The sequence below is a fragment of the Erpetoichthys calabaricus genome, chromosome 2 (genome assembly GCF_900747795.2).
Source record: "Erpetoichthys calabaricus chromosome 2, fErpCal1.3, whole genome shotgun sequence".
In the NCBI taxonomy this organism is placed as follows: domain Eukaryota; kingdom Metazoa; phylum Chordata; class Cladistia; order Polypteriformes; family Polypteridae; genus Erpetoichthys; species Erpetoichthys calabaricus.
Genome location: NC_041395.2, coordinates 349,246,362 through 349,375,229, shown reverse-complemented (window position 1 = coordinate 349,375,229; position 128,868 = coordinate 349,246,362). Strand labels below are relative to the sequence as shown.

The 128,868-nt window shown below is 50.6% G+C and overlaps 4 protein-coding genes across 4 annotated transcripts; 3 read left to right on the top strand and 1 right to left on the bottom strand.

The window, feature by feature from the left end:
• Positions 1-7,203: 7,203 nt before the first annotated feature.
• On the top strand, positions 7,204-20,397 carry sirt3 (sirtuin 3). Its single transcript, XM_028796144.2, has 8 exons — positions 7,204-7,466; positions 12,799-12,895; positions 15,103-15,276; positions 15,837-16,069; positions 17,414-17,514; positions 17,587-17,748; positions 18,699-18,911; positions 20,156-20,397. The coding sequence occupies exons 1-8, from the start codon at positions 7,379-7,381 to the stop codon at positions 20,165-20,167; spliced, it is 1,080 nt and encodes a 359-aa protein (XP_028651977.1). The 5' UTR covers positions 7,204-7,378; the 3' UTR covers positions 20,168-20,397.
• A 1,807-nt stretch (positions 20,398-22,204) lies between these two features.
• On the bottom strand, positions 22,205-62,329 carry ric8a (RIC8 guanine nucleotide exchange factor A). Its single transcript, XM_028796139.2, has 10 exons — positions 61,848-62,329; positions 56,152-56,199; positions 48,238-48,864; positions 48,025-48,119; positions 33,369-33,519; positions 32,713-32,808; positions 32,220-32,364; positions 28,224-28,368; positions 27,126-27,245; positions 22,205-22,971 (listed from the first exon to the last, which is right to left on the bottom strand). Exons 1-10 carry the CDS (start codon positions 61,935-61,937, stop codon positions 22,857-22,859), a joined length of 1,632 nt encoding a protein of 543 aa, XP_028651972.1. The 5' UTR covers positions 61,938-62,329; the 3' UTR covers positions 22,205-22,856.
• A 3,090-nt stretch (positions 62,330-65,419) lies between these two features.
• Positions 65,420-76,290, top strand: bet1l (Bet1 golgi vesicular membrane trafficking protein-like). The gene is made up of 4 exons (XM_028796145.2): positions 65,420-65,520; positions 72,557-72,648; positions 73,462-73,518; positions 74,703-76,290. Exons 1-4 carry the CDS (start codon positions 65,502-65,504, stop codon positions 74,868-74,870), a joined length of 336 nt encoding a protein of 111 aa, XP_028651978.1. The 5' UTR covers positions 65,420-65,501; the 3' UTR covers positions 74,871-76,290.
• A 5,784-nt stretch (positions 76,291-82,074) lies between these two features.
• Positions 82,075-124,556, top strand: deaf1 (DEAF1 transcription factor). The gene is made up of 12 exons (XM_028796141.2): positions 82,075-82,486; positions 90,939-91,036; positions 91,508-91,637; positions 95,113-95,259; positions 104,143-104,282; positions 106,062-106,127; positions 108,262-108,394; positions 109,517-109,645; positions 112,912-113,147; positions 114,654-114,743; positions 121,473-121,559; positions 124,004-124,556. Exons 1-12 carry the CDS (start codon positions 82,279-82,281, stop codon positions 124,010-124,012), a joined length of 1,473 nt encoding a protein of 490 aa, XP_028651974.1. The 5' UTR covers positions 82,075-82,278; the 3' UTR covers positions 124,013-124,556.
• The last annotated feature ends 4,312 nt before the right edge of the window (positions 124,557-128,868 follow it).

Here is a 128,868-nt window from a genome sequence, read left to right as displayed (position 1 = left end):
GACTTAGAAACTCTAGCACACAAATCAAGTATGTCCCTCCAGCCACCCACCCAGCGTCTGTACCTGCTATTTCCACGTAAGGGTGTAAGGCAGGCGGCCAAACAGGACAAGGTGCCAGTTAGCCATTCACACGGAGAAGTTTGTGAGAGGCCTCCATCGGCACTGACGAGGACTTCCAGCCAGAGCTTACTGTTATGTTTCATCCATCCATCCATTATCCAACCCACTGAATCAGAACACAGGGTCGTGGGAGTCTGTTGGAGCCAAACCCAGCCAACACAGGGCGCAAAGCAGGAACCAATCCCGGGCAGGGCGCCAACCCACTGCAGGATACACACACACACATACCAAGCACACACTAGGGCCAATTTAGAATTGCCAATCCACCTAACCTGCATGTTTTTGGACTGTTGGAGGAAACCCATGCAGACACGGGGAGAACATGCAAACTCCACGCAGGGAGTTATGCTTCAGCCCTGGTTCAAATCCTTGTTTCATGTCTTCATGTTCTGTGTGTTTTGCGGGTGGTTCCCCAGGAGGTGGGGCCATCTGCCCATCACTACAAGAAGGGGCGGATCTACGATGAATCTAATAAAGCGTAAGCTTCTCAGAGGGGCCCCAGAAGCGAGTTTAGCCCACATTGCTCAAACATTTGGGGTATCTACTTTATGAGAAGGGGTTTTTAAAACTCCTACATCCATCCATTGTCCAACCCACTGAATCCAAACACAGGGTCACGGGGGTCTGCTGGAGCCAATCCCAGCCAACACAGGGCACAAGGCAGGAACCAATCCCGGGCAGGGTGCCAACCCACCGCAGGACACACACAAACACACCCACACACCAAGCACACACTAAGGCCAATTTAGAATCGCCAATCCACCTAACCTGCATGCACATTCAAACCTCACACCTCTCACTTGAGGTCAAAGGCAACTCCACTTGCGCTCTGAGCTGATATGAGCCAGGATCCTATCTGGGAGTCACTAGAGGCCACATACCCAGGCCTGTGGATTTAAGGGAAAAAGCAGGTTACATAAGAACTCTGTCATCTGTGTCTCTCTCATTCTCTCACACACGGAAAAACTTCTTCTCAGGATCGCCCCACCCCTTCTGACATCATCTCTCAGGCCCTCTACCCGATGCTCTGCCCCTCCTGATAGTGTCGCTCACGTTCTGAGGCCACACCCCTTCTGACCTCATCTCTACCCCATGCCCAATTTTGACAGTGTCTCTCTCTCACTGAGGCCACGCCCCTTCAGACCTCATCTCTCTCCTGTGCCCCACCCCTTCTGACAGTGTATCAGTCTCTTACTCTGAGGTCACGCCCCTTCAGACCTCATCTCTCTCCTGTGCCCCGCCCCTTCTGACAGTGTCTCTATCTGAGGCCACGCCCCTTCAGACCTCATCTCTCCTGTGCCCCGCCCCTTCTGACAGTATATCTCTCTCTCACTCTGAGGCCACGCCCCTTCAGACCTCATCTCTCTCCTGTGCCCCGCCCCTTCTGACAGTGTCTCTTTCTCTCTCTCTGAGGCCACACCCCTTCTGACCTCATCTCTCTCCTGTTCCCCGCCCCTTCTGACAATGTCTCTCTCTCTCTCTCTGAGGCCACGCCCCTTCAGACCTCATCTCTCTCCTGTGCCCCGCCCCTTCTGACAATGTCTCTCTCTCTCTCTCTCTGAGGCCACGCCCCTTCAGACCTCATCTCTCCTGTGTCCCGCCCATTCTGTCAGTACCGCTCTCTCTCTGAGGCTACACCCCTTCTGACCTCATCTCTCTCCTGTGCCCCACCCCTTCTGACAGTGTATCAGTCTCTTACTCTGAGGTCACGCCCCTTCAGACCTCATCTCTCTCTCCTGTGCCCCGCCCCTTCTGACAGTGTCTCTCTCTGAGGCCACGCCCCTTCAGACCTCATCTCTCTCCTGTGCCCCGCCCCTTCTGACAGTGTCTCTCTCTCTCTAAGGCCACGCCCCTTCACACGTCATCTCTCTCCTGTGCCCCGCCCCTTCTGACAGTGTCTCTCTCTGAGGCCACGCCCCTTCAGACCTCATCTCTCTCCTGTGCCCCGCCCCTTCTGACAGTGTCTCTCTCTGAGGCCACGCCCCTTCAGACCTCATCTCTCTCCTGTGCCACGCCCCTTCAGACCTCATCTTTCTCCTGTGCCCCGCCCCTTCTGACAGTGTCTCTTTCTCTCTCTCTGAGGCCACACCCCTTCTGACCTCATCTCTCTCCTGTTCCCCGCCCCTTCTGACAATGTCTCTCTCTCTCTCTCTCTCTCTGAGGCCACGCCCCTTCATACCTCATCTCTCTCCTGTGCCCCGCCCCTTCTGACAATGTCTCTCTCTCTCTCTGAGGCCACGCCCCTTCAGACCTCATCTCTCCTGTGTCCCGCCCATTCTGTCAGTACCGCTCTCTCTCTGAGGCTACACCCCTTCTGACCTCATCTCTCTCCTGTGCCCCGCCCCTTCTGACAGTGTCTCTCTCTCTCTCTCTCTCTCTCTCTAAGGCCACGCCCCTTCACACGTCATCTCTCTCCTGTGCCCCGCCCCTTCTGACAGTGTCTCTCTCTCTCTGAGGCCACGCCCCTTCAGACCTCATCTCTCTCCTGTGCCCCGCCCCTTCTGACAGTGTCTCTCTCTCTCTAAGGCCACGCCCCTTCACACGTCATCTCTCTCCTGTGCCCCGCCCCTTCTGACAGTGTCTCTCTCTGAGGCCACGCCCCTTCAGACCTCATCTCTCTCCTGTGCCCCGCCCCTTCTGACAGTGTCTCTTTCTCTCCCAGGTCCATGTGGCCACACCAGCTTTTTCATTCCAGTGACACTGCTGGTCCCAGCTTTGTGAGATGATCGTCTCTCCTAAGACTTGCTGTCTCTTTAACTTCATCATCCCACCAAATTTTTTTAGAAGTGGAACAAAAGAATTCAAGCAAATGTGAGGTCAGAGTCTGAACCAAAGCCAGGGGCACACAAGTGTCTTTGCGTAGTGTTGGTTTGGTTTCTCCAGGATGGGGTCTGCTCCTACCATGGCTGCCATCTCCTAGAAGATGTTGCCACTTAATAATACAGAAATCATGACAGTTTGGATTGATTAAGGACACTGGGAATGTTGTCAGGTCAAATTACAGAATACAGAAAATGGCAAAAGGAAATTGAGGATCTTCTTGTGCTTGCAGACAACAGGATTGTTATGGACACTATTAATACTCTACTGGCCCCCAAGACGAGGTTTGTCACTAGTGAAGCTTGGAAAGTGGGGATGCTTGGGCCACATGCTGAGGACCCTTCATCTACCTGAAGGTCTTGGGCTCTGTTTCCAGACATTTCTAGCAAAGGGGAGTGGAGCTCCTAGTCAGACACTCTGGCTGGTTATAAAATGGTATAGAGAGCCTGGACCTGCTGGAGCCCCACCACTGTTCACCTGCTCACGTCTCACACTTTCTAAATGTTGTCTGACAGAACCTTCACCCCCAAAGGTGTAGCTGGCTGGGGTCAGACTTGAGCCTCCTGAAATGCACCTGATGACATCTCCAGCTGATTCATCAAAGACAGAATCTGGATGGCTGTACTTCCTGCACCCCAGCTCAGGATTAAGCAGGCTTAGAAAATGTTATGGTGTGACGTGACGTGACATGGCACCTGGTGTGGGGTGCCGTGGTGTCATTTTGATTTGATATATTAATCCCACTATTCAGGTGACCTTTGGGTGTCAGAGCGCCCGATAAGATAAACTTGCTCATCCCCTTAAATGAATTCCTGGCTACATCCTGTCATGGTGTGTTTCATTGTTGTTTTTGAATTATTATATGTTTAATATTTATGTCTTTTCTGTGTATTCTTCAGTTTCTATGTGTATTAATAATAATAATTCTTTACATTCATATAGCGCTTTTCTCACTACTCAAAGCACTCTCCACACAGAGAGGACCTGGGAAACGAACCCACAATCTCCCCAGAGGAGGGCCACCTGTCCATCACTGTCAAGGGACTGCCCTCAGCCCTATAAAGGCTGTGAAAACAAGCAGTCCCCTGCGGTTCATTGAGTGCACTGGTGTTGGTGACTTTCTATTGTGAATTTTCTGGATTTTTAACCTTATGGTCAGTTTCTGACTTCACCTTCTGGATTTGTGTTTTTTGGATTTGTTGGCTTGCTATGTTTGTTCTGGTAACTCCGTTTGGCTTGTGTGTTTCTCTGACCTTTATTTTTATCACAGAGGATTTTTGTTGAAAATAAATTATTTATGAAGGTCCTGTGTCTGCCCTTGTGTGACTAGCCGGGGTTTGACAGTTCCAAGTGGGCATTTTCAGGGCTTTGTGACCAGGAGCCTCACATTTCATAACACATCCCTTCTTCTACTCCACAGACCTCTGCCAGATATGACAGCTGCAGGAGAAGATGACGGCCGGAGAGACAGGGGGCTTCCAGACTGCCACTCCAACATCCGCCTTGCCATTATGTAGTGGGGCTTTGCTGGCACTGCCTGTTGTGGACGAGTGGAGTACAGAATGTCTGTTGTGATGGCTTTTATTGTTATTTTGTCACCATTGTGGTGGTCCTGTATGCAGGATGACCTTTCCATTGTGCATTTCCATCAGTGGGGTTAGCATTTCTTGCTGCACTCTCATAGTTGCCTCAGTCAACCCTTTGGGCCCACTTGGTATGGCAGATGACTTATAGAATCTAAAGAGCAAATTCAATTCAAGGCAGACCTTAATAAGCAAAGAATCAACCGAGTGCGGGCCTCCTCTGTCCCTACGAGATCCTGCTTTGCACCTCATGCTGTTGAAACTTGGCTCCAGCTCCCTGCGTTGCTGTATTTCTGATAAGCAGCTTTGCAAAAGGGAAGGCCAGAAGGGTGGCACAAGTGCCTCATTTTGTTGTGGCTGCTGTCACTGTCACTGTCCTGGCCTCATGCTCAGCTGCGTATCCAGTAGCTAGCCAGTGTGGACCCCTCTGGATCCCCCCCTTCATCCCATCATACCTTCAGACAGTTGTCTCCATCAAGTGGGCCAGCTGGCACTGAGCACTCCAGTCTGGGTGTATCACTCAATGAAGTAGGGCGAAGAAACTGAAGATATTTTAACATTCCCTAAAACATGTCGATGTCTTTAATGTGTTTTACGTTATCTAGAAATGTCAACCTGTTCATCCTGAGGTGCCCTTGAAGACATCTGGATGTAACTTTGGTGTATTTTCAGGGACCCCCACAGAAGGCCTGCGTGAAACTGCAGACGTCTCAAAATGATGTCCCCTAAAATGGGAGACCCCCTGAATTGTACACCTGAAAACGGTCTGTGTGCGGTTTAAGACATCTGGAAATGTAACCAAGACCCCTTAAAATGCATCTCAGATGTCCGGACGTTGACCCGCATTTTGAGATCTCCCGTGCATTTCAGATATTTCACGATGTTGTCAAACACGTCTCTGCTCCACTTCAGAGGCCTTCAAACGCACTTCAAGAGGAGTTTCAGGAGGCCAAAACATTACACTCACATGCAGGGGGTCTACAAAGTCTGCAGAGCCCCTCACTTTCTGCAGACTTTATTGTGCTGCAGGTTTCATTTTACTTGGAGAAATTTGTCATTTTTGACCCTCAATCTCCACTCAATACACCATCATGACAAAGTGAAGACATGTGACCAGAAACATTTGCAAATTTATTAAAAACCCAAAACAGAAATCTCTTCTTCCTAAAAGTATTCAGACCCTCTGCCTTGTCCCTCCACATTGTGCCCAGGTGCCTCCTGTTTGCCTGAATTCTCCTTGACAGTTTTCAGAACCTCATTGGGGTCCACCTGTGGCAAACTTAGAAAGGCACATGTGTACCCGTGTTCCTATAATGTGCCTGCTGACGTCCTTCACGTCTTCTACTGATCTGTGATGGCCAGTGTGGTGTGGTGTGCTGGGCTGGTGGCATCACTTCAAGAGGGGACCACCGAATCAATAAGCTAATTAAAAGGGCAGACTCAGTTAGGGGATACACTCTGGACCCCTGAAGGTCATAGCAAAGGAAAAAATGAAGAGAACACCTGAGTGCCATCATGAACAAAGCCGCACATCCTCTCTGTGACACAACAACACTGTGTTTACAGACCAATCTAATGAAACTTCAGAAGATCTGCCGGGAAGAAAGGGATATAAACTGCCCCAAACCAGGTGTGCAAAGCTTGTAGAGACTAACCAAAGAAGACGGTCAAAGGGGCTTCTTCAAAGTACCAAATTTGGGTTTGGAATACATCTATGAATGAGAGATTTCAACTTTTGATTGTCAATACATTTGCAGATCTTTCTGAAAACATTTTTCACTTTGTCATTTTGGGGTATTGAGTGTAGACTGATGTCAGATTTATTCTGTTCAAATGAAATCTACGACACAGTAAAGTGTGTAGAACGTCAAGTTGTCTGAAGAAGTTCTGAATCCACTGCACTTATAATATAATGGAAGACGTCCCCAAGCAAGTTCCTGTCCAGTTTTGCATTCTGAGATATCACTAAATATCTGAGAGACCTGAAAATGCACTTTCCATGACTAAAAATGGACAGGGCCCTATTTCGAGATGTTTTGAGATATTTAAAAAGGAGAAATCGAAAGGTCACTCTGAGATCTCCGCTCGCGGCGTATCTCCCCGTTTTCCATTCCCGGTGTACAGTGACAGATTCAGGTATGGGCGACAGCACCAAAAAATCGGAATGGTTATTACAGCCTGGGCCGTTTACGTAAGTAAAGTCCGCGTTATGTACACTGAGGGGAACCCGGGTGCCCAAGTCAAATACTGAGCAGCCGCTATGGACACCGAGGAGCGCAGTAATTTTGGTGGCTCAAGATGGGCATCGACTGGCACCACCTGTGTAGCCCGTCACGTTTACTTTGTCTTTCTTGACCGATTGATTCGTTGTTTTGATCTCAAACGCTGTGTATCCGAGCCCCTTTGTTGTGTCCCTTTTAAAATGCTGCCCGCTCCTCAAGTCGCTATACAACACACACACACGCGCGCACTGCCAGCACGTTACTGAACACACATCTACCTCTGCGACTTGAGCGACACAACCGTTTTACATTCGCACAAGAAACACGAATAGGTGCCGACACTGAAAGGGGCCATCGCTTGAGCCGAACTATTGGGCTCGCACCGGCAGACTCTCAGAGCGGCCGCCCACCAACTGTCAGACCCGGAGGAGCAGCGCCCCCTACCGACCAGCTAGCTTTCTCTCTCTTCACACCTCGGGCTGCCTCACAGCCTTCACGACAGGCGTCAATGACCGGCGGGGCACTACAGTCTGGCAAGGCTGCGTGTACAAACGTCCAGTCAGCGAGTGACGGTGCTGGAATGGCCGTGCTCTGAGGTGCAAAGGTCCGGACGATCTCAGCAAGTATTTCGAGATGGCGTCTCTCGTTCACTGCGTGTTGACAGCCGCTCGGCAGAGGACATCCGCACAGCTCACAAGCTTCGGTGGGATCACGTCGAAAGGTAAATCGAACGAAATCGCGGAGTCGACTGGACAAACGCCAGCCGGTGGGTCGAAGCCGCTTCACGCGCGAAACTGGGCTGCCGTCAAGTGAGGCCGAAAGTCACCGCCAGGGCCGGCAAGCTTGTCGTAAACGCCTCCGATTTACGACACTTTACGATAATCCGCGCTTTCCCGTCAAAGGCATCAAGACAAACCCGAAGGACTTCACGGGTAGCTCGTTAGTAAATCGGATTTACTAGCAAGGCGGGCGCTGACCTTCTTTGTTTAAATGTCTCCTGCCCACCACTTACCACAGCCTTCGCACTATGTACTTTAAAAGGTCGCACCAGCTAATACTGCGTGTGCATTCAGTGAGCACCAAATACCATCGCGTGCAATTGTACGTCATTTTCTAGAAACGGGACGTGTCGCTAAACGGTTCGAAGTTTTATTCGCACAGTTACATTCCACCGAAATGGATGTTGAAAAGTGTAAAGGTTGGCATTCAAGGCCCGGTCGTTGGAGCGGCGAAGCAGCAGCGCTAAACTAAGCGCTGCACCCCCTGGCTGGTAAAAGGAAGTGACGTCCGTCAGCGGGCTACTCGATGGCATCTGCGTCTTATTGGATGGCACAAGTTACCAAAGGAATTCCAGTTTCCCATATTGATGGCATGAGAAGTTTACCCAGGCCAGTGCTGGTACGCACATTTAATTCTCTGGCAGACTAAATTGGCACACTCGCTTACCTGATATCGTAGGCTCCTTAGGTTTACACAGTTAGACAGTTTGATGTATCTGGCCGGTACCAGCATGCTTTTTGTTAATTAATTGGCGAAATGTTTAATTTAAATTAAGCAAATGTGTAACTGTAGCATGTTATCATTATAATTATTATTATTGGGGAGAGCTTCATTAATGCTAAACACCTGCCATGTTTTATTGATTAAAAAAGAATTACAATGTCTTAATATATTTCTCTAATTCGGAGATTTAATATTAATATACTGCACTGTGAGGTAGGAATATCCAGATTGGCTCTGTTATAGATTTATTGGGCAGCATGGTGGCGCAGTGGGTAGCACTGCTGCCTCGCAGTTAGGAGACCCGGCTGGGTTTGCATCCTGGGTCCTCCCTGCGTGGAGTTTGCATGTTCTCCCCGTGTCTGCGTGGGTTTCCTCCCACAGTCCAAAGACATGCAGGTTAGGTGGACTGGCGATCCAAAATTGTCCCTAGTGTGTGTGCTTGGTGTGTGCCCTGCAGTGGGCTGGCGCCCTGCCTTGGGTTTGTTTCCTGCCTTGTGCCCTGTGTTGGCTGGGATTGGCTCTAGCAAACCCCCGTGACCCTGTAGTTAGGATATAGTGGGTTGGATAATGGATGGATAGATTTATTTTGATAAACTAAACTAGAGATCTGTTTTACGATTCAAAAATGAATTAATTCTTATGAGGAAATGAATACACTTTGATAATAATCAGGTAACACGCACAACTTGTTCAAATTCATTTTAATTACAGGTGCTGGTCATAAAATTAGAATATCATGACAAAGTTGATTTATTTCAGTAATTCCATTCAAAAAGTGAAACTTGTATATTAGATTCATTCATTACACACAGACTGATGTATTTCAAATGTTTATTTCTTTTAATGTTGATGATTATAACTGACAACTAATGAAAGTCCCAAATTCAGTATCTCGGAAAATTAGAATATTAATTAAGACCAATGCAAAAAAAGGATTTTTAGAAATGTTGGCCAACTGAAAGGTATGAACATGAAAAGTCTGAGCGTGTACAGCACTCAATATTTAGTTGGGGCTCCTATGGCCTTGATTACTGCAGCAATGCGGCATGGCATGGAGTCGATCAGTCTGTGGCACTGCTCAGGTGTTAGGAGAGCCCATGTTGCTCTGATAGTGGCCTTCAGCTCTTCTGAATTGTTGGGTCTGGCGTATTGCATCTTCCTCTTCACGATACCCCACAGATTTTCTATGGGGTTAAGGTCAGGCGTGCTTGCTGGCCAATCAAGAACAGGGATACCATGGTCCTTAAACCAGGTACTGGTAGCTTTGGCACTGTGTGCAGGTGCCAGGTCCTGTTGGAAAATGAAATCTGCATCTCCATAAAGTTCGTCAGCAGCAGGAAGCATAAAGTGCTCTAAAACTTCCTGGTAGACGGCTGCGTTGACCTTGGACCTCAGAAAACACAATGGACCAACACCAGCAGATGACATGGCACTGACTGTGGAAACTTTACACTGGACCTCACGCAACGTGGATTCTGTGCCTCTCCTCTCTTCCTCCAGACTCTGGGACCTTGATTTCCAAAGGAAATGCAAAATTTACTTTCATCAGAGAACATAACTTTGGACCACTCAGTAGCAGTCCAAAGGCGAGACGCTTCTGACGCTGTCTCTTGTTCAAGAGTGGCTTGACACAAGGAATGCGACAGCTGAAACCCACATTTTTGAATGGGTTTTGTTTCCCAATCCTCTCCAGGGTGCGGTTATCCCTATTGCTTGTCCACTTTTTTCTACCACATCTTGTCCTTCCCTTCGCCTCTCTATTAATGTGCTTGGACACAGAGCTCTGTGAACAGCCAGCCTCTTTACAATGACTTTTTGTGTCTCGCCCTCCTTGTGCGAGGTGTCAATGGTCGTCTTTTGGACTAACTGTCAAGTCAGCAGTCTTCTCCATGATTGTGTAGCCTACAGAACTCGACTGAGAGACCATTTAAAGGCTTTTGAGTTCATTAGCTGATTAGAGTGTGGCACCAGGTGTCTTCAATATTGAACCTTTTCACAATATTTGAATTTTCCGAGATACTGAATTTGGGACTTTCATTAGTTGTCAGTTATAATCATCAACATTAAAAGAAATAAACATTTGAAATACATCAGTTTGTGTGTAATGAATGAATCTAATATACAAGTTTCACTTTTTGAATGGAATTACTGAAATAAATCAACTTTGTCATGATATTCTAATTTTATGACCAGCACCTGTATATTCTGACTGGCTTTATCCTGAGCAGGTCACATGGTAGCCAGAGCCCATCTCAGCAGGCATTGGTCACAAGTCAGGAACAAGACCTGGACAAGGTGGCAGTCCATCGCAGGGTGAACACACACACATCAGGGACCCCTTTAATGACACCAGCCTACCTGTCCTGCACTCCCCAGAATCAAACCGTTATCAGGTCCTGGACGGTGCCTCTGATGATTCTGAGGTGGTAGGCCGGTATGAGTAGCTCCAATTGACCACTTCACAACCAGCTCCCTGTAAGAGAGAGGTGGTGACAGTGGGGGAGTCAGTCATTAGGGGGACTGAAATGCAGCTGTGCCCCAGAGACAGAGCATCTCACGTGGTGTGTTACCTTCTGGGTGCACAGATGGGGGACCTCACTGGAAGGGGGGATAGGCTCTTGGCCAGAGTGGGTCCGGCTGTCATTGTCCATGTTGGAACAGATGACACACATAAGGGTAGTCTGTCAGTTCTGTGATCCAAATTCAAAGAGTTAGGTGCCAAGCTGAGGAGCCGAACTGACAAGGTGGTCTTCTCTGAAGTTCTGCCTGTGCCCCGCGCCAGTCCAGGTAAGACAGGAGATCAGAAGGCTTAACACGTGGCTCAAATCTTGGTGCAGGGTAGATGGGTACAGGCTTAGGGGCCATTGGGACTTCTTTTGGAACAGATGGGACCTGACAGGTTATGGAGACCCAAACTGCCCACCGGACCCCAGATGAGGCCTCACTAGTGTGTTATAAAGCCTGAGCCTCCTGTGACTTGTACTCCACACGTCAAGGCGCTATATAACCTGACATTCTGTGAGCTTTCTTAATGGCTTCTGAACACTGTGTGGAAGTTGATAGCTTAGAGTCCACTGTGACTCCTAAATTCTTCTCATAAGGTGGACTCTCGATGTTCACACCTCCCATTGTGTATTCAGACCTCCCATTTTTAATTCCTATGTGTCATTCTTTACCTTCACTGACATTAAATGTCATCTGCCCAAGCCTGTCTGCTGTCCCAGTCCCTCTGGGATGATATAACGGATTCCAAATTATCTGCCAATCCACCTATCTTGGTATCATCTGCAGACTTCACCAGCTTGCTCCTTCTATTCCTATCTAAATCATTTCTATTTATTACAAACTAGACAAAGAGCCCGTTTCGACAACGTAAGATGTAACGGGCACGAGTGGACTAGTAATAAGTATAAGCACCACAAACCTGATATACTGTAGGTGTATTGAATGAATGCGTAATTAGGACTCGAGCTGTAGTCGAAATCGCCTTTCAGGCCTCTAGAGCTTTAATCAAAGTCGCCTTTCTCTTTGAATTTTCACAGCCGTAAATCCACCGCCTGCCGCGACGTTGGTCTCGTAAGGTTTTTCAGGCAGCTGCGCAAAAGGCGACTGTGCATTCGGCTTTGGACGGACGTGAGTGAGTGAGTGAGTGAGTGAGTGAGTGAGTAGGCTGGCGAATTATACATAAGATAGCAGCGGGCCCTGCACTGCCCCCTGCTGGTCACCACTCTTAATGTCACCCAATTCTGATGAGGTTCCTCCCACTGTCACCCTCTACTTCCTGTGTCTGTGCCAGTTCTACACCCCACTCGCTGGACTGCTACTTGTTTTAGTTTGATGCCCACCTCTCCTGTGGCACCTCATCAGATGCTGTCTGAAGGTCCACATCAGTAACATCCCGAGGTCCCCTCTCGTCGTATCCCTTTGTTGCGTCCTCGTAGAATTCCAGCCTGTCAGTAAACACGTTTTGCACGTTGACCTTAGTAACGGGATAGCGGTGGTGTGGATTACGCGTCACGTGCTCCACGAGAAGTTTCTTCTTTTCCGCACCGTTGGCTCCCACTCAGATTGAATCTCCTTTGTGTTTTTCCCACTAAAACGTAACAGAACTTCATATTTCACACCCGTTTCTGGTCCGTCAAAGGAATGGGGGGGGTTGTGGGTCTCCCTCCGCTATGACGTCACAATTGTGTTGAAGCAGGTGGTCTCATGAAGGCTCCAGCACACCTAACCCCCACCAATCCCCCCGGCCCCCAGACTAAGTGTTGAGTGGAAGGCGTCCAACTTGGGGTCCGGGGCTGACCCCACAGAGTGTCCACATCATATGAGAAAAGTATGACATTAGACGTGCGGTGCGCCCCCTGCTGGTGTCCTGTGGTATCACGTCAGCCCCCCATTGCCGAGATGGACCTTGTGGTCGAACGGCTGTACTGGTGAGAATCGCTGAAGCTTCTTTGATTGTTTCATTGATGTCTTTCTCTTTCTCTTTCTCTCTCATTTGAATTTTCACGTTTGTCATGACGGCTGTTGGCGTGTGGGTCTCGTCTCAGTGGCCTGCCGGCTGTTGAGTTCAGCCATCGACCTTCAACAGGGTGCCCAGCATCTGTGCCCGAGTCCTGAAGCCCGGAGGACGGCCTGGCATGGCTGGTAAGTCGAGCTTTTTCATTCCTTTGAGCCAACATCCTGTAGTGTGACCTTCAGGAGATTTGGAGGGCAGCGGTGGTCTGCCATGGTGGCCTTGTGCCTTCATTTGATGGCCCCTGTTAAACCGAGCGGGTCTGGACACCCAGCCTCATTCTCATGTCTGACAGGACCCTCCTGTGACGCTCAGGCCAGCACAAGTAGGCCTGGCCTTGGGAGAGGAGAACCAGAAAACCCCTGGCCCACCGAGCCTCTAAGCACAAACGCAAAGCAAATCCACAAGCCAGACGTCGTTCTGCAAGGGCCAAGGAGCCATCAGGAAGAATTTACAAAATCCCAAAGCGGAATCCAAGAAGGAGCGTCAGAGAGGCACTGGGGGACCTGCTCCCCTCGGGTACAGCATACGAGGCACGTCAGGCAACAATAGAAACAAGTTGAGAACTCGAGAAAACCAGCAAAACCAGAAAAGTAAAGGAGGAGGAGGAGGGATGAGCACAGGGGGCCGCCGAAGACGACAGTTTGGTCAACGCCTCACCTGACCGCTGACCTGACGGCCGATTTTCAACATGCGCTTTACTTGAATGTGTCGTGAATAATTTGACATGTCAGAGTTTGAAGAAGCAAAACTGAAACACCTGCAAGAAGAGGAAGATGAAGAAGACAATGCAGCCATCAGTCCAGAAAGCCGTCTTCTTCTTCCTCAGTTATCTGCCATAGGCGGGTCCATCGATGGCCAGCTCTTCCGTTGTCTTCCGCTCTTCTTTTCCTTCCTTGCTGTGATTTGCCGTCTTTCAGGTCATCTGACGTCCCTCGTCTTCCTCTTCGTCACCACTTTCAAGCGGCCGCCTGCTCCGAGTTTGTGTCCCGTGCAGTTTCTTCTCGCTGCCCCCCCCCGCCCCTTCCAGTCCTTTCCTGCACTTGTCTGTCCACCTGATCTCCTCTGCCAATGTCTCCTGTCCTCGTGGTCCTCCAGATGGCCCACCTTTGTGTTGTTTTTTTATTGTTCTCTTCTTCATTGTTCTGTCCATTCTCTGTTTATCCAGCCCTTGATATTTAAAGCTGTCCTCTTCCTCCACGATGTCTTCTCCAGTTTTCTCTCCTACGATGTGCTCGTCTCTTTTGTTTTCTTTATTTTGCTCTTCACTGCACTCATCTTACATGTGTAACCCCCCAGGGGGTGTCACTGAGCCCCACACAGTAATGCCCAACACGGTACTGGCATACAATAAAAGATTTTTATTCAGTGGGGACCCCTTTTACCAGTCAGCCTTGTAAGCAGTCCTTGGTCCTTCTGTCCCCCAGTTCTCTGCGACACCAGGCGGTGGGCTCCTTCTCAAGCCGGTGCCACAGCATATCTTTTTGGAAGCTAATCTGGGTCATATAGAAAGCAGGGAGGTCCCCCACCCCCCAGACAGGACTCCAACTCCCAAGCACCCCTGCGGGTGTCCCAACTGGGCCACCACAAGAAGACCACTGCCACCTGCCATATGGAAAATGGTACTGGTGCCAACTGCTTGTGCTGCTCCAGCCATCATATTACTCAGGCCGGGCATGAAGACATCTCCACGTCCAGCTGGCCAAACCGCCTGTCCTTCTGCTCCGGCCGGGACGCCTCTTCTCATCTCAGACATCCACACATCGGTCCTCCTTCACCTGCATAATCCATCGTCACTCTGACCCTCAACCTCTTTGCCGATTCTCTCCACGTAACGCAGTCGCCATACAGGACTGTGGGTCCGCAGCCCACCCTTCCTGCCTCTAGTGGTCCCCGCCTCCCGTGCCTCTCGATGTCCCCTGCACTTCCACCTGTTTACTCGCTCAGGTGCTCCCTCGAGGTCCTCGTGGCAGACGTCTGGCCCTCCCTTATGCTACGGACTTTGGTCACTCAGCGATGGCCAGGTGGCTTCAGGTCAGCACTGTTGATGCCAGCGGCAGAAAGGACAAAGGCGATAAACTGTGAAGACGATGAAACCTTCAGCCCCCTGTCTGTCACCAGAGCTGCTGGAGATTAAAAAACGAAGGAAGATCAGAGAGGCCCAAAAGTTAAAGACGCTGGTCTTATTTACATGACTTGGTGTCCGCAGAGCCAGTGATTCGGCTGGTGGGGTCTCTCAGGACCCCCCCACAAGGGTCTGTAATTCTAAACTCTGTCTTGATGCCATGAGTGTTCCACGTCTCCATGACTGTCGGTTGCTTTTTCTCCCTTCGTTTAGGAGATCCCTGTCGACGAGCCCCTCCAAGTGCGGCTTATTTGGGAAGTCCTCGGGGGGCCAGGAGCCCCAGACTTTGGACGACGTGGTGAGCCTCCTAAAACACGGGGACTGCAAAAGGGTCATCGTGATGGCGGGCGCCGGCATCAGCACCCCGAGTGGAATCCCAGACTTCAGGTAGGTGACCCGGCCGTTCAGGGGGCCAGAGCATGCCAGCTGTGAGACCCCCTCGCTGACGCCATCAATACATGGAAGTGCCAACCTGGGTGACCTCCAGTTTCAGTCCTAAGCACAGCTGTTCAGAGGGGCACAGGCTGTCTTCGGTGGGCATGAAGGCATGTGTGCCCACAAAAGAACCCCTGGTGTCGCCCCTTCTGAGCTTTTAGGTCTGAGTCACAACACTTTGGCACACATGGTGGCCACATCACCACCTGTCACAGGTCACTTTGTTGTCTTGTCACTGCACAGAATTGTGCCCGTGTTGACCGCATTGTGGCTGCCAGTTGATGTGTGTGGAGACTCGGTTTGGTTTTAGCTTATATAGCGCCTTTTACAGACAAGCCCACCACGATTTGAGAACAGAGCGAGGTGAGCAGAATTGGGGCAGCCATGGACAAGCGCAGGTGACACACGGACCCCAGCCAGGCCCGTTCAGTCCATTGGTGTTCGGGGGTCTAAACCAGGGGGGTCCACTGCTTCTGGACTTCACTGGTGTGAATTTCTGCTCCGATCCGCAGGTCCCCCGGCAGCGGCTTATATGACAACCTTCAGCAGTACGACATCCCGTACCCTGAGGCCATCTTCGACATTCACTACTTTCACCAGAACCCCAGGCCCTTCTTCACCCTGGCAAAGGAGCTTTACCCGGGCAACTACCTGCCCAACAGTGCCCATTACTTCGTCCGACTCCTGCACATGAAGGGGCTGCTGCAGCGCATGTACACCCAGAACATCGACGGACTTGAGCGATGTAAGTGGCGATGCCAGCGACGTGGTACATCATTAAAATGGCTGCTTGCTGTGAGGGAGTGCACTTGTACCAATCATGGGGTGCCATGGTGGCATCAGGTTCAAGGCTGCGAGGCCACTGCTGCTTCTGTCCCCTTCACTGACCTCCAGGTGCTCCATTGCTGGGCAGAACATCCAGATGACCTCCTGCTGAAGAAGCACCATCCAACTTGACAGTGTAGGTGGCGCTGTTGCCATTCACTTTGTTATTTTTTTAAAATCTCCAGTTGTGGTGCCAACCTGCAGGGCATTCTTCAGACTGTAGGGGGTGAGGTTTGTGTGCCCATCAGTCTCGATTAGTAAACAGAAAATGGAGGAAAAACAAAAACAGAACTGAACACCCTGTGTGAGGGAGTCAGCTGTTTATAGCGCCTTTCACTTGGGCACAGTAAAAATAACAAAATGGTACCACTGTGCCCAAACGCAAAGAGACAGGCCCCAGGTTAAGGCAGCTAAGAAAGTCAATGCCCAGTGCACATGGCATATAGCGCCTTGTCACCAACAGATTGTCATCGAGACCTGCATAGTGTTTAATTGAGGGGCCGTTCACTCGCCCTGTGCATGTGACCAAGTCACGTGACAGCAGCGGGCATCACACATGGAGCACCAGCTGGGTCACAAGACACAGCCAAGGTGGGCATTTGACAGAGAAGGAGGCTGCCATTAGGGGGCAGTAGAGATGAGTGGTCCTCTGGGTTTTTATGGGCTACCAGAGGAGGAGGAGAGCCACTTGTGGCCATTAGGGGACAGCATACAGTCCCACCATGGGGCAAGAGACCCAGGCGTAGAGCAGGGTGCCCTCGGGGGCCACTTTATAGAAGGTTGCAAGTCCAGAGCCAAAAGGCACATGGAGCAAAGGCCCATTGGCTGAGACATGAGGGCATCAGGCACCTTGGCTTGGCTCTGGCATTTTTAAATTGTCACATATCAGTGTCAGGCCCCAAAATGTGTGGACAATGCTAGTCCATTGCAGGGCACATCTGCTTGTATGGTGCCCACTTAGATTCACTGGGCAAAGTGAGTGTGTCAGTGCCACTCAGAGTCTCGATTTCACGCTTAAGCCAAGATGTTGGCACTAAGAGCAGGCACCAGAAACTCATTGGATGCCATCGGTGTGGCCGAAGATGGATGACAAGCCGAGAAGTCTAACATGCCACTGGGCATTTACCTGCTCTGCTGTCCCCTCTTTATATGCCATCAGCTTAGTGTTGGGGGTCAGGACTGAAATTGCAGTCCAAGTGCCCAACTCAACAAGGCCATCACCCACTCACCCCCTTGTGCCATCTTGTGCTTTCTGTCTTCATAGTGGCCGGCGTGCCCCCAGACAAACTGGTCGAGGCCCATGGGACATTTGCTTCAGCCACCTGCACCACGTGCCGAAAGTCGTACGCTGGAGAAGACCTGAAGGTAGGTGGCGCCGTGCCCGTCTGCTCCCAGAGTAACGTGACACTAAGCCACTGGGCATCTTGTGTCTTCCAGGCCGACATCTTTGCGGACCACGTCCCAAAGTGTGCCACCTGCAGAGGGGTCATCAAGCCGGACATCGTGTTCTTCGGAGAGGAGCTCCCCCAGCGCTTCCTGCTCTTTCTGACCGACTTCCCCTTGGCTGACCTGCTTATCATCATGGGCACGTCCCTGGAGGTGAGGTGGGGGTCTCGCCAGCCTTCATAGCATCTCTCTCTCTCTCTTTCAGCATTGAGTCTCTGGGCACCAGGAATGGCAGCGGGAGTGTGCTGCCCCCTAGTGGGCTTTCATCTCCTTTTTGCCACTCCTGTCCATGCCGGCCATCATGTTGATTTTTATCTCATTTATGCCCTTGTGCATTTCATGTGGTCTCTAAACGATCCTGTCAGGACCCCACAGAGATTCGGGGGCTTCTCCTTGCCGTCCATTTTCTGCCTGGCTGCTTTCCCCTGTGGGGACATAAGAAGTTGGCACCTGTCAGGCAGGACCTGGCGTTCATGAAGACCCCACCTCGATTATGGACAAATCCCATCGGGGACAACCCGGGCTGTCTCTGTCTCTGTCTTGCAGTTCTGGTTCTTACCAGCAGAGGGTGCTGTTGTGCCAGGCGTGTGTGAGATGCTTTGCTCCGATTGTCACACAGGCAGTAAAACTTGGGGACACCCAGTGACCTGAATCCTGTCCAGGGCCCCTTATGATGACGGGACGTCGATGGATTCCTCGTCTCTCGTGGCGTTTCATTTGAGCTCAGCTGCTGTGTTCTGAGAAGGGCGTTGTGTGCCCCTGTGGTGCCCCCCTCCAGAACAGGGTGTCACAGTGCCTCCTGCTGGTCTCTGAGCACATTGCACCCCCTTTCAGTGGCTTCTGGACGGTGTGCCCCCTTTTTAGGTGGCTGAGGTTCTGCCCCCTAGTGGTCACTTGCTGCCCGTTCTGGCTCTGGCCCTGCTTTGCCCGTGGCGCCGTCTTCATCAGTCTTTAGTGAGAGTTTGTGAGTTTTCTTTTCAGTTTTTCCCTTTGTTGTTTCGGTGGTCTTGGTGACAAAGTCTCAGTTCCTCCTCCTCTTCCTCGCTCTCCATTTGTGCCTGCGGAGGTCACTGCTGTCTGTCTGTCTGTCTGTCTATCCCCAGGTTGAACCTTTCGCCAGCCTAGCGGGTTCGGTGCGGAGCTCAGTCACCCGTGTCCTCATCAACCGGGACGCCGTCGGACCCTTCGCTTCGCCCTCGCGCCGCTTCAACGACGTGCTGGAGCTGGGGGACGTGATCGGCGGCGTGGAGAAGTGCGTCTACAAGCTGGGCTGGAAGGCCGAACTCGACGAGTTGATGGCGGCTGAAATGAAGAAGGTACATTGATGGGGGGGGAATGACCCAACCTGGAGGGGCACGGGGGGGCAGTATGGGGTCCAAGGTGGGGATCAGCTCTGGTGGGGCACCACATTAAACATGGCGGCCGTGCGGAGGGAACATCCAGCTGGCACACAAGTGAATATGCGGGAGCTGGGAGGTGAGGGCTGTGACGCCAGGCTGCCCTCATGTGAGGTGACACAGAAGCCTGGCAGTCCCCTCGCTGATGGCCGTGTTGGGGTCGGTGTGGCCGATGGCCCCCTTGACTTTTAGTAACTGAAAACCCCAGTGCTCACTAACAGATGACGAATGTTCAGGAGCAGGGACCACCGGCCACTCACATGCGTGGCACTTGACTCGGTTATTCTGTGCCAGGCGTCATTTCTATGAAACCTGGCGTGGTGATGTCACAAAGTGATGGGCTAAGGTGGCACATGGGGTCAGTCAGCATCAGGCTCATTGCAGCGGGTTAGGGCTGTGGATATAGCGCCTTTACGAGTCGCCCATGAGAGGGACCTGCCAGCAAAATGGCCGCTAAATTTTTGGAGCAGAACCAGGAGGCGCGCGTTGAGGTCAAAGTCGGGAAGTCAAACGTAGAAACGGGAGACAAACATCGAGGTCGAAAGAACAAGCGGGTTCACTCGGAACCAAACTTTCAGCAGCCGCAGACCACCTTAGGAAAAGAGCCCCTCGCCTTCGGATAGGTCATGACCTCTGAGGCCCCGCCCCTCAGAGCGAGCAAGCGGAAACTCAAAATGGCGGCACTTAAGGACCTAAAATGGCGTCTGTTACAACGAAGCGTGGCATGTAAACCTTTGGGAATTGTGTTTGACGTTGGGGGGCTCGAGGTGGTGGTCTCTGCATCTGCCGTTTATCACCCACAAGACAGTCGGCAGCAAACGCAGATCTTGACAGGAAGCATCAAGGGGTGAACTCGTGGCACGCTGGGCCTTCTTGTGCCCACCCTTAGAGTTACAACACCGTGCCGCCCAGCCTTGGCTTTGTGTTGGCCCAGCGTGGGCACCAGCGACTTCCTTTGTTCAAACATCAAATCCACCGCCGTGTTGGTCCGCAGCTCTGTGGGTTTCATTTGTGTGCCACCAGGGAGGCCACCCGGTCCTGACCACACGCTTCTTCTGAAGTCACAGGCTGTGCCCCATGGTGCCCAGCGTCCCACCGGGCTTTGGTCCCCAGGCTGTTGGCATGAACCATTTTAAGTCACTTGTCACTTTTGTGTGTTGCAGCTCAAGAACTAAAAGCACAGAGCCGATCCGAGCCACGGGGACTTTGGTGAAGTGACGGGGGTCTGGAAACCTGACGGCGGGCTGGCAACGGAGGACTGAAGAACCACGGCGGCTGACCCCAAATGGGAGAGCCCCCATTCAGTGTCCATATGTGCGGCAGTACAGCGCCCCCTAGGGGGTCACACCAGCCCAAAGGAGCTTAAAGGGGACAAAACACAATAAAACATCATGGGGTCTTTGGACGTGTCACGTCTCCAGTGTCTCATTTGCCAACTCTGATCTTGGCACTTCTGCCCCCGGTGTAACATGGAGCTTCGAGGGCTGTGGCTGGCGGACCACCCATCATATCTGACGATCCTGGCTGCTCAGCCCCCCTTCATGAGCTACAGTTGCCAACAGGTGTCCATCCACGATGGCCTGAGGCACCGGGCGCACACTGCAGTTACTGCCCTCCATTACTGGCACCTCAGGGTGACAACCCTCAAGTCACCGAGGGGATTGCAGCCCACACAGAGGGCTTAGTGAGCCCGGCCCACTTAAAATGCCACCCGGGCGCTGGCTCTTTGACGGATGCCCTGTCTTCAGAGGCCCCTGAGCCCTTCAAGAGGAATGGCGTCACATGGAAGGGCCGTCGTGGGCACAAGCAGGTGGCATTGGATCCTCGTCCTCCTGCTTCACTGCCGACTCCTCAGCAGAGTGGTCCGAGTTGGGACTCCTCAAAGAGGCCTGCAATGGAGACTCAGTGCTGACCCCTGTCACCTGGGGGTCCCTGCCCCGACACAAAGGCTCAAGGTGACTCTCTAACCTGAGGGTCACCTGGTGCCATCTAGAGGCCCAAGGTGGTCTGGCCGGAGTGCTGCCCCCTAGTGTCTGCTTACACCACTAAGGGTGGGACCTTCAGGGGTCTCTTAGAGGCCAGGACCTTGAGGGTCACACATGGTGGCCACTAATGAATAATGCAGCGGGCGGGCACAGTACAAGGACAAGGACTTGACCTGCTGTGTCAGAGGGGGCAGCAGCTCAGCCTTTGTACCCCAGATGACTTTGTGGATGGGCTTCACTTATTCACTCCAACCCTGAACAAGCCCTGTGTCACCAAGTGTCCCCTCAGCCCGTCCACCTCATGACAGCATTGAAGTACACTGGAAGGTAATGCCCAAAACTGGAGGTGCACTTTACGGTGGGCACAGTGCCCTCAGCATGCCAAAGTCTCATTGACTGCCATTATAAAAGGGGCACCTGGTGCCACCCATGTGGCCACTGTTGAGATCAGCTATGGTGAAAGAGCATGGTGAGCAGGCCAGTATTCAAAGGGCACACGAGTGCCAGCTGTGCCCGTGCCCGTGGACTGGAGGTGGCTTTGTGTCACTAGTTTCCATTGAAGCGTGATGGCAGTTCTCAGTTGTCAAGTTTGTGCAAGTGCTGGCACACCTGTGCCCACCACCTCCAGCAGCACTTGCTGATGCCAGGGTACACCCCAAGCTGCCTGTGGTGCTGCATGAACACAAACAGTTGTTTGAGGTCAACATGCCAGTGGTTGAGTTCCCTTCATTGTGGTGAATGCCCGCTCTCACCCTGACAGTAACACCTCTGAGCGAGTCGTCTGAGCCCGCCTGGCATGCGTGAAGACTTTCTTCATTAACACACAGCGCTCCTTGTACCCGATACATGATGGCAGGCCTCTCTGCCACAGTGGACAGACCTGTGGGCGGACTGCCACTCGGCCCTTTCTTGGGGAGGTGAACACAGCTTCAGTCCTGGCAGCCAAATCCATGCCAGCAGAGTCCTTGCCATGCAGACATTTCTTTTTGTAAACACAACCCCGGAATTGTCCTGAGACCCCCCACAGAGAAATGCCCCTGGAATGTGACAGGGATCAGGGGCAAACCACATGGCATCGTCCCCTTGCCAGGGCGTGGGGCCTTCACAGTTTAGGAAGCGAACCTCCTGCCAGGCCTCGCCTTGGCGGCGCCATGTGTTTAGTCATCATGAATATTTCATCAGTATGAAGAGGAGGTGTAATCCCACCACAAACACTCGATGCCATGCTCTCAGAACACAAGTGAACATTTTAATTTCCCCTGCCACATCAGCAGATGATTGCCCACCCGGCCGCCCACAGGACAGACCCCTTGTGAATGCCCACGTGTCCTGCTTCTTCCGAGGAGTGCTTCTGCCACACGGAGCTGCAGCCTTCATTGGCACCAAATGCCCAGGGTTGAGTTGCGTTCTTACAGTGTGGCAGGTGACGCATTCTGTGCCCACCTAAAGTTGACAAAAGGAGGAGGAGGAGGGGAGCACAACACAGGAGGGGCGGTCGGCGACGTCGCGCTTCGCTGTAACTGGCAGTCCGGAGAGGCGAAGTCGTGTGCCAAGACAGAAAGCATGCAAAGTCCCGAGCCGGCGCCAACGCCGGCAGAAGGCTCTCCGCCAGGGTCGAGGCTCTCCAACTCTCGTCGTCGGTGGCGGAAGGGCAAAGTCGCTCTCCTCCCACAACGCATCCGTGACATCGATGGCTGTCACACCAAACGCCAGCTGAAGAGAACGTGGATTGTACCGCGGGTCGATGACTTGATGGATTGGCTTCAGTCGCTGTGTGACCATGGAGGCGTCGGAGCGGACGAAACAGCAAAGAAAATCTAACTGGAGTGAGGAACGAGTCTCTGCTTGGCGTCCAACTGGCGTCACTGGTCGGGCGCCTTTAGTCGGCCTCCGAGTCGGAGCCGGACGACGAGTGCGCCTCCTGGTGCATCACTTGCTCTAACGCCGCCAGCCTCCCGTCCGGTCCCACCGCCATCGGCTGGATCACCTGCTCCCTGCAACAAAGCACAGTGGCAGACGGGTTAATGTGGAGACGCGACTCGGTGCCAGTCAGTCGGAGCAGCCGCCGGAAAGCGAGCCCCATGCAAGTCGGTGAGGATGAGGAGCCTCACTGTCCCGCGCCAAACCACACAGCCTGAATGTGAGGCATGGGCGGGCGCTCTGCCCCCTGGCACCGCCCTCTGCCCCTTACCCCTCCCGTTTGGCTGTCTCTGCCACACCCACCTCTGGACTCCTCACTTCTGCCCGCTGCTTCAGTCCTTTCAGCAGCACTTTGACCCCGTATGTGCTTTTTCACTGCCCACTTCTGACCACTTGGCACCCTGAACTGCACATCAAACATAGGTGGGCATGCTTTACAAGGCAGAGTGCCAAGCTACAGTCCAGAAGCCAGGACCACGCTGGACACGCGCCCAGTTTGATGGCCCTGGAGGGAGTCCTGTTGAAGATGCCCGCATTTTGGGACTCGGGAGTTACGGGATGTCCCGGGTTTCTCCCTGGCTGATTTGTGAATACTGTGACCGCGGGTGTCTTTGTCTCCTTCAGGACATCGGAGTTCTGTTTCTGCTTGTCCCTTTTAGACTGGGCCTCGGGGGGCGGCGCCTGTCCTCTGTCTCTTATATTGGGCCGGGTGGGCTCGGCCCCTCGCTGCTCTTTCTGTTCCTTCCTTTGATTCTCTGCTCTTGTGATTGGATTTTCATTTCTGGACTATTTGCTCGTTTTCCATGTTTGTGCCTTTTTTAACTGCCCTCATCTTCCTCGTCTTTATTAGAAATCTTTAATTACAAAGGCGCTCCCTTTTGGTCACCGAGTGCGTTGACGTGTTACGCTTATCTGTTTTAGAAATGCCCTCATCTTCTTGGCGAGGAACCCAAGCACGTGGCCATGCAGACCCCTCGCTAAGTGGCACTGAAGGACTTTGTGGGCTGTGTGTGCCCATCTCATGTGCCCGCCTCGCATGTCCCCCTTGTGTGCCCACCACATTCTCTTAGCCTGTGCACATCCATTCGTGGTCAGTAAACTCCTTCGACATGGCGCCATCCTCCAGTCACCCCAGCAGTCACGGGTAGGTAGGACACGGTGGCAGTGCCCACATAGTTTGGTTCCCTGCCACGTTGCTCCTCTTCTGGCTGAATGTGCGCTGATGAGCTGAACGTTCAGTCCTAAGCTCGCCAGCCCACCTCAGAGACTCGGGTTCTGTGACGGTGGCATAAGTGGACTTGCGCATTAAATGGGGGGTTTTAAGAAAAGGCCTTAATGGGGTCACTCGCCTTACCCCAGTTTTGTGTTTGCACGTTGTGGGCCAGGGGCTTCTTCACGGTGCCCCTCTTTGGGATTTGTGCAGGCCATGAAGTCTGGAGCCTGGCAGTTTGTGTTTCTGGTCCTCACTGGAGCCTCGGGGTTTTGTTTTTGAGGTGAAGCCCCACAGTCAAAGCACCCAACAGCTGAGCCGACTGTGCTATGAAAATGCTAGAGTGTCGTAGGAAAGGCGCTATATAAGAGCAGAACGCTCTGTGATGAGACTGGGCAAGTGCCAGCGTGGGTGGACTGGCAGCCCGACTGGGAGGGCAACATGGAAGGAGGCGAACCCGGCGGGACGAGACTTGATTGTCATCTCAGTGGGGGTGAAGGATTAATGGAGGGTCGGGGGGGCGGGTTGTTTCTCAAGAGCCGTCCTAACAACACAGTGGGGGGGGGGGGGGGGGGGTGCACCTCCAGCGTGGACCCACTGTGGATGTCAACACGGGTCCATGGGAATTGTAGTTCTGAAGGACAGCCCTGTGGGGGTCCTTGGGTGCCAGCAGAGGTTGCTGCAGAGAGAGGGACCACCAACTTCATGGGGCAGGAGGAGGAGGAGGAGGAGGGCTTGTCGAGGTTTGTGCGGCCCTGTCCTTCTTGTTACTTTCTGCTTTGGTTTGACTTTTTATTTTTTGTTACGTTGCTTTAGGGGGTTCTGAGGGTCCCGATTGTGAAGTTTGTGTTTGAAAATTCCACTCGCTTGAAAAGTTCTCTCATTCTTTGGACCGTTTCATCCGCCATTTTGTATTTGTCATGATTGCCGCTATGCTTGTTGTTCATCGTCAGGAATGCTAGGGGCGTGTCCTCAGAGGTTATGACCTTTGGGTAACGGGAGACAACGAGATAAAAGGTCATCTGGGAATTCTACAGACAGCCTGGTGTCCCGCATGTGAAAACCGAAGGAGGCGGGGCCACCCAGTTACATGAGAGTCCTTTTGCAAGCAGGTGACCCAAGACTCCCCTTTCATTGGTTGCTTTCAGACACGCCCATTTTTACTGGCAGCGAATGGGCACTGGGTTAGGTTTTTTGAATCTAATGTGATTGGACAATCATTGACGCACTGTGTCATGTCGACGTCAGTGGTCCACAGCTCCCACCCGCCCACCTTTAACGTTATGTCACTTCAAGCAGGACGTCAGAAATCACAGAAAATGCGGCGAGCCCCTCATACATCAGTCACTTGAAGAAGATGAAGGAGCTTGGAGCGCAGCCACTGGACTTACGACTCGGAGGACGAGCTCACAAGCGGCCCCTGGCTGTGCTGTCTGTCGTAGTAGGGTCTTGTGCCACGTCAGCCATGATGGATGAAGTGACAAGTCGAGCTAAAGGACCCCTGTGATTGGCTGCAGGCTCTGAGGCCACTCGGGCCCCTTCTTCAGGCAGGTTGTCTGTCCAGTTAGCCAATCAAAGGGGTCCTTTGGCTTGACTGCCCCCCCGTTTGCTGTTTCAAGATGTTGATGTGTTGTGGACGACGACGGGGGTCCGAGATCTCAAACATCTTCCTGAGAACTGCAAGTGCCATGAAAGTGGCCACAGCCATCCAGACGAGAGCAGGAGGCCCCATATGGTTGGCAGGCTGAGGGTTGCTGAACAGTCAGATGAAGGTGGCAGGACTGGCATTAGTAGGCACAATGGGTGCAGAATGTTTGTGCTCAGTCAACTAGTGGCCTGCCTTGGGGGGGATTCTGGTCAAATAAAGTGTCTCACTACAGAAAACAAGTTTGGGAAAACAAGAGCATGAGGGTCGGGCTTAGTGAATAAACGACTCCATTTAATCAGAAAGGAACGGAGGGCATCACCCGGGCGTCCTGACTGTAAGGGCAGACAAAGGCCAAGACAGGCCAGGGATTTTGGGTTACTGTATGTCTTAAAATGTGGGGGTCTGTGGATCTTCAATGTGAATTTGTGCCCAGATGGGGTAAGCCTGGCAGACTGGCACAGGACTGGCAGCAAGTGTCGCTTAAACTTAGGGTGGCATTGAATCTGGGGGTGTGCTAAATGATAAACTGGAATGCAGGACTTGAGACCAACCAGAGGACTGCGGATTGGATGATGTGGATTTATGGGATACGGTGGGAGTGGCCAAGCAGCGGGCACTTGGATTGCACTTATGCTATGGGTGTGTCACATGACAGACAGACATCCAGGATAGGCAAGTTGGCAGAGGACTGGGCAATTTACAGACAGGTGTGGTATTCAATTTGGGGGGCAGGTGCACCTGTTCCTTTCCATATCTATAGGGCAAGTTATGGGAAGAATAAGGGGGCTGCGGATGTCACAGACTGAGGTTTTGGAGCAAAGTAAAAATGGGAAAGCTGGCACCAGATTGGGCAGCATGGTGGAAAGGGTATCATACATTGTAGCCTGGATTTGTCCTGTGGGTCTGGTACTGGACAGGCCAGATGGGCACTGACACAATGATGAGGAGCACGAGAGGTCCTGCCACAGTGGCATCAACGAGAGTGAATTGACCCTACTGGCATGACGCAGCTGAAGTGGGTCCCCGTCGTCCTTGTCTTACACCCCAAAAATCCTCCTTTTAGTGAGGTGCACGTTTGACGTTTACAAATCTGAGCTTCACTTTCACGAATCTGAAAAGAAGACGGAACTTTGAGGAATTCATTTGAAAACCGTCGTATTTGTGGCATAAGGGTCTTCATGCCAGGGTTTCAGTGGGTGCTCGGACCTCAAAGCCACCATATACAATAAATAAAGGACAGCGGTGACAGGTTATGAGGAGCGTGTCACCTTCGGAGGCGCTGCTGTCAGTGAGACCCACCGAATGTGACAAAGCGAGGACCCTTGAAGAAGAGCGTCTCCGTCCCGCCACTGGACGGACAGACAGCCTACCTGGACAGTTTGTCAAACATGTTGACCAGCTTCATGGCTTCGTATTCCTTCTGTTCCTCCGTCATTCCCTCCATTGGGTTTGGCAGCTTCTCCTCCACGCGCCCGGTTATCGGGTTAATGCTGCGGAAGACAAAGAGGGTTAGTGACGGGCATGACAGACGGACCGCCGCACGAGTGGCTGGGCTGTGGGACGGGGGGGTCAGCGCACCCCTAGATGAAGGCTGAACTCATGGAGCACTGCGCCACAGCATGAACCACCCACATTGTGAAAGGCGCTATATATGGCAGACATGATTGGTTGAGTCGCGCTCAGTAAGCAGCCTCCCACTTCTTGATGGGATAACTCGGGGGGCTGGGAGACGGCATCTTTGTAAGTGGGATCCTGGAAGCCTCGTTTATCTGTCTGAAGCGGGCAGAGGCGACTGTCCCGACGCTTTACTGTCGTCTGATTGGCCCCCCCAGGTCTGGCACTGCTGCAATGGCTTCCAGGTACGTTTAGAGGAATCCCCTTTGTAAAGTCGCGCCACCTGCCTCTTATCGCGGTGGTCTCCAGTCGCAGGACTTTGGGAGTCGCTTACCCCGCCATTTCATCTGCTCGTCTTCTTTCTCTTCTCGTAGTTTGCGGTGTGACGTTTCTATTAACCCTTTCCTGTAGAGTTTGCCCCCTTAATGATGACAATCAGCCACAAGCGGAGGGCCCACCACCTTATCAATGCCGACACCGGCACCTCTGGAACATTCCATGGCCACGTGAGACGCTGGGATGAGCGGCGGGTTCAGCTCAGGCTGCTGTGATTGGCTGTCGCTCCACCAGCTGGGAATGAGAGCACCAATGAGGGGGCCTCATCATGTCCCACCACAGCCCTCCTTTCTCATCTGTCGTTCGAGAGTTTTGTTCGCGTCTTTATAAACGATGGCCGCTGGATTCCTTAAGTATGTAAGATTTGTAAATGCGTGCCACATAAAGGTGGGCAGAACCTGTCACTCCACCCTGGCACACCCTAAGCACCACCCCCTGCTGTTTCCGACGTGCCCACCACGTCATTTCACCCACACAAGTTGCACGTAATGGCGGCACAAGACGAAGCTCTGGCTTACTTGGGTTTGGCTTCCCTGTACTCCTCGGTGTCGGTGTCCTCATCTTCAGAGTAGTGGCCCTGACCTCGGCCCCCCGCCATGAGACCCCTGGCTGCCAGCAGGCCGGCGGCGTTCCCGTAGCCCGTGTACTTCACAAACCTGGACACTGCAAAGAGGACAATGCAAGAGACTGGTGTTGAGAGGCTGTGTGACAGGAGTGTCACCCGGCTTGTGACGGTGACACTCAACGGGGGTGCACGTTACAAGCAGTTCCCCCCCCCACCCACACGATGGCTTACTAATTCACACATAAAGGTGTGACGGGGTCACCTTTATCACTGACAGGGTGGCCACCTGGCAGCACACGTGGCAGCTGAGCAGCCTGACATTTGGTGGGGGATCTGATGGGTCACATGGTCCTTATTGTCACAACGAGATGCTCCCTGGCATGAGCTAATCCACAAGGTGGGGTCCCAGACCTTGGCATGGCACACTCGCCCTTACCGATGGGTTTCGGACCGCCACGAGCACGGGGACATTCGATACGCTTAGTGTCACTTCCTAATCTCTGTGACGAAAAGGGCAAAAGAAAAATGCTGTCACGTCACAAAGATTTGCATTGCGTTAAACTGCTGGTGGTCTCCTGTGAGCCCACCATTTGGCTTGATGGCCATGAGCTCAGTGTGGCTCTCCATTAGCCAGCCGCGTGGTGACCGTCACTGAGCACAGCGAGCCGAGGGCGTCCTGGTGACATCTCCTCATCTCTCTGCCAGCCCGGGGTGAATCTGCAGCACTGCACTTGGTGACGAGGATGGCGGTTGTGATGGGTGGAGAGCAGCGGTGGTCTCTGATTGGCCAGTTAAGGGGCTCACGCTGCAGGAGACCACTTCTGAGCCAGGTGGGTGGACTCGTGATGGACCACCAGCAGTTCACCACGGTACAGATCTTTGAACCCGAAGCGACTCCACAGCAAGTCTCATGTGTCACCATGGTAACAAGACAAACAGGAGGAGGTCAAAGGTCAGAGACGAAACAACAAGCCGGGGTCTTCGCCGACAGGACCACCGCCGACAACAAACCCACAAATCAAAGTCAGAAGAAACCCCAAAAGTGACCCCTCTGCTGCTTCAGCACAAAGGGCTTCTGGGAAATATTTAGTGAGCGAATCGGAAGGGGGGGGAGCAGGGGGGTGCACGGAAGCCAGCATCTGGACAAGGACGAATTTGAGGGGGTGCACAGAGCTGATGTCACATCCTGTGTGGCCCCAGTGGTCCCGCCTACCCCACCCTGGTAGGTGGCACGGAGGGCATAGACTGAGAAGATGGGCACTGAAGGACGGTCAGCAGTTTCTCTGGAACTTTCCTCGCTTTTCCCAGTCTTTGTTTCGTGTTGAACGGGGGTCCCCAGCACTCAGTGCGCCGCCATCTTATACGCCTGATGACGAACTCCAGAGCAGACAATGGCAGCGTCTACAATGGAAAACGGAGAGCAAAACGGCAACGTTGTGAAGATAAAAACCGTTAACAACGTCAGAAAGTACCAAAAAGTCACCTGGGGGAGAGAAGAGCCAATCACAACGCACCGTGACGCGTGACACACCGTGACACGCTGCCTTCTATGTGCTGCGCTGCTCGTTTTTTGCTCTTTTTCTATTTAGGGTCGTTACCTGCAGGACTCGCGCCCGTCGTCGATTGTCACTGTTGACTAAGCTCATATTTCATGGTGCACAGCATGTGACGTCATCGTCACGATGGTATGAGGGTCCGTGACGTCCGCGGTCCAGAGGGAGCTTACTTTCGATTTTGACCCGTTTTGTACATCACAGGCGTCGCCATTTTGTATCGCGTTGCTGCGGTTGATGGGTTGGGCTACAAAGGTCACGACCTCAACTCCGATTTGCTCCGCCTTAAAAGGTCACCTGTAAGTCTGCCACGGTTGGGGCGCCTGCTTTCGACTTTTTGCCATCTTGGTTTTGTCGCCTGGATTATCGATCTCGAGATTTCTACGTCACGGCTGCCGCGACTTTTCTCTCAATCAGCCTCGTTAAATATCCTCGGCTTGGCACAAGGACAAGAGTGACGTCATCTCCACAATGGCAATGTGACAACGTCAAGAAGCAGAGGAGAGTGTCACAATGTGGCTGTGAGTCTTTGTGTGCATTTGTCCTGAGAGTTCCCGGTTACTTTGTCACTTTTTGTCACTTTATGTCACCTTTGGTCCCCCCGTTTCCCATCAGCCTGGTGCTCTGCCATGTCTGTGTAGTCGTCTTGGCTCCTTAAACACATTAGCGTAACATTTGCGTATTTACTTTGAATATTTGACCGTTTTCTTGATGACGTCTTATGGAGGCCGTTTAAGGGCGATACTGCCTGGCCCACTCCAGTTTTTTCACATTATGTGGCATTTGCTACGAGATTCTCAACAGCCGTGCTACTATGTGTGACGCGCCATCTGTTGGAGTACAAAAGGCAATGCACTTTCCTACTATATGCCTTACAAAATGCATTCCAACAGATGGCGCCTCACAAACAATAACGCTGAATACGCCCAACATAATGGAACTGCAGGACGGAGAGGAATCGACATCGAGGAGGTCTCGAGACCCCTCACTGTGTTCACGTTTTCGTGTCGCGACCTTCTGCTCAAATCACTTCCCTTTCCCTTCATGTCTTCCTCAAGACCCCAGAATGACAAAGTGAAGAGAGGAGTTTTTGCAGATGAAAGTGAAACGGCGCATTGCCTCGAGCCGTCAGACCCTCCACTTCGCCATGGTAGCCATGCCAGCCTGCAGTCTTCTGGGCTCTGACACCACGAGCTCCGCACGGCTGCCTTTTTGGAATTTCTGCCCTTCGTCTCTCAGATCCTCTCAAGTTGCGTCCGTGGACGGCTCTTTCCAGGCCAGGCCTCCTCAGAGATGTTCCAACGGGCTCAAGTCCACTCCAGAACATTGCCAGAGTCGTCCCTAAGGAGGTCCTGGGTGCTCCGAGGTGGTCCTCACGATCCAGTGCCTGATGCCGCTCCCATCATGCTTCACTGCTGCTGAGGACTGACGCCGCCTGGTGTCCTCCAGACTTGACATCGATGTTGGCTTCATCAGACCACCGGCTCGTGTCCCTCGCTGAGGACGGGTGCCACTCTGGCCATTCTGGGATCAATCCCAGCAGATCAGTGGCGTGTGGTGGTGCCAGCTGTCCTTCTGGAAGTTTCTCCCGCCGCCACATGGGTTCTCTGAAGCTCAGCCAGAGTTCACCTCTCTTACCAAGACCCCCAGCCCCCTGTCAGGTCACTTCCTGGTTGTTCCAAACTTCGTCCTCTGTTTTCTTGGGAGCCGCTGCCACATTTGTCACTTGACGCAATCCCATCTCTGAGCTCCACCGGCACGACCTCGGACCTCATGGCTTGGTCTTTGCTCACCTGTGGACCTCCTATAAACCGGTGTGTGCCCCTCCTGATCAGTCCCGTCAGTTGAAGTGACCACAGGGGGGCTCCAAACACCCGGGATACGCCTGAGCCCAAGTAAAGGGTCTCAAGTCCCTGCCAATGCCCTCGCTGTGCAGCAGTGGATGCCCGGCTGCCAGGCGCAGACTGCTGGCTTCACGATGTGCGATGGCGGTTTTCCCATTTAAAGATGGCGCCGCACTTTCTCTGGGTCAGCGACTCGCTGGTTGTCAGCACTAAGAAGTCGGCCCGGGCCTCTTGGTCTCCACTGTCATTTTAGTCCTCGGCCTGCATGCCCCTTCATTTGGTCACCAGCAGAATGCCAACACTCAGACACACACCTCTGAAAACCAAAGGCCCCTAAAGTGGCTGCCCTGGTGTCACTTCTGGGTGACACAGGCACACCTGATGGTGCTCACACCATTAAATGGAACAACGACGAGATAAACGAAAACTGACAAATATTAGAATCCCCAAAGTGCTGCCACGTGTGCCACTTGTTGTGCCGCCATCCCCAAGCCTCTCGTTTCTCTGTGCCTCTTCCTGAACTTGTGCTCACATCGGGTGACGGCCACTCACCGCTCTCTTTGCAGAGGACGAAGAGGAACTCGGCGGCGCAGTGCTTGACGTCGGTGTCGATGTGCGTCATGAGCCGCACCAGCTTGTTCCGCAGGGAGCTGCCCACTTCCGGCCGGTTCTTTACATCCCGTAGGGGAGGCAGCACCTGGGGAGGAAAGGGGGTTGGACAATTTTAAAAGTGGGAGCCAATGCCACCACTCCTGCTGCCATCTCAGCTGTGCAGGCAGGCGTGCTGAGCCTCGCAAACATCACCTGGCCAGACTGGCACAGCTGCATGCACTGGGTGACTCCTGGTGCAGTCCACGACACTGTGCTGGTGATGCGTGAACACTGGCCAAGAAGTAAGGTGGGCACAACTTGGCGCTAACTGCTTCTTGAGAGCTTGGCAGCCTCAGCAGTTCAGTACCACCCTAACTCCAGAAGGGCAGATCCTGCCATTGAGTGGGTGAAGCTCAGATGTGAATCAGATTGGCATTGCCAGGCCAAGACTTACCTTCATCCTCAAAAACTTCCGTGTCTCCCGGTGAACCCGGGCACTCTCTGTCAGCAGGTTCAGGGAAGGTGTGAGGGTCTCCTTTAACTTGTGACCCTGGGGTGGGCAGAGAACAAAGAGACCAGTTATACATTGGCACATTGGCACCGACGCAAGCAGTTTAGTGACCACAACATGTATGACGGGCATCTCAGTGCCCAGTCAGGGCTTCAAGCAACGCCTCTGCTGCAATGTTGGCAAACCACTGAAAAACAACAGCATGCAGTTTACGTCCCAAACCTGCCACACCAAAGTCTCAGCCCTGTTAGGACAGACGGTGGGGGCTTCTGTGTCACCCTGACCAGCTGTGAAATGAGAAAAGGGGGGCAACGACAAAATGTGTGTGTGTGTGTGTGTGTGTGCGTGTGTGTGTGTAGGGGAAGTCCTACAGCCATTGGCACGTCTCAGGGTCCCGTGGGTACAGCTGGCTGAGGGTCCTTCCTCTTTCTCGTTGTCTGAATTGAGGTGATAAGAATCCGAAATGAAAGGGAAAGTGACGGCCGAGGACAAGTCCTCACAAGTTCTGTGTGTGTGTGTGTGTGAGGTGACTGGCATTTGAACCTTAGAGATAGTCTAGTAGGCTGTGAAAGGCGCTATATAGGGCACCCCATACTCACCCGGTCCAGCCTGTGGTCCATGAAGTCCAGGAGCACGTTGACGGCGTCCATATTCACCCCCATGTACTCCACCGAGCCCTGCTGGACCTTGGGGGCTAAGAGGACATCGAGGCACATCAGCGGTAAGTTTCCCAGCAGGTTGATGGTGTGACTGAAAGACAGGGGTAACATTTGGATTTCACTTGCAGACTTGGTGCGGTGCCCTCTGCCACACTCTGAATCCACTCATCTGATCTCTCGGTGGGGTGTGCGGGCAGCGCCCACCCTGGACTGGCAGGTCACAATCCCAAATCCACAGCCACATCAGAGCCCATAAAATGAAGATTTATTAACTGACCGCCTCAGCTCCTTCGGTCACCACTTCTGGGTGCCCACTTGTTTACCCCGATTCCCGTTTAGTGTTTGCCAACATTGCATGGCACCCCCTGTCCCCCCCCCCCATCACAAGGTGGTGAGCTGAATCTGCACAAGCCGCACATGCAGAGCATGTCAATCTGGCGCCTCCTCATGGCTTTGGGTGGCACGTGCCCTACAGCAATCGACTGGCACAACATTCCTGATGTTTGCTTCTCACGCAATCCAACCCCCACGTTGCGGTTCAAGGCCTCCCGAGGGTCCCCTCTAAAGGAATACCGCTGGCTGGCACCTGGGGACATTTTACAACAACAAGCCTTGGAAAAACAAGCCACCCTGGAGATGACAATCCCTGGACACGGCCCCCCTGCCCCCCCGAGTCTGCCTGCCTGCTTGCTTGCCGTGGGTTGCGTCAGCTCCCAGAATCCTCTGCTGCTTTTAAGTCCCCAGCTACTCAGGGTTGTTGCCCAGACTCAGGTGTGCTTGTTGTGTTTCTAACGTCTTACTTTCTGTGGATGATTTCTCTGTTATGTTGGTTTTTAAATATTTTGCATTGTTGTGTTATTACAATAAAAGCCCAGAAATCGTGAAGTCTGAAATCTGAGCCACCTGACAACTCCATTCACTGTGTGCTGCATTTAGGGTGCCATACCACACTTCTGCGCCACTCGGCCCACTTCATAGCCAGCCTGGACTTTGGCAGGGCCATGCAGGTCACCTACAGTAAAAGTGGTAACGTGGCACGGACCCCCAACACCCCCTAACCCCCCCCCCCCTTAAGCTTGTCGATCGTGAGTTGCTGCATTGAGGCACTCATCTGAAACAGTAAGTGCCAGCATATACAGCGGGCAAAGGAACATCGCCAGAGAAACTGGACTTCTGAACATTTCTGGGCTCTTGCGAGCGCCTGCACACGTATGATGGCTAAACACGGGCCACACGGGCACCAAGAAATAAGGTGCCACATGAGAGGTGGGCATCAAACTAAAAGAAGTGGCAGTTCAGGGTGTGGGCTGTAGATGAGTGGCTCAGACACAGGAAGCAGAGGGTGACGGGGTGAGGAACCTCATCAGAATTGGGTGACATTAAGAGTGGTGACCAGCAGTGGGCAGTGATGGGGCCGCTGCTATTATTAAGAAATATAAATGATTTAGATAGGAATAGAAAGAACAAGCTGGTGAAGATGGGCAGATGATACCAAGATAGGTGGATTAGCAGATCATTTGGAATCCATTATATCATCACAGAAGGACTTGGACAGCAGACAGGCTTGGGCAGATGAAATTTAATGTCAGTAAATGTAAAGAATTACACATAAGAAGTAAAGATGTGAGGTCTGAATACACAATGGGGGGTTCTGAAAATTGAGGGTCCACCTTATGAGAAGGATTTAGGAGTCACAGTGGACTCTAAGCTGTTGACTTCCCAACAGTGTTCAGAAGCCATTAAGAAGGCTCACAGACTGTCCGGTTATATAGCGCCTTGAGATGTGGAGTACAAGTCCCAGGAGGTTCTGCTCAAGCTTTATAACACACTGGTGAGGCCTCATCTGGAGTACGGTGGGCAGTTTGGGTCTCCATAAAGACATAGCAGCACAAGAGAAGGTCCAGAGAAGAGCGACTGGGCTGATTACAGGGGGTGAGGTAGGTGGAAAGATGAAAAAAGCTGAGGAGATGAAGAGGAGACCTGACTGAAGGGTTTAAAATGATGAAGGGCATTAGTCCAGTGGATTGAGACGGTGACTTTAAAATGAGGTCATTGAGAACATGGGGACACAGCTGGACACTTGTGAAGGACAAATGTCACACAAACATTAGGAAGAGGGCCACAGTTACATGGAATGTGTGACCAAGCGGTGTGGCAGACAGGAGGACTTTAAGGACCCTCAAAGCTCGATTTGATGTCACTTTGAAGGAGTTAAGTGGACAGGAGTGGTGAGGCGTCCTGGGTGAACGGCCCGTTCTCATCTAAATTCTTCTAATGTTCTAAACAAGGTGATGTGCACAAGGATTTAAAGGGAACCACAGCAGGGCCTGCCGATCAGACTAGTGGTCCACCCAGAAGCGATGAGTGGAATGTCCTGCATTATTTAACGGACAGTCTCTTAACAAATCTCTTCCTGATTCTTCCTTAAATGTGAAACTTGGAGAGCACCGCCGGAAGACCTGAAAATCCAGGCTGGCCAAACCAGCAGACAGTTCCTGCGTTTTCTGCCCTGTCCCCTTAATGTGCAGCCTGAGGGGGCGCTGCCCCCAGACGATGCCCCTCAGGGCCAGAGATGGGCGTCCCGCCAACTGCAGTCTCAGCACTGAGTGGTTGTTGATGTTGGGAGTTTTGGGCTTTTGATCTTCTGCTTACACTGAAGGTCCTGGTTTACTGGATTTGTTTCCCTATATTGATGATCCTACTCCTACGCCATTTTCTTACTCCTGTGGTCCCTTCCTTGCTTTTCGTTTGCTCTTTCCGGACTCTTGAGATAAATTCTTTAAAGTACAATGAGAGTTTGTTTGGCTTGTCCAGGTCTGGAGGTGTTTAACATTTTAATCTCCTCTGTTAGAACAAAATGGACAAGAACAGGTCACTGTGGCCAACAAAGCTGACCAGTCCTGTCCACTTCACCAACATCAAGTCAAGTCAGGACATTTGGAGATTTTTCATCGCTTATTTTTTGGGGGTCTTATGGAAGGCAGAATCTGCCTGCTGTTTGAGTTTGGGGTCAGGCCACCTTGAGCGGTGAGGCCTACTCAGACCTGAGTGAAGTGCTGGCACTAAACAAGGCTGTCTAAGGCTCAGCGCTCTTTTCCCTGCATGCCTTGCAGTGACCCCCACCGTCATTACCGTATTTAGTTCATTCGAAGTTGACTACTTTTACGCCCAAGGGGGCCTACGTCAGCCTAATGGGCCTCAGGGCTCCCTGCTGTTGCTCGTCTCTCGTCCGTTCTTCGTGATTTTTGATTTTGGCTTTGAATTCTGGGGTTGGCCTTTTATTTCATCTTCTGCCTAACCCTTTTATGAATAACCTTTTTGATTTCTCGAGTGCCCTTAATGTATTACAGAAGCTCTTTTGTTGTTGCGGGCCCCCCTTTCTCTTTTGAATGTTCAATTTGGTGTCAAAAATAAGGAAAAACAATTTGAGACACAACTGGAAAAAGAGATGAAGTCAGGCAGCCACACGGGGACCAACGTCAAAACGCAAAATCAAAATGTCAGGCGTGAATCAAAAGAAATCAGGAAAAGCAGGGAGGGTGACCTTTGACACTGTCCTCATCGTCACGACTACAGTGGACACGCCCCTGACAACCTGGGACGCTAACCCTAACGACAGGCGCACAAAAGAACAAAATGGCGCCTGAGCCGACCCTGAAACAACAACAAACGGCCAGAAGAGACTCGACGAGCAGAACAACAAACCAACAAAATGAGACAAGATGAAGGAAAAGCCAATCACAGTGTAAGAGCGGGCCTGTCCTGAGCTTCAAGAGCCCTGCAGCCCCCTGGCCAACCTGTCACTTACAAGGCAATCATGTAAAACATGGAGGTGACAGAACTGGCCGGCTGGCGCCCTCTTCTTGGTGTTTGGTGGTCCGGCTCATCAGCTGATGGATTCTCCGTTCAGTTTTCACAAATGGATTTTGATTTTCGGTTGTAGTCGGGCTCCTCGGCTCCACTCATTCCCCGTTTTTCCTGTCATTGGCGTCTCCTTCCCCTCTCAGCCCCTCGCCCTGGACGGGCCGCTCTCTGGTCTCCACTTTACTTACGTTCTCATTTAAGGTCTTTCTGCCTACAATGGCGCGCTATGACAGGAGGCTCATGGCTACCTTCTTGTGCTCACGGCTCACACTCCCGCGTATCTGCCCTGCGTGTTTGTCAATATCCGCTCGTTATTCCCGTGCGCTTGTGTCCCGTTTCTTCTTCAGCGTCTTGTCCCACCTCAGGACAGTCGTCATTTATCCCTGAAGGACCCCTGGCTCTCCTGTTTGCTTTCCTTACTTGTTCTTCCCTCATCTCCAGACCTGTCACCCCCCCTTTGGCGTCTCCAGTGTCGTTCCCTTCCCATCATGCCCGGGGGCCGCTCACGCCAGGCTGTTTTGAGCGACTGGGCTTATCGAGGGGGCACCCCTGCAGATGGCACACTCCTTTCCGATTAGCAATCCGCATTCTGCAGCGATTCCGGGTGCATTTTCCAGTTTATGTCATTTTTGATAAAATCGTCTCTTTGTTTGGGCGTATCGCTTTGTCAATTGTGGCATTTTCTCCTGCTCCGCGACAGACTGGATTAGGGTCTGTGTGGTAAAGTGAGGTCCGCGGCTCATTGCCTTTTAAAACAAATAATCGAGGAAGGGGCATCCTGGGTGTGATGCGGCACGGGCATCACCGCACTTAAGTGCACAGGTGAGGAATCGTCCGGCTCCGTAATTGATGCCAGGAGCTGCTAATGCCCATACCTGTGCCACGTCCCCACATACAAAAGGAGAAACGCGAAAATAGGAAAGAGAAGAGGAAGTGAGGCTAAAGATGGCTGAAGAGTCCCAGTGAGGCCACCTAGAGGGGAAAGGCAGCAGAAACTGGGGGGCTTCAGCGGGCATGTAGTGGGCCGAGCATGGCGGATGACCTCCCTGGGGTTCTGAGGTATGACTACGGGTCCGTGATGGCTGGAGTGCCGACCTTGGGTGGTCTGGCTGCACTACAGGGAGGCAGCCCAGACAGGGGTCGAGGTCGGGGGGGAAGTCTCTGCCAACCTAGCTAGTGACGGGTGAGCCAGGGAGATGAAGAAGAAGGTGAGCTGGGATCTGAAGGAGCTGGCGACTGCCTTTGAACCTCTGCTTTGAATAATGTCTTTATTGTGTTCTAATCCGTCACCTTCACTTGTTTTTATGGATTATTTATCTCTGGACGTTTGGGCCGCACTGCACTGTGGACACCGGTTTGGTTTTTGCTTTTGATTCTTTTCAATGTCCACCATCCTCCAGCTCCTTGTGTGATTTGTCCCCATGTGTCAGCTCAGAGGGTTCGAGAGGCTCCCAAATGTGATGAGAGGCGTGGAGTGGACCGTCACAGTCTGTAGGCCGACTCCGGACCCCCAGTGGTCTCAGCTCACCTCGTTGGCCCCCTTGGTGATTCCCACTTGGTCTCCTGGCTGGCGTCTGACTGTCTAAGGTTACTCTCTGCTGTTTCTTTAGTGTTGAATATTCATTGGTTCAGCGAACTTATCGGGTTGTTTTTGACATTTGTGTCTGCACTAAGGTTACGATAGTTTGGCCTTTTTATATTTGTTTTAATTTCTGTATTGTTTTCTGACCTTACTTGGAAATTCAGTTTTCCTTCATTGTGTATTTTTAGTTTTAATTTAGTTTTTATTTCACAAAGTCATTTCTATTTTATTTTTATATCTGTTAGTTTCCATCCATCCATCCATCATCCAACCTACTATATCCTAACACAGGGTCACGGGGGTCTGCTGGAGCCAATCCCAGACAGCACAGGGTGCAAGGCAGGAACCAATCCCCGGGTAGGTCTGTTAGTTTCACTTTTAGTTTTAGTAATTCCGGTCTGGTTAAAGAGCTACTATGGGGTTTATCTTTTGTGTCACAGTCAGACAGCACTGTACACTTAGTGGGTTTGGATACGAGTTTAATGTTAGTGGACGCTGACTACGCTCCACAACACACTTTACTGTCTGGGTTTGTTTTTGTCTGATAAATACAAGCACAGTCAAAACCAGGTACTGAATAGGAACAATTTTACACAATTTTATCATTTTTAAAACATTTTCTATGTCGTTTGTGCTGAACAAATCTGTGCTGCCTGTTGACACTTTTTATCTTTTCCTTTTATTGCCCAGAATGAGCCAATTTGTAATGAAATTGAGGTGAATATTAAGGTCTGAGGGTTTATTACTCTCAATATCTACAGCACACCACATATCCCGCTCCAAGACAATGTGCTTATAATGAATGACTTCAATGTTACATTCAAAAATCTCAAACACTGGGCTTTGTTGTTTTCTACCAGCCATCTTGATCTCTGATTCCATCTCAGGCACAAACAATTTATAGACTGAATTTTGACACCTGCAGGCCTGAAAAGATCAAACATCAGGAGAATCGACTGTGAGGTGTGATCATAAAAATCATGGGGCTGAGGAAGAGCAGGGGTCTTAGGCTTGAATGAGTGTGTAGACCCCACCTGGCTGTATTGAGGGAAGCAAAGAAACAAAAGCATGGCGTGTGAAGGTTAGGGGCAGTGAGACTTGAATAGCCCACCATGAGAACAGTAAACCCTTAATGAGCAGAGCAAGAGCAGATAATAGGAGTGTAGAGGGGCACAAAGTGACAAGGACAGCATCTGACATTAAGAACAATACACACGACACGATCTAAACCTGTTTATACAGAGCAGGATGGCAGGAAACCTGGAGCCTACCCCAGCAGGTTTGGGTGCAAGGCAGGAAAAATCCCTGATATACAATATGACTGACGTGAAGAACAAAACACATATGATATTCAACTGTCTGTTCTGAGAGAGAGAGAGAAACACTGAAAAGAGGGGGACAGATATTTTAAAACCTCATTCTGCTACTGGATTACTTTCACAATATCAGGTATTTTGAGCTGTGAATATCAACTACCTGCGGTGGGTTGGCACCCTGCCCGGGATTGGTTCGTGCCTTGTGCCCTGTGTTGGCTGGGATTGGCTCCAGCAGACCCCTGTGACCCTGTGTTTGGATTCAGCGGGTTGGAAAATGGATGGATGGATGGAATATCAACTACAAAGATAAATCTATACATATTAATAAAAGGCAAAGCCCTCACTGACTCACTGACTGACTGATTGACTGACTGACTGACTGACTCACTCATCACTAATTCTTGAACTTCCCGTGTAAGTGGAAGGCTGAAATTTGGCAGGCTCATTCCTTACAGCTTACTTACAAAAGTTAGGCAGGTTTCATTTCGAAATTCTACGCGTAATGGTCATAACTGGAACATATTTTTTGTCCATATACTGTAATGGAGGAGGCGGAGTCATGTATCGCATCATCACGCCTCCTACGTAATCACGTGAACTAAAAACAACGAAGAGATTTACAGCACGAGTCAAACGCGGGAATGAAGGTAAATGACGTTAATTTTTGACTGTCTTTTAATACTGTGTAAGCATACATATTAACACATGTGCAATTAAACGTGTGCATTTACGGGGTGATTTCTCAGGCTTAAAAGCTCGCCTTTTACTAAAAAGGTAAATGCAAAACTATTTTCAATCAGTTTATTGAAACGCTCCCGTTAAGGATTGCAATAACATATTCGCGAGATAAAAGAACGAAGTAGGGGGAAATGAAGGAAGAGCCGCAAACAGCGAAGAGCAAAAAATTCATTAAACAATTGAGAAGGGAGCGAGTGAAGCATACAAGCATGTTCATAAGGGAAACAAAGCACGGTGTAAAACGTAAGTTTAAATTAAGTTTATAGAAACGCTCCCGCTGCGGATTGCAATGACATATTCGCGAGATAAAAGTTTAATGAGAAGACACGAGGTATAAACGAACCACACGCCGTGGCGCAACGTTAGGGGCAACATTTTCAACCATTCTATGATCTGCTTCTCGCAACTGAAAGACGGCACATGGCGGATGTTAGCCGACTTGCAACGTTAGGGGCTTCAACTCTGGCGCTGACGATAGAGATTCGATTCACGAGAGGGGATGCAGTGAGTGTGTATGCCTGATGAGCCCAGAATTAGGGAGAAACACGTGTCGCATACTCTTTGCATTATTTGAAAGTAAACTATTAAAACCATTCTATGATCAGCTTCTGGGAACAGAAAGAGGGCACGTGGTGGATGTAAGGCGACTTCCTCACCAACCACAAGTGTTACCTGGCAGGTAACCACCCATACAGTCAGATTGTGATTCAGAAAACGAATGCCATGAATGTAATTACCACGATCTACATACGGTCAAATAAACGAAACACATGCCGTAGCGCGACAGCTGTGAAAAGCGAGGTTCAGAAAAAAACAGATCCTTAACAAATTGTTATTGGTATATTTTCGATCCGTTTAAAAAGGTTTTCTTTTCTTATTAAAAAATTAAAAGCAGTACTTCGCCGCAACGAACCGCGAGAATTTGGCTATATATATCTGCTTCTCGCAATTAAAAGAGGGCACGTGGCGGATTTTAGATTTTAATACAAAAAAATAAGGGACGCATACTGCAGCGGGTGCCACATCTCAGTGCCAACAGTTTGCAGACTCTACTTAAAAGACCCGCCCTCCTCACTGGACAGTTAAAAAGACCAATCAAACTAACGATGACATCAAGTATTACCCAATCAAAAGTAGGAAAGGAGGCATCTTCATAAAATGCGTGTGGGATGATTTGCATGAGATGCTGCTTTAAAAAAAATGATAAAAAAAAATATGGGACAAATCCTGTCCCGTATTGATTCAAAACGGGACGCGCAATTTCATTCTCAAATGCGGCACGATTCCGTATTTTAAAGGACGGGTGGCAACCCTACAGTGCCAGGTAACCACCCATACAATCAGATTGTGATTCAGACTAGGAATGCAATGAATGTAATTACCCCGATCTACATACAAGGCGAAAGTCTTGCAACATTCAAAGATGATGGTTTGGGATAAGTACACCATAGAACATAAAAGAGCTTATGAAGCCTTGAACCGAAAAAAGCAAGATCTCACAGATCGTAAAAAAAAAATAGGAGCTAATGTCGTTTTACTCGCTGTAGATTTTAGTCAAACGTTACCAGTTATTCCACGAGGGAGACCAGCAGATGAACTCAACGCGTGTTTAAAATCCATGCTTCTCCCACGCTCGGTTATATGTCGCGTGTTCTCGGGTAGATGCACCAAAAAATGTATACATTTAAGCATGTAATGGGCAAACAAAAAATGAGGTATACCCGAAGGCACTGCAGTAGTACTTAATGTAACTTTACTTCTTAAATGTTAATGTTTTACTGTTTAATAATTTATACGCTTCTTATATGTTGTTCAAATTCTTTTATCAAAATACCAGTGACAGCGCAATGCACGATAACATGGAGTGAATACACCATACGCATCCGCCCACGGCCGCCCTGGTGTGCGCAGATAGGAGTTGATTCTACAATAAAATAAAATAAAAATAAAAAGAGTAATACAATCATCACCCATAAAGCGGATAGTAGACGTGACGTACTATATGTGTACCAGATTTCAAGTCAATAGGTGAAACGGTTTGCGAGCTACAGGTCATTTAAAATCCTGGACAGACAAACGAATAGCCACGGTAGCAAATTACAGAAGAAGATTTTACTGTTTAATAATTTATATTTATATGAAATGTGCTTCTTATATATTACTTCATATTCTCATATGATAATGATGTTAATGTTTATATTGATTTCTATGTTATTGAAACTGCATGTATGTGTGTATATGTATGTGTGTATGTATGTATATATATATATATACTAGCAAAATACCCGCTCTTTGCAGCAGAGAAGTAGTGTGTTAAAGAGGTTATGAAAAAGTAAAGGAAACATTTTAAAATAACATAACATGATTGTCAATGTAATTGTGTTGTCATTGTTATAAGTGTTGCTGTCTTTTATATATATATATATATATTATATATATAATATACACACACACATAAACATTTATATACATATACATATATATACATATCTACATATACACATATCTACATATATATACACACATACATAAACACACACATAAGACTTATTGACTGAAACGGGCTTTCACGAAAAAAGTTTGGGCTTTGCTACAGGATACACCCTCCACAAGTTAAGCAAGTAAAAATAAAATATATATTTCTGTTTTATTTAAACCTTTTAAGTTCGTATGTATAGCCCCATTTGGCTGTTTAATTTTTTTTTTCTTTCTTCAGTAATATTTAATCTCCTTAAAGAAAAAGAACATATCCATTTTACTTTTTTTGTATCTCTTTAGTAATATTTTACTGTAAAAGGATAACCAGTATTTAAATCTTTTATGTTACTTTATACATTTATTTTACACAATGTTGAAAAATTAATAAGAAAGCTACATATTTTGGCAGCTGCTGCTTTCATTTTCAATGAAATGAAAAAAGCTCTCCAAGAGAAAACCTCAATGAAGACGAAACAGTTTGCACTATCTAAAAAGGAGAAACCCTCATTTATAAAAGTTTGCTGCAGATGACTTAACTGAAAATAAATGAATAGTTCCTATGTGTATAATACATATTTATCTATTTGACTTATGCCTTTATTCCACCAACTTACAACATCTGAGGTACAATTTGTTACATTACTTTTGTTTTTTGCAGCACAGGCAGGTGAAGTGACTTCCTCAGGGTCACACAGTGGTGTCAGTACCAGGATTTGAACTGACAAGCTCCGGGTTTGCTGAAATATTACTGAAGAAAGAAAAAAAACGAAAACGGGCAAATGGGGCTATGCAAACAGATGTCCATCTGTCCATTATCCAATCTGCCATATCCTAAATACAGGAGCCAATAAGTAGATATCTATATATACAGTATATATATATATATATATATATATATATATATCTATATATACAGTATATATATATATATATATATATATATATATATATATATGTGAATATGTATGTATATATGTATGTCTATATATATATATATGTAGATATGAAAATTTGTATATGTATATATATGTTTATGTGGATGTGTATATACGTATGTATATGTAGATATGTATATATATATGTATATGTATATATATGTTTATGTGTGTGTGTGTGTGCATATTATATATATAAAAGACAGCAACACTCATAACAATGACAACACAATTACATTGACAATCATGTTACGTTATTTTTAAAATGTTTCCTTTTCTTTTTCATAACCTCTTTAACACTCTACTTCTCCGCTGCGAAGCGCGGGTATTTTGCTATTATATATATATATATATATATATATATGTGAATGTATGTATGTATATATGTATGTCTATATTTATATCTCTCTTCGCCTGCCTACCTGTAGTTCAGCGGAGACGTTGCCAAGTCAGCAATTTTACAAGTTTTGTGTCGCTTTGTTGTTAAACGACGTTTTTAAAGTCAAAGTGATTGGTCAGCAACAATACGCTGATCTCGTATGACGACCTTGTCGTGAGTCGCCTCTCCTCGACTTTCTCGTGCACTCAGATATGGGGATGGACAGACAAGGATTAAAGAACCATCAACAATAAATTAAATCAATTTAATGATATATTGAACAATCATTATAAAAGTCAAATTGAATAAATCGGACTCTAGAGCTGCATGAATAAAAAATAAAAATAAATAAACCGAGTCTGTGCTCAGGTCAAGTGCCACTTCTGGTTGATGGATTTGTCCCCAAAGTTAATACAGACGTACAATTCTGGCGTAACAAGCACATGTCGAATTTCATCCATCTCTCTAGTTGTGTCTTTGAGATCTCGTGTTTATACACAAACACACACAGACATCATTCCAAAAATATCGGGGACGTCTAAAACGTCAAGATTCATCAGAATGTCGAGGTCGAGTTTCTTTCATGATGACTATTCTTTCTTTATACTTCGAGTGTCAAGTGGCAGGTGAATTACTGTCAATAAAGCACAGCCACCTGAGACACCTAAACTCAAATGTTACTCTCTGGAATCTTCTGTCCATACGGTGAAGGTTTTGTTGAGCAGCACATTCCCGTTTCCAGCGTTTGAATTATATCTCAATAATCAAGAAGCGCAGAGAAAGGCGGCCCAGTAAGTCGCTTTCTATTCCAAACGACTCACGCGCCCGCGTTCAGCTCACTCGGCCACCGCCAACGCTGTGTGATCAGCCGCCGCCGATCACTGGATGAAGACACGCGGGCGGCTCGTGGTCGAGGACTTTCTGTTTTAGAGTTAAAGACTAATGGCAAGAATATTCATTCAAAAACGAAAACTCAAATTATGTTTAGTAAATTATTATGTTATTTCAGTTAGTCTTTCCGGCTACTTTAATAGTTTTGTTTAGTTTTAGTTTTCCATTTCGGTTTTGTTAATTATTTTATTTCAGTTTACGACAATGTTTTTTTTTAATAATAGTTTCACTTTTGATGTTAGTTTTCGTTAACTGGTCTGAAAGTGTTGGTTTTGTTGAATTCTTGATTTTCAGAATTTAATTATTAAAGTTTTGTTTATTTGGGCCAGGGCTTTTGCAGTTCTCCTCTCCCTTACCAAGAATATTATGAGTAAAGTGACCAGGAGAAGAAAAGGACAGCAAAAGACAGAAGGAAGTCCAGATGAGCAGCAAAGGAAGTGTAAAGGACAGCCGGGTCCCATGCCCGGCAGGGACACCCCTGCTGTATCTGTTCCGGGGGAGCCACCGTGGGCAGCTCAATACCTCCCCCGGGACGCTTGGTGGCAGCCTCCCTGGCGGACGATGATTTCCAAACCTGGCACATGGCTCCATGGGACATGGAGTCCTCCACAGCCTGGTTGGAGGCTTGAATGGCCGCCAGGGGGAGCTGCATGGACTTTGCAGCCCGGCTGGTCAATTCCTCAGCCCCACCCGGAAATGCAATTAGGTCCAGGTGATCAAGCACCTGGAATACTTCCGGGTGGGGTATAAAAAGGCCAACCACCACCACTCAGGAGAGCCAGAGTCGGGAGGAGGAGGACTAAGCCTGAGGAGGAGTGGTGGTTAAGAAAGAGAGTATTGTTGTAAGGATTGTGAGTGTTTTGGGACTGTGTTGGGCCTGTGGGACACGGGGAAGGCATGCCTCACGGCTGAAGAAAAATAAAAGTGTGTAGTTTGTGCCGGGTCAGGCGCTATATAGCGTCTATATTACAGAAGAAAAGCAAAACTGAGTGACCAACATCAAGGGGGAAAGAAGGAAAGTGAAGCCAAAAAGGGAGTTTGTAGCCGAAATGTCAACTCTACTCGAACAAGACGGATAAAGTGACACACGACAGAGGCACAGTCAACGAGATCACGTGACCAGACTCGAGAGGGTATTGCACGTTTAAAACACGATGCTCAAAATCCAATTTGAAATTTACAAAGCAAGCGTGAAACGGACTTTAAAAATGAAAAGAGCCCTGAAGTTCACGTATAACAAGAGCTAATGACGACACTTCAGGCCCGAGGCCTTTCTTGAGCGTTTAGGCCTTTTGGCTTCTTTTACGTTTTCCTGATCTTTTTGGGACCGCCTACAAACTCGCTTCCATGTCTCCGTCCTCTTTCTCCCAGCATGCTCTGTGTTATCTGTTGTAGCGCGTTGTGATTTGCTGCATCTCCTTATTTATTTGTCACTCATTGGTCACTCCTGTGACGTCACAGATCAGTCACGACCGTCACCTTAAACTGCCGTCGTGCGTCAGACGGTTCGTCATCGAGTATGGCTGCACTTCAATGGCTCACTCATGCCATCGTCACCCCTCACGTCACATCTTCAACACTTTAATGGCTGCTCATAAATATAAGTCAATGAATTCTGAAGGCAGCCCACCTTCTCATCTTCTAAGTGAGTTTCCTGACTGGCACCTGCTCTTGCTGTGTTTCGCCATCACCATCACCGTCCCTCAAGCGCCCCAAACCCCAATGTCTCTTTCACATCTCTTGTGAGTTTCATTTTTACTTTTACATTGTTGCTCGTTTAGTTGCTTTACATCAAAGCATCTTCTGCTATGTGTCATGTGTGTTGAAGGCAGCCCCCCAATAGGCGGAACCACCTGCCCATCACTGTCAAGAGGCTGCTCGAGGAGAACCCTCAGTCCCCTGCGGTTCATTGAATGCGCTGGCTTTGGTGAGTTTCTCTTGCGAGTTTTCCAGATTTGTGACGTTATGCTCTGTTTGTGATTTCGTTTTCTGCATTTGTGATTTGGGACACCACAGTAGTTGATTTCTGGCAACTCCTTTTGTGCCCTTTGGAGTTTTCTCGTGCCACTCAACGTCTGCCCTCTCTTTACTAGCTGGGGTTTGACGGTTTTCCCCCTCTAGTGGGCTTTTTTGAGATTTTTTTGGGACTTCTGTGCCCAGGAACTCTCAAGTTCATAACAGCTACGTATAACATGAGGGGTGCACCTCACTGACCATTACAGCTGACCGTCATTTGAAAATCATACGTAGGGTGATGTGCAGGATGAACCCTGAAACCCTGACAGCAAAGGACAATAAAGAAAGAGGAGCCACCAACCAAACCCACCACCCCTTGTGGACCTCAGATGCCCCTGCGGCTCTCCTGATACTCCCCGTGCCTCCTATCTGCTCCCACCGTCGACGCCATCCTTACCTGTGTAACTCCTCAGTGCGGTCCTCCCCGTCGGCCTTGCTCATCAGGCAGTAGCGCAGGATCGCCCCCAGGTGTCTGTAGAGCGCCGCTTCCTCCTGCCAATCGACACACACAACGTGACCCTCCTGTCTTCCAGTTGTCTCTCTGGCAGTTTCTCAAGAAACCACAGTAGGACAACCGATAAGAAAGCAAAGCAAAGAGCAAACGGCTCACCTCGTCCACATCTCGGCGGCTGGCGTCAAAGGTGATGTTGAAGAGGATCTTCAGGATCTCCATGGCCCGTTCCGTTTCCTGGCGGGGGAGCGGGAGGCAGCCATCATCATCGTCGTCATCGGCACGTCCCACCTCAAACGAGTCCAGCCAGCGGAGGCCCAGCGTCAGCTCCAGCACGTCGGACAGCAGACTGACCCCTCGGAGCTCATGGGCCAGCTGGCTGCGCACGTCCACCCGTAGAGCTGTGAAGAGGAAGGTGAGCCTCAGGTCGAAGAAGCGCACCTCGTGGGTCCAGAGCGGGTCGTTGTAGAGCTTGAGCCGCTCCGTCAGGCCGACGATGAGCCTCAGCTCCGCTCCCACCTCTTGAGCGCCGGGGCTGTTGAAGACGATGTTGCACAGGCACTTGAGGGCCTCCACGATGACGTCCAGGTCGGGGATCTCTGGCGCCAGGCCCTCGCCGGCCTCGATGCCCGCGTGCCGAGCCAGGGTCTGCATGGCGGCACGGGTGGCAAACGGCTCCAGGCAGTTCTTGTCTCTGGACAGGATGCGGATGGTCTCTAGGCAGGCGAGCTGGCATGATGGCTGTAGGTCTCGCTCCAGGAACTGGACCACCAGCTCACCCAGCCTCTGGAAAACAAAAGCAGATAGATAGATAGATAGATAGATAGATAGATAGATAGATAGATAGATAGATAGATAGATAGATAGATAGATAGATAGATAGATAGATAGATAGATAGATAGATAGATAGATAGATAGATACTTTATTAATCCCAAGGGGAAATTCACAATCAGATCTGTGGGCATCGACCTTCTGGCACTCATACTTACAGAGTCAATGTCATTTCCATTTTTGAAATCTCATCAACTCCATAACCCTTTCAAAACTTTGTGAAAATAATTTCTGTACTTTATGAAGACCGGGTGTTTGCCCTTATATCTCGCCGGGGTTTGGTGGGCAATTTTAGAAGTGTTTTTGGGACTTTCGTGCTTTGGGACTGCTAGTTCATAACACTGTGGAGCCTGCTCCACCACTACGGCAGATGGTCTCATGGAGAACTTCTACAAATGTGCCAAGAGAGCTATTAGGGCCGGCAATGAGAGGACAGATTAGAAGACCATGAGACGTTTTCAAACTCAATGATCTACAACATCCTGGAATGTATGTCAATGGCAGGACTACCAACACCTTGGGCCTTGAGCTGCTTGAGTTGTTTCTGACTGAGTGTTGGCTCAAAATATGGACAGGAACTCAGAGATCCGAAGACTGAGAGGATGGCGATTGCCACAAAAGCAGACTGACATGAAAGAACTGAGAGGGGTCTACAACTCAGGAACAGGCAGCCCAAACATGTCGAACCCTTTGAGAACCTCAGACTGGCGGCGATGGCATGAAGGACAAAGTGAAATGAATAGCTGAGGAGCTATGGATGACTTGGATGAAGAAAAAGAACAACAGCAGCATCAAAACAGAGATGAAGATGTGGCTCTTCAGATCGCTCACACCACAGATCGCTCCGGACAGTCATGAAACCTCGGAGTTAAGGAAGGCAGAAGCCCTATGGGGGATTCTCAGTGTGCATCTGCTGGAGAAGATCAAGAACAAAGAGATCAGGGAGCACCTGAACCAGACAGAGATGGCAAGAGAGGCTCGGCTTTGCACTCAGAATGGACAACAACAGGACTGCAGATGTCGCACTCCAGGCCCGTGTTGAAGGAGTTACCAGGAGGGGGCGCCCAAGACAAATGCGGCCCCAGTCATCAGTGGCAGGACACGACGCTATGAGCGTCCAAACTGTTCGGAGGGCTGCACACGACAGACCTCCACGGCACTTGCTTTGAGTTCACGTGAGAGGCTGCGCTGATGAAGTGTGGTGACCACGTTGTACAGAGATACGGCAAAGAGAAAGAAGAAGAAGAAGACAGAAAAGACAGCAGCAGTCACCCAGAGGCCAGTCCATTGCCCCCCAATGCCTGCCAAGCCCCTTGTCTCCACTCTCTGGTGGGTTACGACTCAACTTCCCTGTAATTAACAGGAGACACAAATTGGCTCACCAGATGTGTCCCTTGTCCTCCCACAGGTGATGAAGGTCATGTGAAGCTCCGTTTCTTCAGTGTGGATGCCACGTCCGCGGTGTCACTGAAATTCACTGCTTACATGTAGACATAACCTGGGTGACCTGCCAGTCCCATATAATCAGTGACAGAGTTCGGTGGTCCCACCAGCTGGAGAATTCCCAAGTGCCCCCTGGCTAATCAAGAGATCAGACACCTTGAGTGTGACCATCGGCCCCCAGGCCTGCTCCATGTCCTCTGCCTGTTTTCACGTCTCCCAGCTCAGTTTCATTAAAGTCGTTTGTGTTTGTTAGGCCCATATGGCGCCTTGTGAAGGTGCACAACGCAGATAGGAGACTGAACGTAGACAGACCACCCAGGACCCCCTCACACGTCTGAGAGCCGTTCAACTGTACCCCGTCATCCCAAACTACCAGCCTGAGCTGCCATTCTCAAGAAGGCTGCCAAGTGGGATTGTGCAGAGCTCAGCCAGTTGGTGCCATTTCAGGGCTGAGGACCACCCCCAGCAGCCCACCCAGTCAGTTATGCAGTCAGCAGTGTAGAAAGTAATGGGGATATGTGGAGAGTGAGGCGGATGGAGGACGGAGGGGGCCGCGCAGATTACACTCGCTGGCCAGCAGCTTTGTTCCAAAAATAGTCGGCGGGAGCTCATTAATCCCAGGCGGGCACTCGCAGATCACAACGGCTTCTGACCCTCAGGAGCTCTGCATCAAAACTGGCAACCTGACCAGAAAGGAGGACATCACAGTGGATTTGGACTTGTGGATGAGGCAGACATTGGGATGGGTGTGTGTGTTTGGGGGGGGACACGGCCAGGTGACCCACTTTCAATGTTTACCTCCTAGAAGCCACCAGGATTTGAGCTGCTGCTGCTCACCTAGGAGGGTCCAGAGGAGAAGCCCACTTGTGTGTTTCTTTACCATATGTCTTCTAATAATCCCTCACGCCAATCTTGTGCGGTGAAGCCCCACCATGTCCACGTCAGGTCACAGGAGGGCGCCCCCCCCTCGAAAGGCAACAAGCTGCTAGAACGTTCTCAAAGAGATGGCTATTTTAGGGTCTCAATGAACTCTGGGGGTCTCATGAGAAAAGGCACAAAATCCCCAACCAGGGGGTCTGAGTGATGAGAGGTCTCAGTTCACCATGATACCCTAATGACCATTTTTGCAGCACACACGCCCCCAGGCTACTGTAGATGTGACATGGATCTAAAGAGAGAGGAGGAGAGGAGGAGGATGAAGAGGAGGCCTCTGCTGCCCCTTGAAGGTGACACACTTGGGTACAGCTCTGGGTTCAAGGCCACATTACATGATACTGCCCTCTGACCCCTCAGGGATACAAGGGGGTCACCTGATGGGGACACCGAGTTGAATGATTCAAGCAGTGGGATTCAAAGGGAAAGCACCCTTAGTGGCATCTGCAGGTGTGCACTGCCCCCCAGCCTTGAACCAGGGAGCCCCCCTTCCTCTTCACAGCACAGACACGTCATTTAAACGGAGTCAAGCTGGAGCACCAAGGCCCACTGGCCAGTCCAGAATACGGACAGCACAATGAACCAATCAGACAAGACCCACGGGGAGGCAACGCCCACTTCTTTACATTTTGCTACCCCTCCATGGCGGGACATTTTTGGGAAGTGAGGGACATTCAGCCCAAACCCCAGGGTCCTACCAGGTGCAGGATACAAAAATGGCATCCCCACATGTAGCTGTCCATGTATGTCCATGCACTTAATGCAGCAGGGCAGTTCCCATCTCAGCAGAGACCCCCATACTGGGCCAGATAAGGGGCAAATGTCCAGATAAAATGCAGAGAGTGGCCAGTGTGGGTTGAAACCCAAGACTCCGGAGATGTGAGCTCCAGGTGTGCTAACAGAGCACCCTGTTTTGATGGGTCCATTTCAGTGACCAGAGCAGTGCCCCCCGGTGTGTGGACTGGGCCGTAACTGTAAACAGGGGACTCTTACAAATGTTTTTAACTTTCAGTGGCTTCTTGGCATAGTGCCTGCCACACACAACGCTGTGCCCAGGGAACAGTTTAATTAAAGCTAGGTGACAACACGCTCGGTGGTCCAGAGGGATCTGGAACAGGAAGGTGGCAGAGTTTAGCATGAAGAACTTGAGTACTACTGGCACACTATGGGCACATCATGTTTTCACAAGTGCCATTGCTAGGTGTGGCCATTTGGATATGCAAGGAGGGCACCTAAATGCCAATATAAGCTACAACGTTTATTTTTTGCTGATTTGTCATTGGGTGGGCACTGCCTCCCTGTAGCTGCGTCCCCCAACTTTTACCTTATTTATTTTGGCTGTGCTTTGATCCACAGATCAGTTTCTTTAAGGCTCTGTGGATTGGCATTGCCCACCTCAGGAAGCAGGAGCAGGTGGTGCCACTCATCCCTCAGGCACAGTAAGTCCCAGAAAGAAAGGCCAGCAGAGAAAACACCCACATAGCAATGGCGCCCCCTACTGGTAACACCCGGCGCCTTCAGCCCCTACATGTCTGCTGTTGGCAGCTCCATGGCCTGTATTAGTCTGCTAGGCGACTCGCCAACCAGACTCGACTGCCATGGCATCCTGACAGTGAATTAAGAAGCATCTGTGCCTTGAGAAATGCGAGCCATCGGTGGCGGCTCAGCGCAGTCAAAAGCCAGTGCCACGTCACCTCCGTATAGCGCCACTCACCAGCCGCGCTGCTCTTGTTTGGCGGACATCAAGCACAGCCGGCCGACTCCGCTGCTTGTTGTGTAACAAAATGGAGGAGACGTGTGCGCAGGTGGTCAGCAGGACCACCGCTGCCCTGAGCCTTCTGATCGGGAAACACGACAGACAGAAGACGTGAAAGCAGGAAACACACGGGATCTGCTGCCACAGGGGCTGGGATGTGGGAGCCGAGACGGCGTGGACGGGTCATGTGACCCACGCTGGGGGTCCTGCATTTGGAGGACATGACAGTCAGGGGGAGCAAATCCACCAGCCGGCAGTGCGACTGGACAACAAGGACAAAGGGGAGACGACGTAAAGATGGGGAATAAAATGAAAGACGAAGCAAAGTCCTTGTCACCAGCGCCACTGAGAGTGTGGAAGGAACTGAAGGAGAGGAGGACCCTAAAAAATTGGGGGGGCTGGAAATGACAGGGGGGGTGGAGATCAGGCTGACCAGAGTAACTACAGGCCATAAGATGAATGTGCAACTAGTGGAAGGAATTACTAAGGAGATGATGGAGCAGCAGAGGCCAAGAACAGGAGAGTCAGACGCTCAGCATGGCATCAGACGAGGAGGACGAGTTTCACCGTCACGTCAGAATTCTACGAGGAATGAGAAAAGTGGACAATCCGAGTTGAAGAGGAGAGCAACGAGCAACATTTGATAAACGTGGATGGGGGTCAAACCAAAGGAAATGGAAGTACGGGGTGAAGTGTGGACACCACAAAGCAGAGGGTCAGGGGAAAGGACCACCTCAGAATGCCCCTCAAGCTGGGCTGCTGCTCTTTGTCATCTGACAAGAACGTAACCTGTAAGCCCGGCCACACATGTGTGCCCGAGGGTCACCTTCTGGGCTCCCCATAGGTGTGCAGTACCACCCCTGGTACAAGAGGGGGCGCAGTCACCAACAGTCTTGTCTCCTTTTTCCCTCACAGCCTTGAGAAGCTGCCCCCTTGAGGGAGACATTCCTGGAAGGTGGCGTCTCATCGCTAGACGCAAAGTCTTTAAGAAGACCACCAAAGCGGTTTAGGAGCACCATGCCATCAGCTGCTGTGGCGCCATCGGGCTCGTGTTTTCATCTTTGATCATATTGTTTGTATTACGCTGAGTGTGCCCGGTGGGCACTCCCACTATTACTGCACTCACCCTGCTGCCTTATCACTCGCCACGCCACAGCTGGTAAAGCTACATGGAGGGGCAGATGGCACCGAATCAGCTGAAGTGCTACAGTGGGTCTCGGACAGCAGGCAGGCTCGGGCAGATTTGTGGACGAGGATATTTAATGTCAGGAAATGCAAAGTGAGAAGGATGAGGGGGTCCACATCAGGGCAGAAGCCATCAAGAAGGTGATATGGCACCTTGAGGGAGGCCGCACTCCACTCTGCTTGGCATTTAGTCTTTATGAGTGCCATTTGCACATTCTTTGTATGTATCGTATTGTTTGGAAAAGATTACTGGAAGAAGGTAAGAAGAAGAAGAAGAAGAAGGGGGTCTATTTGTGTGGTGCCACCTTTGCTTATTTTATATCAGGCGGCATTGCTCCCCTCCAGTATAAAGGGCACGCTGGGCCAAGTTTGTGGCACCTGCTGTCCCAATTTAGAACATTCTGGTTGATGATTGGGGGCTTTTGATTCCCGACGGTGACTTGGTGTACAGTTCTTGGTTCTGATGAGCGACTACGACTCGTGTTTGGTTTGGACTCTTGTCCTCTTCACGACTTTGTTTTACCTTCTGGTTCTTTTCTATTTACTTCCCGTCTCTTGTCTTCGGGACTGCGCACCAGTCAGGTGTCACCTGGAGTACTGGGGGCAGTTTGGGGTCCTTATTACAAAAAAAAGACATAACAGCACTAGAGGTCAGTCCAGACGACGACGAGCAGCGGAGCAATCGAGGAGGAAGGACTGAAGCCAATGGAGGAGAAGAGGACTTACAGGGTGGTGACAGACTGGTCAAGTGGGACGACGAGTTTGAAGGGCCACATCACTACAAAGGGACATCGAGAAAAGTCAGCACAAGACAGTACACACCACGAGGGTGAAGAGACAACCCAAACTGAATGAAGGAACCCACCCAGTGGACCCCAGCGGTGACTTTACAGAAAATTCTTCACCGAGAACTCGAGGGACTTGGTTAGAAACTCGCCAACGGCAGGATTTGCACAAATGTTCAGACACATGGAATAAGTGACCATCAAGTGTGGTGGACACGGAGACCTCTGGGACCTTCAAGTCTCGACTCGGTGTCACTTTGGAGAATCTCGCGGGATGGGGCTCAATGCCCGCCTGCTCTCACCAGGATCGTCTGAACGTTGTGACGACGTGGCACTTTGCTCTTTAGAAGAACCAGCAGAGTCGCCCACTGAAGATGTGAAGAGACCAGCAGGAGAAGAGGACGACGATGACGAGGAGCAGGGAGTGAAGAAGAAACATCTGAAAGCCAACACTCCTGTCTCACACCCAGTCACGTGATTTGAGTGAATCAGGGGGGCTCACTTATATACATATATATATCTTTATTATATTTGTCTTTGCTCTTATTATTTTTCATTATAATGGTGATGTCACTCTGTGCCACTTTTGCTGTGACATTTCAAGTTTTGTGTTGTTTCAATTACTCGAAGTGGCCCTGTTGTTTATCGTTACAGGTGCCATTACCACCTCGTGATTGGTGGTGTTGCTACATGTGATGTCACTGTGCTGTCCTTAGGACCCTCACTACCCCAGCAATTTTCTTTTTAGCTTGTCAGGTGCCATCTGCCAGTTTGGCTTTGACTTCTCGCCAATGCCTGACTTTCTCCTCTTGTTTTAAACTCTTGCTTATTTTTATCAGCCTCGTCTCCATCGTCTTCCTCTCTCCTCTTCTTTTCACTTCAGTGAGCCCACCTAGTGAACCCCCAACAGGACAGGAGTTGCGATGAGCTGCCAGCCCACGTAAGGCACTTTCTAGCCAACTGCCTGCGGCCCCCTCGCCCTTTAATGGGGGTGACACAGCGGTCACTTCACTCCCCTCATCCCTCACAGGTGGCCAACACATGTAAAGTTGGCTTTCACTGACTCCGAGCTCGGGGTACAAGGGGGCTCCCACCCACAGCCTAATGGAGAAGTGTGATAAAATGGCAGCTGACTTACCCGCCGCTCCTCTTCTTCATTTGCTTCAAACGTAAAACACTGGCATTTCTAAAAAAAGGAGAAACGAGAAAAAGAGAGCTGAGGTGACTCCACCCAGGCTGCATACGACGTTACCCACCGCCAACCTGAGCCTGGAGTGGTGAGGTGGCAGCTGCACGACGGGCACCTCAGTCTCTGAAACAAAAGGAAATAAAGAAACATGAGGGCTGAGGCCGAAGGGCACCAACTTCAACTGAGTGGCCATCAGTTGGCACAGCTGCAGCTGTTCAGAGTTCGAGTTAATACAACAAACAAGTAACGAGTGGGCATCGGGGTGGTGACAACGGCGGGTCCATTTCAAGCAGATGGCTCATCTTGGTCTCACGTCATGAAGGCACTGCTGTCCTTCTGGCACAGAGTGTGACGCAGGTGACAGAGGAGCCTGGGGAGCCTGCAGTTGAGCCAGGCCACATTTGTGAGCAGGGTGGGCTCGGCGTCCTGTACACCAAACGAGAGATTCGTGTTTCTGGGGGGCAAGAAGGAAAATCAATAAAGGAACTCATGAAGATGGCATCAGTACAGAAATCAAAGGCCAGACACAAATGAAGTTACAAGGCAAAGTGCAGAAATCAACTGACGTCACGAGAGACCCCCTAGTCAGGGCGCAGGGCATCTGTGATAAATGGGACATGCTGCAGAATGCCCACACCAACGTGTCCCATCATCCCCATTACTGGGTTCTCTCCACAACAAAATGCACCACTTGGGCAACTGGCCCCTTACCGTTGCTTAGCAACTACCCTTTCCTGCATCGTGCAGATGAGTCTGAGCAGGTAAATGCTATAGCGCCCGCCGAGTGTAGTCTTTAAGGTTGTTGTTGTTGTCCTCAGAATTGGCAAAGTGGACAGCAAAATACCTGAACAACCACAACACACATCTGAAGACCCCACAAGATGTCCTCACGCAACGGGAAACAATGCTGGGATTGTTAAGTTTCTTCTTCTCCTTTGTCTTTTTAATGGTAGCTGGTAAATCTGCTCAGGGTGCAACAGTGCCGCCAACTGGGCAGAAGAGAAAAATATCAATTAATGCCAGGATTGGCTGATTAACTAACTAACACCCCCCCCCCCCCCCCCCATCTCCACTGTCCCTAATGCTCTAGCAGTTCATCTGAACGTCCCACCATCACTCTTATAACAATTCATCAATCCCATCACCGAGTCTTGCACACTAACCGTGTCATTTAATGACAAAATATTGGTATTTGGTACTGAGCTCTTCACTTGCAATGATCACCTTTGTCACGCTGTCCTGTCACACGTGTCCCCAAACAGTCGCCAGACTGGTGTTCCTCGATTATGTTGCCCTCTTTTGTAAGTTGTGCCTGCTGAGCACAAACATGTGAATGTAGCTGTAAATGTGACGCCCCCCCCCCCCCCCCCCCCCCCCCGCCACACCACACGGACCGCCTGGGAACGGTTTGACGAACACGATGAACAGTTCAGGCTTCTGCTATGCCCACCACATTCCCCAAATCCGGGGGAGGAGCTGGACCAGCAGGTCCACTTTGTGGCGTCTCCGCCTCTCGAGGTTCTGCTGCTAAAGTCCTTGTGCCAGAGAGCAGAGGACACCTTCAGAGGGTCCGGCAGTTCTCTCCTTGGTGACACATTAGGCGGCTGGTCAGAACGTGTGGCTCGTCGGCGTGCATTTCAGCTGCTCTGTGTTATAACCTGGATAGACGATCACCTGACCTGACTTGAATCTTAGTGATGACCTCCACCTATCAGACCGTGTTGGTGACAGCGTCTTAACGGACAGCTCTGCACAGCCACATCACAGGGGCAGGGGCGACGATGGGGGGGCCGCCACACATTCAGCACTCCTTACTGTCCACGAATATGATGGACTGAGCAGTTGGCTGTCGAGTGTTTGGTCAGCTGAATGGGGCACATCTGTCCACGTAGCTGACCCTGTGACTCGGTTATTTGGAGGGTCCGGTGTTCACTTCTTATTCTACCCCACTGACGAGCTCCACTACAAGGTAAGTCACTGAGCACTGGAGGGATTCCAAAGGACTGGAAAATGGAAAATATCATCCCATTATATAAAAAGGGTGACCGGGCAGAGCCAAGCAACTATAGGCCAGTAAGCTTAACGGGCACCACAGGTAAACTAATGGAAGGAATTATTAAGGAGAAGATGGAGCAACACCTGACCAGGACATGACAGTCAGTGTGTGGTCAGGAGAGGGAGGTCGTGTTTTACTAACAGGCTGGAATTCTGTGAGGAAGAACAAAAGGATGCAACCAGAGTGGAGCAGATGATGGGAGAATTCCCCTAAAAACATCTATGTAAAGCTGACCTCTGGTTATATAGCCACAAAAGAACAGCCAAGGAGGAGGTGAAGTACATCAGAAATAGTAAAGATACAGACAGTGAAATAGCAGACACCCAAAACTCACGTTTATCTGAGGTCTTCATGACTGAGGAAGTGGATAACCTGCCAGCAGTAACAGGGACTACTAAGGAGGTGCTGAGGGATTTGGAAATTGTAGAAGGAGACGAGCTGCTGAGATTAAATAGGCTGAAATCAAACAAATCACCAGGAGCAGATAATATTGACCCTCGAGTTCTTAAGGAGGTCAGCGAGTGCAGATAGAGACCCTTGACACATATTTATAGGAAGTCACTGAGCACTGGAGAGATTCCAAAGGACTGGAAAATGTCAAATATCATCCCATTATATAAAAAGGGTGACAGGGCAGAGCCAACCAACTACAGGCCAGTAAGCTTAACGGGCACCACAGGTAAACTAATGGAAGGAATTATTAAGGAGAAGATGGAGCAACACCTGGCAAGGACAGGACAGTCAGTGTGGGGTCAGGAGAGGGAGGTCGTGTTTTACTAACAGGCTGGAATTCTGTGAGGAAGAACAAAAGGATACGACCAGAGTGGAGCAGATGAGATGATTGATGTGGACTTTCAGAAAGGATTTGATGAGGTGCCACATGAGAGGTGGGCATCACACCAAAAGAAGTGGCAGTTCAGGGTGTGGGGTGCAGAATTGGCTCAGACACTGGAAGCAGAGAGTGACAGGGTGAGGAACCTCATCAGAATTGGGTGACGTTAAGAGTGGTGACCAGCAGGGGGCAGTGCAGGACCCGCTGTTATTTTTATTAGATATAAATGATTTAGATAGGAATATAAGGAACAAGCTGGTTAAGTTTGCAGATGATACCAAGATAGGTGGATTAGCAGATCACTTGGAATCCATGATATCATCACAGAAGGACTTGGACAGCAGACCAGTTTGGGCAGACTTGTGGACGATGAAATTTAATGTCAGTAAATGTAAAGAATTACACATAGGAAGTAAAAATGTGAGGTTTCAATACACAATGGGTGGTCGGAAAATCAAGAGTCCACCTTTTGAGACGGACTTAGGAGTCATAGTGGACTCTAAGCTGTCAACTGTCACACAGTGTTCAGAAGCCATTAAGAAGACTCACAGAATGTCAGGTTATATAGCGCCTTGATCTGTGGAGTACAAGTCACAGGAGGTTCTGCTTAGGCTTTATAACACTCTGGTGAGGCCTCATCTGGAGACCTGTGGGCAGTTTGGGTCTCCATAAAGACATAGCAGCACTAGAGAAGGTCCAGAGAAGAGCGACCGGGCTGATTACGGGGGGCTACAGGGGGTGAGTTAGGAGGAAAGATACAAAGAGCTGAGCCTTTAGGAGATGAAGAGGAGACCTGAGTGAAGGGTTTAAAATGATGAAGGGCATTAGTGCAGTGGATCAAGACGGTGACATTAAAATGAGGTCATCAAGAACATGGGGACACAGAAACTTGTGAAGGTAAATTTCACACAAACATTAGGAAGTTTTTCTTTACACAAAGAACGACAGACACTTGGAATAAGCGACCAAGTCGTGTGGTGGACAGGAGGACTTTAGGGACTTTCAAAACTCCACTTGATGTTTTTTTAGAAGAATTAAGTGGACAGGACTGGCGAGCTTTGTTGGGCTGAATGGCCAGTTCTCGTCCAGAGTGTTCTAATGTTCTAATGTAAGAAATGAGATAACATGGGGGCAGGATTTGGCTCGACTTTATTTGGGCACATTTAGCCGCTGCACACTTTAAAGAGTAAAGAGCACCCAAACTTCATGTATTGAACACCTCCACAGGAATCGGGTGCAGGTTTAGCATGGCAGAGTCGCATGCGTACAGCAGATAAAGACCACCGATGTCCGTTTGCTGCTTTATACTTTGGTATCATTTGCTTAATGACATCGAGGTATTCAGGACCATTTCATTTTGAACCCCCCACCTCAGGGTCTGACGTCCAGACCCTCAACCACTGCGCCACACAGCCTGCCACCCCAGGAGATGGCATCAGCTGTCACGAAAACCCGGCGTGTAAATCGGTGTCCTGAGGGGCTGGCAGTGCTGCTCTGTGGGTGCCACTTTGGCACTCGTCTTGACATGCGTGGCACCAAAGTCTGAGCGGCCATGCCAGTTCATCGGTGCGCACACTCACTTAGCCCGTGTCTCTTCTTGGCGGTCGCAATCTTTATTTTTCATGACTCGCTCTACAGCACAACACTTAAAACAGTCTGGCATCATTCATTTAACAGAAACCTGTACACAAGGGGGCACAAGGGGCACACAGCGGTCTGGAAAACATTGAGAAGACGAGAAGGTCAATAGGCTGTGAGCAGCTCTGAAGGGGACAGTTTGGGGACAATTAGTGAGAAGGACAGACATCTGGAGACAGCAGGCTGAGTAAAACAACATTAAGACACTGGTGACAGAGCCATGCAGGGGGCTTGGCACTGGGGTCCTAGCAGTAAAGGGACCTCAGTGGGCACCCAAGAGGGACCACAGCAGACCACCATCTGAAAAACACTTTACTGTACTGTTGACTGGACAGTACAGCCAGTGGCGACATTGGGGGGAGGAGGGCGTTAGCCCCTAATCTCCAAAATCCCCCTATGCCCACCTGTTCAGGGTGGCTCCTAAACGTTAGCCGTTTGCTGTTTTGATAACAGCAGCCGACAGCGCAGAACTCCAAGGGGGCACACCCTCCATCGTCAACAGCACAGAAACTCCTGGGGGGACCCCCGTCGCCATCAGGGAGTTGAGGCTAAGCCCCCTTTTAGTGCAGACGCCCCGAGTTCAGCTCAAGGATGTGTGGTCACTTCCCTCTGCTGTCTGTCCCCCTGTGTCACGGCAGTTTAGAGTTACGGGACACTTAGTGCTGCCAGGCTTGGCACCGGCGCCCTGAAATGGACGAGCAGGGTGCCTGCCATACGTACCTGTAATATTTAAGTCATTTTGTTACATAAATCCACGGCGTTTTCACACAAACGCACGTTGCGGTGCCAGACGAGTCTCGACTTCTATCGTTACTTTACAAAAGGCAGGGCTGCAAGGCGCTATACTTAAAGTTCCGCTATGCCCGCCCGACGGGGCTTTCGCTCCGTGACTGCTCTTTAAAGGGCTCGTCGTTTTCGTTAAATTTCTCGGCAGCTTTTTGCCTTTCGCTCCATTTATTGGCGATTCGTTTGAATGGGGTCAGACACACGCACGCGCGTACGCGCGCGCCCATCTCCCGGTTAAAAGACGGCATGAGCGACCACCCGCCTCTGTGCTCTCCCCACCACCCATATCCCTCCCAGATGTGCGCGATGAAAATGAACGAAGCTCCCCGTTACCTCCTTGTTGAACGCCTGCAGTGCCACCAATGCGGCATCCTGGTCTCCCGTTTGCACCGTCCCTATGATCGCATTCAGCTCCGTTTTCATTGCTCCGATCTTGACACGACACGACCGACGAGCGCTGGCAGTCCTGACGACGGGGTGTCTCGGGTGTGACTCGCCGCCGCTGTCCCACTCTTGTAGCGCTGATCCCAGGAACTCGTAAACCCCGAGGTTATAAGCTTAAAGGCGGGATGGATCACCGGGAGAGCGGGCGCTGCTGGGACTTGCAGTTTATCTGCGGTTGGCATTTGGACCACGCCCTGTGTTGTTCTGATTGGCCGGAGATAGGAGCCGTCCTACGGGGCGTAGTAAAGGACAGGCGTCACGGAAAGCGCAGCGTTGTGCGGTCCTCATTTCAATTCTTGAACGGTGGATGGTGCCGACATGTGCGACTTCTTGTCACGTATGAGCATCTCCAAGGTGACAGACTGCATCGATCCCATTGATTCGTCCAATGTGGCCTTTAGTTTTTCTCAGTGATGGCATCGTAAACAGGTTGGCATCGGCCGCTCTATGGATTCGGCTCGCAGTCGATTACCGAGCCCGAGAAGGCGCTGGCTGGCACTGCGTCGTCCACTTACCACACCTGCTTCACAGACCAAAGCTCCGCTCCCCCTTAAATCCACGAGTCACAGCTGAGGGTGGGCTGGTCGGTGCTAGCGGGGCGGTGGGCTCTTCCAAAAACGGCCGCGAGGATAAAGGGAAAACACACCTGGTCGGGCGAGTTGCTCTCCAATACTGCATTTTTAAAATCCATCCATCCATCCATTTTCTAAACCCGCTTTATCCTAAGCTGGGTCGAGGGGCAGCTTGAGCCCAGGCCTGATGAGAAGGGGTGGGGAAAGGGGGTTAAGATCCCTGGTCCCCAATGTAATGTTTTGTAAAGTGCACGGGGGAGTGGGGGGGGGGGTCTTTCTCCCCCCTTTCTTCAAACCAATGCTAATCCCCAAATGGGACAACCCCTCGCCACCTGCTGCTAAACCACAAAGGTGTAAAAATCTTTTCCCTGGGCCTGGCAGTCACCGTCAGTGCCCCTGATGGGCGCTGTCCCACCAAGCAGGAGCAAACTCTCAACTGGATGGTGGAGCATTGCAAGGTGAACATACACAACACACACAGCAGGGGGCAGCCAATCCCCCTAACATTTATGATCCAGACTGTGGGAGACACATGTAGACACGGGGAGAACATGCAAACTCCTCACAAGCAGGACCACCAAATCAGTGCACACATGAAAGCAGCATACAGACGACCCCCCAGCTAGGAGGTGATGCAAGGTGACAAAACTACTGTCATCATCAGGCTAATTGAGCCATCACTGTTTTATTTAAATGGCATCTTCACTGCTGGCCTTGCATACGACAAACGAGAATATGAGGCACAGGATACCAAGGTGGGCTCTGACAGCCCGAGGGGCCCATCCACTTGTTCCATGAAAGTGACCTGAGCCAGGCCGATGACACCTACTGATTTGCTTCAACCAGCGACTCTTCTTATAACTGACTTGTGCCACAAGCGCCATGCCTCCCCAATGGCTCACCAGATGGGTTGCTGCCACCCAGTGCACTGGGGGACTCTCTGCTGTCCTGACCTTCCAGGTGCCCAAGCCCAACCCGTGTGTCCCTGTGTGGTTGCTGCCATGGTGTCTTTCTGAGTCCATGTCCTGGCATTGGAGGGGAATGTTGCCACTCCTCTGCTGACCTTCCTTTCCAATGGTCTCCTGGTCAGACAAGACAGTGTGTCCCATCCCAGCAGGGATGCCAGTTGGTCCCACGCAATGACTTATTTTGACACTTTTGAGAAATAGAGGACTCCATTGTTAATTTGTAGTTGAGTGCCTCTCTGGCACCTGGGTGAACTGACCTGGCACAGCTGGCGCACTGCCAGGCCTAACTAATGACATTTGCTGTAATGTTGGATCATCGTTAACTTTTGATGTTAACTCTGTCATTTGAAGCCACACACAAAATTCCGACACCATATGTGCAAAAATGGACAACAACAATAAAGAAGAAGGGTTTGAACTTGTGCAGACCCCATCAGCCGGACCCCCTCACGGGATACCAGGGGTCAGACTTGCTCCTTTTCACACTAAGAATCTCTGCATGTGGAGTGTCGTTTGATGCTGTTTTAAGGTTGCTGATCATGAACGTGATTATATTGGTTATATACGATATTTAAATGACAGTTTTTATTTTGTCTGCTTATTGTTCTTGTGCCAATCCAGCCCTTCCTGCTTTTTTACAAATTACAAAACGTGTGCCTGGCGTAATATTGCGGTGTTCTGGAATCGGATTCACTGCTTTGAAAGACTTGCAGGTTAGGTGGGTTGGCGATGCTCAGTTGCCCCCGGTGTGTGTGTGTGTGGGTATGTGTGGGTGTGTTCACCGCCACCAGCCCAGGCGTTGATCCTGCCTTCCTCCCGATGTCCGCAGGTTCGGCTCCAACTCTGGATTAGCGAGTTTAGAAAATGGACGGCAGGGTGGAACACTGGAGCATTTTGAATGTTTGATTTCCTTCATCAATGAGCCATTCTGTCACGGCGGTGCGTGTGGCGTTTGTCGCTCACAGCGTCTCACCTGGGTGGTGCGCTTTGGACAGGTGGCACGTTCACGACGCGGGCACACGGTCGCGCGCTCATTTAAAGGGAATCTCTAGGGTCCGTTTTGCTCCCTGACATGTAAAAGAGGAAGATACTGAATACGAAATTTACAAACTGAAGTGGTCTCCTTTAAGGTGAATATGAATCAACAACTAATTCGTAATTTACGTATAGCACATAATGCTTCTGGGTAGGTGACGTTAAATGATCGTATTCGTTAATTATTAACATATTTAAATACCTTTAAATATGGCCTTAAAATGAGGATGAGTGTCACCATTTACTGAAAAATTATTTAGTTACATAGTGCACCCGTTGAGGGAGTAAGACACCCCCCCACCCCCACCCCCCGCCTATTATAAAAAACAGTAACGAAAGTGAGAGAAAGTACATTAAGCATTGATTTAGAAAGAAAGAAAGAAAAAAAAGAAAGAAAGAAAGAAAATTGAACCAATCAATCAATGCGCCGACAGTCCGTCCCGCGCTGAGGACGACAAGCCAGAAGCCTCTCGTGCCACCACGAAAGAACACGAAGGCCGATTCGCGCCCACCAATGGCTCGTTACATAAACACACATACTGTAAGTACTTAAGAGTGCAGCTGGGATTCACTTTCAACGTAGAGGTGAACTACGGAGTAAGATCGCTGTCCAAAATAACTCTTTTAGAAGCAAGCGTTATGAAACGCAAGCGTAACATGAAATGTAAATTCGACTTAAATTATGACGAGTTCATTTGACTGCGATCTTACTCCACCGTGAACCCCTTTTCTTATTCCGCGCTGGAGGGAGTGTCGCCTCCCTGTGGACTGTGTCACCCTTGCTGTCTTCATCACAAGCTCTTTCGCCGCGGTGGGACTCGAGGTGAAATTGGGACGAGGTCGCTTCGTAGCCCCTCAAGTTCTAATTAAATCGCGCGAGTCTTAGAAGCTCACACTCTGCAGCCCCGCCCCTTCTGCCGCTAAACGGAAGTGACGTTCCGGCCGCGTCACCAAGTTCCCCAGTAAACATGGCGGACTGGAGTAGAGGTAGGAAGTTGACACGTAACCGCTTTGCGTGATGTTTCTCGTAAGAACGGAGCAGCAGTTTTTAAAACTAATGTTGTATGTCAGGTGTGGTGTGAAAGTGCGAGACGTTCTGGTGACTTTGGCCGCCTGAGCCGCATCTTTACGGGTCTAACGCCGTCCTACCAGAGAAGTTTGCTTTGACTGTCCGGTAGCGGCAGAAGTTCAGCTGACGGAGTTGCGGAGCTCCCGTAAGTTCGAACGGCGTCGACTCCCGGGTCTGCTTACCAGCGAATGAAGCAGAGTTAGCGTCAAAATAAGGGTGGGTGGAGCCGGTGAGCGGTCAGGGACGGCGTTAGGACGTGCAGACCTACAGAGAACACAACAAAAGAACACAAAACGAAAGCAAGTGACCGCCGCCAGCGTGGCGTTTGTCTTCTCGGTGCAACGCCGACGATGTCGCTCCGTCCACTGGCTCTCGCGGTGTCGGCTGAAACCTCTGCAGGGCTCACTCGTATTATAAGCTGGATGATGGAGCGCCATCTCCGCTCAGCCGTCAAAGATGGAGCTTCTTGTTAGCGCAGGACGCGGCCTACGGGTGGTGACCGGTGACCAGCTGGCCTTCACTGGCCGTGGTGCTGTGACTCTGGGGCCTGTTAAGGATGAGCACAGCTTCTGGTCACGTCTGGACCACTGTATGTGTCACCAGGCTGTGACAGATGATTCGAAATGCAGCTGCACATCTGGTGCTCCGCCAGCTAAGGTGGGCTCTGGCATTTTGGCTGCCATAGGCAAAGGTGACAATGTCATGCCCAGAGCAGGTAGTCTTGAAGGCCGTTGTTCTTCACATGGCGGTTTGGCTGACCAGTGGGCCACAGAGAGTGTGGTAGACATGGATGAAATCAAACAGTTTGGGTCCCCTTTTGTGAGCATTGAACCGAAGAGCAGCTGGCATGTGAGGGATGATGTTGAGGGCGTCCCCTTCAAAGAGTGTCAGTGTAGCACAGTTTGTATTGCCTAAACCTACCAACCCCTTTACTGTCCCCCACAACCGCCAGCTTCACCCATGGTAGTGATGGCCCAGGACTTGCGTCACTCGTCTCTTCAGAGCACTACATGTAGCAGCACATATGAAGTTCAAATCCTTGATGGTCACCTATGAGTAAGGAGACACCTTTGAGGTCCTTGGCTCCTTCTTGACCACACAGCGTCTGATGGTGCCACCTCCGCATTGTGCCAGTCTCAGTCCAGGCTACTCACTTGTGGTAATCAGTTTTGTCACCTTGTCCCCAAACAGCCCCCAGACTGATGTTTATTCAGTTATGCTGACGTCTTTTGTGTGTCACAAATAAACTGAAATGTAAAAGCCCTTTAGGCGTAGTGTGGCGTGACCAGTGCCATACACAGTATGGGAGGTGGCACCTGCCACTCCTGTTGACATTTTAAGTGTGAATGTGGGTGTCATGAAAGAAGTAAGTTTACTTGGAGAAGACTGGCACAGGTGTGCCCAGTGATGTGGGGGCTTCAGTCTCATTGAGTGCTTCAGGACAAGGTGATGGACCGAGTGTCAGAATCAGTCTGGGCAGTGAGGTGACATGTGGCCTTCACAGACTGTAAGTGTGTGTGTGCGCAGACGTCTTGAAGGTAATCCATGAATTTACCTCTCTAATCCTGACTGTCCCTCTGCTGCTAATGACAAGTGAGACATGACAGTGACATCACAAAGGTGTCCATCACCCATTGGGATATTGGTGCCTGGTTTGTCCTGAGTGGCATCAGCTCATTTTGATACCCTCGGACATTGTGGTCATCTGAGCAAAGTGAGGGCCTCACAAGGGTGACATTTTGTGGCCGTCTTACTGCCTCACTAAATCGGCCGCACGTTCAATTTAGAACTGATGGCACAGAAAAGCCACAAAAACACGGACGGAACAGAGGATGCAAAACGGCAGAGCTCAAAGTGCACACTGGTGGGCACACTAGACAGAGACCCCCCCCCCAAGAAGACTGCAGGGCCAACTGGTCCAGGCCTTCAGCTGGAAACAGGCTGGCAGCCCCTGGCACAAAGATAACTCCATGGACTATGTGAAGGACGACATTTCTGTAGAATTCATCCAGTTGAGGGCATGGTGGCAAATCGGAGACGTGAAGCTGAGGATCAGGGTTCTATCTATCTGTCTATCTATCTAAGATGTTAAAGGACTCGGAGGAGTGGGCTGCTTATTTTGCACACACGTCTAGTGGGTCTGTACCCATCTGGCCCTTACTGGTGACATGCCACTGAACCTGGGCAGTGCCAGGTACACTGAACATCGCCGTTCTTCTGCCCATTTTTGGTGTTTGCCTTTTCTTTGACAGGGCAGTGGTCCGCTCTGGCAGTGACAGACACAAGCCCACACCGATGAGGGTGACAGTGGGGGTCAGTGGTGGCCTTTTGTTGTGTTTTGTGTCCTGCCAGGACAAGACCTGTAAGGTTGCGGTGCCCCCCGAGTTGTGTTGAATAGCCAGGTCAGTGGCGTGAGAGGCACAAACGTCGCTTAGGGTCCCGGTGGGCCGGCCGGCTGGCCCCTGCCGTTAGTCGTTCAGGTTATTGCACTTTTTTTCGTGTAGACTCGCCTTGCAGACGTGTTGAGGCCTCCTGGCTGTCCTCGCCATTCTCTGGATCTCCAGCAGTACGTCCAGTGGGGAGTTTTACTGCCACCCTCTTGAGAAAATGAAAGTAAATGATTACTAAAATTAAAAAAGCCCTTTCTGCTTCAGAGTGCCCCCCCACTGAATGATCAGTTTGAACCAGTGGGCACTTTAAGTAAAGGTCACATGCTGTTGGGGGTGGGGCTAATAGCCAGGCTGTGACCAAAGACCACACAAGGAAGGGACAGAAGGGGACACCAAATCTCAATGTTGCTGGCTGTCCCGGGAAGCACTGCTGGAGCAGGAAGTGGAATGAGTGTCACGCCACCTTGTCACCGTGTGCAGAAGGCCATCTGTCACCACTTAGGCACTGGAGGGAGGTGTGGACGTGCCACTTGAGACGAAACGTTAAACGAGGGGCCACTGGTCTGACCCCCGCGTGCCAGCCTTAAAGAGCAGGATGTCCTTATTGTCACCAGTGCCGTGACATTCTTACTTCTTGCCCAGTCCCCATCACCACGCTCTGCTTTTATTTCCGCCACTCTTTGGTGTTTTTCGTGTTTTATTCTTTCATTTCAGGGTTTCGGTTTTACGGAGAATTCATTTCTTCCAAAGGTTTTTACTTTTACTTTCATTTTGACAGACGTGTTTTTTGTTGTTTTTTTTGCACATTTCATTTTTGTTGTTAGTGACACCATTTTATCGAGGCGTTGCTATGGGCGTGGTCACAGAGCTCCTGGGTGGTGATGTCATCGGCGTGAATATACAGGGTGGGCTAAAGTGGGTTTACGGTTTGTGTGGAGAAAGCGGCGCAGGTCGGGGTTATTGTAACGACTTTATTAACACGCCGCAGTGGCGCAGACTCCGCTAAGTGACCTCACGCTGTTTCACGCACTCCCACCTCTACGCCCAGTGGTGCCCACCCCCGTGTACGGTTGGCCCTCATTGGTCCACGATTGTTCATTTAGCTGCTGCTCGTTTGTTTCATTTTATCGACTCTTTGTAACTCTCGTGTTGGCTTTGCTGCCAGACTTCTGAAATGGCGACGAGGACCCCCCCGCTGTACAAAGCTGGCTGTCCTCTTGGTGTTGACCCTCGTCGTTTGATTTCTGACAGCGTTCTTGAATATCCGCTCGGTGAGTGTAGACGCGTGTCGGGGGTCCCGGTTGATAAACGGCCGCCTTCGTACAGGAGAGTCAGCCCGGAGTGCAGGGCTCTGTAGAGTCGCGATGAAGTGAGCGGCGCCGACGACGACGTTTGCTCACAGATTTTAATATTTGTTTATTAGCTTGGCCCTGGCAGCTTAAACCGCCTCATACTTGGGGGGTTAATGGACCCCTGGACACCAAATACGTTTTGCTGCACTTTTTAAGGAAACGTCACAATTCACCAAGAAAAAGTGACATTTTAATGGAACACGTAGAGCGCAATGAGCATCCTAATTACTGCAACGCTGATCAATGAGCTGTAAAAACTACCGGAAGAATCTACTGTGATATTACAAGGGGCAAGTGACGCCATCAATGAAGTTCAGTCACTCACCGACCGCACTTTAACAGGCTGGCACTCACAGGGGCGCCAGTGGGCTGCTCACTGAATGTACGGCACGCACTGATCAGCTCTGGCCTGCTGGCACATTGCACTGGGCACCCACTGTAGCTGGCTGTGGCGGTTTAAGGGTTAAACCTCTGAGTTGTTCAGTTTCTTTCAGGTGGGGTGACGTGGTGTCAGTAGTGGGATTGGAGTCCTAGCACGGCATCGCTTTTGGAACGATAATTCATGACTTGCGCTGTGAGCACGGCGCTGTGATTGGACTCTTTACATTGAAACTGCACAACTAGCAGCCTGTCCTTGTGTGGGTCATTTGTTCCAACATGGACGATGACCTCTGGAGCCCCCCCACTCCAGCCAAAAGCCAGTCCACCCTGCTAGGGAGCCAACGCACTGTGTGTGGAGCCAACCTGCGTCTCGGACCCCGTGGAGCTCAACACTCGCTGCTTCTCCCCTGAGGCCCCCCACCTATCACCCCTGTAAATGCCCCTAGCTCAGGCCTGGACAGCGTTGGACTGCGTCTCGCCTGCTTTGACCCCTCTGTGACTCTCAACGTCCCTAAAGGACCCCTGGGTAAGGTCTGCCAGTTCTTTAGTGAAATGTGATCGGAGCGATTCTGATGGTGACAGTTAGTCGTCTCTCCGCACTGGTGGGGGGGCCCTTGGTGCTTGTTGTGGCCTCTTCCTCGGTGGTCACGAGCCAATGACTGCGACTCAATGGGTAACCTTGACCTGTCAGAGCTGCCCATCCGTCACTTTGTTTGCTTGCGTCCTCAGCTTTGTTTTTTGCTCTTTGGCGTCGACGCTCGGTTTTCTTTGATCTCCTGGTTTTGATTTCACGTCCTTCTCCCAGGGGCCTCATTTGTAAGGCTGCTGTACGCACATCGAGGGGCTCGAAATGCACCTTCACGCCTTCTGAAGCGAACGTGGGGATTTGTAAAAGAGAACTTGACAGGCGACTGTGACTCAGGCTAAATGACAAGTCGTATCACCGAGGTGTTGTCACAAAGTGCATTGACGCGACAAACACATTACACCTGTGAAGTGATGAAGATGATAGCGCCCTTTTTACAGGGCCAGGGCTGCCCGTTTGCACCAAAGACCCTCTTTTATTTTTGATTGTCCGTTTCGACTTCCTCCTTTGAACTGAATGGCCGACAGGTCAGGAGTATCCGTGCCAAGTGTCACTCTGCCATGCCTGCCTTTGGATGGGTGGGCGCTCGTGTGGTGTGGCTGTTCCTACAGTGCGTGTAAGGTGACTTGTGGTTACCAGGATGAAGAGGCCGTGCGGAGCTCCTCAGTACCCTCGTATGGCAGTAGTGAGAGTGAAGCTGCTGTAAGCGGTGACCTTCCATTAATATGCCAGCCAATCGTCAGAGCTGCCTAATTCCACATAAAAGGGCACCTCGATGCCATTTGCAGATCGGAGTCGTGGTTCTTTATTTACGCCCTCCAGTTAAACCCTGCCAGTGGTCCGCTTTGTCACCGGAGCTCGGACCTCTTTTGTTTTTAGCTCACAGCATTTACGGTGGCACTAAGCTGCTGCCACTGCACATATTTGTGCTTGTGGGTGACCCCTGCACTTTGGCCACCAAGTGAAGGGTCTTTGCATATTTAGAGACGAGAACTTCTGTCTCGCACTACGGGGTGGGCTTTGAGACGCATTTTTGTAAACCTGATTTATTTTTGACCCGAGTCTTCTGGTCCGTCCATCTCTCGCCTGCCCTGCCTTAGGCTGGCCACTTCCTTCTCGAGTTCGGCCACCTTGGGTCACCTGGCGTCTCCCACGGGGTCCCAAAGCCAGCATCCACAGAGGAGTGGCATTGCGCTGGCCTCATGATTAAAGGTGGCTGGGCTGCAGGACCACTTTAGCACCCCCGGCCCCCTCTAAGCCCTTGGAGTTTTTGTTTCCGGTGCCCTCCCTCCCTACTAAATGCTGTTGCCCGCTGAGTGTCTTTTGATTTCTCACTCAACTTTCCCTCATGCCCGTCTTTTTGCCCAGAGGACTCCCCTCACTGCTTCCTTTGTTTAACTTGGGACTCTTTAAATGGACCCCTTCTTCTACCGTCAGTGCCCACCAGCATGCCCTTGATGTTAACCAGTAATGTTTACATAGTGCCAGGCCCACCACTTACTTACTATAAAGAGATATGAAGCCAGCTGGTGATTTACCATGCCCACCTCACACTTGGCACCTTCAGTACCCCCATGTTGCCCATCACTCCTGAGTCATTGACAAAACAGCAAAACCCTTCTGAAGGGCACAGGATCGACTTGATCCCTTTATGGTGACCAACGGTGACGTTTGAGGAGCAAATGCTGTGTTTCCATCAAATTCCACGCTCAGTGCAGCACCGGCAGGGGGGCCGACAGCAGCGCCTTAGTGGTGAATATTTAAATTAAGCGACGTGAAAGCCCCTAAGTCGACAGTAACAAACGTGGAGCCCACCGGGCTGTAGGTGCGTCCGGCGTTCCACGAGTCGCAGATTTCCGCTCTCTTTACTGCGACTCTCGAGGGGGGTCTCGCCGATTTGTGGTCTCCTGCTTGTTTTCTTGACGTCACAGCCGATGGCATATCTGGGATCTTCTTGACTTTTAACTCCTGATCTCCAGCGTGAGGCCCTTGGCCTTGCTTCTGATTTTGACAGTTTGGGGTCAGACTTGTGCCCGTCATCTTCTGCTGTCTCAGTTCCATTCTCCTCCATGCTGGGTGGTGGTAGGACTGCGCGTTGCTTTGGTCTTCAAAGTGATTGATTTAGCGGCGCCCTTCCCATGTCCGGTGGGATTCGTTCTTAACGTGACCCTGTTTATCTTCTTCCTGTACCCCACACGAACACTCGCTCGCTGTCTGATTTTTAATGCTGCTCTTCCTCTTGCAGGACATGGCCCAGGGGCGGTGGATGAGATGCTGGATGCAGAGAACAAGCTTTTGGCCGATCAGCTGGCCACCAAAGTCTCTCGGCTGAAGTCGGTGAGTCACTCTGTTGTTTACAGTGTACTTGACACACGGTGCCACCTGCAGGGTGTCCCTCCACAAAGCAACCTCCAAATCAAACATGGCAGTGAGCTGAATGATCTGTAACTCCAAATTCCGTCAAAAACATACAAAGAGGAGGAGTCTGAGAAAACCGAGGAGATCATGTGGGGCTCAAGTGGTCTATGCCCAGGACCTCCAGTGCCACTGCCTGCGGGGCTCCATCCTGACACCTCATCTTTCACCCGTTGCCATGTTGGAGTCCAGGGAGGACCGCGGGGCACAGCAGCAGAGCTGCACGTCTTGTCATTTCTAGGTGATGGCATTGAAATGCCAGTCAATCTCCTGAAGTTCAAGTCTGCAAAGTGCCCTTTAATTGCCAGGTCTGAACCGCTTGAACTGTGGGGCAGGGGGGGTCCGTCAAGGAGAGGTCATGGAGGGCACTGCCCAGTAATGTTGAAGGAAGAGCAAAAGCTGGAGGGCAAAGTTAGGGTCTCTGAGTATGAAGGGAGACCCCCTGAGCTGGGCTCTCATTGGCCTATCAGGGGAAGCTGAAGATGAGATGCATGATGGGAGCCACAGGGGGTCCACATCAGAAGGCTTTTGTATTTTTCTACTCGGAGATCAGCCCTCCTGACTTGCTGGGCCAGCTTTGTTATGGAGGAGCGCCACTGTGCCACCTGTGTGCCAGACTGATGATGATGGTAGTGGTGGTGAAGTGCCCAAAGTGTGCGCAGGTTGCTTTGCTGCTTGGCAGTTCATTTCGTGGCGTGTTGTGTAACATTTGTATTTTATCTCTTTATTCTTCAGCTGGCTCTGGACATTGACAAGGAGACAGAAGACCACAACGCCTACCTAGATGGGATGGTGAGTACCTGAGCGACGGGCAGAGTGCTGCCCACAGTACTTTTAACGTGAAGGCCTACCTGAGACTTTGTAAAGAGCTCCTTGTTACTCGCTGGCCATTCACTGGCAGATTCGCCCTCCAGGTGGGCTCTTAGTGAAACTCCAGGAGAGTCTGAGCAGCGAGGAGACGAGATCAGCGCAGGCCGACGTCTTCAGTGTTGTCCGTGCAGATCTGGGCGCTGCCGTGAGGTTCAGGCCTGCGCTTGAACACAGCGTAGCAAACGGTACAATTAGCTGCCATTTGGAAATAAAGATCTTGAGCTGATGGCGAGTGACCCGAGGGGACATGACGCTTGACGTGTGCAGTCGCCTGGGGACGTCAGATCACACGACTGGGTGACGCTCGTCCCGTTCCTGACGGCCAGTGACGTGCTTTCTGATGACCACCTGATGGCTTTACACGTACGACCCATTCGGCTCTGGCTGTGGCCCTTTCGTGTTTCTTGTATTTTGAATTCATGCGGTTTCTTGCCTGGTTTCCCAGGTCTGATCACCTCGGCAGGGTGGCATCACCGATCGAAGTCCATAGTCAGATTAGAGTGGCGGCTGCGGCCTTCGTCTCGCTCAAGTGGTGCATTTGGAAGAAGTCGACATAAGAATTCCGTCCTCGGATCACGACGATTCTCTGGTGGACTCTGCTGCAATCTGATTTGAACGAGCTGAAGGTCTTTGAAATGCGATGACTTGAGGCCAATGCTGGGTGTGCGACCTTCTGTGTGATAACCGCCGTCCAGCTGAAGAGCTGCGGGGGTCTGGCGATGACTGCAGCACCCGGCGGCCGTACCCTTTTTCTAATCTCGATCAGTGGGTGATCAATTGGAGCAGCACTGGTGAAGAGGACCACTGGTGATGGCACCTGGGCGGGCTAAACGTTAATTAGAGTCTGACAGGGTTCTGTACTCGGGACATAAGGACCCTGCATATCAGTAATAGAGATCAGACAGTAGGGGGCACTAGGGGTAAGGGAGAGCCGTGATGTGCCAGTACGGACATCACTGGCGCTGGGAGCCTGTAAACTAGAAGGCCACATGGGACCCCCTGTAAGGGGTTTGACAGAGGAGGCGCCATGAAGCACAAGTCCGGGTGGCTGAGTGAACTTTTGATTTTTATTCCCACAAATGTCTTTCTGCTTCCTTACCTTTCAGGACTCCAACTTTCTGAGCACCACTGGGCTACTGACGGGCAGCGTGAAAAGGTTTTCCAACATGGTGCGCTCCGGCCGGGACAATCGCAGGCTGCTGTGCTACGTCTCCATTGGGCTCATCCTGCTTTTCTTTGTGCTCTACTTCATCGTGTCCAGGGCTCAGACCTAAAGATCTGTGCTCGCGGACGACGACGGCGGCGCCACCATGAACTGAGCTTCTCAATTCTGTGAGAGGGTCGCTCTCTTTTGTCGTTTATCAAGTAAGAAACATTAGTAACATCCAAGCCATTGTGTTCCGGGTCTGCAGCGTTGACGGGGCCGAGCAGGTGGCACCTGGCGAGCGGGATGTTGGGATTTGGTCAGAGGTGCACACGTCACTTCACGTCACGGCCTGCTGCTCCAGTCTAGCGGGTGACTGCCTCGGAGGACGGAGACCCCCAAACCCTTTTCAGCCTTTTTCTGATGTCCGTATGTGCGGCCAGTTTGTCATGGGAGTGAATGGAGGGCTGCGATGTGAACGTCTCCAGCCTGAGTTTGGGGTCCTCCTTGAACTCTTTGGTGTAACACGTGAGCTGAGGCCGCCGCTCTGCACAGGGTGACAGTCACCGAATTGGCCGGCCTTCCTAACCCGTACTGACTGTCAACTGCGCCATCGTTAAGGACTTGTAATAACTTGGCATTGGGGGAGGCAGGCTTACTCGGGGTCACGTGGTGTGGGACTTGAACCTGTGATTGGTCACAGTCGATACTCGGGGCACTCAGATTGCCAAGGTGTTCTTTTTCTTTTTCTTTTTTTCTTTCTTGAGCACAAATTTACACACAAGGAATCCTAAAACTTCATTGGTGCAGTGGCACAGCAGGCACCATAATGACTTTGGCTGGCTCTGGCACCTTTGTGTATGGGCATTCCATGCCGTACGGGTTCCATGGAGCCCATCGGGGCCTGCAGCCTGGGCTCCCATTGTCTTCAAGATTGGTGACACTGAATTGGTGTAGTCGGCAGGAGTGCCGTCTGATTCTCCTTACTTGCTAGACGGGTGAATTCTTTACTTACTGCTTCCTGCCATCTTGGTATGAACTCCTGTTGTGACCAGTGGACTCCTAGTCACCATGGATGGGCCCTTTGCCACTTTCACCGCTGCCCACAGTCCCTAGGGCTGGCAGCTCTTGGCAGAGGTGGTCAAGTGATTTGCAGACTGGCACACTATTTAGTGAGACCCCCCAAACCTCACTGTACGAGTGCAGGACACATGAGGTGACAGTGACGTGTGGTGGCGGTAGTGGCAGAGGCGCACTTTCCACGTGCTCTCTCTTAAAGAAGAGCGTATCTTTACTCCGTTTTTATTTAATTAGAAACGATCAAGTTTGGGTCGTAGAGACGCTGGCCATTTATGGTGGTCTGGATTTTAGTCCCCTCTGTTTTACAAATGTCCAAGGCCTGTGATTCCCCACAATTTGTTCATAAATCTGTTCAGGTGTATTGTGGGTAATTTGTCAGTTTTCTAATCTTGAGAGACCCCAATAAAATGTAAATTCTGTGCAGGCCTTACCAACTTGCCCAAGTTTTCTAATAAAGCCCATTTTGTGTGTTTGATGTCTTTTATCACTTGTGTGCCACACGTCCTCGTCCTTCTCGGTGTCGATGGGGTGGGTGAAGGTCCCCACACGCTGGGCCTCACAGTGACAAGTGACAGAAACAAACCCTGAAGCTGAAAAAGGGGGTGCAGGCCTCAGAAACGAGCCCCCGGACTCGCTTCACCCCGGGCAGCCGGACACCAACTCCAAAGGCAGGCTTCAGGCCCGCACAGGCCCAACAATGGGGGGGCCAAAGCTTTGAAAGTTCCAAAGATCTGAGAACCTTTGGTTTGTCCTTTTTAGAAAAAAAAGATTAATATTTAAGGAATTCAAGAAAAGGGGCACAAAAAGGGTGAGGCAAAGAAGTAACAACAACCGCAACACCACTCTTAACAAACCTGAGCCTGAATCCAGTGACCCAAAGCCACAGAAACTGAGCCTGAAAGACCACGCGGAGGTCAAAGGCAGAAAACCCAAACCAGAATCAGAGGGTCAAAACCACAGCGAGTGCGCGGCCATCGCCTCCCTGTTTATGGAGCAGGACCATCAGGGGCTCCACATACAGGAGGCAGGGCAGCGAACACGGGACCGTCACACAATTATTAATAGCACAAGTCACACTGGGCTGTGAGAGGCGCAGGAATGCCATTGGCCACTTCACACCAGCCTGGCACCACGCGCTCTTCCTCCATATCAGTGGTGCCATGTGCTCCAGCTGCTTTGTCCCCATTGCCCACACACACACACACTGCTCAGTTGCGCTCACCCAGGGTCAGAGGTCGCTCATCCGCCACCCTATTGCCCGGCTCTGAGGCGACCCAAGGTCAGGGTCAAAATCCCAAATCTTTCCGGTGGCCACACCCCCAGGTCAGTGGGCTTCAGCAGCGGGTACACATGGACAGGAAGTCCTCTCCAAATTAAGTGCCAAGTCTGCGCCATGCCCTCCACTCTTGCAGGGGCATCACTGGGTATCTCTGGCCCTTGTCACAGTCCCTGAGGAGGGTGGCCATCTCGGGTCCAAGCCAAGGGGTGCCAGACTGAAATAAATAAAACCAAACCATCATAATTAATAAAGTGATGGGGGGGGGGGGGGTGAGAATAAGAACAAGCAAACTAGAAGCGTGACCGGGGGGGGGGGGGGTCATGTGACCAACCTGCAACGTGTCCCGTGATGTAGTGGGTGCTGTGACTGGAACACAATCGAGAAACAACCGTCGTTTACACACTCACAGCTACTGGCACCTGAACATGTGACTGTCACGACCGTTTGTCATTCCCTCACTTGACACTCAGCAGGTGGCGCCGCTCTTCTTCTTCCTCCTCCTCCCCCGATTACGGATTTCTCTGTCACATCCTCAGCCTCCCTGATGGGCCTGACGCTCAGCAGATGTTGTTTTTCCTGCCATGTCACTTCATTTGCTGTAATGAACCCTCGATCGACGGTCACTTCTAGAACGGCCCTAAGCTTTCAATCGAGACTCGAGTCCCGGTGGCTTATGAGTGACTGTGTGACACTCGGACCTCAACGTTTTAGATGTAGAGTGTGGCCTGCAGGGAGCGCAGCAGCTCACCACACCTGTCACCTGAAGTTCTTTCTCACACACGGGCTTTTATTTACAGGTGGGAAACTCTTCCCAGAATCGCTTGCCACAGCTCAGTCCAGAAGCACGAAGAGTAAAAGCACACAGCACTTTGGCTCCTTGGCCTTCACTTCTCTCTTTCTGCCTCCGCTCCTCTTCCTCCCGACTTTGGCTCCTTTTTTATAATTCCCAGGTGTACTTCCGGCTAAGGCAGGAGCCCGATGACATTGGGCTCAGGAGACCCTGCAGCACCCCCTGGTGGCACCCCTGGGACTCAACAGGGCTGAGGCACCAAAGTCCAACTGCCAGTGTGCCCTCTGGGAGTTTGAGGTGCTGTAGCCAACCCGGGGGGGCTGCCACCTAGTGGTCCACATGAGGTAATGCCCTGAGCACACACTCTGCCCCAGTCCTTCCACTTTGGAGGCGTCCCACCCGGGTGAGGGTGCTAGTCACGGGAAGGCACTCAGATCTGAGGTGGCCTTTCATAGATTTGCACCTCTGGTGCTTACAGGGAAAGCAGAAGCTGTTGAGTCGCAGGACCTGCACAAACGAGGAGGACTACGAGAAACTTCACAATTACAGTGGCTACAGAACAGAACCCCCCCCCCCCCCCCCCCCATTTTATTTGCTTTACTGCCTTAACACACAAACCAAATATTTTTTCCAGCTTTACTTACTCAATGCCATCTCCAACATCCAAGTGAAAGAAATCACAGCTACAGTGCAGAAGAATTTAAAAAATCAAACACGAGAAATCCTGAGATGAATTAAGGACCCCCCCCCGCCCCCCAAAGTCACTCAGGTGTCAGTGCCCACCATTCCCATTGCAGTTACTGGCTGTGCTCAGTTGTAATGAGTGGGATTAGTGAAGCTGTTCCTGGAGCTTTCATTCCCTTCCTTGGCAGTGCCACTGACAGCACCCAACTGACTATGGGGGGCCAGCCAGTTTCAGAAGATCTCAGATTTGTGGACAGACATAAGGCAGGAGATGGAGACCAAACGTCTCAAAGGCTTCATCAATCTCAAGGAGCCCAGTAAAGTCCATCATAAAGAAGTGTTTGGCACTACTAGGACCCTCCAAACTGGATGGAAGAGCAAGGAGGAAACTGGTAAGAGGCCACCAAGAGGACAATGGCCACTTTGAAGGAGTTCCAGGATTTGATGACAAACAGTGGTCATTAATGGTGTGCATGTGACAACAATTTGACAAGCGCTTCACCATGGTGGCTTGTTCAGGAGGGTCGCACTTCTCAAGAAAGGCCACATGAAGGCTTGTTTGAGCTTTTCCAGAATGCACCTTGAAGATTCTGATGCCAAGTGGTCAGAGGAGACCAAAACCAAACTATCTGGCCTCAACACCAAATGGTCCACCAATGCAGCTCACCACCCACAACACACCATACCTACGGTAAAGCATGGAGGGGGCAGCGTCCTGTTGTGGGGGTCTGGGGCTCTCGTTAGGGGAGAAGGAAGAATGGATGGGGCAAAATCCCATCAGATTCTGGAGGAAAACCTGCCAGAAAGTTGAAGATGGGCAGAATGTTCACCTCTCAACACGCCAACGAAGGGCCCGAAGCACACAGCAAAATGGACCACCCAGTGGCTGAAGGAGAAAAAAGTGAATGTCCAGTCAGAGCCCAGACCTCAATCACACTGAAAATCTGTGGAAAGATCTGCAGATAGCAGACCACCAACACTCGCCATCCAATGTGATCCAATTTTTTAAGTGACCCGCTGACTTCCAGGTGAGTGAGACAAGTCTACGTGTTAATCGTGAAGTGAAGGCCATCACAGTTTGTTTGTCCTTCTCCGCTGTTGGGGTCGTCCGTTATGGGAGATGGACGTCTGAAGCGGAGCTCCGTTGATTCATTTTTCTCTTATTTTTATCATCCCGAGGTATCCTGTATTCACCCAACTCGAGGAGGTCCTGTTACCGTAACAAAGGGGCTCAGAAAGAAACCCAAAGCGGCACCCCAGCCTAGATGGGCATCAAGTCCAAACTCAACCTGAGGGTACGGCCTTACAGAGACTGACCCGGAGCAGACGGGCGAGAGCACAGACCACCCGGGACCCCGGGCCACTTCATCGTGTCCTTCACTTCATGATTGGGACGTAGACTCATGTTACTCAACTGGAAGAATCGTAACCCACCTCGGCTGAGTCAGCGGTTCACTGATGTCCTGTGCCATCGGAAATTGTCCCTTAGAGGATCTGAACAAAACCTGGCAAGACCTCATCGTGACATCTTAGAGGAAACATTGAAGGTTCTGTCCCCTCGTCTACTCCACTCATCTTGATTCGTTTATTGTTTCATCTCTTCACTTGTCTTTCTCAGCTTGATTTGTTTTCTTTTCTTTTTGTAAAACTCGAGTTTTGTGTAAGGGCAGCACGGTGGCGCAGTGGTAGCCTCGCAGTTAGGAGACCCGTCTGGGTTCGTTTCCCAGGTCCTCCCTGTCTGGAGTTTGCATGTTCTCCCCGTGTCTGCGTGGGTTTCCTCCAACAGTCCAAAGACAATGCAGGTGAGGTGCATTGGCGATCCTAAATTGTCCCTAGTGTGTGTCCTGCGGTAGGCTGGCACCCTGCCCGGGATTGGTTCCTGCCTTGCGCCCTATGCTGCCTGGGATTGGCTCCAGCAGACCCCTGTGACCCTGTAGTTAGGATATAGCGGGTTGCATAATGGATGGATGGATAGAAGTAACAAGCTGGTTTAGTCTGCAGATGACACCAAGATAGGGGGACTTGCAGATAATCGAGGATCTATTAAATTAACACAGTGACATCCTTCTGTCACCAAGATCTCAAGTCCAGACTGCAGACACGCTTGAGCAGATTTGTGGCAGATGAAATTTAAGAAGTAAAAATGTGAGGTTTGAATACACAGTGATTTGAAAGAAGACTTAAGATTTGCTATCGACTTCCCGACAGGGTTCAGAAGCCATTAAGAAGGCTGACAGACTGTCAGGTCATATAGCGTCTTGAGATGTGGAGCACAAGTCACAGGAGGTTCTGCTCAAGTCTTTATAACACACTGGTGAGGCCTCATCTGGAGTCTCCATAAAGACACAACAGCACAAGAGAAGGTCCAGAGGAGAGCGACCAGGCTGATTACAGGGGGCTATGAGTTAGGAGGAATGATGACAAGAGCTGAGCCTTTGATGAAGAGGAGACCTGACTGAAGTGTCTAAAATGATGAAGGGCATTAGTCCAGTGGATTGAGACTGTGACTTTAAAATGACTTCATCAAGAACATGGGGACACTGCTGGACACTTGTGAAGGGGAAATTTTGCGTAAACATTAAGAAGAGGACCACAGACCCATCGAACGATTGACCAAGTAGTGTAGTGGACAGGAGGACTTTAGGGACCCTCACTACTCGACTTGATGATACTTAAGTGGACCGGACTGCCTGTTCTCCTCCAGACTGTTGTATTGTTCTGATATTCAAAAGGCAGCTGACATTTGACTGCTACTACCTGCCGGGTGAACTTTGATTTAAAAATGGTTTTCTTGTGTGGTCCACGAATTTTCATACAGTACTGACTTCAGCCTGAGGTCTTGTCCAGTGAGAATTTCCATTGAGTGTCTTTTTCAAAATAAGGACAAGGGGTACTCAAGTACAGTAACAGCTTCCGTAGTGTAGCGGTAAGAACTGCTGAGTTATAATCCAGAGGTCATGCAAATTTACCGTTTCACTGTTGTAAGTCGCTCTGGGTAAGAGCGTCTGCTAAATGATGTAAATGTAAATGTACAGTATTGTGGTGACCTGCACGTTCCCACATTGGAGCCTTGTGCCCTCCCTACCCCAATATTTCTCATCATAGTTTTGTAGTCCAATAAACCCTTAGACTCTCTCTGTGTGAGATGATGATTCATTTCGGACACAGCCCGCGATCCACCTGATGGATAAGAATATTGCACGAGTCTGACTGTCCCATGGAGAACGAGGCACTCCCGACTAAGCGAACGTGTCTGAAAAGTTTTACAAGTAACATTTTCTTTCGATGCACACCCGCAGCACCCCAGGACGGCTCCGCCTGTACTCACGTGCGTTCCTTTTTCTTTTTCCGTTTACGGCCCGCTTGTCTTTTAATTAACGGACTCGCACGTAGCCGAAGCCCAGGCGCTCTCTCGTGCCCGCCCACTTATTCCACGCCCCGCCCCCCGCCACTCGTATCATCTTTCGGACACGTTCGGCTTTCCTCGGCTATTTCCGCTCCGCAGTCTTCCTGTGTTTTCGTTCAGAAAGCGAGTGGCCTCCTTGTGCGCTTTATTTGTTAGCTTCTGTTTTATGAAGTGCCAGACTCACGTCGAGGACTCCCTCACCTCGCATCGGAGGCCTCGGAACAGGCCGGCGACATCGGAGAAGCCCAGCTCTCAGCCCCGGATTCACTCGGCCGCGTTCGGCCCATCCCGGCGGCGATATGGACGAGTGTGAATCGGCGACGAAGGAACTCGGCTTGGAGGAGGAGACGTCCGATTCCGGAGCTGTTGTAGCGGGGGCGGGGGCGGAATCGGAGACCGAGTCAGAGGCCGAAGTAACAGCAGTGACTGTAATGGGGGAACGGGATCACATCGACATGGCAGCCGAGTCGCTGCCGAACCCAGACGAGGCCGAAGCTGCTTTCGCAGGCGAGTGTTCGCGTGATCGGCTGGCCGGGCGGCGCGGTGCGGTGCGCGAGCCCCAGGAAGGCGCCAAGCTGTCGCGCGCTGCGCGTGTAGCCGCCGAGGGAAGGAGAGACTCGCTGAGTCCGCCGGGGGTTGCGTACGTAAAGGCGGGCTTTGGGGCTGCCGCTTCTTCGCAGAAATATTAATAATAATAATAATAATAAAAAAACAAATAGGAAGGAGAAAGACGATCACGTGTGGACCTCGGCGGCATCCCGCTGGAGGAGCGAAGGGCGCCCGTGTGGCGACTTCAGAAATGCAAAGTTTGCTTCGAGATCGCGGGGCTCAGTGCCATTGCTTATGCAGTCGCCAGGTGGCTCGTTTAGGCAGAGCAGAGCGAGCGGCTGGACGTCCGTGAGTGTGCGGGTGCTGCTGGCGCAGTGGTTGGCGCTGCCCCCAGTCCTGCCGGGTGCGAGTCCTCATCGCCCCGTCGCCGGCCCTTCTGTGACAGCGTGCGCGTTCACGTGCCTGCCGGCGTCCCGTCAAGGTAAACACAAATCAATGAGAACACATAAAAAAGTCATTAAACAATTGAGTTGTTAAATATTCTGAATGTAATTTAATAAAATGTAAGTGAGGCAGAGGCCGGGGTCGGGGGGGGGGGGGGGATTGGAATGAAGGAAAACCAAACGATTTCTGCATATCACGGAGAACATAAAAGGCACTTTTGTGAATACACACAGAGAGACAGGCGTGCACGTACGGTATGCGTGTGCACGTGTTGGGTGTGTTGTGGGTCCTGGGGGGCGGCCTGCGGGGGGGTTTGCATGTTTAGATTTAGAAATTCTAACAACCAGAGGGTTGGGTTTGTGTTTGTTATACAAATGGATACCTGACACCATTATATAGATTTAGAAATGTCACCAAGCCATGACGGGTGTGTGTGTGTGTGTGTTGCTCATGGCTGTTACTACTCGCACTGACTGATTTGGAATGTCAGCCATTCCCTTCAGTGTCCTAATGGTCGGAGCCGAGGTGGCAGCAGGTCAGCCCAGACTTCCAAATTCAGCATTCCCAAGGCAGCCAAGAGTCTGACTCCCTCCAGTGTCTCCTCAAGTAGTCCTTTCAAATGGGAATTAGGGTTATTAGAGAAACCTAAAGTTCAGGCTTGGGTTCAAAAGGGGCCAAAATTAACAAACGGCTTCCTCGGAACTCTGCAGTACAACCAATTGGGATAACCGTAAAGCGATTAGAAAGGTTTGCATGGAAATGGGACTAACTCGGGATAAGCTGAAGGGATGAATGGCGGCTGGACGTGGGGCCTCGTGGTCATGTGTGAGTAATACAAGTCACTTCAAGCAGTGATGGCCGTTGTGAACAAGTGCCTTTGTCTTTAAATCCATTTAGTGCTATCATGATAAGAAAAGCCATCAGTTTGTATAACAACGTGGAATGACCCCTTAGATTGGCTAACGGGGTCCAACACCCGGGTATCTCTGCATGATTTCTAGTTGTACGTACATAATTTGTACACGCGGGTGTGTCTCATGTAAACGCACACACACACAGGTGATAACAGCTCAGCACGTGCGGCCCGTGGCTCCTCAGTCTTGGGCTCCATTTATCTTGGCCAGTTTCAAACTCCTTTGTTTTCCACTCTGTTTGAATGTCTTTGTGTGTTTTAAGGATTTCTTTCTTTCTTTCTTTCTTTCTTTCTTTCTTTCTTTCTTTCTTTCTTTCTTTCTTTCTTTCTTTCTTTCTTTCTTTGCCTTTCACCCGAGGACTTATCTGAACTGAAGTGCCCGTCCAGCTTGTACTAAGAGGGGATTCGTCCGTCTGCTCTGCTCTTTGCCGCCATTAAAGGGTATTCCCAGATGGCACCCATCCTTCACGCCTTGACCTTGCAGTGTACGTCGATTTATGATTTAGTTCAGCATCTTTGCCCGTTGAGCCCTTAAAAGTCCTAAAGTGGCAGAAGGTCGATCCAAAGCACCTCGCCTCAGTGGTTGGCACCTTTGTTGGAGGCCTGTCAGCATTTGCTTTGCCCACCTTGCAGGTTTATTCCACGCGTCTGTCACGGGTTTGTGACTGAGTGGCGGTGCTGTCCCGTGTGGCTTCAGGCTTCCCGTGTTGCATTGTGTTCTTTCTGAGGGTCCCAAAGCCTCTTTTTTTGTTTTTTCCTCTCCTTTGACTTTGCTTTTCGATGTCCACACGTCCTTCTTGCTGTCCCCGTAGCCCGTGGCTGTCGTTTATTGTTCTTATTTTGTATTATTTGGCTGTCGACTTGCATCACTTGATTGGTACGGCGGGTTGCATTTCTTTTTATGTTTTTTCCCCACCGGAGCACAGGCTGGTGAAGTGACCTCTCGGGGGTCACCCAGTGGTGTCAGTAGTGGGATTTGAACCCACAGCCTCAGGGTCCGAAGTCCAGAGCCTTCACCTTAATAGTTTTTCCTGCGTGGTGTGCCAGACATGCCAGTGAGAGTGTGATGTCATCGGTCCCTGTTGGCCACAGAGTCTGCCACTCAGCACCAGTCCATAAAGCCCCCAGCCCAGCCAGTCCCTGCAGTGTCTCCTGGGATCTCCACTTCCTGCCCAGACCGACACCACAGAAGTTCACATGAGGGTCTGCGCTCTGGAGTTGAACTGGCGTGTTACTTTGTGTGAGTGTGCACCTGAGTTAATGGTGGTCTTCTACCGAGGGTCTTGCCCACACGTTTCGTGTGAACTTTCTTGAGCAGTGCGCTGGTCAGACATGCTGGAATACAGAAGGAAAGGCAGCTGAGCGGCGTGGAGCGAGGCTTTAATGACGTGACTGGGGGGGGGGGCCTACTGACTGGCAGTGATGATGGGAGCAGCAAAGAGCTTGGAGGGCGAGGTAGAGGAGGGTCTGAGGGGTGACAGTGGAGAACAGGCAGGTGGGGGGGTCAAGTGCACATAAGGGGGCAGGTTGGTTCAGACACAGGAACACAAAGTAGCAGCCAACAATACGAGTCCATTGATGAATTGTTGAGGACATCACTGGTTTAGGGTCAGTTATAGCAGACTGAGTGGGACACACGGGGACAGTAATGGTGTCCTGGTCCTCCTGCAGTAGAGTCTGCGCTGGCCGTCTAATCTGACGACATTCCAAGGCGCTCAGGTGTCTTCTTCATGGGCAACATAAGAGCCCCCCTGAGAAGTGAAACACAATGGAAGGGGGTCTTGATGGTTCCTAATTATTGTAACATTTGGTACAAATGACTGACAAGCTAATCCGCAGCTCTAGTCAGGGTGTGCCGATTAAACCGAGGGGGCGTCTCTTCTATTAGCCGGCAGATCGTCCCAGCGCTTCGGGGTCCGGCAGGTAAAACCTCGACCTCCCGCTGGAGTCTTTAGGAAGCCAGCAATTCAGGCTCTGGTTTGGGAGGGACGAGAAGTTCAGAGAAGTAAAGAGGGCCTCGGCCGCTTGCTGTTCCTCAAGTCAAACATCTCGCCCCACAGACGTGGTACGTGGGAGTCTGCCGTGTGGAATCGTCTTCTAGACTTCAGCGTTTTCTATTAATTTTGTAACATACACAGCCAGTCCTGGCCTTTTACGATGAAGCGTTTGGCACAGAAAAGCAAAGAAAGGTAACTGAAGACGTCGAATGTTGAAGCCAAGTCAGCTGTCGAGTGTCGATCCGCGTCTCGCGACTACACATTGATGGTCATTTAGCTTCTACGTGTTGTTGTTATTGAAAGCAAGAAACGAACGCTCCCTTTAATCAAATCAAACTTAACAAAACTCAATTGAGCAGCCCGAGGAAAACGCGAAGAGCAGAGCAGAGAGAAGAGAAAACCTTCACCCCGATCTAAAAGTGATTGAGACGGACCTGCCGAGCATTTCAAAGAGACCCTCAGAGGAGCAAAGGACCCCTGTATCTGTGATGAGCTCACTGCGGAGTGCCGGTCAGGATGAAATGGAATTGTTTATTTGAAGATCATCCATCCATCCATCCATTTTCCAACCTGCTGAATCCTAACTACAGGGTCACGGGGGTCTGCTGGAGCCAATCCCAGCCAACACAGGGCACAAGGCAGGAAACAATCCTGGGCAGGGTGCCAACCCACCGCAGGACACACACAAACACACCCACACACCAAGCACACACTAGGGCCAATTTAGAATCGCCAGTCCACCTAACCTGCATGTCTTTGGACTGTGGGAGGAAACCTACGCAGACACGGGGAGAACATGCAAACTCCACGCAGGGAGGACCCGGGAAGCGAACCCAGGTCCCCAGGTCTCCCAACTGCGAGGCAGCAGCGCTACCCACTGCGCCACCGTGCCGCCCTGAAGATAATCCACTTGTATTTGAATAGTTATATATGTATATATATATATATATAGTGTGTGGGGGGTCTACAATACAATATAGAATAGGTACAAGTTATTGGTAAATGACACAAAAGTCCAGCAGATGGCAGTATTACTCAGCTTAGGCTCTATAGCTCAGCGGCAGTAGAAGATCCAAATCCGTGACGTTCACCAGTAAAGTACGTTAATGTCGCCTACGTAACCTGAACTACCGTTGAACGACTTGCTGCATGTAAGTGACACGAAGGCACATTCTCAACACATAAACGCTGAACTTTAAACGGCTTACACAAGTACAACACAAGCGGACCCTCCGCTGGTCTCATTAATTCAGGACCCTGCTGACTCTTCATTATTACCATCAAATGTGTGTCTACGCGGAGATGACTACCGTAGGACACGTGCATCTCACATCCCATAATATGTGCTCTCATGCTGCTGGGAGGTGCCGTCTCTCTAACCCTCTGAGTGAGAATTCGTGACATCAGAGAGTCAACACGGCCAAAACTCAGTTGGCACCTCAAGTGCGGGCACCTCTTCTTACCCGTGGCACCCTCTTTTATTGCCCCGCCAGTCCATTGGTGGTCCGGGGTATTCACTTCACGTGTCGATCCCTCACCAGGCTGACTGTCTGCAGGAACGCCAGACCCTCAATTCCGTGGTCCTCTGAGGGTCTCCTTCTGTTTCCCTGGAGACTTGCAGGTTAAGCTGACTGAGTGTCACTTGGTGGTCCGCTGCGTGTGGCTGTCTCCTGCCTTACACCCGGTGGTCCTGGGGTGGGCTGCAGACCCCTACTGTCTTTCTCAGAACGTTCAGAGTGCCAGCCTGTCGTCTTGTACACTCAGACACACACAGCATCATTCTGGATTGTTCTTTCTTTCGTCCCCCCAGTGTGTGACAGTGTGTGGCTTGTCATTCCCTTAATGTCCTCACTAGTGACCTGCTGAACTCGCTTCAAAATCATAGAAAGGTTTGGGAAATTTGAAGAACTCGGCAAAACGTCATTGGGGAAGAGGAAACTGAACTGGTTTGGAGTGAATTCTTATGGCGTGGTGGTCTTTGAAGGGTCCCTGTACACTGGTCCCATTATGGTGGCTGGAGCCCCCCCAGTGCACCACTGTGCCTCCCAAGACAGTGAGCTCCTTTATCTCCTCTTAGATTTCAAAAAGGTGTGCATCAGGAAGATGGGTAGGCGGATATGGGCCTGGCACTAGTGGGGGGCCTGGCATGTGGGTGAGTGGGTCCTGCCAGGGCATCAGCACTGAATCCTGCCCTGCGTCTGCAGGCTGCTGATAGCCCAATGGCTGACATCAGCGGGACGGATGGTATGGCTGTCTGCAGCAAGGCGCTCCCACCTACCCACACACACACACACACTATGAGCCGTTGGGTGGTCCGAATGGACTGCTGTGCTCAGATGGAGGGCCATCGCCGCAGGTCGATGGTTTCACTGACGGTGTGACACGTCTCGTGCCTTTTGTCCATTTTTGGATGGAACTGTCACCCGAGGTGTCAAATCTTTAAGGGGTGACTTTGGTGTTTCTCAAGCGGATGTTCTGTCTTCACAAACGTGGCGTGTATGCGTTTACCACGTGAAAGTGTTTCCTAAAGTTAAATGTTTTCTATGAATTAAAATATATATATATATATGTATTGTATCCTCAGTGATACTTTGCAGCAGAGGCTCATGGGACATCAGCAGAAAATAAAAGAAGAAGCCCAAAGTGACCCTTTAAGTTTAGCTGGCGTGTGGGTGACGTTGGCGTCTCATTTCTTTATTCGATGAGGCTCTTAGAATCACGAGTTCAGTTTGGGTCCTTGAGAAAATCCTTAACCTAAAAACGGCTGACCCTGCCCTCTGACCCCCAAAGGTCATGTGAAAAGATGGCAATTAATGAAGTATATCATCATCGTCATCATCATCTTCATCCTCAATATTAATGAAATCCTGTTCTTTAAAGATAGATGACTGCTGTGCCTATCAGCATGCTGCCCATCTCCAGCACCACCTGACCTGGTAACGTTTGTGCCTCTTTACCTAAAAACATTTTATTTCCATAACCATAGACAGATGTGTCTGCAGCTATTTGGTAACGTATGCATATTTACGTATATAGCGCCTTTCCCTCGCGCCAGGCATGTCATGTTAAACTTGAGTGTAGCAGCCTGGACTGGAGGCCCTTTTCAGATGCCCGCTTGGCACGGCGCCCCCAAATGATCTGCCGGACCTCCTAAGTTTACTGTCAGACATTTACCAGCGGAGGTCTTAAGATGTTGGATTGGAGGAGCTGCCCCTCACTTCAGTGGCACAGGGCAGAGCTCAGCCACGTCTGATACCACGCTGGTCCAAGAAGGTCTGCCCGCCTCGTGGTCCTCATGTGAGATCCCAGCCAACGCTTACCGCTGCCATCAGTTACTGACTGGCGCTCGTCACATGGGGTGGCCATCTCCAGACTTGGATTGGGCCTTTCGGAGGTGCATGTGACGGACACTTGGGCTTTATAGCGCCCCTTAAAGGGAGCAGAAGGGAATGGCACAACGCTTATGTGTCTCCGTTTAACAAAGCAATGGCACGGCGGGCTGATGCTCATGACTGAGTGGTCTTCAGGTATTTTACAGCACTTTGTAGTGACGGACCAAACTCCTGTGGCCACTCAGAGGGAGTGATGGACAGATGATGAAGGCCTGTAGGGGTAGCCCTCTCAGTGGCCGTGGGTTTCATCTGTCGTCCAGTTGATCGCCACCATTGTTTTTTTTGTCAGTCTACTGAACGTCTTCCTCTGCCACATTATTTGATTTGTCTGCACTAGAGTTGCCATATTGACACACATCTGTGTGACTCAAGTCTTTGGTGTCACTGTTCTTCTTCTTCCTCTTCATCTTTTCCCATGTCCATGTGGGGTTGACATGTTAGACTGGCTCAGTCCTCCTCAGTCGGACCCTCTTCCTTCTTTGACTTCATCTGTCCCCACGTCTGTCACTCTTTGGCCCACATGTTCCTTGTCTCTCCTCGTCACTTGTCCACAGCACATCAGCCTCCTTTCCGGTTCTTTCTTAGATTTTGATGTCCCTCATTTCTTTTTCTCTCCACCTTCTCATTTCTCCTGCTGTGGTGCCTTTGCTGCTCACGGCTCAACTCCACCTCTCATTGGTGGCTTTAGCAAACGTGACCTTTAACCTTTGCCTGAACTCTTCAGTCACACAGCACTCCGAGTGTCCCATCCACGCTGCCCTCTATGGGTGAAGTCTCTGCGTTCATCTTGGCTGCCACTGGTCCTCGATATTTAAACTTCTCCCTGAATTCATGAATTGTGGGCCACAACCGCGTGCAGTGAAATGCCACCTGACTTTCATGTGTCTCCGCAGACAGGGAACGGGCACTGGAGCCCAAATGAAAATATGGAGTAAGAACGAGAAGTGGCAGCAGGCGCGGAGGTGACAAGGTTACTGACTACTCATGCAGTGGGCTAAATACTGGGGGTGCGTGGGTGAAGAGTGGCGGTGCAGGGTGGCAGGGCTCTCACCTGAGACAGCGACTGGTATGGATGTGGTGAGACCCTCTGAGCAGGCCGCCGCACCAGGAGATCACAAAGGATTGAATGAGCGAGTAGAGGTGCAGTTGGGCTGCAGTGTGACTTGACCCTTTAAGGTCATCAGTGGGGGTCAACCCAAGGAACCTGAAGTGCTGACCTGTTCCACAGCCTCCCCTCCGATGAATGGCACGATGCCCCCTCACCAGCTTATGATAATCCATGACCAGCTCCTTGGCTTTGCTAACACTCCGGGTGAGGTTGTTGTCCCGGCCTGGCCTGGTTGAGCTGGTGGTATCTTCACCAGACATCAAGATGGCATTAGAGTTGTGCTCAGCCACGCAGTCAGAGGTGAAGAGAGGGTAAAGTGGGGACCTCAGCCTGCTGCCAGTCTTGGTGATGATGGATGACGTTTTTCCACAAATAGACACATGCTGAGGTCTGCCAGTGACACAGACGGTGGTGAAGAGCTGAGCCCCCCGACCCAGGATGGGGTGACGGTGTGAAGTGCACATCTGCAGCCTGCCATCACAGTTCAGTTCACATCTCGGGGTCCGTAATCTTTCTAATGGAGCCTTTTTTTTTTTCTTTGGTCTCGACAATCCAGAGGTGACAACAATGACTGTTGGAAATGTCCCTGGCAGCGGAGAGAACATGTTCACCACATCGGTGGCTAACGCAGCGTCCATCTCTGAGCACGTCCTGGTGAGTGTTTGGTCAAAGGCTTCTGGGACCACCTCTGGGTCCAGGGTAGGGAGTTTGTTAAGGTGCCACAAAAAACAGAAATGTCAAAGTGGGTGGTCCAGGAAACAACAGGGTGGGCACTAGGGTCCCCCTTACGCTGTGTGTGACTCGGCTTAATGACATTCATAGTCAACTGAAGTTTTGAGCCACTCGGTTTAATGACAACTAGATGAAGGGGTGGGGTGGGGTGTCCCATCTGAAGATGACTTTACTTGTAAATGGGGGGGGGGAGCTTCACCTCCAGTCCACACTCCTGTGTCCCCGACTGACGTTGTCTGAATAAAAGTGAACACAGCCCTAAAACAAGTGACAAAGCTGTCGAGACCCCTTAACTAAGGCAGTCGGGTCACTCGAGTCACTGCCATCAGGGAAGCGTGGAGGCCGAAGGAGCCCCGTTTTTGAATTTATTTATTTTTATCTTTTACTTCATAGGCTGGCAGAACAACTCTGCAACTCGGAGACCCCCTCAACGCCCAGAAGGCCACTCTGATTGTGGTCCACACGGATGGAAGCATCGTGGACACCAGCAGTTTGAAGGGGCCAGCAACTCCTATCACGCCAGGTACGACGGCCCGCGGCCTGGGTGGTAACAAAAGAGTTAATACAGAAGATGGGGGGGGGGGGGGGGGGGGGGGGGGGGGGGGGGGGCAGACACGCGTTCTTATGAGGTGAATATTTAACATCTGCCCCTTCGTCATGTAAGGGTCCAGAGAAGAGCGACTGGGCTGCAGGGGATGAGTGATGAGGAAAAGAGTGGAGCCTTTAGAAAGATGAAGAGGAGACCTGAGTGAAGGGTTTAAAATGATGAAGGCTATTAGTCCAGTGGATTGATGATGTGGATGTGTGGAGTCCCAGGAGGTTCTGCTCAAGCTTTATAACACAGAGGTGAAGCCTCATCTGGAGTACGGGGTGCAGTTTAGGTCTCCATAAAGACATAGCAGCACAAGAGAAGGTCCAGAGAAGAGCAACCAGGCTGATTATGGGGGGCTACAGGGGGTGAGTGAGGAGGAAAGATGAAAAGAGCTGATCCTTAAGGAGATAAAGAGGTGACCTGACTGAAGGGTCTAAAATGACGAAGGTGATTAGTGCAGTGGATTGAGACGGTGACCTTAAAATGAGGTCACCAAGAACTCGGGGACACAGTTGGACACTTGTGAAGGGGAAACACAAAGAACGACAGACACCTGGAATGACGAGAGACCAAGTCGTGTGGTGGACAGGAGGACTTGAGGGACTTTCAAAACTCGACTTGATGTTTAATAGAAGAATTAAGTGGACAGGACTGGCGAGCTTTGTGGCCTGAATGTCCAGAATGTTCTCATGAAGACCAAAGTGAACACATCGGAGGATTCGTCATGACAGGGTGAGAGGCTCCCGTTTAATCAACTGGACTTTTCATTTTCAGGTGGGCCAAGTTTAGGGGTGCTTGACCTCAACCCCCCAACCCTCCCCCCTTAACTCCCACCTCCTTGTTTTGGGTGTCGTGTCACCAAGCAAAGTTATTATAGTTAAGAATAACTAAAATCAAAACTGAAACTAAAAAACGTTTTAGTAAACTGAAATAAAATAATTAACAAAACCGGAATGAAGAACTAAAACTGAACTATTAAAGTAGCTGGAAAGACGAACTGAAACACAATAATAATTTACTAAAAATATTTGTAGTTTTCGTTTTTGAATGAATATTCTTGCCGTTAATCTTTAACTCTAAAACAGAAAGTCCTCGACCACAAGCCGCCCGCGTGTCTTCATCCAGTGATCGGCGTTGGCGGTGGCCGAGTGAGCTGAACGCGGGCGCGTGAGTCGTGTGGAACAGAAAGCGACTTACTGGGCCGCCGTTCTCTGAGCTTCTTGATTATCGAGATGTAATTTAAATGCCGGAAATGGGAATGTGCTGCTCCACAAAACCTTCACCGTATGGACAGAAGAGTCGAGTTTGAGTAACGTTTGAGTTTAGGTGTCTCAGGTGGCTGTGTTTTGATGATAATAATTCACCAGAAACTTCACACACAAGAAATCCTTTCTGAAAATCAAACGAGAGACTGACGGCCGTCATACAAGATCAGCGTATTGTTGCTGACCAATCACTTTGACTTTAAAAATGTCGTTGAACAACAAAGTGACACAAACCTGGCAACGTCTCTACTGAAGTTTTTGTATGTATTCTATATTATTATTAATTTATCTTTTTTAGTTGATATTCACAGCTCTAAATACCTGATATTGTGAAAGTAATCCAGTAGCAGAATTAGGTTTTAAAATATCTGTCCCCCTCTTTTCAGTGTTTCTCTCTCTCTCTCAGAACAGACAGTTGAATATCATATGCGTTTTGTTCTTCACATCAGTCATATCACACATATTGTATATCAGGATTTTTCCTACCTTGCATGCATACCTGCTGGGTGGGCTCCAGGTGTCGTGTGATCCTCGTGAGGTTTAGATCGTGTCGTGTGTATTGTTCTTAATGTCAGATGCTGTCCTTGTCACTTTGTGCCCCTCTACACTCCTATTATCTGCTCTTGCTCTGCTCATTAAGGGTTTACTGTTCTCATGGTGGGCTATTCAAGTCTCACTGCCCCTAACCTTCACACGCCATGCTTGTGTTTCTTTGCTTCCCTCAGTACAGTCAGGTGGGGTCTGCACACTCATTCAAGCCTAAGACCCCTGTTCTTCCTCAGCCCCACATGATTTTCACAATCACACCTCACAGTAGATTCTCTTTTGTGATGTTTGATCTTTTCAGGCCTGCAGGTGTTAAAAGTCAGTCTATAAATTGTTTGTGAGATGGAATCAGAGATGAAGATGGCTGGTAGAAAACAACAAAGCCCAGTGTTTGAGATTTGTGAATGTAATATTGAAGTCATTCATTATAAGTACATTGTCTTGGAGCGGGATATGTGGTGTGCTGTGGACATTGAGAGTAAAAAACCTTCAGACCTTAACATTCACCTCAATTTCATTACAAATTGGCTCATTCTGGGCAATAAAAGGAAAAGATAAAAAAAGTGCAGATTTGTTCAACAAAAATGATACAAAATATTTTAAAAATAATAAAATTGTTCTTATTCAGTACCTGGTTTTGATTCTGCTTGTATTTATCAGAGAAAAACAAACCCAGACAGTAAACCATGGAGTGGAGTCAGCTTTTAAACTCGTGTCCTAACCCGTTAAGTGGGACACTCGGAGTGCTGTGTGACTGAAGAGTTCAGGCAAAGGTTAAAGGTCACGCTTGCTAAAGCCACCATTGTGACACAAAACTAAACTCCACACCATAATTACTAAAACTAGAACTAATAGATATAAAAATAAAATAGAAATGTCTTTGTGAAATAAAAATACACAATGAAGTAAAACTAAAACTAAACTGAATTTCCAAGTAAGGTCAGAACAAATATAGAAGTAAAAACTAATATAAAAAGGCCAAACTATCCTAACCACTGCCGCCGAGTCGAGTCGACTAACGAGACGCCATCTGTTCAGTTGAGCTCCGTGACGTTCCGTCTGCTATTGTGTGCCGCTGGTTGATCCCACTGGCATCGCACGCCTCACCCCTCACTAAACGTGTAATTTCACAAGACGTCGTTCTGTTATTGAAGGCCAGTGCCTCTCGCCTCGTCTTTTACGGACTGAATGTGAAACGGTGAATGTAAGGCTGCAAGGCCTTGAGAGGTCGCCTTGGATTTCCGTCTTCCTGACTCCGTTTGTTTTCAGTTCTTAAATGAACGGCGTTGGCGACCTCATGTGTGGTGTGTGACAGACGCAGCCGCTCTTTAGATCTGAGAGGCGGCACCTGACGGTAGAAAGACGAAGCTCATCAGTCGCGCCATTTTGAAGCTGCGGCCCACTGGCTGACTGAGCTGCTTTGGCCCCGCGCAGTTCCATTCTGACCAAGATGGGCATTAGCAGTGGGCGCTGGAGGCGTACGCAGTGCCATTTTAAATGACGATTGCTGAGAGTTGCTTCTTTCTTTCCTTTTTACTTTACATTTCCTCCTCCAAACCTTCAGCCATCTGTTTTTGTCTTCATTCCCACTACAGGTCCACAGACACCATCAACTCCTCTGACGCCCGGCCCGGAGAAAGAAGGCACAAAGTACAACTGGGACCCTTCAGTGTACGACAACGAGCTGCCAGTGCGGTGCCGGAATAACAGCGGGATGCTTTATAAGAACCGTCTCGGCTCGGGTGAGTCCTCCACACAATCACATTTGAGTCTCTTTTAGAAATCGTTTAAAGTAAACGGTAAGACCCTCGAGAGGTGAGTTACGTGGTACTCTGACGCCTGCGCAAGTAAAGGCCGACATTTTCTAAATACGCATTGAAAGGTGAAACAAAGCAAACATCTAGAGAGCCACAGCGTAGGTAAGAGGGCGACCACAAGATGGAGACAAATCTCAATGTCTCGGGTGCTGCTCCAGTCAGATGCCAAAAGAGCAGACCACCTAAAGAGACAAAGTCGTAATCGGGGGGCTCGTAGCAAGTGCGCACGTCGTCAAGTTCACCCACAGACTTGGACAACGACGGCTCTGTGCCATCACAATCTGTAGGAGCTCAAAGGTGACGTCACAACGAGATGAAGGTGTGGATCACATGACTGCTGTGGCTGATTAGAAATATGCAAAACGGCGGTGAAATGTGGACATAAACAAGACAGAGAAAGGCAGTACAGGCGTTATCTGAAGCAAAATATGAGTTTTATATCAAAACCAAATGCCTAAAAAAATGACAGACCCCAATGTGAATAACCCAACAGTGCAAAAATCATAACACCATCTTTTACCAAAGCTCAACGAGAAACCAAAACAAAAGCTGGTATGACACACACAGTGGTGTGAGGCCTTCATAAACCGACATTAGAGAAGGCCTGAATCCCACCAGTCTGCCCTGAGGAGGTCCACCAGAAGGCAGCCCAGTGTCCAGGAAAGTGGCTGGATTCTACTTACACCAGGCCAAAATACGTGCCAAAGTCAAAGTTTAAAAAAAATACATATTATGAAATATCCTGAATGTTCCACAAGGAAGAGGATCACTCTAAACCCCTGGCCTGTATAAAGCCAGGCAGCAAAGAAACTTTAGAAAAGAAGAATGTATTGGAGAATTTGAAAAAACACAACAAAAGAGTTCACTGAAGTAAAAAAATAAGAAAACACCTGAGTCATAAAATGAAATCCACAAGAAAATAAGGCAAAGGCAGAGGTCCAAAGCAAAGAAAGTTCAAAAGTCACAAATCCCACCAAAATCCAGCAGCGTGCCTTCAAAATGAACCACCATGGACTACAATTCCCAGCCTGCCTTTACAGGGCTGGGGGCGGGTCCTGAACTGTGATTGACAGGTGGACCCGCCCACAAAAATACAAGGAACATGAAAACGTGAAGAAAGACGACAAGAAGAAGAAGAAGAAGCAATTTAAACATAAGCCAGGGGGAGGAGCCCCAGCCATCGTGGGACGTGTATTTAACATGAGGTGAAAATGAGCAAAGAGCCAAGCAGACCCCCACATGTGAGGGGTCTTCATCCACTCTCAGACATCCCAAGAATGCACAGCGGTGGTCTTCCATGACGTCACACAGCTGATGGAGCCGAGCACATCCAGTGGTCCTGGTCAGTAATGAGAGCGGGCCATTCAGTCCATTGTGTTCACTCGGTTTGTCCAAAATTACATCGGGTCGAGATGTGGAGGTCTCTGAAGTCCTGCGGCCCACTGTGTCCTAGCAGACGATGCACGGGACACATTTTATTAGTATTATGGTATAATACTGCAGCGTCATGGAGCCAAACGGACTTGTGATGGCCAACGGAGCTCCACCTCGGGTGATGTGCTGTTAGCTGGCGGTCACTGAGAGTCTCGGGATAATAAGATAATATAATGTAAGGCACCGCTGAGTGAACGTGTTACAGCAACGTGAAGTCTGAAGACTGAAATACTCGAGTGAAATGACGTCACAACGAAATGCAAGGGGATCTGCTGAAAGTGCTGCAGCGTTTATGGAGCTCTACATTCATTTGTGTTGGGAATTTGGTTTGCCATCAGGAGCAGCTCTTCAACGGGTACAAGGAGACAACCTGGGGGTTACGATGGAGGGAACCCCACTTATGTACATTTGAGAAAGAGCAAATGAAAACAACAAAATGAAGTCGCACCGAGCTCACTCGTGGTTTAATGACAAACAAATCTGAAGATTCGACGACGAGTTTATGTGATTACAAAAACATGTGGGGCATCCATGGGAGATACTGGAAGGAAAACTGGGCTTTCCTAGCACATTCCATTGAGGAATAAGTGGAGCACATTTGAGACAAATCTGAGCTGAGTTGTATCGTATGTACAGAAGGAAAGAAAGAAAGAGAGAGAGAGAAAGAAAGAAAGAAAGAAAGAAAGAAAGAAAGAAAGAAAGAAAGAAAGAAAGAAAGAAAGACCTGCTATGATATCAGGCGAAATAGGAAAAGGGCGTTAAGTGACAGAGGGACTGACAGACTGGTGTGCATCTATCTATCTAATCCTGCCAATTCTATCTATTATATAGTGCCTTCTATCTATCTATCTATCTATCTATCTATCTATCTATCTATCTATCTATCTATCTATCTATCTATCTATCTATCTATCTATCTATCTATCTATCTCTCTATTATATAGTGCCTTCTATCTATCTATCTATCTATCTATCTATCTATCTATCTATCTATCTATCTATCTATCTATCTATCTATCTATCTATCTATCTATCTATCTATCTATCTATCTCTATTATATAGTGCCTTCTATCTATCTATCTATCTATCTATCTATCTATCTATCTATCTATCTATCTATCTATCTATCTATCTATCTATCTATCTATCTATCATATAGTGCCTTTCACTATCTATCTATCTATCTATCTATCTATCTATCTATCTATCTATCTATCTATCTATCTATCTATCTATCTATCTATTATATAGTGCCTTCTATCTATCTATCTATCTATCTATCTATCTATCTATCTATCTATCTATCTATCTATCTATCTATCTCTATTATATAGTGCCTTCTATCTATCTATCTATCTATCTATCTATCTATCTATCTATCTATCTATCTATCTATCTATCTATCTATCTATCTATCTATCATATAGTGCCTTTCACTATCTATCTATCTATCTATCTATCTATCTATCTATCTATCTATCTATCTATCTATCTATCTATCTATCTATCTATCTATCTATCTATCTATCTATCAATTATATGGTGCCTTTAATCTATCTATCTATCTATCTATCTATCTATCTATCTATCTATCTATCTATCTATCTATCTATCTATCTATCTATCTATCTATCTATCTATCTATCTATCTATCTCTATTATATAGTGCCTTCTATCTATCTATCTATCTATCTATCTATCTATCTATCTATCTATCTATCTATCTATCTATCTATCTATCTATCTATCTATCTATTATATAGTGCCTTTCACTTCTCTCTCTCTCATTCTCTCTTAATGGCTTTCATATTTAGCTGGTTATTATATAGCGCCTCTCCTATCGACCTTACATTCTTTTAGCCTTCTTATTGGCTTCTGTCCACTTCAGTCACATCTCCATTCAGTTCAGAAGCTCCTTCAGTCCTCACTTCTCCTCAGTTGCCCTTTGTGGACGATGAAATTGAATGTCAGTGAATGTAAATACTGTATTTAGACAAAGGAAGTAAAACTGTTAGGTTTGAATACACAATGGGGGCCTGAAAATCGAGAGTCCACCTTATGAGAAGGATTTAGGAGTCGTAGTGGACTCTAAGCTATCGACTTCCCGTCAGTGTTCAGAAGCCATTAAGAAGGCTAACAGAATGTCAGGTTTTATAGCGCATTGATGTGTGGAGTACAAGTCAGAGGAGATTCTGCTCAAGTCTTTATAACACACTGGTGAGGTCTCATTTGGAGTCCTGGGTGCAGTTTTGGTCTTCATATTACAGAACAGACACAGCAGCACTAGAGAAGATCCAGAGGAGAGTAACAAGGCTGATATCCTGGACCACAGAGACCAACAATGGAGGGAAGACAGGAATCTCTGAACCAAATGGCGATTAAGAGGTGACATGATTGAAGTGGACTAAAGTGACCATGGAAGCTATTAGGATATTAGATTATATAGCGCCTTGATGTGTGGAGTACAAGTCCCAGGAGGTTCTGCTCCAGCTTTATAACACACTGGTGAGGCCTCATCTGGAGTCCGGTGGGCAGTTTGGGTCTCCATAAAGACATAGCAGCACAAGAGAAGGTCCAGAGAAGAGCGACCAGGCTGATTACAGGACTACAGTGGATGAGTTCTGAGAAAACAATAACAGCATTTATTTCCATCACACGTTTTCATACAAATGATGTCGCTCATAGTGCTTTATAAGATGAATAAAGAAATAAGAAAAAATCTAAAAATCAAATTAGGCAACAGTAATTAACAAAGTATAAAGTAAGGTCCAATGGCCGGGCGGACAGAAAAAAAACCTCCAGATGGCTGGAAGAAAAAAAAAACTAAATCTGCAGGGGGTCCGAGGCCACGAGACCACCCAGTCCCCCCTAACATAAATGATCTCAATCAGTCCTCGTGGTTTTCAGGCTTCATGTGAAAGAATTAGATGATGATGATGGTGGTCATGTGGACCTCTGGCCTTTAATCCATCAATGGAGGGCAGCACGGTGCTTTGATCAGGTGGTGGGGGCGCAGATCACAGTAAACTGGATAAAGAACAGCAGAGAAAGTAGGTGTGAGTATGGAGTGTGGAGCCACCAGGAATGATGATGATGATGATAATTCAATGCATAAGCTGAATATCGGGGAAGATCTGAGGCTACAATTTGGAGTGTCAGGTGACAGACAGGCAGGACGGCTTTGTAAACCAGCAGCAGGATCTTAAAGTCCATTGTGAATGGCACTGGTAACCAGTGTAGTGATGCTAAGACTGGCATGATGGGCTCGGATTTTCATTTCTAGTTCAGATTCTAGCAGCTCCATTCTGCACTCGTTGTCTTTCTTGGGTGGTCCTGAGAGGAGTGCATCACAGTGATTGAGATGAAAGATGAAAAGAGCTGAGCCTGGAGATGAAGAGGAGACCTGACTGAAGTGATGAAAATGAATGAATTAGTGCAGTGGACCGAGACGGTGACTTTAAAATGAGGTCATCAAGAACACGGCTGGACACTTGTGAAGCGGAAATGTCACACCAACATTAGGAAGAAGGCCACAGACACATGAAATGTGTGACCAAGTGGTGTGGTGGGCAGGAGGACTTTAGGGACCCTCGATACTCGACTTGCTGCTATTTTGCAGGCGTCAGTTGGATTGAGGTGGTGAGCGTTGTTGGGCTCAATGGCCCCCCGTGCTCCCCTCTGGACCTTCTCCAGCACTGCTCTGTCTTTTTGTAATGTGGGGACCCAAACTGAACACAGCCCTGCAATTAAGGGGCCTCACTACTTACAAACTAAAATGAGAGACGAGTAACAGAAGTCGCCCTCGTGGTGACGTGTGACAGTTGAAGGTGCTGAGTTTTGGTCGCCGAGGGTCTCTCTTTAGTAGCGACCGCTAACTCGTTAATAAAAGAGTGAGCCGAGGCGGCTGCGGCTGGCTTGATTTGGCCTGTTTGTTAAGAACATTCGGACCCTTAAGGGTGCGGTGAGCTTCCCGTTATTTGATGTTTTATCGGCCCCCTGACGCTGCTTACGGCTTCCATTATCTGGTGATACCTGAGTTTCCTTTGATCTCCTTGTATCTTCTCAGTTTATGAGCCCATTGATTGTGGAGGTCCTATGAGCGCGCACACACACACACACACACACACACACTGCCAGAAAGCTGTGGGGTCCGTCATCGATAGGCTCTAGTGGAGTGGTCCTGAGCTCAGAATGGGTAACGTTTCAGATCAGAGTTCTACAAAGTTTGCTTAAAAGCCCACTGGACAACATCGGTGGCCCCCCCAGTTTAAAAGAGCATCTTGACTTTGAAATAAAAAATCGCCCTCCTGGTGCTGCCCCCCCCCCCCCACCATAAACAGGTACCTTTGGCTGTCATTTTCTAACCTGGTTAGTCCAGTCCCCTTGCTGGAGCCCCCTTAAATAGCACAGGGCACAAGGCAGGAAGAGAAGGTGCCCTCGCACCCCAAACGCACCCCAGGGCCACATTGGCATCGCCAGTTCACTTGACTGTGGGAGGCGCACCAAACCGCAGCCGAGTGTCTAACATGGCTGATCTTCTTGAGCTCCTTCCTCCTCACCCTGCCAACTCATTCAAGCCACTGGCTCCGCTTCCCAGCACTCACTTGGGGTCAGAGGTGACACACAGGTGATCACTGGCGGCCATGTCAACGGAGAGGTTCTTGTAACTTTTGCTCTTTAAGGGCTTCATCTTCACACACACACACACCATGCCTGGCACCCTACCACCGGGGTCTCCGTGGCCCCACTGTGTGGGGTTCTTAACTGGGTGCTGTAAAAGGTCCATGGTGCCACGTCAGAATGCACATCAGCTTAACCCAGGTGGTCCGCCTCACTTCAGTGGGTAGCCCCCCCCTTCTCCTTCTGTGCCACCCAGCAGAATAAAAACGACATGCGATGGTGCTAACGGTTACCAATCTCTCGGATGTCTCGTCCCCTGCCCAGGGGTGGCAGCTTCATCAGGGTAGTGGTGACACCAAGTGACACAGCAGGATATTGAGGGGTGGGTGAGAAGAGCCCGAGGTGATTGCCACTCTTTTTCAGACATTTTTGCAGCCCTGATGGGCTGCTCTGCAGTGTCCATGCCAGTGCCTGTCACTTTGTGTGTGGCTGTGATGGCTTCACTCCGCGTCTCTTCACCTTCGTGCTGCGCGGCTGCTGCTGCTTTGGGTTTTCAGTCTCACATTGCCATCTAGTGGAGCTGGCAGATATGCCAGTGGTGGTGGCGGCTGCAGCTGGTGATGTTCAGATTCTTGTCTGTGTCCAGAAGGGAGCATCAGCTCTGGCGATGCCCCCTGTAAAGGTTGTTCTGCTCAGTGTGCCAACACAAAATGCCTACAATAACAAGAAAACAGACGAGGGCCCAAATCCCAAGTCTCTGGTGAGCTGGGATTAAAGAGCCAGTCGGCATGCCGGCCAGCAGATATCGGATATCCGAGTCGCCCCAGAGCTTGGATGTGGTGGGCCTGCTGAGGTTTGGTGGGCAGCGGTGGTACTCCAGTGTGCCTGTTGTGGCGCGGCAGTGGGGTGTCAATGCCAGGGTGTGCTGACGTGTCTTAAGACATTTAAGATCATTTTGTTTTGGGACGATAAACCAATGAACGTCAAACGCTGGACAATCTCCGGGAACGTAACTCCACATTCACTCCTGGCAGAGCCCTGGGAGCACATCATGCCACAGGCAGGTGGCATAAAAATGGAAGCAACGAGCACAAGTGAATAACGAAGAGGGAAAGAATCAATTCAGAAACACCCACTGAAGCAACCGGACACATCCAGGAATCATCGGATCGTTCAACGTCATAGACCTCATCACCAGCTGGGAATGATCAGACCCCCAGTTGGTGTGCCAGCTCCTCTCTTGAGCCACAGCCACTCCGGTGGTCCTGCAGATGGATCTCCTCCACCCACCTCCTACTATGCCTAACTAAACCATCCATCCATCCATTTTCCAACCCGCTGAATCCGAACACAGGGTCACGGGGGTCTACTGGAGCCAATCCCAGCCAACACAGGGCACAAGGCAGGGAACCAATCCTGGGCAGGGTGCCAACCCACCGCAGGCCTAACTAAATCGAGGGTCTTAATTAAAACCTCTGCAGTCAGCCTCCACTGGAAGGCAGCCGACTCCCCGTCACGCCCGCTGGCATTGCCTGACCAGTTTTTGGTGGGCTTCTCCTCAGAGGCCTCTTCCCACACTGGCCTCAGACAAGATGACCGTATCTTGTCATCAGCCAGTGACAGCAATGCAGGGTGGTACCACAACAGAGGTCCCCAGGTGCACAAATGTGACAACTCCACAAGCCAGGGTCCAAATGACTGAAGGTACCACAAACTTGTGTGGGCAGACACACACACACACATAGAGAGAGGCTTCGTCGTTCAGGAAGGAGGCACAGATTCCCTCCTAGGGATGAACAGACTTTGCTGTGATGGCGTCAGTTGAGCCCAAGACAAAAACAAAGGAACTGGTGAAGGAGTCGGAGGCAGCAGGTACCCAAAGTATCTACGGCCACCATTGTCATCAGGGCCTTAGCAGCTGTCACACAAGGGAGGCGCCCCAACTCCGAGACGGACATCAAAAAGCCAGGTTGTCACCAGAACAGTGAAGTCTGGGGGTGACGGCATCATACTGTCAAGGGACTGCAGCACTTTAGAGAAGAAATGAAGGAGGAGGATTACCTGAAAATCCTGAAGGAGGACCTCAAGACGTCAGCCAGAAGGGTCTCACGCTGCCCCTCACGCCCTCTCATTTATCTTCCAGCCCGACCACAATGCCAAGCATAACTTCAAAGTTGTAACAAAATGGCCGAAAGAGCACCAGGTGACGGTGCTGGTGTGGCCGTCACAAAGTCCTGACCTTTGGGGTGAACTGAAAAAGCGGGTCTGAGCAAGGAGGCCCACAAACCCACCTGACTGGCATCAGATCTGTGTGAGGAGTTTGTGGAAGGCGACCCTGAGCGTTCGATTCAACTCCAACAAAGAGGCTGGAAGGCCACTGAAAGTCGGACCCAGGAGATAAAGGCCACTGCGCTCTTACTGGGGACTTGACCACTTATGGAAATCAAGTTGATGCCCACGTGGACTTCATACTGGGAATGCGTGGCATGTGCGGAGTGGTAGGTGGGCGGTCTGTGACGCCGATGGCCTGTCCAGCAGTCTCTCAGTCTGACGGTGGACTCGGTCCCCGGACTGAGTGGTGCGAGTGCTGTGCCCGTCCAGCCGCCCGCGAGCAGCGCAGAGGCGGTGAGTACCACCTGACTGGCGTGAATGTCCACAGCAGTTTAGGGAATCACAAGAACAAACGCTCGGGAGTGGCGATGCCATCTGCGCCTGCCTCACTTACACGGTTGCCCTTTTTGTCTTTTAAACAGGTGGCAAGGGCCGGTGCATCAAGCATGGCAGTAACTGGTTCACCCCCACGGAGTTTGAAGGCATGTCTGGTCGAGCCAGCAGCAAGGACTGGAAAAGGAGCATCCGCTACGCCGGGAGACCCCTACAGTGCCTGATTCAGGTCAGAGCCATTTGACCAAAGGTCATGTGATATGAAGCGGCAAACGAGTCCGCTGGAGCAGAGCAAGTAGAATATTCAAAAAGTAAACGAGCGCAGAGACCCCCAGATATCCTCAGAACAGTTCAAGGGTAGTAAGTTCAGATCAATACAACTTCAAAAGCAGAAATTGTTCATCTCTACATCTCCTATTCTCGATGTTTTCAGCGATGTCTCAGCATTTCTGGAAGCTCATGAAGAAGATCTGCAGGTTCGGGTTTTTATTTCTCGCATATCAAATTACTGGAAGTTTGTCCGTCCAGTTTGTCACAGAGGAGCAGTCTGGATGCCCAGAGGTCCCTTTTCCTGGCCGCCTCCCCCAGCTGCTCAAGTAGGGGGTACAAAGGAGAGAGATGATGTCCCCGAAGCACCTTCTCGGGGGGGGGGGGGGGTCCTAATCAGATGTGGACGATCCGCGGCTCGACTTTGGGTTCCTCCAAAATGTCTGCACTCCTCGTCCAGTCACCCTGTGTAAGAACCTCATTTGTGTTGCTTGTTTCTGTCACCACCCACAGCTCCTGATCATTGCTCAGGGTGGGATTGTAAATCGACAGATAAATTGAGAGTCGGCTCGGCCCCCTCTTCACCACGACTGGAGGGGGCGCTCCACCCTTTCCTGCCTGAGAACCAGGACCACCTCATCCCGGCCACTTGACAAACGGTCACAGTCTGAGGTCACAGCCCGATGAAACACAAAGCTGAGCTGCGGTGCTTCAGACGAGACGTTAGGAACTGCAAAGGGGAGCACCGGGCGTCTCTGTGGGCTGACATGCTGGACCTCTGTAATTAGGGAAAAGGTTTGGGGGTCCATCCTGTGTATTGTGAAATAAGGCAGCAGAGTAATCACAAAGGACTGAGACAGAGCAGAACTAACTAGAGGGGAGGGGTGCAGAAAGAGGCGGGGCAGAAGTGAGGTCAGTAGGGGGCGTGGTCTAGACAGGGATGTGGAAGTTGCTGACGGTTTAGGTGGGTTTGTTGAAGACGGGGAGAAGACATTAGTGCACTTCATCGAGCTGCGACTCGACATCGTACCCTCAGTGAAGCCCCCTGACTGCCCCCAATGTGCACGCATGTGACACATCTGTCACTTAAACACCGAAGCGGGGGTGGTGTGGAGGTCTTCAAAATCTCTAAAAGATGCGAGAAATTGGGAATTCAATCCTTAAGTAGGTCTGGTGCATACAAAGTCTTTGGTCACATGACCATTGCTGACTCCATTGCGTGGTTTATGCTCTCCACCGTCTGCTATCGTTGATCTGAGATATTTGAACTTCTCCCTGGACGTTAACTTCTCCATCCTGCTCTTGACCCTTTGATATCCCATCTCTCTCTCTTGTGAATTGCAAGGCCTCTGTCCTTCATAGCCCCCCTCCAGTTGCAGGATGAAAGGGAATGTGGCTGTGGCTGGCGAGGACCCTCTCAGGGTGACGCTCCCCCCTCGTCTCAAGTCCTCCTTCTTCCATTGGAACGTCTCAGCACCCTCATCCCAGCCTCACACGGTTGTACGCACCCCCTGCCGGAGTGATTCCAGACTGTTATATAGCGCCTTTCACATCGGCCTGTCCGTTAGTTCCCTTGATTGTCTGTCTGTCTGTCTGTCTGTCTTCACGTTTGTTGTCCAGTCGTTCACAGTAATTTACCGGACGTCCCCTGTGTGTTGCTGGGCTTCGTCTCTTCAGAGCCCCCAATGATGTAAAGACGTTGCTTTGCTGCCTCACTGACATCTGTGAATTTCCTTTCTAGGAAGGCATTTTAAATCCTCATGCGGCCTCCTGTACCTGCGCAGCCTGCTGTGATGACCTGTCACTGGTAAGAACTTTCACATCGATTATTAGCTTTCAGGGGCTAACTTTCATCCAAAGCGACTTACAAAAGAGGTGACCCTAATCAAGTCTAGGGGACGTTGTGGGAATGAGTGTGACAGGGCAAGGGAACAAAACGGAGCACCACAAGGGTAGAGCTCAAAACACAAACCAGTTAGGGAGAACCTCACCAGACAGGAGGGTCTTCAAACGCTTCTAAAACACTGAGGAGGCCAGAACTCCAGCCAGTAGCTGCACAGGGAAAGAGTCCACCATTAGCAGATCTGAGTGGTCCAGAAGGAGCACAGGGGGGTCTCCATAAATGTAGGCGAGCATCACAGGTGGCCAGTGGAGTGACACATGCAGCCCCGGCTAGGGGGACACCAGACGCGTCACTGCGTTCAGAGTCAGGTGGAGTCTCAGCCCCTCCATTCCCAGAATCCTCCTCCTCTTTTCACATTTTCGTAGTGATTTGCCATCCCTCTGATCCTCTCGGCTTTGTTGCTCCACACGTCCATCTCGACCTCCTGACTTCCGTCGTTTTCAGTTTCCTTTCATGTTCGTCTTACCTGCCGCTCTTCAGGTTTATACCAAGTCTTTGGTCACGTGACTCTCGGGTCCCTATTTCCAGGTTTTTCCATGCTGATTGCACTCCGTGTGTTGCTCTCCACCGTCTGCTATTGTTGATCTGAGATATTTGAACTTCTCCCTGGAGGTTAACTTCTCCATCCTGCTCTTGACCCTTCGATATCCCATCTCTTTCTTGTCCTTCATAGCCCCCCTCCAGTTGCTCTTCACAATGTGCCGCCTGCTCTCCTGTGGAGAACATCAAGTTAAAGTGTTGGGAATGTCTCCAGCAGATGAAGCGACATTGTGGGGGTGGAATGGTGGGCTGCAAGCAGCACTGGGGGCCAAAAACCCACAAAGAGGAGGAAGGAAAGAACAGGACAGTGACAGAGGGCAGGGAGAACAGTGGCGAGAGCAACTGGCTGAGGTGACCCGTCTGACGTGCTGCTAGAAACACATCTGAGGTCGTTCACTCAATGGCTTTGGTTCTCAAGGTCCAAACAGCATGGCGGGTCCTTTGTGTCGCTTGTAATCTCAAACCTTCTTATCCCAACTGTGGTAGCAAATCCTTGGCCGCCGCTGGCATGGCAGTCTCAGTCAAGCTGTGCCAGGCCACCTCGCCGTTGTGTCCACTAGCGGGCACTCATTTGTGTGCGTCTGCTTGGCTCGCCTTCATGAAAGCGGCTGCTCCTTTCATGTTAAATCTGAAAGCTCTTCTGGTGTCCCGATCCTGTGCCTCGGGAGTACTTGCAGGTACGTCTGGTGCCCGGTGAAGCCGGCCTCGTAAATCCCCCTCAGCGCCCCCCTGGCGTCACCCACAGGACCCAACAGGGCTGCTCATAAGGACTAACGGGTGTTCATTTGTGTGGCTGGGAATGCGCTGCTGTGGCTTTGGGCTCTCGGCCAGTGGGTGGCATTTGAGCTTTTGGTGTGACGCTACAAGGAAAGGGACAAACATCTGCACTGGTGACACATGCAAAGGTGGAGCTGATCTGAAATACGCAATAAGTCAGCTTTTGATGTTTAATTTAATTTCCAAGTCTGAGTGCTGTGGAATATCTTAAAGACAAGCAGGTCACCGCCAAGTGACAGTTAGGGGTCTGAATACGAAGAGTGTTGTAGCGAGCGCGGCCCTCATTCTGTCACTTCACTAACCTGTAGGGACCCAGCAATCAGAACTGAACAAACGAAAAATGACACAAAGCCCATGACACCCTAAGAGTCCAAAATGAAGTAACGACGTAATAAAGGGGACCACAAAGTCCCCACAATTCAATCGCATTTCAAGATGCACATCGATAACTAATGGGGTACGAAAGACACTCGGCATGGCACAGCAACAAGACATCAGGTGCCCAGAAGTACAGCGCCATGTGCCACATGCTCTGAGCAGGATATGAACATCTGTGTGACGTTCACCCTCTGGTCACAGGGACTGCTGATGATGGTGACATCACTGTTCACAAGAATGTGATGATGCCCTCCAACATCGGGGCATCGTGGCCTGTCACCCATCTGGATTGTGTTTTAGTCATGTGACTTTTAACGTTAAGAGTGTCGTTTCTCTTTTCCAGACTGGACCAGTAAGACTTTTCGTGCCTTACAAAAGGCGTAAAAAGGACAACGAGCAGCCAGCCACCCCAGAGAAGAAGGACGCGGAGTCCCCTAAGAACATCACGCTGCTGCCAGCTTCAGCGGGCACTGCATGTAAGTACAGAGCTGCCTAAGAGGGTCACTGCTGGCCTTTGCTTCGAGTTGTGCTCCGGTGCCCCCTGTTCAATTCATTGCCTCTTTGGGTAGCTCGCCTGTGCCAGGCTAGAGTGGAGGTCGTGTGACTGTGGCAGGTGCTTACTGCTGCTGTCTGCCTTGCCAGTGGGTAACATCTCTACTATGGCATAAACTTCCAGATAAACTCATAAAGACAGGGGGGTCCAGCTCTGGTCCTGGTGGGCCGCAGTGGCTGCAGGTTTTCATTCTAAACATCTTCTTAATCAGTGAGCCGTTTTTGCTGCTGATTCACTTGTTTTGCCTTCATTTTAATTGACGTGACTCGGACCCCTTAGTTCACAGGTGTCCAACTCCAGTGCTGGGGGGCCGCAGCGGCTGCAGTTTTTCATTCTAACCCTTTCCCTAATCAGTTGTCACTGCTAATTTTAAGGATTCAGTCCTCTCAATTGATTCTTTTCTTCATTAAAGGACAGCCAACCAGAAATGAGACGTGAAACGAGCCGACAGGTGACCAGCTAAACTGGGATTTCAAACTCCAACCAGTTCCTTAATCAGAAGCCAATTCTTGCTGTTAATTAAAGCCGTTACTGAATATCCGGGCTTGTCGCTGCTCTCATTCTGTTCTTTCTAAGACCACCGTCAAGATGTTTGGGTGACCTGAGCAGACCAACATGGCCGAGACCCTCACCTTTCTTTATTTTCAGGTGAGCTGCTCATGTGGCATCTTGTTTTATGTCTCGGGGGGGGTCCAAGTGACGTCAATTAAAATGAAGGCCCAACAAGTGAATCAGCTCACTAATGAAGAAGACGGTTAGAATGAAAACCTGCAGCCACTGCGGCCCACCGGGAGCGGAGTTGGACCCCCCCCCTGCAAGAGGTGACAAGGTGATCAGCAGTTCATGTGCAAAGTGGCAATGAGGAGCAGGTCGGTCACCTCCAGGAGTCATTGGCTTGTGACACCAAAGTAAGAAATGTCAGCCAGGAGTGACCTCCTAAAGGATCGTCACGTGGGCGTCTGCCTGGGGGGGCCGCTGTGCTTGAGACCACGGGATTGATGTCAGACTTTACCGTAAGTGCTCATATTGTCTATTAATATTCCAGTTGCAGTGTCGCCGTCTGTGCAGATCACAACTTCTGGAACGCTGACCTTCGACCGCGGCCCGGCAGCTGACACGGCGGCCATGATGTCCGAGAGCCCCGCGCAGGGAGACGTCTTCACGGGAGCGGCCGGTAAGTCTGCACGTTTGACTTGTTGCCATCGGACGCAGAGATGAAGGGAGACTCGAGGCTGGTGCCCCATCGGTATGATGCCCTCACACTTGGCTGTTTCTCCATTTTAACTTTTCTAAACCGCTGGCCGCATATCTGAACACTTTAAGGACGTTTGTGAGGGTCGGTGAAAAGAAATCCAAATTGAATATCGTGAGAGGTGCACCCCAGCATTCACATGTCCCGTAGACCCCTATGTGTTTGATGGCAGGAGGCTGTGGTGCCACGTCAGCCATCATGGGTGCAGTGAGACGTCGGGCAAATGGACCCCTTTATTAGCCAGCTGACCTGATTACGACACGCACTGAGGCCCCTTCTATAAACTGATTAGTTAGGGGGCCCGAGTGACCCTCAGAGTGGGTCAGTTGGCCAATAAAGGGGTCTGTGTGCCCGACTTCTCATTCCCTTTCAAGTACAGCTCTGCCCGCTCTGGGGCTGCCGGTGGATCTCAAATGGCCACTGCCCTGATGCTCGGCCCCCTTGGCTCGTCCTTCCTTGGACCCGTTTAGATGCCAGCAGGTTAAGAGAGGATCCTTCTGTCATGGTGTTAATGGAGTGGCTGCTGGCTTCAGTGGTCCTGCCAAGTGGCGGTGTCCCCAAGAACATGGTGGCAGTGCAGTGTTGTTGAGTGACATGAAGGTGACGCCTTGAGCATTTCATTCACAGGCCTCAACTGCTGTCTTCAGACCTGCGCAGGACGGAAACCAAAAGGTAACTGCGAGGATGTGGAGAACACGAGGCGTTGGTGGCTCGGTGACATTAGGAGAAGCTCCTTTGGTTTCTAAGTCCATGCAGCACGAGGCCAGCAGGTTACGCCTTGGAGCAGTCCGAGCCGTTGCCATGACAGCAGTCGTCCCCCCATCTGTCTGCTGTGCCTTCCATGACAGCCGTGTTGTCTGCTTTGCCGTCTTGTCTCCATTTTGGCTCGCGGTGTCAATGGAGGCTCTGATTGGGGGTCTCGAGGGTCTGGGCTTGTGAGCGTCTTGGATGAAAACCGAGATCCAGGCCTTTAATGACCTCTTGGGGACAGCAGTGTGTCTGTCTGTGGAGAGAGTGTCGACCTCGTCATTGAGAGGCTTACTTACCTCAGCGGTGACATTCAGGTGACTCTTCCTATGAAGTCAGTAGACATATTGGGGGGTCATGAGGGTCACCTTAAAGGGGTGGGTGGCACAATAGGACGAAGGTCCAAGTCTGGTGAGTCCTGTCCAGTGACCTGAGATGAAGACTGGACTCCTTCATGTGTGTCTCTTCAGAGGGTCCTTGGGGGGCCGCTGGTTTGACTTTGTGTCACTCACGGGGTCCCGAATGAGGCTCATGACCTGCAGCAGTGTGAGGGAGCGTCAGTTATGGCACTACAGGCATGTGGTGCGATCACCCGAGGGTGACCCTCATTGTTGAGGACCCAAGCGACTGGACCAGGCCAAGGGGGCGCCCACATAACACCCGGCTGTGGCAGATGGAAGGTCATTTCTGGAGGGTGGGACTGGACCGCGTGTCTGCCAACCAGGACCCCGAGCTGTTTTGTTGTGTGGTGGGTGTGGCAGCGTGCTGTACCAGTGTGTGCCCCCTAACCTGACCTGAGCTGACAAGTTGGGCCATAGAGGAGGTCGTAGACCCGACTGCAGATAGAGGGGGGCGCAGGGCAGTGCCAGGGAAGTTCAGTTGTGTGTGCCACTTGACTTTTTCACTTTCTGTGTACTTGTGTTTCAGACGTTAAAGAAGCCCCACTGAGTTCGTTCATTGATTTGCCCGACGTTTCTATCCGATATCTCAGATACCGTTGGTTCCATTGCTTTTCTTTTTCCAATTTCAGCACAGGTGGCTGAAGTGACCTGTTCAGGGTCACACCCTGGTGCCAGCAGTGGGATTTGAAGACTGAAGCCTTAACTGCTGCGCCACACTGCCATCCAAAACGACTTTAAAGTGCCCCGATTTTGGTTAAGTTGTTGTAAAAACGTGTTGCCACATAGAATGGCATTAGCTGAAGGACCTGCCGCTGCCCAGCTATTTTTATATAAGCGCATATTCAACGCTGGCCCTTTTGTCACTGCTGGCTGTCCCACCCGTCCCCTGCACCGCTGTCCTTTCAGCTCGTCTGCTCTCGTTTCTTAGTTCCTGTTCCGTGTGAGCCGATTTCACGATTGCCCTACCGACCCACAGATGTTCCTTCTTTGTGTTTCCCGGTCGTCTCCAGCAGGGGGCACCTGCTGCCTGGCACTGTGCCCTTTACCAGTAAACGTGGCGGAGGACAGTGGCTAAAATCTGCCAGAAACGTACTTTAAATTCAACCTTCACTCCGGCTACACGCTGCACACTCATCCTCCAGGCGTACAAAGCGGCACAGGCGTAGTCCCCTTCTTTGGTGGGCAGTGTGGGGGGGGCATCATCCTCTGACACCCCCCCCCATTTCACACATGCAGTGAGCCATTTGTGATGATTGCCCGGTGAGGTGTGCCACACGGACTGTGCTCTTCTAAGACCCCAACTCAGCCCAAGGCTTTGGCCGTCCGTGAACGGTGGTCCGCGTCGCTCCTTCAGCTGCGTGACACAATTGGGCTCTCAAATCACAAACCTCTTTAGGGGGTGTCATGCACAGATCTTTAGTCCCACACTGGGTTGGTACTGGGGGGCCGGGGGTCTCGAGGTTTTATTACAGCAGACTGCAGCAGTGGTGATATTTGATAAAAGTTGATTGTGATAAGGACTGACTTTGACCCCACCGGGGGGTCGGCCCGCACAACTTCAGGTCTTTCTGATCGTTTTTGCTGCAGACGCCTGTTGGTTTACCTTTTGGTAATGGCATTTAAAGGGTGGGCTCTCAGATCTTGAGGGACCCCAAAGTGCCTGACACTGGCATAAGTAGACATAAGGACAAGTCACATGTGGGGGTCTTCTTGTACCGGTGAGTCAGGAGACACCAGGCAAACCAGATGGGTGGGTGGGTGTTCAGAAGGAATTGCTATGAAGACCAGAAGCCCCCCGCTGCTGGGCGACGCTCTTCAGGCCCTTTGGAAAGTGAAGGCCGAGCCTGGCATCACCAGGGGGGATTTATTTGACCCGCTTTGCCTTTCTGGTTCCGATTCCCCCACTTTAACATTTGACGGCCAGGCTGCTCTTACCTGACTGGAGGGCCACAACCTGAACTCGACCCACAATGCACCTCTTCCTGCGCCCCCGGGCTCCCTGAAATCCTCTCCGTTCACGTTGGTTTGCTTTTTCTGTAGTGCTGACGTCTCTGCCGGCTCTGGCCATGAACCCCTCGCTTCCCGGCAAGGACTCGTGTTCAAGTTCACTGAACGGGCTGGAAGTGACGGAGCAACGCCATTGGCTGTACCTGGAGGAGGCGGTCAACTCCTTGATCAGCACCGCCCAGCAGCTCAAGACGCTCATCGAGCAGGCCAAGCAGGCCAGCCTGGCGTCCAGGGAAGCGGCGCTGAAGACGGACCCCGAGAGGAAAGAAGTAAGTGAAGCGATCTGTGGAGGGGCTGACCAAGTGACGGGACCCCTCGCCGTCCTCTCTCCGCTATAACTGACGTTCACTTTTATACGGTCAAAGGCAGGCCCACCCGAAATGATCAGCTGGCGCTCGCCCCGTCGTGTTTGTAGTAACGGCCCAGGAAAAAGTTTCAGTTTCGTGTTCTTATGGAGAGGTCCTGACACGGTGGGCTTCCCAGAAGCAGCACACAATGTGAAGACACACCGATGACGATAGTCCTGTCACGTAGGCCACTGATGATATGCTTTGTTGATTGTTAACGTCTCTTCACGTGATCTTTGGTGGGTGGGCAGAATGCAGGGTCAGTCTTTGTACAGCCATTTCCAGGTTAAGGGTCCCACAGAAATGCTTACAACGTCCCCCTTTAGGCTGACATATCGTTCAGTATCAGACTGGCGAGGGTGGGATGGAGCCTTTGATCTGAAGACCCTCTTTCCCCCCTCATTCATCACTCGCTAGTCCACAACGCTGAGTTTCTGCTGCTTGCTGAAGGCCCCACTGGTCCCCTGATCTCCTCTTCCTCTTAAAGCTCAGCTCAGTCTGTTTTTTTTATAGCGCCTTTCGAGTCACTCGGCCACATCCCTGAAGGAAATGATCCTCTGGGGGTCCTCGCTCAGCCATAAGTCAAAGACAAAGCCTGGGGGGCCTCGGCCGACTAGCCACCCACAACCTGCCATAGTGGAGTCTGTGCCAGTGTGACAGTAGGATCTCGTTGACTTCAAGGCTCCGTGTAGCTCAGGTGACAGTCCAGTGGGCCGGAGAGCAGCCTGGCAGTAAAGCAGGGCCACCAAACGAGTGTCCAGAGAAGAGAAACAGAACAGAGGAGGCTTAGGGACGATTTGTAATGACCGTGTCACTTACACATCTGCTGTCCCCTCAGCCAGGGTGACTCGGATATCTGAGGTCCACAAAGAGCCACCAGCAGGTCTGGATGTGGCAGGGAGACCTAAAAGCCTCTGAAAGGCGACGTCCCGTTTGTCACCGTAAACTGGGAAAGGCGTCTTTGAGAAGTGCAGCAAATGTGCCTCCATAGTGATGAGCTGGCAAGAAGAGGGTCCACCGGGGGGGCAACCTTAGGGGGAGATTGTCACAACTCCATTTGGTTCCTTTTTCTCTAACGTGTGACACCGAGAGTTGTAATGCAGTAAAATGACAGACTGTACACACGACTGGTGACGCGACGAGTTAACCGATTAACACGAGGGGCTCCTAACAGCGCCAGGCCTTTGACGTTGTCATCGAGTTGCCCTCCACTCCCTCTGCGTTACACACGTCCTGTGTCTGTGCCAGGCTGTTATAAATCCCATTCAGTCTCAGATGTCATGATGAGGCAAAGGGGAAGGGCATTGTGGCCCCCGATAAGCACAGGAGGGTGGCCATGTTTGGCACTGAGTGGTGCCGCTGTAGCAGGTGCCCTCTGTGGCTGTGTGTGCTGCTTGTCTGCCATAACGTCTTCTGTTTCTCCCGCAGCAGATGTGCGCCAACTGTGGCCGAGAAGCGATAAACGAGTGCACCGGCTGCCACAAGGCCAACTACTGCTCCACGTTCTGCCAGCGAAAGGTAATCTCTGTGCCGCCCTTATCTGTGCCCATTCAGCTGCTTTGTAAAAGGGGAATGCAGTGGAGTTCATAGACAGGGGGTCTTCACCGCGCCCGCTGAGTGCTCCTGCCATAACGTCACCTCATCCGATGGCTGAAGGGAACACAGGACATCACGGAAGGCCACGGAGGGCGTGAGAACACAGAGCCCCTCGCCTTCTGCACTCTTCGCTGTGTCGCTGGTTTCATTTTAAACGAATGCGTTTGCCATTTTTACCCCTCAGTCTTCATCCAGTGACCCGTCAGGACAGACTGAAGGCCGGTCTGCACAACGCCTTACAAATGAATTCAAAATCCAAATGGCGAGTCTCTCCAAGCTTCACACCCCTGGATTTGGGCAGCAGATCCTCTGTGCCTCCTTTAGATTGGATGGGACGGCCATCTTCAGCTCTCGTCCCACAAATTCTGTGTGGTGTAAGCCTGGGGGGTCGGCTGGACCCCTCAAGGACACTCATAGACTCGTCCCTAGTGCTGTCACATGCCATCTACTCAAGAGTGGCTTCCTCCTGACTGACAGAGTGCTGCTGAGATGGCCGTCCTTCCAGCGGGGACTTCTCAAGGTCTCTTAGAGTGGCCATTGGGTTCTTGTTGACCCCTCTGACTAAAGCCCACCTGACCTGGCCACGCGGTTTGGCTGGCAGAGTCCCGCCAGTTCTGAACTTCTTCCACTTCACACTTCTTGAGGCCAGCCTGCTTCTGGCAGTGCCCAGCATCTCAGAGATGGTCTGATGCCCTCGCCCTGATGTGGGTCTCGCCGATGCAGTTTGGTGACAAAGGTGTTCAGAGAGTCCTTGGACCTCACGGCTTGCAGTGGGAGTTCTGGGAGTTTCTCTCCACTCAGGTCCACGTGTGCCTTTCTAAACGAGGTCCTCTCAGTTTGGTGTGCTGTCATGGGTGGGCTCCAGTCGTGTCCCCTGGTGAGTTCAAGCACAGTGTGGAGCGCCGCAGCCAAGGCTCTGACACTTGAGGGTTTGATGTTGACTACGCCTGCCGCCCCTTGTGGTCACCAGTGTTCACTTTGACATTTTGGGTTATCGAGTGCAGACTGGCAGTGGCACAGTGAGGTGTGTGGAAGGTGACGACGCCGAGCTCTACTGTGGTCTCGTCACCAGGAGCTAAGCTGCCCTAATATGTCCGTCCCCTTGTTCTCCGTCTCCACGTGGGCACCGTGTCTCCTGCAGGGTCTTGTGATGCCAACATACACCGGGAGGGTTGGCACCATGGATGGGACTGGGTCTGAGGTATGGCATAAAATCAACACGAGAGATGAACGTTGACAGTCTGAGTGAGACATCACATGAGAGCGGAGCTTCTGGGATACGCAGTCAATATTAACAACCCTCATGGCCGCCACAGTCAGCGAGGCACAACCTTACTGAATGAATTCTGCAGGCCAGCTTGGTGACCCCGAGGGACAAACACAACTCGGTTTTCACAGCAGACGACGTTTGTGCAGATGTGAAGACGCCACTCGCGCTCTGGCGCCGTTTAATTATGACGCAAGTGCAGCTCCCGGGTGTCACCAAACTCACCCACCCAGAGCAGCCTGGCCCCAAACTCAAGATGCAGGCTGATGGCCTGCACAAGTCCAACAGTCAGAATTATGGGATGATGGGCATCATCGCTGGGCATCATCATTGCACGTATTGAGAGGAACATACACTACAAATGTGACACTTGACAATTCTCTCATCTCTTCTTCCTCGACGGTGCCCTAACATTTGATAATGTCACTCGGGTCTCCATCTCCGTCATGTTCGCCGTCTCAAACAGCTGACGGGCCCGCCATTCTCTTACGCGCTCTGGTGACGTCACGTGTTGCAATTCTGTCCTCACAAACTCCCGCCGCTCCATATCGCTGCCAGAGCCCCCCACCCCACCTGGCATGTACCGCTTGTCACTGTAAGTGGTGGTCCTCCCAGGTGGATGTCCGCTACACACACGCCTTCAGCCCCCCGCCAGCTGATGCCAGTACGTCGCATTCGTTTTCGATTTTTTGAGTCCGACGAGTCAGAGTCCAGTTGCGAATAATCAAACGAGTGCGCAGCGGCGTCCGCCGAGTGTTTTGTTTTACCGAGAGGGAGACTTAAAAAAAAAAAAATGACATCATTTAAAATCAAATTTTGCAAATTAATAAATTGTCACCTACTTATCATAATATAAGAATTGTTAAAAATGTCTACTCACCTCATTTAAATATAAAACGATTAAAATTTGGTTTCAAAAGTGACTGCAATTTTCATAAAATCATAAAGTTGCGGCTGTGCTTGAAATACGAAGGTGTGGCCCTCAATCAGTGAGTGCGCGCCACGTCACGTGACATTTTAGGTGTCGTACCCCCTGCTCGCCGGACCCCCACATGACCTCCATAACCCCTGTAGGTTTGCTTGTTCTGTTTGATGCTCATTTTAGTTGATATTTTGAATTTTAATGTTGTTTTATTGTAACCCTCATTTTTGAATTTATTTTATTGCGTGATTTTTGCTATTAATGTGTTTTGCCCTCGAGTCCCTTGAAAGGCGCCTATATATAAACTAAATAAATAATAACTAGCTAAAGAGGGCGGCACGGTGGCGCAGCGGGTAGCGCGTGGAGTTTGCATGTTCTCCCCGTGTCTGCGCGGGTGTCCTCCGGGTGCTCCGGTTTCCTTGCATGTGATGTGCATTGTCCCTAGTGTGTGTGCTTGGTGTGTGTGTGTGTGGGCACAACCCTGCCCGGGGTTTGTTTCCTGCTTTGCGCCCTGGGATTGGCTCCAGCAGACCCCCGTGACCCCGTAGTTGGATGGATGGAATTAGCTAAATAGCAGCAGGAATGGAGACATAATAACACAAACACAAGCGAATTCCACGGCATCCGTCCATTCCAAGCAATTCCAGACTCCGCTAAGTGAACGGGATCGGGACTTTGGTGGTCCGGTCGTTCTGCTCACTGGTGACGTGCGACTAAGAATTTAATTAATAAGGAGCAAATAAACTTCAAAAGTCTACAAAAAGAAAAAACAAAGGATGAACCCACCAGGGTGCGCCACAGCGGGGGTCTCTGGATGTCAGCTGCGTTATTGAAGTTGTGTTTCCAGGGTTTGTGAGCGATTCTGGCTAATGGATGAGAAATAAAAACACTTGAATCGGCGGTGCCCACCAGTCAGAGGGTACGGCTGTGTTAGAGGAACGCGGACCTCCTTGGTGTGACCGCCGAGTGTCTTTGGGCTCGGAATTCTGTTTAAATGCCGTTAAGCTCGAGTCTTTGTCCAATTCGCTCTTTTAACGAGATAAGCCCCGATAAGGTGGAAGGCGGTGTTCTGCTGCCATCTAGTGGAATGAAATGACATTCAAGTTCCTTCAATTTCCTATCTGATCTACAGCTCATTAATATTCATGAGTGGGGCGGAGCCTTCATCAAAAAGACACAAAGGTGTTTAAATGAAAAGCCGAGAAGTCAGTTTTAGAACAAAAGGAAAGTGAGCCATTGTTTGAGTCGAGAGATAGTGAGGACGACGTGAATTGGTCATCGACGTCGACATGGACAGTGACCCACCCCGACCACCCTAACCTCACCAACGACCGGACCGCCGTGATGTGCCTGATGATTCAGCCCCCTGAAGGTTTACTATGGCGGCGCAAGTAGCTTGAGACCAAAAAGGCAAAATGATTTTGATCAGGTGGATGAAAGACGTTACCCCCCTAAGCACCGTTCACAATGCGGCGACTCTCAACGTTCATGGAGGTCACTGAGCCTTGTGCCTTGGTGGCCTGCAGTGACACAAGGGACGGATCAGGAACTGACATTCCACCCTCTTGTGCACAACAAGCAACGGAAAACCTTCAAGAAAAGACCACCAAGACCCGCGCGTCTACTGTCCGGGTTACAAAACATGTGACACGGGGGACGAGTGCTAATCTGCGCCAACACAGCAGAGGGCGCCAGACTGGCCTTTCCTGCTGAATTTGTGTCGACTTTTTGGTATTTGCGCATTTCTGCCACCCTTGTCTTTCTGGGGGTAAACGTCACGCTAAGGGAATTTAACCGGCTGAAATGTGCCCCTTTAGTGAGGTGGTGCTGCCCAATGTCTCCGATCACAGAACGCATTTTCAGAAGGCGCCTGAGACGCTTGAGGTTCATGAAAAGAGACCAGCGGGCCAAAGCACGTCCTGCCTCGTCTCGTACGGGGGGCTCGCCATGGCAGTGATGAACGCCCTTCTAAATAACGAGGCACTTAATGGACGCCACACAATTCATTATTCATTCTTGTAATCCTGAAAGCTTGGCGCGTCCCACAGCCTCTGGGTAGGACACTCGGCCCGACGGCGTGGGCAGAATTCCAATAGAACTGGAGGGCTGTGAAGGTCATCGGAGTCTCAAACGGCTTTGTCACCGTAACGACGGCCGAAGTGGCGGGCACAGGTGAGGCCGTTGAGTTTTATATAGTGCCTTTCATGGAGTGCCGTCACAAACTGACAGGTGTAGTACAAGTAGAAAAACACGAGCACACAGCGGAGGGCCGGGACAGGGGGCTTACCAGGGCCATGGGGGGACATCAGCCTGGGCACGCTCAACCTGTGGTGAAGGTGACATCACGTGAGCCACTCTGTTTATTTATGGATTAAAATGGAGACGTCGCCCCTCCTCAGGTTACTTTAACATGCGGGCGCCTCGTGCCCTCGCAGTCGGGTGAAGCACACATGGCGTCGGCCCCCCACAGTTTTTATTCCTTGCTGTAATGCCAGCATGTGAACGCACAGCAATTTCTTTCCCTCACGCATACAACAGCCCACCTACTGACAGCTCGGACCACCACTTATTAAAGAGCCCACTCACTTGGCCGGCCTCTAAAGCCGAATCTGAGACTTGTGATTGGTGAGTGGCGCCCGTCACTTTGATATGAAAACAAGCAGCTGGAGCCACGACAAGCTGAGGGTGTCACAAGACGAGGACCTGACTGTCACCCAATGGCCGTCAGTTCTCCAGTTGGCACCCCGTGTTCTGTTTTGACAGCAGCTGTGAAGACGAAGCGTGGAGTGTGCCGTTTAACACGAGGATTGGCACATCAAGTCTGCCATTCAGCGTTTTTACTTGACTGGGTACTCAGTTTGTTATCAGCACAGCTGGCACATCACTCGCCCGACACCGCAGTCAGCAGTCATGATAGTCACAACGTTAAACTCAGTGCTCCTCAGTCGTTATCTTGCCCTGCTGATCGGGCACCCTGGCGAGGCACCCTGGTGTTCCTTGTGCACTGCGACGTGATCAGTGCTGACCGCTGGCAGTGCCCACCAGGAGATGACTAAGCGGCTGGTGAAAGCAGTTTAGATCTCACTGACTTTGTTGTCCTGCCCTCCATGAAGTGATGTGGTGGCACCAGACTCGCCATTACACTGCTACAAGTGAGCGAGACCCCTCTGCGCGTACCCCTAGTCACTGATCTGTAGTTCAGCCCGGGAAGATGGCAGAGGACTTGGTCTTGTGGCACTGGAAGGACCACCTGCAGCTCAAAATCACAAAGACGTCTGACTTGCCAAAGAGTCTCCGAGACCAGTCGCCATTTAGGGGAGGATGTGGAGGTGCTGTAGAGCTGCAAGTACCTTGGGGTCCACACGGACAGCCCACTGGACTGGTCAGACAACACAGTGGCGCTGGACAAGAGGGGCAGGAGCAGACTGGACGTCCTGAGGAGACTCAGCGGGCGATTATGAAGTGTGCAGTGAGGTGCTGCTGGAGATGTTCTACCAGTCCAGAGTGGCCAGTGTGGTGGTCTACGCCAGGTTCTCCTGGGGAAGCAACTTCAGTTCAAAAGAAGCTCAACGCCTAAATCGGGAAGGCCTGCTGTGCCAGCTGTTGTGGACCAGGAGATGGTGGCAAACCTAGAAGCCGTCATGAAAAGTCCCCTCTTTTGGAGCACCTGCAGCCACAGGCCCGTTCCTCCATGGCATGCTAACAACTGACTCTACTCTGGGGGTCTTTTCTGCCCTCTGCTATCCGGCTATTCAATGTTTCCCCCCGACAGCCCAAACTAAGTACCTGCTGTGCCCTCTTTAAGTTGTTATTTCTGCACAATTGGCGTTTAGGAGTCACTGCCCGGGATGCCCATCTAAGTGATCAGTGGAGACCTCGGCTTCATACGGCAGGTGGTGTGGGGTTCAAAAAATCATTTAATGTCTGTGATGCGCCATCTGTTGGAATGAAAGACACAGCAAGTGAGCAGACGCACACAGACAGAGACGTCTCCTCTCTTAAGGTGGATTGTTGCCTGATTTGTCTGCCGATTGATTGATCTGATTGGCTGCCTGTGTTCTTGTGTTTTCTGACCCCCCCCCTCACCCCCGCCCCCCAGACTGAATTGATTCTCGTTCCTTTGACTGTCCGGCTCCTCTTTGTTCTCTTTGCTTTTCACATTTTTAGTGTTTGAATGCTGCTGCCTGTTTACTCCTGTTTGTCGTTTCACATGTCACACCTCGCCTTGTATTGTCACCTTGTATTGTCACATTCCTACTGTTGCACTTTACGTGACGATGACAGCAGAGTTAGGGTGTGTCGGCGGGCCTGAGCGTTTGCCGATTCGTCTGCGGTGGCTTGTGAATGTGACGTCATACCTGAACTTGCTACCTGCAGGGCTGTCACGTGTGTCATGAGGCTGGCTGGCTGTCACTCTGGTGGCTCGTCATTGATGCTCTTGTCGTTTTCTTTCTTTTAACAGGATTGGAAGGATCATCAGCACATCTGTGGACATCAAGCCATGTCGGTGACAGAGGAAGTTCACATGCCGGACATGGAGATTGAAAAAGTAAGAAAAACAAAAGTGTGTTTGAGTTACGAGTCAAAGAGGAGGAGGAGGAGGAGGAGACGACAGATAAAGTCCTGTCACTGGATTAGCTGACATCACAAGCACAACGTGAATGTCACCACGCCTGAGCTCTGCTCACTTGGCACCTACCCTTGTGACGGGTCGGACCCCTAAAGGCGCAGTTTTCTGACAGAATGCAGTGCTTCACATTACAGCACTTGTGACGAGGACAGGCCATCGAGCCCAACGAGCTCATCACCGAAGTGCTCCACAATGACATCAAGTCCAGTTCTGAGGGTCCATATAGCCCACCTGTCCACCACTCGGTCACTCTTTTGATGTGTCTAGTTGTACATGTGAGGGTAAACCCCTCCGACATTTGACCCTAACGTTTCCATGGTTACGGCTGCCATGATGGGCTCCTTTGCTGTGTTTGGCACGCCGATTTTAAAAAGGGGTCTTTAACTTGGGTGGGCTCTAACTGGTGCCATTCCAGTTGAATTATTGGGCTTGCCACAGTGTGACGTGGACACCGGGGGTCTCGGGAGGTCTTCACTTTTTCAGTTTGTTCTTAGCAGCCTTCTGCTCAAGTCGTTTCACTTCATTTTGTTTTATTCCTCATCAAGTGGCACTCGAGACCCCAGAGTGACAAAGCGAAACCAAAACTTGAGACATTTCTGCTATCTTGTTAAAGATTCCACAAACAGGTTCTGACTGGACACAGGGATTCGGACCCCTTTCTTTGGCTCCGGTGAATTTTTGGCTGTCCCTGAGGTGTTTGCAGCCCCCCCAGTGGTCACGTCACCCACAGGTGAGCAGAAAGCGAGCCCTGAGGTCCAAGGAGCAGCCAGCAGAGCGCAGAGACTGGAGGATGGGAAGGTGGCACAAGATCCCCTGCAGCACTGAAGGGTCCCAAGAGACCAGTGGTCTCCAGAACTTAACACAAGGAGTTTCTCTTCCTGGAGCTGCAAGCTGGCCAAATGGAGGGGCAGGAGGACCCTGTAAGAGAGGTGACCAGTAGTCACTCTGCATGAGCGCCAGAAAACCCGAGTGGAAACGGTGGAAACTTCTAGAAGGACGAGCGCCACTGCTCTCCCACTCCACTGAGGTGGGCTTTAGGACCGGCTGGCCAGGTGACACATGAAAGCCCACGCGGGGTCTGCAGATGGGCACCTGAGGGAGTCTTGGACTGCGACTGGACTGTCTGTGGAGCATCACAGCAGGTGGGACCACCGCTGATCACCTGTGCAGCATCAAAGACTGGGAGGCTGAATGGGGCAACACTCAGAGATGTCCTGAATGAACCAACCCCCCAAAGGAGGAGCGGCTGAGGGACAACCCTGTGAATGTCCTCGAGTGGTCCGGCTGCACCCTGAACATCTCTGGAGGGGCCTGAAGGGAGCCGCCCGTCCTGATGGATCTTCAGAGGATCTCCAACTCCAGGGGTCCGCGACGCTTCTATTTTGTTCAGTTTTATTGTCCCAAGAAGGAAATCCGGTTTGCGGCCATCAAACCCAAACTCGGTTCAAATGAATAAAACACAGTAGTGAGCAAAAAACGTGCGGAGGTGACGGGGGGCTGTCACAAATGCTGACCCTCCATCCTGTCATTCAAGCCAATGGGTGACCTGTGGATTCACAGCAGAAGACCTTTGGGGGCCTCGACTGGAACCGAGAGGGTGGTGGCTTCTGTCTTTTCATCAAAAGTCCCTTTGGGTCCCTGATTGTCCCCTAGCTGTCCGTGATCTTTGACGTCAAATAGAAGCCCCTTTGGGTTTATAAGACTCAGCTCTGGAAAAGACCAATTAGGAAAACCAGAAGCCACTGGGCCAGCACTGGTTTCAGTCTCATCCAGTAGGCTGGCGATCACCGGGCCATCGGCACGTCTTCAGCCATTTGTGTAGAGGGCGCCTAAAAGAGGTGACAGAAGAGACCCCCGAGGGGACGCTCTGGATGGGGACAGACAGGCAGCCATTGGCTTCCAACTCAAGAAGACCACGGGCTGGGAGGGCCGATGAAGGGGCTTCAGCTTAGTCCAGAGTGAGGGGTCCGAACGCTTGTGTCGGTGGGAGATACCAGCTTATAATTTTATAGGAAATTAGCAAACCGCTGCTGGGCATTTGATGAGCGAAACGAGGAACTGAAAAGACGTTGGCAGAAGGCGGCCACCGAACAACAGGAACAAAGTGAAGACCCCTCTGTGGAGGTGCTGTACTCTGTCAAGGGGGGTAGATGGACATGAAAGGCGCTATATGACAAATAGGTGGATAGATACATGTGAGAGGCACTAAATAACGGATATGAAAGGCGCTATATAATAGACAGACTGTCCTTTATGTGTCCCAGTATGGCTGACTGTCTGGCTTAGGGGGGCTCAGAAGCGCGTGTGAGGACCGCCGTTCCCGGGGCTGCACCTGTGTAACTGTGTCGTCTTTCATCTTGCAGGTGGTCTGACGAGCAGACGCAGATGAGAAGCCAAGCCGCGCCACACCACGCCACGCGGGTATAACGCACCTTCTGTGTGCAGGTGACAGGACGCCCCTTTTATCCTCCAGGTGGTCTCGCCCTCGCCCTGGTGGGTGGCTTTCACTTCGCCGCTCCGTTAAGTTGGACTTTGGACTAAGCCGAGGTGCTTCAGTGGTCTCAGGCCGCACTCCTGGAACTCGTCTCAGACATTGTGGGGTCCGCTGAGATGGCCCTCGTTTTCATGACGATTCTGACGTCCCCCTTCTGCTCAAAGATGAATTCGGACCCCCTGAGTTGGGCTGTTTGTGACTTGCGTCTCTCTGACTGACTGCGCACACTAAAGTCTGATGGACGTTTTAAACAATTGAGTTTGTCATTGAATGGCCTCCTGTCCCCTTTGTGCTCATCAAGTGACGTCACCTTCTACTTTCATCTTTTTAGGGCTGCTTCTCGTTGCTCGAGTTGTTTCCCTGTGATTTGACCCTGAAGATGCCCTGGCGTGGTCTGCCTGGCGACCACATTATTGGGTTCTCCAACAGGTGGCCTCCCTATCCTGCCAATCCCCCCCCCATTGCTGTGGCCCGGTGATCTCTAAATAATTCGGTAACCCGCGCCGCTCCTTCATGGCCCACTTAAGGCATCTTGAAAATTTAGAATCCCAAATACGCACAAAACCTGTCATGAAGGGTCCTCAGCAGGCCCACCAGAGTCCTCAGGGTGTCCTGCGCCTGCCCCTCGGTCTCCTTTCAGTGGGGCCTGCCTGGGTCACCCGGACCACCTTAGGTGACTCCCCCCATTTCCGTCACTGGTTTCTGCAGTGCCAGTCATTTAGTCACCACAGACGGGGGACGGGGACCTGGACGGACCACTAAATCCACAGCTTTGCCTGCGTGTGTGGCCTCCAGGGTCCTAAGAACTGTGACTGTCACAACCCAGAAGAGCAAAATAAAATCATGAAACTCTCAGTACTGCCAAGCCCCCTTAATGTCACAAATGGGGGACAAACAGAGGGGGACCCGTCCAAGTGTGCCCCCCGCAGGCATACAGTGCTGTGAAAAGCGACAGTTACTTGAAATGTGACATTAGAGAAAGGGGACCTGAGTGAACCCACCGTACCCTTCGTAAATGAGGAATTTCTGCATTCCAAAGCGACTTACAAAAACGAGGTTAACGTAACCGAGTCTGGGGGGCTGATGGGAACACGTGTGACAGGACAAGGTGACAACAAGAGGGTCTTCAAATGCCCCGTAAACACACTGATCAGTTCGGATGGAGGTGGGCTGCTCAGTAGGACGCTCACATGCCCACTTTCTGTGGTGGTCCAGGGTCAACACGGGCACTCTGAGTGGTCTGTGGCTGTGCAGCGATTTGAGACGCCATTGTGCTCATCTGTGGGGTCTCACCAGACAGGCTGGCCTTCACTCCGCTATGTGCATCAGTGCCCCTTGGCAGCCACGACCAAACCAACTCCCAACCACAACCCGCTCCCCGACCCCGCTCTGCCGCCCCTTGCGCTCAGGTTCTTCTGCTTGTCCCAACCCATGACCTTCAAGCACTGCCCTCTGATATGCGCCAGCCTGGCAGGTGCCACTCAAGTGAGATAACTGAGGTGGTTCAGCTGCTAGTGGGTGGAAGGCTGGTGTGGGTGTGTAGTGAATGGCACAACAGGGCCATAACATGAGCTTTATGGTGTGCCACCCTATTTGTGTGTGTTCCCTTTGGGGGCCTTTCTGATGCCATTGCACATCAGGCACTGGTCCTGACACGAGAACCACAAACATGAGCAAGTGTCATGGATGCCAGTCCTCCTCCTGATGCAGCCCAGCCCTGTGCCACACTGCATGCTTGGATGTGCCCACCTCTGCCACTCACTGCTCCCTCACTTCATTGTCCACAGCTTTGCCCGAGCCAACCATATGTGTCTGCTCATTCTCCATCATCGTCCTCACACTTGGCCAGCTTGTTCTTCATGTCGTCACCAGAGAGCAGCGGCCGTGGCACTGACCCCTGCTGGACACCACGTCTAACAGCAGCACCGCAATTTTTGTCCACAGGAAAAGTGACAAGCGAGGAAAAGCAAATGACTACGAGCTGACCTAAGAGGGGGTCGTCTCCAAGATGAGGACGTCAGATGGCCTGCAGGACAGAAATGTGACAAGGGGGAGACGAAAGACCACCGAGACCCCACTGCACAGAAACGTCCTTAAGTCGCTCCTCATCGTCATCAAGGGGTCTCGTGGACAGCTGGGGTGCCCACCTTCTTTCAGACATCACTTTGATCAGGTGGTGCTGGTGGCAGAGAATGCCACCTCATGTCACCAAATTGTGACATCAAGCAAACACAGTGGTGGGAGTGAACCTGTGAGATGTAACTGGCCTGTCCGGGGTCTCGTTGGGGTCCTCATCCGCATCTTGAGGAGGAGCTTGGGGGTCTGTGGTTGATGTGCCTCTTTGGGTGTTTGGTGTCGCTTTAGTGCCCCCCCCCCCACATCATCTTCTTGTTTTTCTTTTTCAGTTTTCGTTTATGGAGGAACTGGACAAAATGAAATCAATGCATATGAACATTAAATGGTGTCATGAAATGTGACGATAGTCATAAATAGTGACACAGGTCACAGTGTCCACGGCGTCTTTTATTTGGTGCTCATTTCTATTTACTTATCTCAGGCGGTCCCAGCTGAGTGGAGCGTTCTGATTGGTGGATCTCAGTGACTATGGCTGTGCATCCGCGGTGGACCCGAGGGTGACAAATGCTGGTGACGCGGAGACTTCTCTTCAAGACGCTCTGAAGTCAGCGTCAGCTGGGCTGCACCTGAAGGGTCCGCTGTAAACCAATCAAAAGAGAGCCCTTGACTGAAGTGACAGTTTTGATGTCCTTGTCGGGTGAAACGCAGGGATGAGTGAAATACGCAAAGAGATGACATTGAGGGGCGCCAACTGACTTTGTCACACTGCGTCACTTTTCACCTCATGTGTACGTCTCATGCCTTTTGTAACGCTGATTGACCCTCGGTGAACTGGCCTTAAGTCACCGCACTGTGACTTTTACTTCATCAAAGAGTTTGCTGTCACATTTTGTTTGTGACACTTTTTATGTAACAGTTGGTCACATTCATAAATAACAGCAATGACAGGAGGAGTGACACGGTGTGACGTGTGTTAGCTGGGTTCCTCACAATCCGTGTTTGCTGCTTGTGTTTTACATCAAATGGACCTCAATGGGCATGTGGCGTCCCAAAGGAGCGTCCCCAATGTCCAACCTAAGTGACGTCAGAATGATGGCGAGTGACTGTTGGCTGTGGAGAGTCACTGGCCGACTGTGGCTCACGTTTTTTTTAAAGATCTCAGGTCGCTGCTGATGTGTGACAGACATTTATAAATAAACTTGTATAATGACACAAAGTGGCCCAAGGGGTCCGCACGCAATGTCACACTGAAAAGGCGCAGCAACTCGAGCCATCTGTCCTCAACAATTGAGAGAATAGAAAATGATGCCACCAAAGTGGCCAAGTGACGACTCACACGTGTGATAATTCAGATCAGCGAGCCGTCGCCAGAATGTACGTCGATGTGACACACATGGTGACTGTGACACACACACTGCACTGCATGTCACATCACGTTTAAGACGGCCAACGCTGTGGTTCAGCACCGAAGGACTTTTCTGTTTCTCTGTCACTTGTTATCGGCCACCTATTGTCACTTCTCAGTGAATATCTCGGCCACACTTCACTCCATTGGGCGCAATAGGCTGGCAGCCATTCCTCAGCTGGCGAGGCACCACATCCAGTTTTTGCCAACTTAAAAGGTCAAAGTCGCGGCCGCGTCCCGTTCTCCTCACGTAATCAGAGCCGTCGATGGCACTCGTATCACAATAAGGCCACCTAGTGAGAGTGACACTGCTGTTGGTAACTGTAAGTGGTGACAGTCCATTAACGCACAGGTCATCTGTGATGTCACGATATGGCTGGCAAATGCTGAGACTCCGTGCTCTGCTGCAGCCCGGGTTTGTTTATTTGGTGGCACAGTGGCACTGGCAGACATGACAGTGCTCTGTGTGACAGCTGGCGTCTTGGTAATGTCACTGGCTGACCCTTCACTAGTCACTGTAACAGCCATCTCATCATTGCATGTGCCAGGTGACAGTGGCTACCACATACTGTAGATGCTGGCACCTTACGCCTCTCCCGGACCCCCAGAATGCTATAATGCCACGCATGCACTTGTGCGCTCAGTTGTGCAGTGCAGGTGTTGGGGTCTCGATGAAGGTCTGCTGCGTCCTGATCGCATATGCATGAGGTTCATTAGCATAGTCCGTGTATGGTGGGGACTGGGCGGGGCTTGAGCGGCATGCACAAGACGATTGTGGCTTCTGAAGGTAAACTGCGTGGAGATGGGTGCCCATGGGGTCTTCTAAATCCGCTTTTCCTCAGCCCAGAACTGAAGCATCACGCACCTGTTGTACCATCGGAGAACTGCTGACTGGTCCTGATGTGCAGACGGCGCAGCCATCGATGTTCTCCCTGCGTGTTCACCTCACACTCCATGTGGCACTCAGCTGCTCCTCCACCTCCGTTTACACCGCGGTACCCTCAGGTACTCACAAAGACGAGAATCGAATACACACAAACGGCAGCTCATCGAGCACAAGCTGGCACTGCTGGCACCACAGGCGACTCCGCGGCCCTTTCACTTCTTAGCTGTCGGACAAATGAAAGCAGAGAATGTAAAAGAAGAGTGAACCCTGAACTGCAGGCGTCTCGTCCCGTTTCTGTAGTTTTCACCCCTGTGACGTCATCGGTGGTGCCACCAGCCCGAGTCCTGCTCGCTTCTCTCTTGTTGTT

Coding starts and splice junctions, on each gene's coding strand:
- sirt3 (XM_028796144.2), top strand. CDS start 7,379: ATGGCGTCTCTCGTTCACTGCGTGTTGACAGCCGCTCGGCAGAGGACA. Junction 15,277..15,836: donor AGTGGAATCCCAGACTTCAG/GTAGGTGACCCG, acceptor TCCGATCCGCAG/GTCCCCCGGCAGCGGCTTAT. Junction 17,749..18,698: donor TCATGGGCACGTCCCTGGAG/GTGAGGTGGGGG, acceptor GTCTATCCCCAG/GTTGAACCTTTCGCCAGCCT.
- ric8a (XM_028796139.2), bottom strand. CDS start 61,937: ATGAAAACGGAGCTGAATGCGATCATAGGGACGGTGCAAACGGGAGAC. Junction 32,809..33,368: donor TGGACCACAGGCTGGACCGG/GTGAGTATGGGG, acceptor TGCCCACCCCAG/GGTCACAAGTTAAAGGAGAC. Junction 22,972..27,125: donor ATGTTTGACAAACTGTCCAG/GTAGGCTGTCTG, acceptor GCTTTGTTGCAG/GGAGCAGGTGATCCAGCCGA.
- bet1l (XM_028796145.2), top strand. Junction 72,649..73,461: donor AAGTCTCTCGGCTGAAGTCG/GTGAGTCACTCT, acceptor TTTATTCTTCAG/CTGGCTCTGGACATTGACAA. Junction 73,519..74,702: donor ACGCCTACCTAGATGGGATG/GTGAGTACCTGA, acceptor CTTACCTTTCAG/GACTCCAACTTTCTGAGCAC.
- deaf1 (XM_028796141.2), top strand. CDS start 82,279: ATGGACGAGTGTGAATCGGCGACGAAGGAACTCGGCTTGGAGGAGGAG. Junction 91,638..95,112: donor AGCAACTCCTATCACGCCAG/GTACGACGGCCC, acceptor TTCCCACTACAG/GTCCACAGACACCATCAACT. Junction 109,646..112,911: donor CGTCTTCACGGGAGCGGCCG/GTAAGTCTGCAC, acceptor CTTTTTCTGTAG/TGCTGACGTCTCTGCCGGCT.